Source organism: Eschrichtius robustus, chromosome 4, assembly GCF_028021215.1.
Source record: "Eschrichtius robustus isolate mEscRob2 chromosome 4, mEscRob2.pri, whole genome shotgun sequence".
NCBI lineage: Eukaryota > Metazoa > Chordata > Mammalia > Artiodactyla > Eschrichtiidae > Eschrichtius > Eschrichtius robustus.
The window spans coordinates 142,919,371-143,063,549 of NC_090827.1; positions in this window are offsets into that span (position 1 = coordinate 142,919,371).

Sequence of the window (144,179 nt, forward strand, 5' to 3'; positions counted from 1 at the left end):
CTACTTCCTTTGTCTTTCCATACAAATTTTAAAATAAGCTAGTTTAATATGTTAGCTCTATTTTTAGTTTTTAAGGACTCTCCATGCTGTTTTCCATAGTGACTGCACCAATTTACATTCCCGTCAACAGCGGAGGAGGGCTCCCTTTTCTCCATGCCCTCTCCAGCATTTATTGTTTGTAGACTTTTTGATAATAGCCATTCTGACCGGTTTGAGGTGAAACCTCATTGTGGTTTTGATTTGCATTTCTGTAATAATTAGTAATGTTGAGTATCTTTTCACATGCCTGTCGGCCATTTGTGTGTCCTCTTTAGAGAAATGTCTATGTAGACCTTCTGTCACATTTTTGATTGGGTTGTTTGTTTGTTTTGATATTGAGTTGTATGAGCTGTTTACATATTTTCAGTTAGATACTTCCTCTATGTACATTTAGAACCACATCAGTGTTAAAATCCTGCTTCCACAAACAAACATAATTTAGAACATTCAAAAAGAGGAAGACTGCAGTCCCCATATTTTTTGCTTATCATGTTCCTCTTGCCTCATGTTCTAAGGTTCATTCTTTTCTCATTTCTTTTTTTGTTTAGGAAAACTCCCCTTAGCCATTCTTTTAGGTTAGGTCTCTAGTGATAAATTCTTTAATTTTCCTTCGTCATAGAATGTCTTGATTTCTCTTTGTCTTGTATTCCTGAAGGTTATTTTCACTGGGTTTGGATTCTGGATCTACAGTTCTTTTCTTTAAAATGTTGTGCCACTTTATTTAGGTCTCTAGGGTTTCTGATGAGAAATCGACCGTCAATCCAACTGTTTTCCCCTAAAGCTATGGTCATTTTTCTCTTGCTGCTTTCAAGATTTTCCTTTGTCTTTAGTTGTCAGAAGTGTCATTATGATGTGTCTTGAAGGGGATTTCTTTGGGTTTATCCTGTTTGAACTTCACTCAGTTTCTTTAATCTTTAGGTTTGGGTCTTTTGCCAAATTTTCAGTCATTATTTCTTTGAGCTCTTTTTCAGTCTCACCCTTTTCCTCTTGTCCTTCTGGGACCATGATGACACAAATGTTAGGTCTTTTGTTATAGTCCTACAGATTCTCTGAGGCCATGTTCTTTCTTTTTGTTTTTTTGGTCTATTTCCTCTTTATTGTTCACATTGGGTAATTTCTATTATTTTATCTACCAGTTCCTTGATTTTTTTCCCTGTCTTTCCCATTCTGCTGCTGGGCGTGTGGATTGAGATTTGGGATTTTTGTTTGTTTGTTTGGGTTTTTTTCTTATTGTATTTTCCAGTTCTAAAATTTATATTTGGTACTTTTATTTCATTGCTGAAACTTTCTTTTTCTTCACTGTGACTTTCTATTTTTCATTTGTTACAAACGTATTTGTAATTGCTCATTGTAGCATTCTTATAATAGCTACTTCAAAATCTTTGTAAGATAATTCTGCCTATCCTCTTGATGTTTACATCTATTGATTGGCTTTTTTTCATTCAGTTTCAGATTACCCTGTTTCTTGTACGATTAGTGATTTTTTTATTGAGATATAATTGACATATAATATTATATTAGTTTTAGGTGTACTATATTATGATATGTATGTACATATTGCAAAATGTTCACCACAATATGCTAGTTAATATCAGTCACCATACAGTTACAGAATTTTTTTTCTTCTCATGAGAATTTTTAAGATCTACTTTCTTAGCAACTTTCAAATACGGAATAGAGTATTATTAACTACAGTCACCATGCTGTACATTAGATCCTCAGGACTTATTTATTTCATAACTGGAAGTTGTACCTTTTCACCCCCTTCACCCATTCTGCCCAACCGCCTCTGGTAACAACCAATCTGTTCTCTGATGCTAAGTGAATTTTTATTGAAATTTGGATATTAAGGATATGAGAATCTGGATATTATTTAATCCTTCTGTTGTAGCTGGTATCTTACGAACTATTCTTGCACTAGAAGTCCAAATTCCTCACTTTGCCTCCTTGACCCCCAGTGATGGGGAATCTTCATTATTGCTGGGTAGGAGCGGCTGTTCTGGCTCCCAAGGAGAACTTCAGTGTAGTTCCTTGACTGGAAGGGACAGGAGTACCTCCTATTGCTCCCCATGTGGCCTCTAGTGACACTACAGGGGAGGAGTTTGGTCATCTCTTAACCCCTGGGCTGTGGTGTAAATCCTTATTAACTCAACCAGGGCAGATCTGACACTGCTCTAGCAGAGGGCATAGGATGTCACCCAACTGCACATGGGGATAGATGAAGTAGATCTCTGTTTATTTTATTTTTTGAATGGATCTGTTTTCTAGCCTTCACATTATTAACTTACTTTGTGTTCAATTAGCCCCTCCAGCTGTTCATTTGCAGTTCAGGGATGACCTAAATACTTAAAGTCCAATGGTTCTAGACTACATCTTATCAATTTTAACATGTCATTGATTGTAAGGTAATTGTAGCTAAAACTAAATGGAGGTGAGGTATATATCAAGTAAATGCTACACCACAATTCCAGTAAAACTATAATGGGGGGGATTGTCTTACTTAGGATAAAGAAACAGAAATATGTGATTTGCTTTTTCAAGTTTTCAATTTCTGACACTCAGTGTAGGGTACTTTTATAATCAGCAAGCAAACAAAAAAGCAGAAATGTAGAGCATCAGGTACACTTTTGAGGTACAAGTATATCATCATTAAAACTATGATTCCAAAGAATATTTAATAATACATTGCAAAGCTAAAATTTTAATGCTGAATAAGCTTATGAAACAAAACCAATTGAAAAGCTAAATATGTTACTATATGTTCTGCTTTCTTACAAATGCCCTGATATTTTTATTCACAATTTTCTGTGTCTTACTTTCACATGGGCAATATCTTTGTAATCATATATTAGGAAATGCTGAATTTTAAATATAGCTGAATATACACAGACTATCTAGTTTATATTACCCATAGTTACAGTGAACTCAGATAAAATTTGAAAATCATATACAGCTAAATAGCTAGTCTTGTGAAACAGCATAAAGGTATCCAACCCAGGCTTTGGACGTGTTTGGGGTTCTTGAAGCTCTGGCTCACCAGAGGAATCACAGTGAAGCCACATGGACTAGATTTAGGCAAGTAAACTGTCTTTACAAAGATTTTGAATTCTGAACACAACGAAGCAGGGTAGAATGAAACATTCGAATTTTTATATACTAACACTGGTACCTTAATAATTGATTATTTTGTTCATGTTTTATCCGCTTTTCTTTTTCTATCTCTAATTATAACAACTGATTCTGTAACCATCCAGGTATCTTTAAAGAGTTCTGCATTTTCTTTCAGTCTTAATCAGATTTGATTACTGTTATTTACTACCAAAAAACAATAAAACAAACAAATGAAAACCCAAGTGATGTCTGCAGAAACTTAAGTAAAAGTGTAAGTTGCTAGAAAAACATTTAAATATACCATAATTTAGCAAATAGTGACTTTAGTGATATTAGGAGCAATTTTAAGTTTTTTTCTTGTTTATTTTTCTCTGGCATTAACAAAATAAGCTAATTTTTGATATTATTTTTACAATCAATAAAGTCAGTGTAAGAGTAAAGAAGGCAGAATATAGAGCAATAGGAATTAGAGAACTGAGGCCAGTCAGAGAGAGAACTTGCTCCCTAGATATCACAGCTCCCTATACGCCTGTTAGTTTACCCAACTGTGAGTAACACAGTAGATGTAGAAACATTGTATCAAGGTTCTATACCATGTTCCTTATGTCAAACTTTGCTGAGATAAAGATTTTAGTTAATTTCTCAATTTAAAAAGGCATTATTGTTCTAGAAAGGAAATTAAAATAAGGAAAACTACATACACCAATGCTATTCAATTCCTGTGTTTTCTCCCATTTCTCTTTTTTTTTCCCCCTCTAATGATAAAATAACTGAATTGGTTTTGATAGTAATTGTATCAACATCCCCAATCTTGGTTCCACCAGGGTCTTCCTTTGAAAATTGTGACATTTCTGCCTTTGAAATTGTATGACTCTTCCTGATGCTGATGTGATCAAGGACATCACACCATGTCTATAGTCCAGATTTATCTGTGCCATCTTTATGTAAAAAATATCTATGAAAGTAAGAATAAAAGATGTGTGGAATCTCAAGTACCACTTTGGTATTTTAATAAAGGAGAATGCATTTTGGAAGTAATTTCCCATCTGATGTTGAACTATTTGAAGAATGGATTTGAGGATGCTTCAATATGTTTTGTACATAATCAATTACTTTCATAAAAAATGGTCATGAAGAACCTAGGGGCAGGACGGGAATAAAGACACAGACCTACTAGAGAATGGACTTGAGGACACGGGGAGGAGGAAGGGTAAGCTGGGACAAAGTGAGAGAGTGACATGGACATATATACACTACCAAATGTAAAACTGATAGCTAGTGGGAAGCAGCCGCATAACACAGGGAGATCAGCTCGGTGCTTTGTGACCACCTAGAGGGGAGGGATAGGGAGGGTGGGAGGGAGGGAGACGCAAGAGGGAAGAGATATGGTGACATATGTATACGTATAGCTGATTCACTTTGTTATAAAGCAGAAACTAACACACCATTGTAAAGCAATTATACTCCAATAAAGATGTTTAAAAAAAATTTTTTTTTAAAAATGTAGAAACTAAATGAGCTATTCACAAGTAGGCCACATCTTTGGTATTATACATTAGGATAGAATTGGATCTCAAGTATGGATTCAAATATGCAGAATATATAATTTTCTATTATCCATTATCTCAATGAACTCTAACAAAAATTTAAAAGTCAATTACCATCTACAGCTCAACAATTATTCTTTTTAATTCCCATTTCTCCTGATGTAAATAGGTCATCAAACTAAAATATCTGAAGAGCAGACAAATTAAAAATTTGTGAATTTGTGTTCTTTGTTTTTTAGTCATATATGTATTTTGCACCAGAATGGCCACTTTTCCATGCTTTATTTGAAAATAAAGAATTTAAACTATTTTGTAAATTTAAATGAATTTTCAACTCAGGATTTTAATGTAAAAAATAGAATAATAGAGAATTTTTTTTAGAAAATTGACTCTTTATGTAATACATTTTTATATGATACTATTTCAATGCTACCTGTATGTTCATATCATAAAAACTACAAGACGAATGGGCAAAGAATATTATTTTCTTGACGGGAAAGGTACTGTGCATATAAATACTGCACTAGTTTTATAGTAATTGTGTATTCTCCTAAAAGTTCATTGATCATTTAGAGAGCAATGTTTTTTAATAAAACAATAGATTAGTTACAATTGAATTATTTGTTGTTGTTGCTATATGTTGTTACAACGAAATAGCCTCAATTTAAAGGGAACATTAACAATATCGCATATTTCACATGTTTAATCTCAAGGATGGTAAACTCAGGTATCAATAAGCAAGTACATAATAGCCTCATCCACCAGAGGGCAAACAGCAGAAGCAAGAAGAACTACAATCCTGCAGCCTGTGGAACAAAAACCATATTCACAGAAAGATAGACAAGATGAAAAGGCAGAGGGCTATGTACCAGATGAAGGAACAAGATGAACCCCAGAAGAACAACTAAATGAAGTGGAGATAGGCAACCTTCCAGAAAAAGAATTTAGAATAATGATAGTGAAGATGATCCAGGACCTCAGAAAAAGAATGGAGGCAAAGATCGAGAAGATGCAAGAAATGATTAACAAAGACCTAGAAGAATTAAAGAACAAACAAACAGAGATGAACAATACAATAACTGAAATGAAAACTACACTAGAAGGAATCAATAGCAGAATAACTGAGGCAGAAGAACGGATAAGTGACCTGGAAGACAGAATGGTGGAATTCACTGCTGCGGAACAGAATAAAGAAAAAAGAATGAAAAGAAATGAAGACAGCCTAAGAGACTTCTGGGACAACATTGAACACAACAACATTCGCATTATAGGGGTCCCAGAAGGAGAAGAGAGAGAGAAAGGACCAGAGAAAATATTTGAAGAGATTATAGTCGAAAACTTCCCTAACATGGGAAAGGAAATAGCCACCCAAGTCCAGGAAGCACAGAGAGTCCCATACAGGATAAACCCAAGGAGAAACACGCCGAGACACATAGTAATCAAAGTGGCAAAAATTAAAGACAAAGAAAAATTATTGAAAGCAGCAAGGGAAAAACGACAAATAACATACAAGGGAACTCCCATAAGGTTAACAGCTGATTTCTCAGCAGAAACTCTACAAGCCAGAAGGGAGTGGCATGATATACTTAAAGTGATGAAAGGGAAGAACCTACAACCAAGATTACTCTACCTGGCAAGGATCTCATTCAGATTTGATGGAGAAATCAAAAGCTTTACAGACAAGCAAAAGCTAAGAGAATTCAGCACCACCAAACCAGCTCTACAACAAATGCTAGAGAAACTTCTATAAGTGGGAAACACAGGAGAAGAAAAGGACCTATAAAAACAAACCCAAAACAATTAAGAAAATGGTCATAGGAACATACATATCGATAATTACCTTAAACGTGAATGGATTAAATGCTCCAACCAAAAGACACAGGCTTGCTGAAGGGATACAAACACAAGACCCATATATATGCTGTCTACAAGAGACCCACTTCAGACCTAGGGACACATACAGACTGAGAGTGAGGGGATGGAAAAAGATATTCCATGCAAATGGAAATCAAAAGAAAGCTGGAGAAGCAATACTCATATCAGATAAAATAGACTTTAAAATAAAGAATGTTACAAGAGACAAGGAAGGACACTACATAATGATCACAGGATCAATCCATGAAGAAGATATAACAATTGTAAATATATATGCACCCAACATAGGAGCACCTCAATACATAAAGCAACTGCTAACAGCTATAAAAGAGGAAATCGACAGTAACACAATAATAGTGGGGGACTTTAACACCTCACTTACACCAATGGACAGATCATCCAAAATGAAAATAAATAAGGAAACAGAAGCTTTAAATGACACAATAGACCAGATAGATTTAATTGATATTTATAGGACATTCCATCCAAAAACAGCAGATTACACTTTCTTCTCAAGTGCACACGGAACATTCTCCAGGACAGATCACATCTTGGGTCACAAATCAAGCCTCAGTGAATTTAAGAAAATTGAAATCATATCAAGCATCTTTTCTGACCACAACGCTATGATATTAGAAATGAATTACAGGGGAAAAAATGTAAAAAACACGAACACATGGAGGCTAAACAATACGTTACTAAATAACCAAGAGATCACTGAAGAAATCAAAGAGGAAATAAAAAAATACCTAGAGACAAATGACAATGAAAACACGACGATCCAAAATCTATGGGATGCAGCAAAAGCAGTTCTAAGAGGGAAGTTTATAGCTCTACAAGCCTACCTCAAGAAACAAGAAAAATCTCAAATAAACAATCTAACCATACACCTAAAGGAACTAGAGAAAGAAGAACAAACAAAACGCAAAGTTAGCAGAAGGAAAGAAATCATAAAGATCAGAGCAGAAATAAATGAAATAGAAACAAAGGAAACAATAGCAAAGATCAATAAAACTAAAAGCTGGTTCTTTGAGAAGATAAACAAAATTGATAAGCCATTAGCCAGACTCATCAAGAAAAAGAGGGAGAGGACTCAAATCAATAAAATCAGAAATGAAAAAGGAGAAGTTACAACAGACACCGCAGAAATACAAAGCATCCTAAGAGACTACTACAAGCAACTGTATGCCAATAAAATGGACAAACTGGGAGAAATGGACAAATTCTTAGAAAGGTATAACCTTCCAAGACTGAACCACGAAGAAATAGAAAATATGAACAGACCAATCACAAGTAATGAAATTGAAACTGTGATAAAAAATCTTCCAACAAACAAAAGTCCAGGACCAGATGGCTTCACAGGTGAATTCTATCGAACATTTAGAAAAGAGCTAACACCCATCCTTCTCAAACTCTTCCAAAAAACTGTGGAGGAAGGAACACTCCCAAACTCATTCTATGAGGCCACCATCACCCTGATACCAAAACCAGACAAAGATATTACAAAAAAAAAAAAAAAATTACAGAGCAATATCACTGATGAATATAGATGAAAAATCCTCAACAAAATACTAGCAAACAGAATCCAACAACACGTTAAAAGCATCATACACCATGATCAAGTGGGGTTTATTCCAGGAATGCAAGGATTCTTCAATATACGCAAATCAATCAATGTGATACACCATGTTAACAAACTGCAGAATAAAAACCATATGATCATCTCACTAGATGCAGAAAAAGCTTTTGACAAAATTCAACATCCATTTATGATAAAAACTCTCCAGAAAGTGGGCACAGAGGGAACCTATCTCAACATAATAAAAGCCGTATATGACAAACCCACAGCAAACATCATTCTCAATGGTGAAAAACTGAAAGCATTTCCTCTAAGATCAGGAACAAGACAAGGATTTCCACTCTCACCACTATTATTCAACATGGTTTTGGAAGTCCTAGCCATGGCAATCAGATAAGAAAAAGAAATAAAAGGAATACAAATTGGAAAAGAAGAAGTAAAACTGTCACTGTTTGCAGATGACATGATACTATACATAGAGAATCCTAAACATGCAACCAGAAAACTACTAGAGCTCATCAATGAATATGGTAAAGTTGCAGGATACAAAATTAATGCACAGAAATCTCTTGCATTCCTATACACTAATGATGAAAAATCTGAAAGAGAAATTAAGGAAACACTCCCATTTACCATTGCAACAAAAAGAATAAAATACCTAGGAATAAACCTACCTAGGGAGACAAAAGACCTGTATGCAGAAAACTATAAAACACTGATGAAAGAAATTCAAGATGATACCAACAGATGGAGAGATATACCATGTTCTTGGATTGGAAGAATCAATATTGTGAAAATGACTCTACTACCCAAAGCAATCTACAGATTCAATGCAATCCCTATCAAATTACCAATGACATTTTTTACAGAACTAGAACAAAAAATCTTAAAATTTGTATGGAGACACAAAAGACCCCGAATAGCCAAAGCAGTCTTGAGGGAAAAAAACGGAGCTGGAGGAATCAGACTCCCTGACTTCAGACTATACTACAAAGCCACAGTAATCAAGACAATATGGTACTGGCAGAAAAACAGAAACATAGATCAATAGAACAAGATAGAAAGCCCAGAGGTAAACCCACGCAACTATGGTCAACTAATCTACGACAAAGGAGGCAAGGATATACAAAAGAGAAAAGACAGCCTCTTCAATAAGTGGTGCTGGGAAAACTGGACAGCTACATGTAAAAGAATGAAATTAGAACACTCCCTAACACCATACACAAAAATAAACCAAAATTGGATTCAAGACCTAAATGTAAGACCGGACACTATAAAACTCTTAGAGGAAAACATAGGAAGAACACTCTTTGACATAAATCACAACAAGATCTTTTTTGATCCACCTCCTAGAGTAATGGAAATAAAAACAAAAATAAACAAATGGGACCTCATGAAACTTCAAAGCTTTTGGACAGCAAAGGAAACCATAAACAAGACGAAAAGACAACCCTCAGAATGGGAGAAAATATTTGCAAACGAATAAACAGACAAAGGATTAATCTCCAAATTATATAAACATCTCATGCGGCTCAATATTAAAGAAACAAATAACCCAATCTAAAAATGGGCCGAAGAGCTAAATAGACATTTCTCCAAAGAAGACATACAGATGGCCAAGAAGCACATGAAAAGCTGCTCAACGTGACTAATTATTAGAGAAATGCAAATCAAAACCACAATGAGGTATCACCTCACACCAGTTAGAATGGGCATCATCGGAAAATCTACAAACAACAAATGCTGGAGAGGATGTGGAGAAAAGGGAACCCTCTTGCACTGTTGGTGGGAATGTAAATTGATACAGCCACTATGGAGAACAGTATGGAGGTTCCTTAAAAAACTAAAAATTGAATTACCATATGACCCAGGAATCCCACTACTGGGCATATACCCAGAGAAAACCATAATTCAAAAAGACACATGCACCCCAATGTTCATTGCAGCACTGTTTACAATAGCCAGGTCATGGAAGCAACCTAAATGCCTAACGACAGACGAATGGATAAAGAGGATGTGGTACATATATACAATGGAATATTACGCATCCATAAAAAGGAATGAAACTGAGTCATTTGTTGAGACGTGGATGGATCTAGAGACTGTCATACTGAGTGAAGTAAGTCAGAAAGAGAAAAACAAATATCGTATATTAACGCATGTATGTGGAACCTAGAAAAATGGTGAACCGGTTTGCAGGGCAGAAGTTGAGACACAGATGTAGAGAACAAACATATGGACACCAAGTGGGGGAAAGCCGTGGGTGGGGCGGTGGGGATGGTGGTGTGATGAATTGGGAGATTGGGATTGACATGTGTACACTGATGGGTATAAAATTGATGACTAATAAGAACCTGCTGTATAAAAAATAAATAAAATTAAATTAAAAAAAAAAAAAGCAAGTACAGTTAATTATATTAAGAAGAATATTTAATAAAAACATTCTTAAAGATGGCTAATCACCTAAAAAGCTGTATTTATTTGAACTCTAATTAATGAACTGACAAAAGTACTAAAATATGCAACATCACACTTCTCTTAAAATAGTTCTAAATCAGTTGGGAAATTACTTCAGAATGCATTCTCTTCTATTAAAATAATTTCAGCATCTAATTAGAGCAGGTAGCTTTTGTTCAACAAACTCTCTTTCACTATTATATAAATAATTGTTTTAACTCTTAACTTGCCTAGAGAATTAAAAGTAGCCTACAGTGTGTTAAGTTTTGCACATTATCCTTCTGTGGCTATGGAAGAAATTGTTGCAGATAAATAATGTCTTTAAGAAAGATCATGATATTTTAAAGAGGTGTACCGGAAGAAGAATGGGCTTAGGGTTAGGACACTTCTTGAAAGTTACTTAAGTTAGTTATAGCTCTGATTGCTCATGTAGAACGTGAGTATTAGGATATGGCATACCTACTTCAAAGATTATTCAGAGGATAAGATACTAAATGTATAGAAGTACTTTATAAAATATAAATGGTTTATAAGAGAGAAACAGTGACTAAATACACACCTAAAGAGAGTATATGTATGCAGGATCATGTGTGTGTATATTCACAGACGTTACACAAATATTAGAGGTATAGAGACATAAGCCTCTGTTTTGCACACAGAGTACCTATGGCTATGTGACAAAACTATGTCTATGTGACAAAACTATATCATATTTATATTAAACTTGTACTGTTTTCTGTATTCCACATGTAAATTAATTAGACACAACACCTTAATAATCAGCTATTTCAATCATAGTCTATGTCAGTTTTTTATTTTTTCCCAACCATAGTTCTGATGTTCGCATATCAACTTTGATCCAACAGAAACATAAAGGAAAGACAAGAAACTGCTTTTGGTACATTATAGTCTGCAAAAAGGAAGTCAAAAGTGAATGTGGTCATCACATTGTTAAACTGACCAGGAGAAAAACACAAACATACTTTTTAGCCCAAGTTTAACATTAGATTGGCTTAAAATCCATGAAGCATAATTGGTTGAAAGTACTCTGAATTTTGTTTGTTGGTTTTCTAATTAGGACAAAATTCTAAAGCTGCTCTTTGAGAGGGGATCTTAGCTCTGTCAGGAGAAAGCACTGGAAAATCCTGAGAACACCCAGCACTCACGCTACAAGTGGAAAGTGAATTGGATGTCATTTGTGTTAAATAAAGAATTGCCAGTCTTGATCTAAGCTGTTCTGAACGTTTGTACCCAATTGCACACTTCTGTCACAGATTTCCCAAAAAGAATAAAGGAGTATTGTCACATCTGTTTGTCAGGTAAAGAAGAAAGATAATCATGATAAACCCTAGGATGAACATAAAGCAGGTGAGCTTCCCAAAGGTGTGAGTTAGAAGGAAAATGCAGCCACAAGAGAGCCCACTGCACAGAGAATCCTCGGCCGACAAAACACCAAACCAATAAAAGAAATGATATCACAGTGTTTCTGAGATCAAATCACTCTTGAAATCTGTGCTTACATCCTCACTGTTAGCATCATTGACAGAATGTAAACCTTGGACACTGAGAAGTCACGTCGCAATTAAAAACTCCTTATCAAAGTAACGTGTCTGATTTGATTCTATTTTACTTTTTTCGGTATTCAAGTTCCAGAGCTAGCAATATTTTCCTTCTCTTTATAGCAGGTCTTGTCACTATGAACAAAGTTAAAAATTTCTCCTAGGTAACTTAATCACCTGCTTCAAAATAAATGTTTCTTAGTTCCTGAAACATGACTTTCATCTCAAAGATTTGTGACTAGTTGACCAAAATATTGGAGTCTGAGCATGTGATAAATCTCCAAAGGCTCTGTACATTTTGTTTCCAGTAAACTTTAAAAAATTATGTTAGAAGTAATAACTATTTTTTCTGCACAGCAAAACCCTTGTCTCGGGCACATGTAAATCATATTTTCATGCTTTGTACTTTGACTTAAAAGAGTATTGTATGGATAGAGGACACACATTTGGAGATTTTATTTGTGCTGGTGCCTATATCTCTCCAGTACTGAGGATGACTTTATGTAATTAACATCTATTCTTCACTGATCTGAATAGACATAAAGTGTTTTACCTTTGTAAGATTAGGACAAAATCTAATTATGTAGAGTAAATTAGATGGAGAGATAGTAATATCATGGTTTGGGCTATATTATCTCTGTATTTAAGAAACAGTTTCACTGCTAACCCATTTCTGAATTTTTACATAGTGGTCATATGCACACTAAAGCATACATGTTTTCTATAAAAATATTGGATAGAGGGGCATATGTTTAGCTAAAGCAGCCAAGAAGAAGACAATTGCCTCAATTTTCACTGAGATCCTGGCTCCGGAGATACTTCCTATGAATTTAAAATGGGTAGTGCTTTAAAACTCTTATTAGGCAGCTTATTCCCTGCCTTCCAAAGGTCCCTTTGAACTTTTACATTTGAGGAAAATGGGTGGAGTTGCTTTCTTTCATTCTTACTCGATTCATGTTACGAGTCTTCTTTTCTACAACTGCTTTACTTTTATCCTACCATCTCTTTTTACAGTAGCCTTGAAGCTACATTTGCTGCATTGTGTGAAAGTCTAGGAAGATCACTCATCCTTTACGATGCTTCTACTGGAGTGCTGAACTTGGGGGTGGGGTGATTTGAGCAAATATGTGATTCCCCTGAATGTACCATTACTTAATTTTGAGTCCCACCATGAATACATAAAATGGTTTTATACATATATAAAGATGTTCAAACTCATTCGTAATCTCAAGAATGTATCTTAAAGTGACAATGAGATCTAATTTTACCACTATTGGAAGGAAAAACATGTCAGACTAACAGTATTGACGGCAATGGGGAGTTCTGGGAACTCGCATTTACTACTGTAGGAAGTGTAAATGAACACAACCATGTTGCAGAGAGAGTGGGAGTTGTCTTGTGGTTAAACATGTGAATAGCCTATGTTAAGCATAAATGCTAGAGAAACTTAAATATGTGCATTCACGGTAATGCATAAAAATGTTCATAACAATCTTTAAAAAAAATCGTGAGGAATCCAGTTGTCTTAACAGAGAGAATTAAATATAAAAAAATGTTAACTACATATAATGTTTAAAGTAGGTATCAGAAAAGGCAGAAAGAAAACAGTAAGCTTTTACAAAGGTACAAACTGCAGTGAGCAGCTAACAACCCTAGGATTAAGGTGAACAAGTAAAAAAATTGGAAGTATTAAAACTCAAAAGCTTAGGGAGAAAACCCTACAGAGCTGAAAGATAGCTGAGGTCTCTGAGGGAGGAAAGAGTGGTGGGCTTGGCTCTAGACCTCTGAGTAAGAGGCACCTGTTACCTGGTGCTCATGTCTCTCTGAGGGAAGACAAGGCAGTTCTGTGAGTTTTGGTAAAACTGCAAAGTGGATCTAGCTATTGCTGTAGGAAGGAACTGCTATAGCTGAGATTTTTTGCTAGGATGATTCTCAAGGAAGCAGAGCGAAGCAACAGGAAGCAAATAGGAAAATGTAAGACCATGCTTCGTCCTCTAGCTTGGTAGTCTCCCCAGAACACCCCACATTAATGGTACCTAACCAGAGTCAGCCGGTAATGTGGAAAAGTGACTTTCAGAAGTTCCAGCCCCTGAATCACAGAGTGGGTGTAGAGTTACAAGTTTGGAGTTGAAGATCAACAAGCTAATAACGGCTAAAACTGGAAAGAACCTAAATGTCCACCATTGCATTAAGGATATGCAATTATGGTGTGTTAATAAGTAATATACTATACTTCTGAATCAGTTAACTGTTGTACAAAACCACTTTCTACAAAACAACATTGGAACACAAGAAAAAGCGTTTGTTTCTCACAGGTCAGCAGCCTTTATCTGTGGGTGGGCTAGGAGTTGGCTGACCTAGGCTGGGCTTGACTGGAGTGGGTGGCCCTCTTTCGAGGTCCAAGTCTAGCAATTTCTGGTCTGTGTTGGAGCTCAGGCTGCAGGAGCAGTAACAATATTAGTGATGGCAGAAGTACATGAGGACAAGCTGGAAAAGGGCAAGATTTTTTAAGACTTGGATTCGAAACTGGTACTTTCACTTCTGCCACATCTAATCTGCCCTAGCAAATCACATAATCAAGTCCAAAGTCAAGGGGACAGGAAACACACCCCACCAACTCCCCCATCCTGCGGCAGCGCCAAGTTTATAGGTGTGAGAGGTAAAGAATTGTAGCCAGTAGTTCAAAGTACCATAGTCTTCCCTCTTGGGCACAATTACTCATAACCGTCCCACATGCAAAATGCAATCACCCTCATTTCAGGACCTTGTAGACCTCATCTAATCCCGACCAAGATCTCATCAAATACATTAGGCCCTCAGGTCTGAGTGAAGTTGCTCTTGATCCAAAGACCTGTGAACTAAAAAGTTGTATCTGCTCTGCACAAAAGCAACCTTCAATCAACAGTGATGACCCTTTGTCAGGAAAACCACAACAAACACTTCAATTAAAAAAAGATAGAATGGGAAGCATGTGACAGTCTTTAGTCCACAGAAATTCTGAATTTCCACTGGGAAAAGGCTGCTAAATACCCTTACTTAGAGTAGGAAAAGTACCTTGTTCAGTCTTCCGTTCTACAACCTGGGAGTGCCCTCTTCAACCATTTTTCTCCCATGCTCTCGACTCTGCTCTTTGGAAGTTTCTTCCTTTTTTTCTATTATCCCCCTTTGACATTTCTAAAGAGGACTTTGCAATATATGCTTTTTGCATACCCTGCTCCCTGCCTGTAGAAAGTTGGGGGCTAAAATGTCTTCTCATATCACTTAGTGTCTCATTCTCTTTTAGTTCAGGCTGCCAATACTTTTTGCCAATATGGCTTTCTCTAAAAAAAACGTTTTTGGATATTTGGTTCTAATCAAGTTAGTGTGCCTAAAGTCACCCGCAGAATTCTTGTTCAGGTGTGCTTCTCTCTCTAGAGTGAAGTAGAAATACTTGGAACATATCAGGCTTCTGTAAGTCTAGTCTCCCAATCTTTCTTGGAGTCTATTTTCAGTTGAAATGATAAGTTGTCACCATAATTCTTTTCAAGTTCTTTACAAAAAGTTGTGATGATTTGGCCTTGACTCGTTCTGCAAGTCCAATGCCACATATTTTAAGATTTTGTTCGGTTCAAGGCCAAAACATGTCAACATTTCATGGTCAAGCCCACATTCAATGTATAGGGAAGTTTACTTGCTCATGATGAGGCCTTAGCAAGGGTGTGGATGCAGGAAGCGGTAAAGAATTGGGGCCAATCATTAAACAAAACATCAATGAAAAGACATCTACCAGGGTTACATACATTGACATAGTTGCATTACAACATTTTAGTGGTAAGTAAAAGAAGAGAATCACAGAAAAATATGCACCATATATTTACTTTTAAATAAAATTTAAAACATGGAAAAGTAAACAATGTATACTCTAAGAAAACACACATAGATGATTAGAACTATTTGAAAAGAATACCAAGGAATTGTTCACCAAGTTTATGACAGCTTTTAACTCAAGGTGGGGGACAGATGGAATGAGACAAGGGAAGAAAGCATAGGGGATTCTATGATAGTAGGCTTTTGTAGTGTTTTGTTTTTTGGGGGGGGTGGGAGAATTGACTAGTATACAAGATTTTATTTATTATTATTGTTATTTTATCTGTTTCTCTAAATTGTATGAATAGATTTTTGTGGGTAGTGATTATACTACATATATATTTTACGGCACATATCTATATATTATAAAAAGTACATTTTAATCTACTTAGCTTTGAGAACAGGAAAATCAAGGAAGTACATAGTGAGAGAGGTGGTTAATTTTGTTGCCCCCCAGAGGAGAGAGTGATGGGGAACGTGAACAGGGGAGGACAGAATGGAGGAAAAAGCCAAAAATGGGGCCAAATGGTGTCAAACTCAAATTTTCCCTGCCCATTCTTTTTTCTATGTCCAACAATGCAAACTGGGGTAATTATTGTTCTCGTGACAAGCATAATAATTAAAAAGATTAGTACCAGGGTAATTAAGTGATATCAACATGGAAACAAAAGAAAAATTGATTGGCGGGGTCTGTGAAGGAAATAGAAAGATAATCGGGCTTATGGAACATTATGAAAAATTAAATCTACGAGTTCACAAATTTCTTTCAGTCTACTCATGATATATTACCCAAAGCTAAGTAGTAATTTAATACTACTTTGGAACAATTGAAAGAACGATTTAAGAGATGGGCTTTCAAAAGACATTTTTATTTTAAGTTGTCTCATAGCGAAAAGAAAGAATCACATTAACTGAAGGTAATATGCCAACCTGATGCTCATCATAATTCATAATAATTCAAAAATGCACTGTTGTTAAATTTTCAAGTATTAATCAAATAGGTAATTCATCAATTTGGATGGTAGGTATTTGAGATTAAATACCTCAGACTCTAAAACTTTATTGCAATTACTAACAGAGATCTGTTATATATTTTAGATATGTTATGAATATATTCATACATTTTACATGTATTTATTTTTATACAGATATAATACACAGTTTTATAAGAATTTAAATTATGAAATTAAATCCTAATTTCATGCAAAATGACAGGGAAAAAAAAACCTTTTGTAAAAGGCAACTGAATTCAACAATGTCAAGAAGGTGACTTTTGCCTTGCAAAAGCACCAGCAACAGATCATCAAAAGAATTGCTGCCAGTTTCTGGAGGCATCTCTGATTAACAGTGCCTTAGCATTGGTGTTATGCCTGTATTTTTAGGACGCAAAGGTTCAATTATTAACACACTATTCAGAATGACTGTGTTAAGATAAATGTGACCATTTACACTCCCTTTTTATTTTCAAGAGTCTTGCAAAGAAGAAAAAAAAAAGTTGTCTCTATGTTTCCTTTTCACTCCTAGTTATTGAATCTATCTTGCAATCAACTAAAGAAGTGTCAATAACTAGCTCCTAGTCAGCCCTTTAGTGGCTTATCCATTAAATTAATTTGCATCTTTACCCACTCATCTTTGAAGTTCTGTTGAATCAAATGGCCTTATTTAAAAAAATCATGCGGGATTTTACTGTTCAAATCACAAGGGTTTTTCTCATTAACAGAAAATTTGAAAAACAGTTAAATTAATATTGTCAAGAAACTCTTTCTTTGATTCTATTATTAGAAATAAAGACAGATTTACAAATACTTTTTGGAATCAAATTTTCATAACTGAAGGAAACTATTTTAAGAATGGAATCATAATAAGTATCATTCATGTAATCAATTTATTTTCTCTTACAAGGGTTATGTTTTGGAGGGACAAGTATTGAAGTAATCATAGGGAAGGAAACACAGGGGCCACTGTGACTAGAAAGAAAAGGGAGAGAGCAGCCCCGGAGATCAAAGTTCATCTGTGTTTCTCCTCCTCATTTGATGCTGCTATTATTATCTTCTCTCCCATCTCTCTGCCTCCCTTCTCCTGCATCCTAGGAAAAACCAAGTTGTTAATTGGAATAATTTCAATATTGTTGCTTCTTAGGGAATAGGGAGGCCCAAAGAGACCGAGAGAGATAGGGGAATGGCCAGTGGGTGGAGCAGTCAGAACGAATTCTTATATAGCCCCAAACAGTTACAACAGTGACATCGAAGATCACTGATCACAGATCACCATAACACATAGAATAATAATAAAAATGTTTGAAATTTTGCAAGAATTACCAAAATGTGACAGAGACATGCAGTGAGAAAATGCTATTGGAAAAATGGCTCTGATAGACTTTCTCGACCCAGGGTTGCCACAAACATTCATTTTGTAAAAAATGCAAAAAAAAAAAAAAAAAAAAAATGCAATATCTGCAAAGCACAGTAAAGTGCAAAAAAATAAGGCATGCCTGTACTGTGCGTTATGAAATATCCAACTAGTGACAATTAAGAGGTGTGTATGCACTAAAAGTCATCTAACTAGTCAAGGAACTTAAATTGCCAAGCCATTTGACTACCAGATATAATCATTTGAAGAGCTGTCAGAATAATTCTTTTTCACACTCATGTACACACATAAACACTTTAAATATTTTCATGAAAATCATTACTGAATACATTTGTTAATTCATTTAACAAATATTTTTTGAGAGTCTATGCCAAACACTGTGCTGTACCAGGGTATATAGTAATCAGCAGGGCAAACTCAATCCCCAGTTTTTAGAGTTTATAAGCTAACAGGTGAAGAAATAAACTAATACAAGATAAATATCATTAGATACTGTGGTAATAACAATGAAACAAAAGGTTCTCTTGCAGAATACTATGGAGTGTCTTTTTTAGATGGCTACCATGGGAATGCCTCTCTGAGGAGCTGGCATTTAGATGAGTCCTGAGGATAAGAAGAAGGCAGAAATGCAAATATTTGAGGGAAGTATCTCCAGGGAGAGTGAACTATGTGTATTAAAGACCTGACCCAGGAAAGAGCTTACTTATTTTGGCAATTAAAAGAAGAACGGTGAGCTTTGCAATGAATATGGCCATTCAAATTATAGGATTTGGGACATATAGGGTAAGGTCCTGGCCCCCAGCATGCAAAAAAAAAAAAAAAAAAAGAAGAAGAATGATGTGTTTAGAGTGTACTGTATAGTGAGATTGTTTCCAAATGAAATGGGATGGATATGAGGATATGATAGATTATGTAGTACCTTCTAAACCATGTTTAAAATTTTAGATATTAATATAAGTGCAATGAGAAGCTATTGAAACAGTTTCACAAACATGGTAGGAATGCAGACCAGCTATCTTAATGTTCTGGTGAGAGAAAGATATCTTCACCTCTAAGGTAGTGGCAGTGACACTGAAAATAAGTGAATAAATATGAGAAATTAGGTGAGACAATTATGGAATTTGAAGATGGATGTAATTAAGATACAAAAAGGCAGGGTTAAGAATGACTCCCAAACTTCCTCTTAAGGTGAATACTGATAAGATTGGAGTAGATGAGAAAAACAGAGAAAGAAATTAATTTGAATGGAAAGGAAATCAAGAGTTCAGTTTTGGATGTAAGCTTAATACTCTTGAAAGATAGTCTAGATGGGAAAGGTGAACATATGCATATGGAACTCAAAGAACGGGTCGGCTGGTCGACTGGAACACACATTTAGTTCGCTATTATAAAGACTTCATTTAAATAATCAAGAAAGAGAATGCAGAGAGAAGGGAAGAAATCTCAGAACAGAGAATTAAGGAACTCTACTATTTAGAGGTTGATGGAAGAGGACCTAGACAAGGGGACAGAGCAAGAGGTGCTAGAAAGTCAGGAAATGTTGAGTCACATATCTCAGGAGAAGAGAGTGCAGAGAAGCAGCAATATCCCAAGAAAAAGTTAACAGTTAACTGACAAGTATCCTTACAATTGGACAGCAGATGGTATCAGAGGATGTAGGCAGAAGTACAAGGAGCTAGGCTCTGTGAAAGCATCACAGAGTCCCTGGATATGACATCAAGACTCAGGAAAGATGTAGGAATATGGTGCTAAACAACTTGATGCAGGAATATAGGCTTCAGAGTCAAGGGATGTGACCTAGAGAATATAATGAGAACCTGTTTAGAATTTGAGAGGTCACAATATAGCACCCTTTTCTCTGTTTCTATTCAGTATAAAGTGAGACAATAGACAGAAAAGAGTCAAGAAGGCTATTACTGATAGAACTTAGATTGGCTGTTAGGCCTTCAGTAAGCCTCTTAGTTGTGAAACCCAGAATTAGAGTCTTATCCATTCAATCACAGGAGTAATCACAGGCTTTCTGCATAGGGGAACCAAACCATATATGACTTAGAGCATGGTAGGGTACAGCAGAAAAAGTGCTTTCACTCGGCTTTGGGCTTCCAATCTCACTATCTCAAAAGTTACTCCAACTTCCCTCGTGAAGTAGAGCCCGTGGCAATGGAGCTAGAGACTAGGAGTGTTCAGCAAAATCGCACATCATGGAAACCCGAAGAGACAGCCTGGGAAAAACCATCCCTCCCACACCTCAGCACACATACTTATTGGTACTGTGATAGATATCAAGTCTCTGGTCAAGAAATAAAGAAGGAAAAGAGCCAATAGAATTGGAGGTCAGAGAGAATCCATTCTCGAGGCTGAGTAATGTAGCTACTGAGCAAAAGTTCACCATCAGTAGTGAGGGACAGGATGGAACCTGGAGACTGAGGGAGATTTGATTTACAGGGAGCTTGAAGTGACTCCAGCTGTGAACAGAAGGAATTTTGGTCATGAACACCAGTAGACTGTGGCCACGGATAAGAAGGCACTATGCCAACCAGATAACTAACAGGAAGTTTTCCTTCTAACAGAAGAATAAAAGAGGAAACCTATACTCTCTATGGCATAAAAGAAAAGTTATGATACCAGGGAATTGAGGAATCCTATCTCTATGTGTAAGATAAAGACATAGGTGATTTTGACTTTGATTCTATGTGGTTTTATCACAAACTATTTATTTAGGAAATGATTTTTATAGAAAGATCAAGGAGAATATGGCAATATTTTTAAAAAATTTATAAAATAAGCAGTATATTAATCAGAATGCTTTAGTTGAAAATGGCAAAATCCTAACTCAAACTAGCTGGTGTCTCTAATATGAGAAACATTTTAAAGGAAACTAGTTGTTGTATCTGGGAAATCCAGGTGTGGTGTGGGTTTTATAGCTGAGAGGGACGTACAATATTAGTTCAGATCTCTCTCTAATCTTTTCTTGTGCTGTGTTCTCACTCATATTTCCTTTTCCCTCTATGTAGACCTGATGCAAAACTTTATGTAGGCGCGTCTCTATGAACTAAGTCCCCAGGAAATGGCCAGAGAGAGCTGGAGCTGAGGCCACCACTGACCGGCCTATATGGAACTTCTGTGTGAAATTGAAAAGGTATCTGTGTAGGTAAATAAATTAACAAAACATACTTCTTCAAAATAAGCTCAGCCATATGAGCTCGATAATGACAGGTCATAGAAAAGCCTGCCTCTTTCTCAGGGGAAAGCAGCCCTGTGCCAGGGCACATGGCTTGGCCAGCGGCATTCAGGCTGAATTTGATCTTCCAATCACCCATCTGCTTGTGCCTAAATGCAGTTAGCAGGAGTCTCTGGGGCCAGGCTTACATTATCCCACCAAACAACCCGAAGAAATGGAAAACTCCCTCTCATTACACACGCATATAAAATTTTTAAAAAGACTAATTGCCAGAATCTATGTGGGCATGAATTAGGATGGTTTGATTAGTCAGGCACCGTTGGGAAGACAAGACAAAGAGGGTGGACATTCTGCCAGAAGCCCAGGGTGTTCTTATCACAGAAAGGAAAGAAGGGCTGCTGAGTAAACCAAGACAGTCCATGTGCCTGGCCTCCCAAATCTAGCCTATCACACAGACTCACAGACACACACGCACACACAAAGGCCATTTCTAGAATGCATATGCCCTCCCTTAGACTCTAAACACGTTCACAATTCTCTAACTCACACACACACACACACACACACACACACACACACACACACACTCCTATCTTGACTGAATATCATCCTCCAGCTCTGCAGCCACTGCTTTTTCTCTTCCCTCCTTCGCATGCAAATTTCTGAAGAAAGTCTCCTAAAGTTGCTGCCTCTACTACTTTTGCTTTCATGACTTCCTTAGCTCAGATCATTCTACTGAAACCGTTCTTGTTAAGGCTACACCTAACTTTCTTGTTGCTAAATCAAAGAAACTGTTTTTCTGTTTTCACCTGACTTGACATCCTAGCAGAATTTGACTTCTTGAAGAAGTTTCTTCCCTTGCAAAAAATGACTCCATACTACCTTGATTTTCCTAGCATCCCTGACTAATTCCTTTTCAGTGCTTCTCGCAGGTTCATCTTCCTTATTCCAGATATTAAATACAGGAGCACCATGAATTTTGGTGCTTGGCCCTCTTCTCTTTCCTCACTTTATATTCCCTCCATAAGTAATCTCCTCCATGGTTATGTCTTAAAATATACGTATACAGAGATGACTAAAACTCTGTATAGGTATACAGAGGTATACCTGAAATATAGGTATACAGAGATGACTAAAACTCTACTCAACTGAGGAATTCCCTCTGAGTTACAGATCCTATACCAAACTGCTGTGTTAATATTTTTATTTCTTTTGGGGTTCTTAGGAGCACCTTTAATTAAACACTCCCTAGTTAAAAACAAGTTATTTTCCCCTTCTTCCTCCATCAAGCTTCCACACATGCACTGATACAGTCTTCTAGTGGCACTGGCTCAGTGTGTGACGTCTACCGCCACACATGCCTGCTGTCTCCTCTCTCTTACCACTCGTATTAGGTGTATTTCTACCTTCTGTAAACTTAACCCCTTAAGTGGTTCATTGCATCTTAATTATCACTATAAAAGCCAACTCTACTGTCACCTCACCCCTGGAACTCCACATTTGCCAGTAGGTTCCCTACCATCTTCTCCTCTGTCTTCTAATCTCTTCTTTCCCAGTACAGCCAGAGAAATTTCCTGAAATTCAAATAATAGTACTCAGCAACCAAAATCTAACACACTGCCTGAAACATCCCACACTGTCTACTCCTATCTACTTCTCTGATTTAATTTTGTGCCACTTCCTGTCACTGTCTTTCCATTCAAGAGCCATAGGCCTTCTTTCAGTTTTTAGCATGTACTCTTCCTTCATACCACAGGACCTTTGCACATACTCCACACCTTTCATTATGAAGGGAATGGTTTTCCTTGCCATTCTCACCAAGTAACCACAGGTGCTACAGATTTCAACTCAGTTGTCACTTCTTCAGAGGTATGTATGTTGTCTGACTTTCTAAATGGGGTGAAATCTTCCTAGTACGCCCTCTCAAAGATTCATGTACATCTCATTCACAATACTCTTTACATTTGTAATTTTGAATTTAATGTTTGTTGAAAAAATGAATGAACAACATTCAAACAATACTTTACTACCCTAACCCCACATTCAAAATAAACGATGCTCAACTCTCTGCAAAGTAGACATCTCCAGATCTCTACCAATCACTGTATCTAATTGCTGCCTGAGGACTGTGGATTATGTTTAACCTTGTTGCTTAGATGCAGGTGTGGCTCCTTACAATCCAGCAACAAAGGCCTGAATGTTGGAATACTGTATATGTTACTGAGTCTAATGGACTCAGTATCATTGATGGCATAATTCCAATAGGTTAGGAGAGTTTAAGACGAATAAACAAACAAACTCTAGTCGCTGGTTCAGAACATAAACTGTATACTGCTTATTAGTATTAATGAATACTTTCCCTTCAGACAATGGAATTAATTCCTTAGTCAGATGTAACAGATGTGTGACACAGATCTCCCTGTTCCAAACCCCAAGACTAAAGCACTCGTTTTTCTAAATGCAGGCAGTATTGTCACTCAAGAGCTCTCAGATGAATCCACGTCTGGGATTTGTTTTGGATGAATAAAGCCACTTTACTCAAGGTCTCACATTCCCCCTCCCTTAATTAGAGCATCTCATATCAAGAGACTGGTTGATGCAAAGATACAAATTGCTAGCCACAGTATCTCAATTTGGGACAATCCTTTAAAAGAAAAATCCGTATTCATTTTCCAAAGCTGCTGTAACAAAGTACCACAAATTGGGTGCTTAAACAGTAGAAGTTCATTGTCTCAGAGTTCTGGAGGCTAAAAATCTGAGATCAAGACGCCAGCAGGAAAGTGGGGGTTATTTCTGAGGGGCATGAAGGAAAACTTTGTTCCAGGCCTCTCTCCTACCTTCTGGTAATTGACTGGAAATCTTTTCTCCTTAGCTTTTGTGGCATCATGCTGTTCTCTGCCTTCATCTTCCCATTGCATTCTATCTTCTCCTGTGTGTGTCTGTGTCCAAATTTCCACTTTTTATAAGGACATGAGTCATATTGGATTAGGGGCTCACCCTATCCCACTCTGGCCTCATCTTAACTAATTACATCTGAAACAACCCTATTTCCAAATAGGGTCACATTCTGAGGTACTGTACTTTAGGACTGCAATATGAATTTGGGGAGGGACACAGTTCCACCCATGCCACCTTCCCAGGTCCGGAGCTGCCATAGGAACCGCTGAAATATCTGTTGCCACTGATTTACAGGTCAAATTATATTTTTTTCTACAGTCCTTTTCCTTCAGTCTCCCACAGATGTTGGTCCCCCAAACTCTATTCAATATCTTCCATGAACGCAAATACCTAGCTAAATTTCTGCTTTTGGAGAATTTGACTTGCAATATTTTGCAATAGAAGTGGCCTGAGACAGTAGACTGTAAAGTAGGATTTTGGAACTGGAACAGTTGTTGATCTGCTGGCTTGGAGTACCATGTATAACAGGTGATGGGTAGTAGGTGAAGAGGGATAGCTTTGAGATATACTAGTATTACAACTGTGAAAATTTTCAGCCATGGTGGACTGGGTTGGCACACAGATGGGTGGACTTGTGAGTCACAGAAATTTATAAAATATGGGGCAAAATAATTATAAGGACTACGAAGTGTAATGGTTGTTTTAGAGAAACTGATGATTTGGCAAATGGCAAAAAGTGCTAAGGGAGATTAATCACTAATAAAAAATTAAGTGTGAAAGCTAGAGAGTCTCTTTGGAATCATATAGATAGACTTGGATCACCTGAATCTGGAAGGCAGACAGATATGATAACCAGGCCCAGGACTTAACTCTAAGAGTAGCAGAATTCCAGAAAAGGGTGAACTCTAGATCTCATCAGTAATGTGCCAAGGTTGGCACCCTCATTGGAAAGAAGTAACTTTGTGAAATTTGGGAGAGAAACATTTGAATTATATATCCGAAAATCTTGAATCCCCAGATTCACCTAAAACTTCTAGACATTCAGAGTTATCCCATCCTTCCCTATGAAAGCCACCTTTTACCTGAATATGATGCAGAGGCCTTTGCCTTGCAAGACAGCACACATTCTCCTGATGAAGATACCCCCATCTCCCTCTTGGTTACCATACTAATAACTAGCTATGTGAAAAGATAATCCCTCTGGAGAAAGGCTGGGTCTCATAATGGAAAAAAAAGAACTATATCTCAGAGTAACAAATACTGACAGTTGCCAGAGGATACATATATGGCAATATCCTACAGAGAGTAGATCAAGACAGGTAAAATACAAAGGTGAACAAGAGAAAAGTTAGCAATCTGGGAACACGATCCCATGTTCTTTTTAATATAATTAAAAACATCAAATTTCCCTAAATAAATGAAGAGATTTACCATGTTCATGGTTAGGAAAAATTAATAACATAAAGATGCATCCATTGAACCAAGAGCTATTTAATAAATGCCGATTAAGTGTCAAGTACTCTTCTGAAGAACTGGGATATCTCAGTGAACAAAACAGAACGAGACTTTGTAATTCCAATTTTCCACATACCACTTGCTAAAGTTAATACAATTCTAAAACAAATGATAGCAGGATTGGTTTCCTGAGAATCTTAACAAGCTAATGTAAAGTTCAGATGGAAGAGTCAAAGACCAAATACAGTCAGTAAATTGAAAGAAAAAAGAAAAAGTAGAAGGAAACACTGAGGAAAATGAGTGGAAAAAAGAACAAGGACACATCACATAAACAGAATCACTGTAATGTTCTCAGTTAAAACACTCCAGTCCTGCAGCAGGGACATTTCAGCAGATACAAAAACCAGAGCTGCTTTGCTCTAAGATTGTAAACCACGGCCTGGGCTTCCCATATTAGTTCCATGCAGTTGTAGTTCTAGCGCCCTGATGTTTTATGGAAATGAGTAATTGAGTTCACAAGGGAATCCTCTCAAATTTACCAGATAAAAGTAATGCTATTGAAAATACTGCTTTTGCAATGAGATCTGATGTTGTTTCTAGAAAATATGAGGTTAAAGATGATATCTAAAATGTATAGCTTATTTTGATAAAAATGAAGTTTTAAAATAATTTCAGTTTATTAAATATTGACGATAGTGTGAATTTGTACAGTTCACTTAAACTTGCAAAGCCATAGTCTTTTTCTTTTCTGAAAAATAAGATGTTTAGACTCACTATTCGCTAAGCTCTCTTTCTGTTATAGATTACCATGATCCCCATTTTTCTTCCAGTGTTATTTGTATCTAAATTTTCTAGCTTTAATTTGGCTCAGAAACAGAATCTTTTTTTCTCTACGTTAATAATGATCTGTTTTATAGGACCTCTCATGTCTCCTAGGTACATATATTACTGTTGTTATTTTCCTCACCCCATCCCCCTAAGTACTGGGAGATACATGCAAATATCTATCTTTTATAATTTGTCTTTTCATTCTTAGACCCCACCCATCAGAGTATCTTATACTTAGTAGGAAAACAGTGTTTAATTTAATAACTGATCAATTATTCTATAGGATTTGGAATCTAGGATTTTAAAACATCAAACCTATATCCTAACCCTTAAGACAGATTGACAAATTCTCATTTATAATTAGTTTTAAAAATAGAAGGCTTTATATAGAGAGCTAATTGGCTTCTACCTGTATAACAAAATTACCCTTAAAAAGGGGGTTTTTTTTTTGTACCAAATTACTGGTTGAAATTAAAAACTATTGCTGGAAAAATAATGGAGTGGGTTTATTAATTTTTATTTATTTATTAATTTTTAGTATAGACTACAGTCCTTTAAGTTATCTTCTTTGACCTGAAATGGCAATGTATAACCAAATTTTCAATGACCTCCAAAACATAAGGCAGGATGATTACTTGATTTACGAGCTATGGTTTACCATCTATTTGTTACTTTCATTAACCAGAATGTTCCTTCTTTCTCTAGTGAGAATGAAAATAAACACATACTAGATATCTGTTAAACCCGGAAAATACAATAAGATGCCAGTACACCAAGAGTTGAATCAGGCATAGGAGATATATCTGCAGAAAGCCTCTAGCCAGTTAATTGTAGCTTCTGGCTTGCCTAGTAGCTATATTGACAATACTTTGGTCACCCCAGTTTTTCTGACATGTTGAAATGCTCTGAGAGAATCATGGAAATAGGATATTCCTTCCTTTTTTATTAATCAAATCCCAAGTACTTCATAGAAAAGTTGGGGGACTTGTCATGAAATTGTCTACTCTTATGAAGTGTCCTATTAATTTAAAAAGACATAGAAATGTAGCTAACCTCCAAATATCCTTTGATATACTTACTTAATCTGTACATAGCCCTTCTGCTGCTCTGACCTCATTAAAAATCACCAAGAATAGTAACCAATGTTATCAGGGTCCACCATGTTGTGCTGTAAAGGTAACGTGTTGGAGGGTTTATTAATGAAATACTTTTAAGCAGACCTCAATTAAGCTTTATATGACTTAGTTCTGAGCTTTGTAAAATGTACCTTTGGATAAATAAGGAAGAAAACATGTTCAAAAACAAAGTACAAATACACCTGATTTTGATTGACAATATGTCTGGTTTTAGTCTTCTCTAAGCCACATAATAATAATACATTGAAAATAACTCTTGAGAAAATGGATGCACTAAATGCAAATTACATTGCTAATGCAATTCAGCATCAGATTTTAATTCTAAGTAGTTATTTAGCAGAATCAGCAATTTAGCCTAACAGGAAAAAAAACAGTCTTTTAATTATGATAACTTGCTCTGTTGAACATATGACTCATTGTTTCTTTTAGATTACAATGGCTTTCAATTATTTTTAGCATAATTTGAGGCTGGAAAATAATTATAGAGGCAAAAGAAATAATATGCATTTCTTGATATTTAAAACTCATAAAAGAACACTAATCCAATGCGATTGAGAAGATTAAATTCAAGTACATATCTTTCAAATTGATGCTTTTCATCAATGTCCTGACTACTTATTACTTTCATTTTACTGAAATACTAATAACATTAGCTCTTTGGGTATTACAAAGAAAGTAAATAAGAAACATGTTATTTTTATTATGCAATTATTATGTTTAACATGGAAAAAAATTAAATAATTATAATTCAGATCAATATACGTTATATTATGTGCACATTTAGATATATTAAATATACAACTGAATAGACACATAAAATTCATAAACATGATTTAATGCCCTATTCAACATCAAAGGTACTAATATGATTGAGGAAATTAATTTTGCCATGCTAGCAAAAATTTCATGATAAAATAGAGACTCTTTCATTTCTGAACTATTTCCAACAAAAATATAATAGAAAGGCAAAAACAAATTTTCTATTTCAATATAAGACATTTTTAAACTAAATTGAGGAGATAAACAGAAGTAAAGTCGTTAATTGTCTTAATTTCTTTGCACAAATATAAGTTTGACCATCTTACTTATGTCATATGTGCTATAGTTTAAGGCAAAAATATCTACTCCTGATGACCTCAGCCTTTAGTTAGCAGGTGACCAATACTGTCAGAATTCAAATTTAAATTTTCCAATAATTCCGCCATAGTCCAGGACAAATTTTATGCACCAAGGGAAATGAGAAATAATCATTTACTTGAAATCTAATTAAACCCCTAATGCATGTAATTGCTGTTCACCAGTGGCTAAATATGCATAATCATCAAACTCGTTGTAGTGTCCTGGAGAAAGTGTTTGTCTCAGTTTGGGCAGCTATAACAAAGTCCCAAAGACAGGGTGGCTTAAACAACAGAAATTTATTTCTCATGGTTCTGAGGGCTGGGAAGTCCAAGATCAAGGTAGTGACAGATCCAGTGTCTGGTGAGGGCCCTCTTTGTGTTGTATCCTAACATGTCAGGAAGAAAGAGAGGAACCTCTCCTGTCTCTTATAAAGTCACTAATCCCATTCATAGACCTCCACCCTCATGACCTAATTATCTCCCAAAGGCCTCTCCTCCTACCACCATCATATTTAGAGTTAGGATTTCAACATATACATTTCGGGGAGATGATAACATTAGTCCATAGCAGTGCTTAATATAGAACAATAAGACATATCAAATATTTATCTTGCTAGTTATGAATATTATGGAGGACAAAACATAACTCCCATCCTCTTCAGATTATTTTCCCCCCCATTAATCCACAGGCTTGAAAAATAATCACTATTATATTTAATACTATTTTGTAATTCTTGCTTCATGCAGTATCATCATTTCTTATATAATTCAAGGTACATACACAAATAATCCCAATAAAGTAATCCTTAGCTTTCAGAACTTCACAGGAGCACTATACTTTGTTCAGACACTTAATTCACATGCAACCAATACTTTTTGCAAAACATAAAACACTCATACATACTGACACAGGTTCATTCCTAGAGTTATGGATGTGGACATATTATTTTTTTTATAAATAATTTGTATTTTTTAACTATAAAAGTATAGTTGCTTTACAATGTTGTATTAGTTTCTTGCTGTACAGCAAAGTGAATCAGTCATATGTATACATATATCCACTCTTTTTTAGATTTCCTTCCCATTTAGGTCACCACAGAGTACTGAGTAGAGTTCCCTGTGCTATGCTGTAGGTTCTCATTAGTTATCTATTTTATACATAGTAGTGTTATCAATATATATGTCAGTCCCAATCTCCCAATTCATCCCACCCCTCCCTTCCCCCCTTGGTAACAGCAAGTTTGTTCTCTACACCTGTGACTCTATTTCTGCTTTGCAAATAAGTTCATCTCTACCATTTTTCTAGAGTCCACATACAAGCGATATTATATTTGTTTTTCTCTTTCTGGCTTACGTCACTCTGTATGACAAGCTCTAGGTCCATCCATGTCTCTGCAAATGGCACTATTTTGTTCCTTTTTATGGCTGAGTAATATTCCATTGTATATATGTACCACATCTTCTTTATCCATTCATCTGTCGATGGACATTTAGGTTGCTTCCATGTCCTGGCTATTGTAAATAGTGCTGCAGTGAACATCGGGGTGCACGCATCCTTTTGAATTATGGTTTTCTCCAGATATATGCCTGGGAGTGGGATTGCTGGGTCATATGGTAGGTCTATTTTTAGTTTTTTAAGGAAACTCCATACTGTTCTCCATAGTGGCTGTATCAATTTACACTCCCACCAACAGCGTAGGAGGATCCCCTTTTCTCCACACCCTCTCCAGCATTTATTGTTTGTAGATATTCTGATGATGGTCATTCTGACCGGTGTGAGGTGACATCTCATTGTAGTTTTGATTTGCATTTCTCTAATAATTAGTGATGTTGATGTTGAGATGTGGACTTTTTAAGCTATAACCCACTCAATCTGATCTCTAACAGCTTTTTTTGTGTGTGATAGTTCTCAAGCCAACAGATTCACCATCTTGTCCCAAGTTCCATATATTCTAGAAGTGCTTTCCTACATCGTCACAAATGTATTTGCCCAGACACTTGAAAACAAAGAAAACTCTCTCTAGTCAGATTAGCTGCATTGCTTGAATAAATGAGAATATTTGGTTTGTAGTATGTCAGATTTCAAACTTAATTTTAAAAAAATCCACTTTGTTTGAAAATTGGGAAAGATCCATTAATTAGAGTCACATGGGTGTATGTTTGAACCATAGCTACATTTCTTGCTTGAGTTACCTTGAGTAAGTGACTTAGTGTCCTTAAGATTCAACTTTTTCATCAATATCCTCAACATAAAGGTAATAACATGTACTTGCAGCATTGTATGCTAAGTGTCCTGCTCCTAGTTTATGCTCAATAGAATTTGGTTTATTGAAACTAATTAGGACTAGATTTTTAAAAATATCATTCCTTCTTTCAGATCGCTAAGTGAATATAAATTTATACGCTTGGGACGTTTTGTGCTATATTTAAAACAGAACCAATCACACCCTATTGAGTCTTAAAAGTTTATTGGAATGTTATCTCCCTCAAAAAGTACAATTCCTGAAATACTGACAAATGATTATATTAATAATGATGTATTTAATGAATTCCCCTAAAAATTAACATATTTATAACTGTTTGGATAACTTAAGGATGATTTTGAATTGTAAATATCCCTGAAATATTAATGAATCATATGAACAGTTTTCATGAAAATATTTTCTATAATCTTCCCAAATAAAAAGTACAAAGACATAGATATAGGTAAACTTAATCTATTTAATTTAATGCTGAAAACTCTGAACTGCTGAAAGTGAAATATTAGGTAGAGATTTCACATCTTGTTGCTTTAAAAATGTGGCTCAACATGCCACATTATTAATTATACCAATACGCCCTTATAATCTCCTTATATATATCAAATAATTTTTATATTTGTAAGCAACCTAGGAAAGATAATTACTGATTTAAAAAATAGTGCATAAAGATTTGCTTAATGAAACAAATTCAGGGTAAGTATTTAAGAGGCAGTAAAAGCATTATCTTTTATAGTAGTGTAAGACAGACAGTACAGGAATTGGGATGAAATGGTTATTTTTTTTAAACGCAGCCTTAAATTTAATTGTCTACTCTTCGTGAAATAAAATCTTGTTAGAGGTGATGATTTAGAGAGGTGATGCAAATTACAAAATAAAAAAAAATTTTGCACTTTAAATACAAATAAATGCTTATTAACAATTAGACATTATTTATGATCTAATAATTTGTATTATTACTTATATAGGTAGAATAGATTACAACTAAAGCACAGGTAGATTTATATTCTCTCTGCCGTCTATGAAAGTCAGGATATTAATGATTCATTGAAATATTGTTTTCAGGGCAGCTTCTCAGATTACATGGGCCTAGCAGGCATGACTTGAGATTTCCTTTCATTTCATTGAGAAGAGTAGGATCATGTAAATGATCTATTCTTGTGCATGGCTTTAGAATTTTAACATTTGGCATAGACCTTCTTTTTAATACCCCTGTGGATATTAAAAAGTTTGTTAAGAAAAAAAAAAAAAAAAAAAACAGAAAGGTTAGAGACACACACTTGAGTTCCTCCTTGCAAGCATTCATAATTGAAAAATGGAGTTCCAGGGGTCAAATTGTTTAAAGGGATTAGTGGAACTAACCGAGGAACAGAGGACTTAACGGGACAGAATATGCTGCTCTGACTAGTAAAGAAGGACTAAGGAGAAATAACAAAATAATGGTCACTTCTAGTCGAATGGATTAAGTTATCTACCACTACCTTCCTAAAAGGACATGTTTATTGCTGTAGTTATGGATTTAAAAACGCAAACAAATAAACAAACCAACAAAACTTTAAATACACTGACTCGTGTCCTTATGGACCATGGCCTCTCAGAAGATGCAGTTTTGCATTCCTATCTGAGAGGAGCCTGGAAATGGCTGAGAGAAATACTCTGCAGAGACCACCAATGGTTATCACTCCCCAAGGCCCCAAAGGGGTGGGGAAGCATCACGTCTGAAACAGAGCACTCAAATCACAGGGTAAGAGATCAGGAGGCTTCATTGGGAAGTGCCTACTTCGTTAGCAAGCTTGCTTCATACTCAGTCAGAGATTTAGTTTGGGGATAATATGGAGATTGGACTACAAACAGGGAAAAATATGATTTCAGTAAAAAGAAATTCCTCCAGTTACAACTCCAAACATCTGTGCTTAGAAAATTTTGATGATTAAGATATAGATATTTCTCATATTTATGAGAATTGTTTTTTAAAGAAAGAACAAGTTATTCAAGGCTAAAGGAAAAACAAGAGGAAGATGCAGCAGGAATTCCAGTTTTTACAGTTTTAGAAAGAGTTTTCTTGATAATAGAACAGGTATAGTTGCTATAATGATTTTAATAGAAGATCCGAAGATTGAAATGTCAAGTTAGTAAAACAGCTTAAGGCAGAGGTCTTTAGAGTTGTTTTGTTTTGTTTTGTTTGGTCACATTTACCTCTCTCTGTTCTAATAAATTACTTTTAAATCACAAAACATTGAACGTATAATATTCATATTTCAACATAATGCATCTAAATAATTTCTCATCATGAGTGAACCATATTATATTACTTGTGCTTCTAATTCCCTAACTCCTAATGAAGTTTTCCAAAGCAATAGCAATGCAAGTGGCCTGATTCTAGATGAACAACGTCAAGCTTAGTAAGAATTATTAAACTCTGGTATCTGTAGAATAATCTGGCACCTGTTTTACATTGTACACATCAAGAGAACACTCAAAGGAAAATAAAGTCTAATACAGTCATTATTAAATGTTTATTAGTCACAGCTCAAAATCTCATTTATTGTATTGCAGCAAAGAAACACATTTCCCAAGCACAAACATCTATAAGTTTTGATAATTAAAACTTTGGATTTCAATATTTTTCCAGCTCAAGGTAGCAGGTATTACGGTGCTTATCTAGTGATGAAAGCTTATTTCTAGCCGTTCAATTTTCCTACTTACAACCTAAGCCACATTATTTTATATCTTTCCTTTCAAATTAACTAACTGAATGCTTTTAAACTGTTGCTTTTTCATTGACACAGCAAAATATAGAGAAAGAATATTTTAAAATATACATAAAGTAGAATAAAACCCATTGATGGCTTAACATTACAATTTATGAAAGAAAGTTATTTTGACATTTAAAATATAGAAATTATATGTTTGGGGTTTTTTTCTCCCTATGCATGATAAATGCTCAGTGAGAATGAGAGAAAAAATAACTGAGGGAAACCAAAAAAGTAATAAAATTCTCAAGACTGTTTATTTGATATTCCCTCGTTATTTTTTTCAGCTTTACTGAAATATAATTGAAAAATAAAATTGTAAGATATTTAAGTGTACATCATGATGATTTGATACACATATACATTATGAAAGAATTCCTCTATCTAGTTTATTAACACATCCATCACTTCACATATTTACCTTTTTTTTTTTTGATTTGAACATTTAAATTCTATTCTCTGCAACTTTCACTTATATAATACAGTGTTATGAACTATAGTCACCATATTATACATTACCTCCTCAGACCTTATTCATCTTATATCTAAAAGTCTGTATGCTTTTACCAACCACTCCCTATCCCCTACAACCCCCAGGCCCTGACAGCCACTTTTCTATCCTGTTTCTATGAGCTTGTTTATTTAGATTTCACATAGAAGTCATACCATGCAGTATTTTTCTCTGACTGCCTTATTTCACTTAGCATAATATCCTCACGGTCCATCCACGTTGTCACAAACAGCAGGATTTCCTTCTTTCTTATGGCTGGATAGTACTCTATTGCATATACATGCCACTCCTTTACCCATTCATCCATTGACAGACACTTAGGTTGTTTGCATGTCTTGGCTATTGTGAATAATGCTGCCATTAAGATGGAAGTGCAGATATCTCGTTGTTATCCTGTTTTCATTTCCTTTGGATATATACCCAGAAGTGGGATTCCTGGATCATATGATAGTTCTATTTTTAAGTTTTTACTCTTTTCCATAGTGTTTTTCATAGTGGCTGCACCAATTTACATCCCTACCAGTAGTGCACAAGGGTTCCCTTTTTTCTACATCTTTGCCAGCTCTTGTTAACTCTTTTTTTTTTTTTTTTTGAGGATAACTATTCTAACACGTGTGTGGTGATATCTCATTGTGGTTTTGGTTTGCATTTCTCTGATGGTTCGTGATGTTGAGTATCTTTTCAGGTACCTTTGGCCATCTGTAAGTCTTCTTTGGAAAAATGTCATTTTAGATCCTCTGCCCATTTTTAACTGGATTGTTTTCTTTCTTTCTTTTTTTTGCTATTAAGTTCTATAAATTCATTATATATTTTGTATATTAATCCCTTATCAGTATGTGATTTGCAAATCTGTTCTCTCATTCCATACATTGCCTTTTTATTTTGTTGGTGGTTTCCTTTACCATGCAGAAGCTTTTTAGTTCGATGTAGTCTCATTGTTTTTTGGTTTTGTTCCTTTGCTTTTAGTGTCAAATTTAAAAAACCTTGCTAAGACTGAGGGCAAGGAGCTTGAACATGCACCGTACAGGCATACATACTTTTATTGTGCTTTGCTTTGCTGAGCTTTGCTCAGTAAACAAACTAAAGGTCTGTGGCAAGCCTGCATTGAGCAAGTCTATTGACACCATTTTTCCAACAGCATTTGCTCACTTTGTGTCTCTGTCACATTTTGGTAATTTTTGAAATATTTCCAAAAGTTTCCTCTTTATTTTATTTGTTATGGTGATCTGTGATCTTTGATGTTAATATCATATTTGTTTGGGGGCTCCACAAACCATGCATATAAGATGGCAAATGTAATCAATAAATATTGTTTGTATTCTGACTGCTTCACTAACTGGCTGTTCTCCTATCTCTCTTCCTCTCCTCAGGTCTCTCTGTTCACTGAGACACAAGAATATTGAAATTAGGCTGTTTAATATCCCTGCAATAGCCTCTAAGTGTTCAAGTAAAAGGAAGAGTCCCAAGTCAAAAGCTAGAAATGATTAAGCTTAGTAAGGAAGGCACTTCAAAAGCCTATAGGCCAAAAGCTAGGCCTCTTGCACCAATTAGACATGTTGAAAATGCAAAGGAAAAGTTCTTGAAGGAAATTAAAAATGCTGCTCCAGTAAACACGTGAATGATAAGAAAGTAAAATACCCTTATTGCTGATATGGAGAAAGTTTTAATGGTCTGGACAGAAGATCAAACCAGCCACAGCATTCCCTTAAGGCAAATCCTAATCCAGAGCAAGGTCCTAACTCTGTTCAATTCTATGAAGACTAAAAGGATGAGGAAGCTGCAGAAGAAAAGTCTGAAGCTAGCAGAGGTTGTTTCATGAAGTTTAAGGAAAGAAACCATCTTCGCAACATAAAAGTGCAAGGTAAGCAGCAAGTGCTGATATAGAAGCAACAGCAAGCTATCCAGAAGACCTAGCTAAGATAATTAATGAAGGTGGCTACACTAAATAACAGATTTCAATGTAGATGAAACAGCCTTCTATTGGAAGAAGATGCCATCTAGGACTTTCATAGCTAGAGAGGAGAAGTCAATGCCTGGCTTCAAAGCTTCAAAGGTCAGTCTGACTCTCTTGATAGGGGCTAATGCAGCTGGTGACTTTAAGTTGAAGCCAATGCTTATTTACCATGCCATTTGCAGCAACATGGAGGGACCTAGAGATTGTCATACTGAGTGAAGTAAGTCAGACCAGAAAGACAAATATCATGCGATATCACTTCTATGTGGAATCTAAAAAAAAAAGAAAAGAAAAGGGTACAAATGAACTTATTTACAATATAGAATTAGAGTCATGGATGTAGAAAACAAACTTATGGTTACCAGGGGATAAGAGGGGGGAATAAATTGGGAGATTGGGACTGACATAGACATACTACTAGATATAAAATAGATAACTAATAAGAACCTGCTGTATAGCACAGGGAGCTCTACTCAATACTCTGTAATGGCCTATATGAGAAGAGAATCTAAAAAAAGAGTGGAAAGAGTAGATATATGTATATGTATAATTGATTCACTTTGCTGTACACCTGAAACTAACACAACATTGTACATCAACTATACTCCAATAAAAATGTAAAAAATGAAAGAAAAAAAGAAAATTCTAGGACCCTTTAGAATTATACTAAGTCTACTCTAACTATGCTCTATCAATGACACAACAAAGCCTGGGTGACAGAATATCTCTCTACAACCTGAATTACTGAATATTTTAAGTCTACTGTTGTGACATATTTCTCATAAAAAATATTTCTTTCAAAATAGTATTGCTCATTGACAATTGTCATTGGAAAATTTTAACCACACAGGTACTATAATTTTGAACACCAGACCCAAATCATCCTTGGCCTATGGTTCCAATATTCAGGGAAGACAATTATGGCTATATTTTTTTCTATGTAATGTTGGTATATAGTTGTACATTTTAGTTTTTGGATCACTGTTTCCATAAGTAGATTTTCTTTTTCAGCTCACTCTATAACTGGATGTGAAATTCATGTGAACATCCTAGCTTTCGTTAGGTGCTTCAAGTTCTGTTCTCCCCAAAGCTGTTTGAGTAAACATTCCCCTCTGATGTCAACGATTTCTTTCTATTCTGATAGTTACTATGTCTCTGTTGAGGTTGTCTAAGTATTCATTAATTACAAACAAAGTCTGTTTTTATATTGAGCATAATTATAACAGTCTGGTGTTCTTAATTCCAATCACTAGGTTATCTCAGGATTAGTATCCATAAATTTATTTTGGGGGGTTTGAATGTGGTTCACATTTTCCTGTTTCTTCACATGTGTAATCATTTGGATTACAATCAGGACAGTTGGATGTTATATGTAGACAATCTGGATTGTGTTGTATTCCTCCAAAGAGTATATTACATTATTTGTTTTATTCTATGAGACAGTTAACTTGGTTGCCTCAGACTGTAATCTCTATATTTTGAGTGACAAGTCAACCCTGGGTTTAATTATTTAATTCTTAGCTGTAGTACTTGGAATCTGCCCTGTGCAGATTAAATTCCAATGTGTAATTTAATGGCCAGTGAGAGATCTGCTTAGAGCTTATTCTCAGTATATGGAGTTCCCCTTCTATGACTCTTTTACTTCTGGGCCCTCCACACTATCAAATAGCTCTGGTTTATTAAATACACAATTGGAGGGTGGTTCTTCAGGTCACAAAGACAGTGTGTTATCTCAGAGATCTACCCAGTCTTACATTGATGATCATAGCTAGCAGCCATGAAAATTTACTCCAAGCCATTTCCTTTTTATAAGTACCTGCTTTGGGTTGCTTTCCAGTATCTTCAGGTATTTGGGTTTTGTTGTTTTTGTTTGTTTGCCCAGAATTTATAGTTGTTACCAGTAGGAAGATCTGTCCAATAGGAACTTACATAGCCATATCAGAAGCAAACTCTACTGACATCAAGCTTAATGCTAGCATTCGTATTTGAATCCAATACAGCCCTGACTTTAGTTTCAAGCATTTTCGTTGTTGCCATTGTTTTTTTTGTTTGCATTTTGGCCTTGTTGGTTTTCTAGATTTTGCAAACTCATCAATAACATAATGTAGGTACTTTATAATATTTCCTGTATTGAGATAAATTCATTAATAGATTTCACAAATGTCTCATCTATTATTATACTAACCAAGAAAAGGCATTATTTATTATCTATGTTAACATGGATATGCTTTTTTTCCAATATATCTAATCTACTTATACCCCCTATTTCCCATCAGCATATTTTTGATGCAAGCATTCCATAACAGAAAAAAAACATCAATAGGAGTAGGGGAAATAAAGGGTTAGTTCTTACTGTGTTTCACCAAAATTATAAGTATACTTGGTTGTTTGAGAAAAGAGAATTTAATTTTCAATTCCTTTGTTGAGAAAAATTACATTTTCCAGTTACAAATCTGCTCAGGGATGAAGCAAATATATAGATATAAAAGCAAAAAGTTTGGATGAATTTCAAAAAATATTGATCTTAATATTTCCCTTAATACAAGGTTATATCTATATATCTATATATTTATACACACACACACACCTTCAAGTTTGAGTGCAATGAAAAAAAATTTTCCCTAGGTTGGTTTAAAAGTTATCTGAAAGAAGCAAAGATCAATGACGCAGCTAATACTTTTGCTTATCTCCGTGAAGACTGATGTGTCTTTACATGGAAATATTTGCAGGCAATATAAAAGTCTTAAAATAGGAACCTCAAGGAGAGCCAAAGTTATCTGATGAAAGCACAGATCAATGATGAAGCTGAAAATTGTTCTGACTTCCCTGAGGAATTAATGAAATTTACATGAAAATATTTGAGGACACCTTAAAAATAATAAAATAAGTCATAAGAAGAGCCACTGTCAAACTCACAACTTTGAACTCTGAGTTGAGCACCCCAGTTCTTTGTTTTTTTCAACTTTATTTAGAGGAGTCAACATTTAAGGCAGTGCACATTGTGAAAAATATGAAATCATTTAGGCTGAAATTATAAAAAGGGATATCTAAGTTGTTTGAATTCAGTTCATAATAGAGCACAAATGGAAGAGTGGGTGGATCGGTAGAAAACCCTTTGATGAAGAAACAAAATGCACAGGCTCTGGACTTACAATTATATTCCCCATGTTTTCACTTGAACATGCCATTTAACCTCTCTAAACCATCATTTTATTTTAAAAATAAAAAAAACAATATCTGTTTAAAAAACAATATCTGTTCTGTCAAACACATAGAGTGTTTATGAGACTCTAATGAGGAAATGCATGTAAATTACCAAAAGTTACAAAGAATTAAATGAGTAAAGATACAAATTTGAAGTATGTTTTGAGAACAGATAGAAGTTAAAATTGTTTCTTTGTAGGTTCAGATACTTAATGCAGTGTTCTGTATACATTACAGCTAATTGTTCATTAATTGAGCAAATAAAACAAAGTTTATATTGAACTTAATTAAATTCTTCACTTAACATGAACATGAATTCTTTAAACAATTATATATATATTTATTTACTTTACATTTATTTATCTAAACATATTGTAATTGTTACTGTAAGTAAACTCTGTACTAAATTCAGTGAAAATGGAAATGAATAACTTAATTCCCTCAATGAGCTCACAGATTAGTGGAAATAAAGAAACACATAAGACTTACTCTGACCCATCATATTAGGTGTCATAAGTGCACACCATAAGTGCCGTGGAAAAATAGATGAGAAAAGGAATAATTTTTTTGGAAAATGTTGTGAAGTAATTAACACAAAAGACACTCTTTGAACTGGTACTTAAATGAAAAGCTAAGGGGCGGAAAGGTGACAACAGCCAAAATTTCAAACTTCAAGTGAACTGTTACATGGCACTTTATACCATACAACAGCATGTCAACAATTTTCACAAGCTGAAAAATGCGAGTACGTATTCCATCCAATGGGAACTTCATGAGCAAAGGCACCTGCCAATTAGAGCCCCAGGAGGGACACCTATTCTAGTGACTCTAGTGAACTGAGCACAGGGTGAAAGGGCAGTCATGTAATTAATACACTCCTACCATGTTCACACAAATGATGAGCTAATTAAACCAATATAACCACTTTATTTTGCTGTAGTCAGTCAGATAGTATTCACCTCAACCTCAGTTGCTTTGAGAAACATTTTCTTATTATCAGTATTGAGCAGGACTTCAATAAATAGGTACTTTCTACATGAACTGAAATAACCTTATCTGGAAAAGTATTTACTTAGCCTTCCTCACTGGTGAAAATGGAGGGAGTTAGGATTGATACTACTGTGATAAGTTCAGGATGGTCAGTGTGAGCCTTCTATTAATAGAGGAAAAGAAAATCCCCAGGCACAAAGTGCAAAAAACAGCATATTTCATAAGTAAAGGAAAATTATAATAACATATAATATATACATGTATATTTTATACAAGATGATCCTACTTTAAACTAATATTGTACCACTTGACTTTTACATTTCAATAAGACAGCAGAAAATTATAAATCACATCAATAGTAACCAATGTGCTTTCACATTCTATGCTTAACAGAGTTTTATATAAACAGATCAAAAAGAAGGGATTATAGAAATTCAGTAGTTTCCATGGTTTTAGAGTCAAGCTAATGATTTCAGGATCAAGTGAATAGGTATGAAATTTCACAGATTCTTGAAAAATACAATGGCGATGAGATATTGATTAAACATATGCATCTGGCTGGAAACTGAATTTCAGATTCAAGATAATAAAATATTGGTGGTCTAGTAAATCTTCAAAGATGATCTTCATTCTCTAAAGTGCAGCTTCTAGGGATTACAATACAATGTTTTTAAATATATATATTGCCTAATCAGTGTAAAGCTCCAAGGAGTAACTTGAATCTCGTCAATATTGAAACATACCCAAAGATGACAAACTCATGTATTCCTTCATTGTTTTCTGGGGAAAAGTTCAAGGTATTTGTAACTTAGGTTAATACAAAAGATTAATTAATGTATTCTATTCTTTTTAGAATATGAATGTGAAACTTTGTGTGGAGGAATAGAAACATGAGAGTGTTTTTATCTTCAAGTATGTCTCAGTTTAATGAAACTGATAGGCACATATTTGCAATGTAAAATAAGTGCTAATACAAGATCAAAAGGTTTGGTTACATATACATAGAATTCAAGTTATTAATCCTAACTTAACACAAATAAGCTACGATAAATCTTCAGAGAGAAAATTTGAGATGTATAGGCATGGCTTAATAACTAGAAACTTTCTATTACTTATTTTCCGTAAATATAGTTCAGTTATGTACCCTTAAAGGGTTTAATAAGAATGATGTGTCACTTTACATTTATTTACTACTTTAAAATTGGTTAATGAGTTTAAAACACATTACCTTTGTGGATACTCACAGTAAGCAGGTACGAATCCTCAGTGCAATTAAACAACAGGAGAAATCGTGGCTCAGACAGGTTGAGACATGGAAAAAGCTGAGCCACTGAAATGTGAGAATGGATTCTCTAATTCTTAATCTAAGTCTTTTTTCTCCACACATTGTATTTTCTTCCAGGTACAGCTTGGCTAATCAAATCACCTGTGGAAAATGAGAGAATTCTATTGTTTTTCATGCATCTCTAGCAAATATGTAGTATCATGCAAAAACTAGAAAAGAATATTATGGAAGTTTAGCAAAGTTATCCTAAATAACTATTATTCGTGCTTCGGATATATATTACATGAAGGTTTCAGACACCCTTCAGGTGTGTCTCACTGCTCATGGTAAAGTCCTCAAGGTTAAAGTAAAAGGGAAAATATAAAGCCTCATTAACAGCGGAAAGATTACACCATGTAGTTTCTAATGAGGCTCAGCAAAGCCCCCAGTGTCCTCAGTGAAGAAAAGGAAGAACTGTTTCATTCAAGGACAAGAGCATATGTCTATAACACCTCCCAGTTAGGTATGTTCTTATTCCTATTAGAAATATCTGCACTTTTTTTGACTCATGGAGAATGCAGCTCAACACCTGCTGCCTTCTCTTCCTTTTTTCTCTTTAGCACTTATCTTCCAACATACTGTATACTTCATCGCTTATCATCCCTACCTGAATATAAGCTCTCCAAGAGCCAGGCTTTTTGTCTATTATTTTTTTCTTGTTGCATTCCCTGTACCTAGAACAGTGCCTGATACATAGTATTTCTAAATATTTACTTATGATAGTATTATATTACTTCTAATTATTATTGTATGGTTAATATATAAATATTTATTCACAAGCATTTATTCTTAAATAGTTATTCAATAAATGATTGATCATTCAATACATTAACATTTTCTCATGCAATAGCATGGATATTATTTTTGTTTAATAATTTATTAACTTATGAAAAGTATGTATTGATCACCTATCATGTGCCTGGTACAGTGTTGCGATGTTGAGTGTAATGAGCCATGACTTGTCTTCAAGGAGCTTATAATCCCGTGGGGAAAATATGTTCAATTATTATTGTATTTGTAACTATCAATGTCCATATAACAGAATTGTACATTTTATTTTCTCTGGGGGCATCAAGGAGGCCTCACAGAGGACGTAAAACTTATGCTGAGACTTCAAGGATTATTAATGTTAAAAGGATTGTTAATATTAAAGGCTGGAGTTGTGGTTCAGGCCCAGGAAACAACCTGTGTGAAGGTCTCAAAGCAGAAATAAGCTAGGTGTGATCAGGAATAAAATAAGTTGTTGTTTTTAAAAAAATTAATTAATTTATTTATTTATGGCTGTGTTGGGTCTTCGTTTCTGTGCGAGGGCTTTCTCTAGTTGCGGCAAGCGGGGGCCACTCTTCATCGCGGTGCGCGGGCCTCTCACTATTGTGGCCTCTCCTGTTGCGGAGCACAGGCTCCAGACGCGCAGGCTCAGTAGTTGTGGCTCACGGGCCCAGTTGCTCTGCGGCATGTGGGATCTTCCCAGACCAGGGCTCGAACCCGTGTCCCCTGCGTTGGCAGGCAGATTCTCAACCACTGCGCCACCAGGGAAGCCCTAAAATAAGTTTTGTATGACTCAAGCCTAGTGACATGGGAACAAGTACAGAGAGATATGTCTTGAGCTGGGAACATGTCCTATAAAACTTTGTATGTCCTGATAGGTATCTTTATATTTGTTACAATGGAATTGTAATGAAATACGTATTAGCTTTATATTAAGCATAATGGAAAACAATGGGGGAATTTTAAGGAAGAGATGTAATTATGATCACATTTACACAAGACTGTTCTTTGTGGTGAAATGGAAATGAAAAATGTATTAGTACAAGAAAAAAGTAGATGCAAAGAAAAGTTTTAGGTTATTTTAGCAGTCCCAGTAAACAGAGAGGGCTTGACTACATTGTTGGCTGTGAGGATAGGACTGAGTAGATTCATTCATTCATTCATTCAGAGTTGGCTTTCAAGTACTTGCTCTTTTCCACGCACTCTGGACACTGAGAAATCAGAGGTAAACAATATGCTCACGGGTCTTACAGTTTATTAGGGAAATTAAACATTTCAAAACACCAGTTGTTAAGAGGCTGTGGGAAGAAGGATCTGCTTTCCATTGGGCTGTGAGAGTTGGCTTCTCAGGGAAGGTGACATTTTACTGGCAACCTGAAAATCAAGGTGACTCTATCCAAGCAAACAACAGGGAACAGAAAGTACTAGGTAGCGATGTGTGTATAAAGAAAAATAAAATAACTCTGAATGTGAAACATGAAAATGAAAGATTATTTTAATCAATCTATACAAATACACACACTCATTTTTTAACTAGACAAATTCAGAGGCAAATAAAATTTAAAAACTCAGGCAAATATTTTCTTATGAGCTATTGACATTCTCCATTGGTCATAGTGCATGTTTGAACATCTTTTATAACACGTACACATTGTCCATATAATTTACTTGTCCGTGAACTATACATACCAGAAAATAAATATGTTTAGCACAGTGACAGAACCACCTCTGATGTCTATCTGCTCAAACTATATTCTCAGCAATTGTTACCTTGAAAAATATAATTGCATGTATTGACTACTAATTCTGAATAAATTTCAGTAGATATTTGGTCAGTACTTATTCACTGCTCTGTAAGTTCTAGTCTTTCACCCTGATAGCTCGTGAAAGAAACCGCCACTAGGTTTAATTACTTTTTTCCCATCATGCAGAACATTTTCTTCAGGCATATCAACCATAAAACACTTATAATCTTTCTGAGGAAATGCACTGAACTGGTAGAGTTTGAGATGCCATAATAGCATTTTTTCCCCCTTATCTGGAGGTTATGTTGAATTCTGTAAAGAATCCTGAAGCTTTGCAATTCTTTTGCCCAGTAGAGGGAATTGGGGGGGAGGGGGTCGGTGAACATATATGTATATTAATTGTTCTATGCTACTGTCAAAGAGGACAGGTCCACACTGAAAGGAATATTTGAGCTGAGTTTGATCTTAATTCTTTTTATAGATTCTCATTGATCTGGTTCTGAAGCAATTACTTGACAAGGACATAGAAAATCATAAAAGAGAAGCTCAGCTAATGACAGTATAAAGACACTTCTGATAAGTGGTCAGAAATATGATCAAGGGCGATTTGGGTTGCTTTAATCACTCTGTATGGGTCTCTGAATTGCATTAATGATGGTCCCATTCGTGTGTTATTAAGCCTCATTTTATACAGGCAAGTGCATGCCAAGAATGTAATGGCATTTGAGCGAAAATATTAAATGTATAATGGTTAAATTTTCTACTTCTATTTTATATTATTTGTAATTGGCAACCAGCTTTAAAACTCTCTAAAATTTATATTCTTACTGCTTTTAGAAACTGCCTTAAACATTTGAAATCTAAGAAATAAAACTCATATAAATAAATACCTCTTTTCTTATAAGTTGATCAATCAAAATAGAATAGATTAAACCCAATATCATTATTAAATATCTAGCACTGTTATTTTGAACATCCTTAACCAGAAAATCTTTCTATATGGTTGCATATTATATTAGCCAGGATAATAATTCCTAGCTGGTCTTAAAAACAGCCACAAAATCTTAGTTCCTTAATACAATAAAAGTATTTCTCATTTACATCTTAGTCCAACACATTTAAGATGTGTCTACAGTGCTGCTCTTCTTCAGGAAGGATCCAGAGATCCAGGCTACCTGTGTCTGAGGCTCTATCGTCTCCTATGTCTGTCTCAGAATTCTCCACTGGATCCTCTGTGTACAGTTGTCCAGTGAGCAATGACAGCCTATGACGGAAACTAAATCATGTATGATGGCCAAGTCTATGTGGTAAAAACCTTCTACCCACAGTTCTTCGGCCAAGTCACATTGCAAGAAAGAAGTCACAAGAGGACCGCAATTATGGGGAGTACTGTCTCCCACGTACCCCAAATGAAGAAACGGATTCGTGAGAAATCACTCAATCTCTGTTACACGTATCTATTTAGGCTGCCTCTCCCCTTTTTATAACCAGAAAAACTGGATTCAAGCTTATTTATTCACTCAGAGAATATCTTAAATATGGCAAGAAAACACAGTTCTAAGCCATATGTGCTAGGTGCTAGGGATACAATTGAATAATGTCAAAAAGCTCTCTTGCCCTCATGGCGCTTATATTTTACTGGAGGGAGACAGCAAATATGGGACGAATAAAAAGTTATATAACTACAGTTAGATTAGTGCTCTGAGGGTAGTAAGTAAGGTAGGGTAATATTTTCTAGAATCTACAGGGGATATTTAGATGGAGGAATCTCCAACAGAATATTTTTCAACAGAAACGTATAGTACAAACTGATGCTTTTGAAAGGAGACCACGGAAAAGCACACCAAGCAAAGGGAACAGCAAGCACAGAAACCTCTAAACAAAAAGAGCTTGACGTGGGTAAGGTGCCCAAAACAGGCCAGTGTGGCAGAAACATAATGAGCAAGGATAAGAGAAGCAAGAGAGCTCGATGAGGAGTCAGGGAAGAAATTCAGAGTCTTGCAGACAATAGAGAGGTTTTTGTTTCATTCTAAATATGGTAGCATCTTGGAGTCCTGGATTCCAGGCTCTTTAACCAAACCTTAGTTGTATAATGTTAGCCAGTTTTTGCTTCAGATATCAAGGGAAAATAATTAACCTTTCCACCTGGCAAAGTTTTTAAAAAATTCTTTTGCCCTGACAATATTTTTAAAGTATATTTGTTTATCATAATAGGGATAATATTAAAAATTAGTATTAATTTTTTTAGAAATGGAATGGCCTCATTAAATGTTTTCTTTTTATAATACTATACAGTTATCAGGGAGAGGGCTATATTGAACTTTCAGACTATCTGAAATCACATGGTGTTTTTCACATGTGAGAAGCCATTTCCTCGTCCTTTAGTAGAGGAGAAATATCTTATCAGCCTCTTCCCAAAATTTGGGCTACGTAATTACATATAAAATAAATGTGTATATACTTTTATAGTATTACATCCCTTTCTAACTCTGGGATTTTAAAATTTTACACCACATGTGGATTTTCCCCATTATGTTAATATAATTGACATTTAAAAAGGTGCAAGTTTAAGGTGTACAATGCATTGCTTTAATACACTTATATATTACAAAATGGTTACTAACAGCATTAGCTAACACCAGCATCACCTCACCTAATTACTAGTTGATTTTGTGGTGAAACATTTTAAGATGCACTTTCATAGCAACTTTGAAGTATATAATACAGTATTATGAACTATAATAACCATGCTGTACATTGGATCCCCAGAATTTGTTCATCTTATAACTGGATGTTTATACCCTTTGATCAACATCTGCCTTTCCCCCAATCCCCAGCCCCTGGTACCACCATTCTATTCTCTGTTTCTGTGACTTTGGCTTTTTTAGGTTCCACATATAAGTGATATCACACAGTATCTATATTTTCCTGTCTGACTTACTTCACTTAGCATAATGTCTCAGGTCCATTCATGTTGTTGTAAATGGCAGGATAGCCTTCATCCTTCTTTATCATGGCTGTGTGTGTGTGTGTGTGTGTGTGTGTGTTTTCTTTATCCATTCATACACTGACAGACACTTAGGTTGTTTCCATATCTTGGCTATTGTGAATAATGCTGCCACGAACATAAAAGTGTACATTTCTCTTTGATTTGTTCTCATTTCCTTTGGATTTATATCCAGAAATGGAATTGTTGAATCATATGTAGTTCTATTTTTAATTTTTTGAGGAAACTCCATATTGTTTTTCATAGTGGCTGCACCAATTTACATTCCTACCAACAGGGTACAAGGGTTCCCTTTTCTCTACATCTTCACCAACAATTGTTCTCTCTTGTATTTTTGATGATAGCCAACCTAACAAGTGTAAGGTGATATCTCACTATGGCTTTGATTTGTATTTCCCTGATGATTAGTGATGATGATCACCTTTTCCTGTACTCATTGGCCATCTGTGCACCTTCTTTGGAGAAATGTCTGTGCAGTTCCTCTGCCCATTTTTTATTTGGATTGTTTTTGGCTATTGAGTTGTATGAGTTCTTTATATATTTCAGATATTAACTCCTTATCAGATATGTGATTTGCAGCCTTATAATAGCATTCATGAGGAAATTAAAATGTATATACATCATGTGATTCTAAACTTGAGGAACTGTATGCTTGTTATTGTATAAACCAATTAAATTTAAACTTCTATTTTTCTATTCATTGGCACTTAAAAAATTGTAACAAAAATCTATTCCTTCAGATACAAAATAATGTATTCCTTTGAATAGGTCTTAAACTTTAAATTTTAATGAGCTTTCTACATTTTGTTCTAATGTGTTATTTACCCTTGATTTAAATTTCAACTCACTTTATGACTCTAATGAGATGCATACAAAAGTCACCATCAATTCATATTAGAAATTCCCCAAATCTCTTTACATTGATTCCCAAAATAAGTAGCATCAGCCTCCCAGAGATATAATGTTAATTTTTATTGATGAATACTATCAGGAAATTAGAAAACAATGCATTCTCATTTTCATTTTGAAAATCGTATAAAGTAAAATAATGAGCATGCTAGTATTATACTGTTATATTATGCTAAAAATTTCCAAGAATATATTATTGGAATATTTTGTATATACCAATAATTTTCAAACTAAATGCAGAAAAAGAATAACAAATTGTTTGTAGAGAAAAATCATCTTAATATTCTCTTTTCCTAAACTTCATATTTATTTAATATATAGGTAAAGATTAATTAGAAAGTGTGGTAGGTAGTTTCTAAATATAGAGATACTATTTAACATATTTTCCATAAGTATTACTACAAATATTTTACTATCACCCATCTTTTATTTGTATACATTGTTAAATATTTGTGCATATATTCACTTTTGAAGATTTTATTTTTCACTTTTGCTATGTTATTCTATTACATTTATTCAAACAAAATTTATGGTGTTGGAATTTTATTTTAAGGTAATTTTTCATTGGTGATCATATAAAATAATTTTCAATTTCCAGAAAATATTTCCCCATAGAGATTAAAATATATTTACTTACCAATTGATTTTTATGAATAAAAAGTGGAAAGCTGTGAATGAAACAACAGATGGCTTTGAATTTATTCTTAAAGTAACTCTGGTTTGATTTCTTAGTGAATTTTGAGGAAATGACTAAATGAAGGGCATAATCTTTCTTTTGATATTTTATAAAATATTTGAATCAATCCTGACATCTTTTTCTGCTATTTCTCTTCCAAGTGTGATTTGTTGCTGGTCTTTGTAAAGAAATGTAATCATTTGGGTTGAAAATGATTTGATTTGATTAGTATGCATAAATAATTTAAATGCAAGTATCCTTTCATGGAAACAACATTTAAGTAAAAATTAGAGAAATATGGCTTGGGGAGTAATTATTGCCATATGAATGAAACCAAATAAAGAATGAGAGAAGGAATCTCTTTGTCAGCCTAACTCATAATTTTAATACTGGGCATTAGTATTCATTGGACTTGAGTTGCTAAATAATTGGAGATAAATTGAAAGGATTTATATTTTAGAAAATAATATCAGTAAAGTGACAACACACAATAAAAACATGAAATGAATAACCAAATTCCAGAAAATATTTTGGTGCCTCTTTTGGGGTTCAGATATTAGAAAATGTAAAAATGCCTCTCCACAACTACCTGCTTGTTTATTTGAATAGAGCAGTGAACTGATTTCTCCCAAATAAGAAATGAGGTATTTAAAACCTCATTAATTGGAGAATTGAATTAGCAACAATATAGTAGAGCACTATAGGAAAAAAAAAAACAACAATACTAAAAGTCATTTAAATGACATATGGTATTTATAAGTTAAAACAGAATATAAATCTGATTTTTATAGTTTTAATTATGAAAACCTACTAATAGTTACTAACAATATGAAAGAATACTAACAGAGTTTATCACTAAGGAACAACTGCATAGGTGTTATCAGTCTTGGTTGTACTATGGTAGTAGCACCAGAATCTTCATAATTTTAAACAACAATTAATTTCTCAACTAGTCTACATGTCTATCACAGGTTTTCAGATGGTAAGGGGGTTTCTGCTTATCGTAATCACTCAGGACTCAAGGCTGACGAAAGAGCCACCGTGGTTGCCAATTACTATACCAGAGGAGAGTAGAGCTGAAAGTTCTCACACTTGCAAATAAATGTTTGACTTATACGTAACAAACAACCAGAACTAATTTTGTGCCCTCCTCCCATCCTACCCATCTAAAAAGTGACCAGAATGTATAAATCTACTTTGTCCTCGAGATTAAGAGCTGAAATATTTTTTGAATCAGTACTAGCTACCACCACAACATGCTCCAAACAGGTAGCCTTCAACACCAACCCGCTCCTATATTACAATGCAATGTTAATACAAAGGTAGAGATGCAATTCAGCATCCTGAACTTATCCATGAGATCAAATAGACCATACGAGATACTGGGTGGGAATCTGGTAGTAGAATTTAAAGACAGACCAAAGAAAAGGGTTCAGGTAAATGTACACATTAGTAAATATAGGTATATATAATTGAGAACCATGTAGCATATGGCTGTTTTACCAGTCCTTTCTAAATAGTTGATTTCAATACGCAAGAATCCATTAAAAATGTCATAAGCGTTTTCTTCTGGGTGACTTGAACTGGGAATGCAGCAGTTGTGGCAGTCCATGGCTTATATGTCCCTTTTAAGAATGTGTTACAGAATTAAGTTCTGAGGAATGAATGAGTCAAGTGGAAATTAGCCCAACAATCCTCCCACCCTCCATTGGTCAACAGTTGCTAGGGATGTGTTAATACCATGCACTTTCAGGTTTGCCCTCCCATGGGTGCTGAGGCAGGGTCCCAAAGTCTGTCTATCAGAGAGGCCCTGGGCAGAAAGTCAAACATAAAGCAATATTTTTGAAGGGCTCTTCAGTCAAATTACAAATGTTCCAAGCTGGTATTCTCAAAAGTGATTCATGTAGAAGGTGATCTGAAGTGATCTGGGGCAGGATACCTGATGTATCCAGTTAAGGACCACTATTAGTGTTAGCTATTGTAAGCCAGATGTTCAGCTCCTTCACTGAGTCTTCAGTTTTTCTAATGTGAATTTCTTCTAGTACATGTTTTAAAATGAGGCACCATATCACATTTATTTTGAATTGTCCATTTAGATATTGCTTCTCTTTTTTATATTCCCCTTTTCTCGACTCTTTTTCTGCCTGTGCCTTAATTAATGCTTTTCTTGGAACTCCTGGACACCATCTCCCTATATATGCTACTCCTTCAGTGTGAGTGAAGAGGTTGATGTAGAACAAGCTGGACTTTCCTTGCCTGCTCTCTTTATTCTTCACAATACTAACAGGCAATTGCATCAAACTTAACTGAATGATTAGAGATAATTAAAACAAAACAAAACAGCAAAGAAAAACAATTACAATATAGGAGTCAAAATGTTCTAGTTGTGTGCTAAGTATAACATTTTCCAAATCTAGGGGAAAAAACCTCCAGAAACTTTAACAGGTTGTTATTGCCAGGTTACCAATGGTGTTAACCAGGCTTCCTTAACCTAGGTCTCTCTTTCCCAAATTCTACTCATTCTAATCACTGTTTTTCAGATTTCCACCTACCAGTGGTGATACTGATATTGCCCCAAGATCCAATTTCCTAATATATATAATTTGCATATACTTAATACACAAATATACTTAACATAGTTCCCTAAATTTTGCACATTCAGCTTTGAATAACATCTCAAAGAACTTCAGTGATGGGCAATGACACAACAAATATATTTAGGAGGAATGAATCTCAACGCTTGTGGTCCTTGAAGATCCTTGTAAGAAGCACACACACACACACACACACACACACACAGAAGCATTGCGGCTTTTGTTGGGACTCTATAATCAAAATTCATGGAAGATAAATATTTTCCTTCTAGCTCATAATTGACAAGGTTCTTCTTTTATTGATAAGTCCTTTTTTCAATTATTAATTTTGTTTTTTCTTTCATTACCTGTTTTCAAATTATGCACCTGTTGGTCTGCTCTAAAGGATATAAAGGACTATCATTATAGGTAAAATATAATAACCTCTACTCAGCTATACAAAGATCTGGCCAAAGACTAAATCTTACTTCCAGGAAGCATTTCAACAAATTCTTTGTTGAGGTTCCTTACCCTGTTAAGATTAGGAAGGGAAATAATTTTTTCTAGTTATACCATATTTTTCAGTTAAATACTTTAATGATTATTAAATAATATATTTTTGTTAATTGTTAATAATATATTATTGCATTTAGAATGCATACAGGCTCCATATGGTAAGCTAAAATGTCCTCCATTGTAACGCCTGTTCACATTCCCAACATTATCTGGTTGCAGGCTTCCCTAACTCAGCACTCATCCAGTTCAGTGAACGTTCTGAGTCTTCAACTGTGGCTTGTGCCACCCCCTGGGTGTTTGAAATTGCTTGCTCTCCTGCCTTCAAAGTTTTTGCTCCAGATACTTGCATGTCTTCTCCCTAGAAGAGCATCAGCTCAAATGTTAGCCCTCAGGGTGCCCTGCACTAGACACCAAGCTAAAGCTGTGATTCTCCATTCCCCTTCCCCAATATCATTACACTCTCTTATTTTCTTCATGTCACTTATTACTATCTAATATATTGTTATTATTATTATTCAGTGGTTTGACTTAAATCAATTCTTTCCTGCCACTACAGTGTAATTTCCCTTAGCACAAGGTTTTTCTCCTTCTTTCTGTGTGGCATTTGTAAGCACTGAATGTTTATTGAATAATAAATATTGTCATTACTATAATTATTGGTACTTTACATGAAACAGTTATGGAATTTCAGTACTCAAATACAACTTCTACTTAATTGAAATAGTAATACATAGAGTTAGATGAATTTGAGCACCTAATGATTCTAAGCATAGAGTATATTTAAAGAACTAGAATTTAGTTGATCAGGATATTATAGGAATTATTGACCAAATCTTTCCCTTGAAACAAGTTACATGAAAAGGTTGTGTACTACATCTTTCATTCTACTGACATTAATGTTTTTGGTCCTTACCAGGGCTCAAGGAGGGGTCTCTTGAAGGATGTGTTTTATTTGTGACACACTGTGATTCTTTTTAAATATGGTATTTTTAGGATTGCAGAAATTACCCTTTACTTTTGTAGAAAAAAACATGGATTAGGAACCTTATGAGACCTCTCTTGCAATAGATACAGGAAATTCTAAATCCCTCAGGATTTGAACTACATGATTACAAGTTTCCTTTCCTCTCAAATTTATTTGAGCATAAAGAGTCATTATTTGTTATGCAGCATGTGACATAACTAACTGTAACATTGCCAAATAACAAGTGTCACTCTCCCCTAGGGAAATGCACCCTTGAATCATAAAGTAGAAAAAGCAAGGTAATTTGTGGGTCTCAAAAGTTTTATAAAAATTGCAATGTTGATGCATCTGCTTTGCCTTTCCTGTTTCCTGTTTCCCTTTTCTATTTCTCATGGTGGTTTACTCTGAAATGTTCACTTTTCCCTATTCACCTTGATGACACGTATCACTTCTTCAGCATATCACAGATTAAGTATACAACTGATGATTTTTATTGCTGACTTGAAACGATTCTCTTCTGTGATTTCTAAGTGGCTTAATCTCAGGCACCTTTATTCTTGACCTTTATTAATTCTAAGTATTAAAGGCAAAATATTTTATCTTAGTTCTGGCAGAATCTTTAGCTCAAAATCTTTAGCTGTGTGTATCGCGGGGGGTGGGGGATGGAGTTCAAATAACTCTTAAGGATGAGGGCCATTCATATAACCGTTTTAAAGAAACTATACTGAAGTACAATTTACATACCATAAAATTTACCCATTTCAGTGAAATTCTATGTTTTTAGTAAATGTACAGAGCTGTGCAACCTTCAGCACAATCTAGTTTTAGAACTTTGTGGTCAGTCCTGTCTTAGCCCATTCGAGCTGCTATAGCAATACCATAAACTATGTGGCTTAATAACGACAAACATTTATTTTTCAAAACTCTGGAGGCTAGGAAATCTAAGATCAAGGTAAAGACAGATTTGGTGTCTGATGAGGGTATGTTTCTTAAATGGCCATCTTTTCACTATAATCTCACAGGGTGGAAGGGGCTAGGGAACTCTGTGTGGTCTCTTTTATAAGAATAATAATCCCATTCATGACGGTTCCACCCTCACGACATAAGCACCTTCCAAAGGCACACCTCCTAATACCATCTCCTGGGCGTTAGAATTTCAATATATGAATTTGGGGGGAACACAAACAACAGGAAATCCAATGTCTGTCACCAGCCCCAGGCTAGTTATTATTTTTTTTTCTGCCTCTATAGTACTGCCTTTTTTCCACGAATGCTTTTTTTTTCTATTTTAATCCTAGCTTCCTAGGTGTCACCTCTGTGTCATCAGAGCACAGTTGTCAGTCAGTGATTGGTCTGAGGTTGTTCTTAAACATCTTGAGTCAATAATGTTTCCATCCATTACTAACGGATCTATGTGAAAACTGGGTGATCCATTCAATGCTTAGACAGCTTACAAGTCTATCTCAGATTTGTCTTTCTGCTGGGCCTTTTTGTTTCTCCTCTGTAGGTGTTCAAGGCTTTGTGTTCAGCCTAGGGTAGGTAGATAGCTAGAGTCATCTTTAGTTTCTGCTGTAGTAAACATAGCCTTGCGTATGTATGCAGCTTTCCAGACATCCATGTATGTATGGAAACTTATCAATGCCCACAATAGCTATATCATTCTTCAGATCTTTCTGTTAAATATCTGGCTAGTCTGTTGGTTTGTTGTCTGTTCCAACAGTATCACAACCATAGATTAGCTGTGATTTGGCCTTCCTCAAATATTTGTCACTGAGTTGAGGGTTCTTTTCAACATCACCCTTGGACATGGAAATTTTGTATACACTGCTCCAAATCAAGTAGCCCCAGAAAAGCTTCTGGTTTTTATGGCTTGCCCGGCCTTCATAAAACTACGATGTCAAAATCAGAAAACTTGGGAGACCTTCAAGATGGCAGAGGAGTAAGATGTGGAGATCACCTTCCTCCCCACAAATACAACAGAAATACATCTACATGTGGAACAACTCCTACAGAACACCTACTGAATGCTGGCAGAAGACCTCAGGCCTCCCAAAAGGCAAGAAACTCCCCACGTACCTGGGTAGGGCAAAAGAAAAAAGAAAAAACAGAGACAAAAGAATAGGGATGGGACCTGCACCAGTGGGAGGGAGCTGTGAAGGAGGAAAGGTTTCCACATACTAGGAAGCCCCTTCGCGGGCGGAGACTGTGGGTTGCGGAGGGGGGAAGCTTCAGAGCCGCGGAGGAGAGCGCAGCCACAGGGGTGCGGAGGGCAAAGCGGAGAGGTTCCCACACGGAGGATCAGTGCCGACCAGCACTCACCAGCCTGAGAGGCTTGTCTGCTCACCCGCCGGGGCAGGTGGGGGCAGGGAGCTGAGGCTTGGGCTTCGGAGGTCGGATCTCAGGGAGAGGACTGGGGTTGGCTGCGTGAACACAGCCTGAAGGGGGCTCGTGTGCCACAGCTAGCCAGGAGGGAGTCCGGGAAAAAGTCTGGAGCTGCCGAAGAGGCAAGAGACCATTGTTTTGGGGTGCGCGAGGAGAGGGGATTCCTGCTCCATGAGCCCACAGAAGGCAGAGCACCGCCTAAGCGAGATCCAGAGATGGGCATGACCCGCGGCTATCAGCCCGGACTCCAGAGATGGGCATGAAATGCTAATGCTGCCACCACTGGCACCAAGAATCCTTTGTGCAAGCACAGGTCACTACCCACACCCCCGCTCCCAGGAGCCTGTGCAGCCCACCACTGCCAGGGTCCCAAGATCCAGGGACAACTTCCCCGGGAGAACACACGGCTCGCCTCAGGCTGTTGCAATGTTACATCCGCCTCTGCCACCACAGGCTCGCCCTGCATTCCAATTATGACTACCGTACCCCTCCCTCCCCATGGCCTGAGTGAGCCAGAGCCCCCTAATCAGCCGCTGCTTTAACCCCGTCCTGTCTGGGTGGGAACAGATGCCTGAGGGTGACCTACACGCAGAGGCAGGGCCAAAACCAAAGCTGAACCCCAGGAGCTGTGCGAACAAAGAAGAGAAAGGGAAATTTCTTCGTGCAGCCTCAGGAGCAGCAGATTAAATCCCCACAATCAACTTGAGGAACTCTGAATCTGTGGAATACCTGAACAGACAACGAATCAACCCAAAATTGAGGCAGTGTACTGTGGGAGCAACTGTAGACTTGGGGTTCTTACTGCATCTGATTTGTTTCTGGTTTTTATGTTTATGTTACTTTAGTTTTTAGTGCTTGTTGTCATTGGTGGATTTGTTTATTGGTTTGGTGGCTCTCTTCTTTTTTCTTTTTTTCTTTTATTATATTTTTATATATATTTTTAAATTTTCTTCCTCTTTTCTCTTTTTGTGAGTGTGTATGTGTATGTTTCCTTGTGTGATTTTGTCTCTTTATTTTGCTTTTACCATTTGATGTGGGGTTCTATCTGCTCATTTTTTTTTCTTTCTTTTCTTCCAATCCGTGTGGCTGGCAGGGTCATGGTGCTCCAGGTGTCAGGCCTGAGCCCTGAGGTGAGAGATCCGAGTCCAGGATATTGGACCACCAGAGACCTTATGGCCCCATGTAATATCAATCAGCTAGAGCTCTCCCAGAGATCTCCGTCTCATCACTAAGACCCAGCTCCACCCAACGACCAGCAAACTCCAGTGCTGGACACCCCATGCCAAACAACTAGCAAGACAGGAACACATGCCCACCCAATAGCAGAGAGGCTACCTAAAGTCATACTAAGTTCACAGACACCTCAAAACACACCACTGGATGCAGCCCTGCCCACGAGAAGGACAAGATCCAGCCTCATCCACCAGAACAGAGGCACCAGACCCCTCCACCAAGAAGCCTACATAAACAACTGAACAACCTCACCCACTGGGGGCAGACACCAAAACAATGGGAACTACAAACCTGCAGCCTGCAAAAAGGAGACCCCAAACACAGTAAGTTAAACAAAATGAGAAGACAGAGAAATATGGAACAGATGAAGGAGCAAGGTAAAAACCCACCAGACAAAACAAATGAAGAGGAAATAGGCAGTCTACCTAAAAAAGAATTCAGAGTAATGATAGTAAAGATGATCCAAAATCTTGGATATAGAATGGAGAAAATACAAAAAACGTTTAACAAGGACCTAGAAGAACTAAAGACCAAACAAACAATGATGACCAATAAATGAAATTAAAAATTCTCTAGAAGGAATCAATAGCAGAATAACTGAGGCAGAAGAACGAATAAGTAACCTGGATGATAAAATAGTGGAAATAACTGCTGAAGAGCAGAATAAAGAAAAACCAATGAAAAGAATTGAGGACAGTCTCAGAGACCTCTGGGGAAATACTAAACGCACCAATATTCGAATTATAGGGGTCCCAGAAGAAGAAGAGAAAAAGAAAGGATCTGAGAAAATATTTGAAGAGATTATAGTTGAAAACTTCCCTAACATAGGAAAGGAAATAGTCAATCAAGTCCAGGAAGCACAGAGAGTCCCATAGAGGATAAACCCTAGGAAAAACACACCAAGACACATATTAATCAAACTAACAAAAATTAAATACAAAGAAAAAATATTAAAAGAAGCAAGGGAAAAGCAACAAATGACATACAAGGGAATCTCCATAAGGTTAACAGCTGATCTTCCCGCAGAAACTCTGCAAGCCAGAAAGGAGTGGCAGGACATATTTAAAGTGATGAAAGGGAAAAACCTACAGTCAAGATTACTTTACCCAGCAAGGATCTTATTCAGATTCGATGGAGAAATCAACAGCTTTACAGACAAGCAAAAGTTAAGAAAATTCAGAACCACCAAACCAGCTTTACAACAAATGCTAAAGGAACTTCTCTAGGCAGGAAACACAAGAGACGGAAAAGACCTACAATAACAAACCCAAAACAATTAAGAAAATGGTAATAGGAACATACGTATAGATAATTACCATAAATATAAAGGGATTAAATGCTCCAACCAAAAGGCATAGACTGGCTGAATGGATACAAAAAAAAGACCTGTATATATGCTATATACAAGAGACCCACTTCAGGCCTAGGGACACAGACAGACTGAAAGTGAGGGGATGGAAAAAGATATTCCATGCAAATGGAAATCAAAAGAAAGCTGGAGTAGCAATTCTCATACCAGACAAAATAGACTTTAAAATAAAGACTATTAAAAGAGACAAAGAAGGACACTACATAAAGATCAAGGGATCAACCCAAGAAGAAGATACAACAGTTGTAAATATTTATGCGCCAAACATAGGAGCACCTCAATACATAAGGCAAATGCTAACAGCTATAAAAGGGGAAATCGACAGAAATAATACAATAATACAATACTATACAATAATAGTAGGGGACTTTAAGACCCTAATTTCACCAATGGTTAGATCATTCAAAATGAAAATAAATAAGGAAACACAAGCTTTAAATGACACATTAGACCAGTTGGACTTAACTGATATTTATAGGACATTCCATCCAAAAACAACAGAATACATTATCTTCTCAAGTGCTCATGGAACATTCTCCAGGATAGATCATATCTTGGGTCACAAATCAAGCCTTGGTAAATTTAAGAAAATTGAAATTGTATCAAGTATCTCTTCCGACCACAATGCTATGAGACTAGATATCAATTACAGGAAACAAATCTGTAAAAAATACAATCACATGGAGGCTAAACAATACACTATTTAATAACCAAGAGATCACTGAAGAAATCAAAGAGGAAATCAAAAAATACCTAGAAACAAATGACAGTGAAAACATGACGACCCAAAACCTATGGGATGCACCAAAAGCAGTTCTAAGAGGGGAGTTTATAGCAATAAAATCCTACCTCAAGAAACATGAAAAATCTCAAATAAAAAACCTAAGCTTACACCTAAAGCAATTAGAGAAAGGAGAACAAAAAATCCCCAATGTTAGCAGAAGGAAAGAAATCATAAAGATCGGATCAGAAAGAAATGAAGGAAACAATAGCAAAGATCAATAAAACTAAAAGCTTGTTCTTTGAGAAGATAAACAAAATTGAAAAACCATTAGCCAGACTCATCAAGAAAAAAAAGGGAGAAGACTCAAATCAACAGAATTAGAAATGAAAAAGGAGAAGTAACAACTGACACTGCAAAAATAGAAAAGATCATGAGAGATTACTGCAAGCAAGTATATGCCAATAAAATGGACAACCTGGAAGAAATGGACAAATTCCTAGATATGCACAACCTGCTGAGACTGAACCAGGAAGAAATAGAAAATATGAAGAGACCAATCACAAGCACTGAAATTGAAACTGTGATTAAAAATCTTCCAACAAACAAAAGCCCAGGACCAGATGGCTTCACAGGCGAATAATACCAAACATTTAGAGAAGGGCTAACACCTATCTTTCTCAAACTCATCCAAAATATAGCAGAAGGAGGAACACTCTCAAACTCATTCTACGAGGCCACCATCACCCTGATACCAAAACCAGACAAAGATGTCACAAAAAAGAAAACTGCAGGCCAATAAAACACTGATGAACATAGAGGCAAAAATCCTCAACAAAATACTAGCAAACAGAATCCAACAGCACATTAAAAGGATCACAGACCATGATCAAGTGGGGTTTATCCCAGGAATGCCAGGATTCTTCAATATATGCAAATCAATCAATGTGATACACTATATTAACAAATTCAAGGATAAAAACCATATCATCATCTCAATAGATGCAGAGAAAGCTTTTGACAAAATTCAACACCCATTTATGATAAAAACCTCCCAGAAAGTAGGCATAGAGGGAACTTACCTCAACATAATAAAGGCCATCTATGACAAACGCACAGCCAACATCATTCTCAATGGCGAAAAACTGAAACCGTTTCCTCTAAGATCAGGAAAAAGACAAGGCTGCCCACTCTCACCACTATTATTCAACATAGTTTTGGAAGTTTTAGTCATGGCAATCAGAGAAGAAAAAGAAATAAAAGGAATACATCAGAAAAGAAGAAGTAAAGCTATCACTGTTTGCAGATGACATGATACTATACATAGAGAAACCTAAAGATGCTACCAGAAAACTACTAGAGCTAATCCATGAATTTGGTAAAGTAGCAGGATACAAAATTAATGCACAGAAATCTCTTGCATTCCTATACATTAATGATGAAAAATCAAAAAAGAAATTAAGGAAACACTCTCATTTACCATTGCAACAAAAAGAATAAAATACCTAGGAATAAAGCTACCTAAGGAGACCAAAGACCTGTCTTTTCTGCTATGCAGAAAAGTATAAGACACTGATGAAAGAAATTAAAGATGATACAAACAGATGGAAAGATACACCATGTTCTTGATTGGAAGAATCAACATTGTGAAAATGACTATACTACCCAAAGCAATCTACAGATTCAATGCAATCCCTATCAAACTACCAATGCATTTTTCACAGAATTAGAATAAAAAATTTTACAATTTGTATGGAAACACAGAAGACCCCAAATAGGCAAAGCAATCTTGATTAAGAAAAACAGAGCTGGAGAAATCAGGCTCCCTGACTTCAGACTATACTACAAAGCTACACTAATCAAGATAGTATGGTACTGGCACAAAAACACAATTTAGATCAATGGAACAGTATAGAAATCCCAGAGATAAACCCATGCACATATGGTCACCTTATCTTTGATAAAGGAGGCAAGAATATACAATGGAAAAAAGACAGCCTCTTCAGTAAGTGGTGCTGGGAAAATTGGACAGCTACATGTAAAAGAATGAAATTAGAACACTCCCTAACACCATACACAAAAATAAACTCAAAATGGATCAACAACCTAAATGTAAGGACAGACGCTATAAAACTCTTAGAGGAAAACATAGGCAGAACACTCTTAGACATAAATCGCAGCAAGACCTTTTTTGATCCACCTCCTAGAGAAATGGAAATCAAACCAAAAATAAAGAAGTGGGACCTAATGAAACTTAAAAGCTTTTGCACAGCAAAGGAAACCATAAAAAAGAAGAAAAGACAACCCTCAGAATGAGAGAAAATATTTGCAAATGAAGCAACTAACAAAGGATTAATCTCCAAAATCTATAAGCAGCTCATGTAGCTCAATATCAAAAAAACAAACAACCCAATCCAAAAATGGGCGGAAGACCTAAATAGATATTTCTCCAAAGAGGACATACAGATTGCCAACAAACACATGAAAGGATGTTCAGCATCACTAATCATTAGAGAAATGCAAATCAAAAACACAATGAGGTATCTCCTCACACGGGTCAGAATGGCCATCATCAAAAAATCTACAAACAATAAATGCTGGAGAGGGTGTAGAGAAAAGGGAACCCTCTTGCCCTGTTGGTGGGAATGTAAATTGATACAGCCACTATGGAGAACAGTATGAAGATTCCTTTAAAAACTAAAAATAGAACTACCATAGGACCCAGCAACCCCACTACTGGGCATATACCCTGAGAAAACCATAAATCAAAGTGAGACATGTACCACAATGTTCATTGCAGCACTACTTACAATAGCCAGGACATGGAAGCAACCTAAGTGTCCATGGACAGATGAATGGAGAAAGAAGATGTGGCACATATATACAATGGAATATTACTCAGCCATAAAAAGAAATGAAATTGAGTTATTTGTAGTGAGATGGATGGACCTAGGGTCTGTCATACAGAGTGAAGTAAGTCAGAAAGAGAAGAACAAATACCGTATGCTAACACATATATATGGAATCTAAAAAAAAATGGTTCTGATGAACCTAGGAGCAGGAGAAGCATAAAGACGCAGATGTAGAGAATGGACTTGAGGATACGGGGAGGGGGAAGGGTAAGCTGGGGTGAAGTGAGAGAGTGGCATGGACATATATACACTACCAAATGTAAAACAGATAGCTAGTGGGAAGCAGCCACATAACACAGAGAGATCAGCTAGGTACTGTATGACCACCTAGAGGAGTGGGATAGGGAGGGTGAAAGGGAGGGAGATGCAAGAGGGACGAGATATGGGGATATATGTATACGTATAGCTGATTCACTTTGTTATACAGCAGAAACTAACACAACATTGTAAAGCAATTATAATTCAATAGAGATGTTAAAAAAAATTAGAAAAAAAACCCTACAATGTCGATGTAGCTGGGAGGGAGGGGAACTTGACTGGGATAAAACACCACAGATTGCCACTGTTTCTACGCCTGTTTAGTAGTTTTCCTTGAATAATCACTTCTCAATTTGCTCTGTGCCTTTGGGTGATTTCCAGAATCCTGACAAGGATTTTTTTTGACAATGCTGTCCAGTTTCATCATTAATTTTTAGGAAAAGAGAATTTTCTAAGCTCCTTATGCTATCATTTCAGAAGTCCTAACTTCTTTAACATATTTGAAAATATCCTTTAGGTAATTTTGGCATAACAACTACTGTTATACAATAATATGCAATGAACAAAATGTTTAACAAATCGGATAAAGAACTGAGGTACAATCTTCAATATATTATTAGGTATTCATACATAACTATCTTTTTGAAAATAAAGCAAATAATCACTAATGCAAATCATCAATTCTAACTCCTTTTTTACTAAAATTTTTTTTGAAAAGGCAGCATGTAAATTAAGAAATAATATATTTCTAACCCAATAGGTTTCAAAATGATAGAGAATTATCACTATTTCTTCTTTGTTAATAATTATTTTTGTTCTATCAAATCTCATTTAAAGTTACTATACTGTTTTTCTACTGGATTCATTCCATATGTTTAACAAATAACTTATTTTAACATAGAGCAAGATTTCCACAAACAAACCAGTGCATTTATTTTGATAACTTTCTTTGTCAGAAACATCATAATGAAAAAATGTGAATACAATGAATGAAATGGAAGTGCATTTTATGAAGTCAAAGTCAAAATGGAAGGAGACTGTGATGGTTAATTTTGTGTGTCAACTTGTCTGGATTGGTAATTATTTATTTGGTCAAACAATAGTCTAGATGTTCCTGTAAAGATGCGTTTTAGATATGATTAGCATTTTCAATCAGTTGACTTGAGTAAAGCAGATTATCCTCCATAATGTGGATGAGCCTTATTCAATCAGTGAAGAACTTAAGAACAAAGAATGAGTTTTCTCAAGGAAGGAATTTTGCTTCCAGACTGCAGCATAGAAATCCTGAGTTTTCAGTTTTCAGACTTAGGACTGCAAGCTCTTACCTGAATCTGTACCCTGTCAACTTGCCATATAAACTTTAGACTTGCCAGCCTCCATGTTTGCATGGCGCCAATTCCTTAAAACAAACCCCTCCTATATAAATATATGTACTATATATAATGTAGACATAATGTAATATATGCATATATTAAATGATATCAAATATAATAATATATGCATATAATATATACTATTAATATACATATATATTAGATCTCCTATATAATAAATGGTCTCTCCTATATTATATAAAGAATGTAGACATATTAATATATATTACATAATATCAAATATATTAATATATATTATATGTATATAATATATAACATTAATATACATATATATTAGATCTCCTATTGGTTCTCCTTCTCTGAAGAACTCCAACATAAGAATTATGAAAAAGATATTTATCATCTCTTAAACACTGTTAAATACATACAGCTAAATTTCAGGGATGCCTCAGTGTAAAATTACAAAGAAATCATAGTAACATCTTTTATCTTTTGCCTAGCTGTTTTCATATATTTAATCCCAAATTAATAGAAGTTCACACTGATTTTGGCAACCAATACGTTCCCTCCCCTCGGCCTTCTTGTGAAACAAAGATCCCTCTCAGGAACTCCAAAAGGAACAGCTGATACTTAAGCATTTGTATTTTATTACTTTGGTAATAAACATGAATAAGTTATGCAAAAAGAATGGTATTTTCTACAATGCTTAGATAATGCCAAAGCAAGATCTTTTGAGTAAATTTCTCAGAGGTAGGTCATTGCATGAAGGGAGAAGCACAAGGCCTACCTGTATGTTGCTTTGCTAACTGTGAGGTAAAAGAGTCTGAATGGAGAATTCAGGACAGAAACACCACCCTCTCAGGGTGGGTAACCACCAAATGGCAGCATCACAAGTCTGTTTCACCTGACAATGAAAAGAGAATGAAAGAAAGAATGGAAGAAATATCCAGTGGTAGAAAGAGACAGCATCCAAGTTGTTTATTCCTTCTTCATTTCATCGTACAAGGAAAATCCAAAGACAGGAAATAAGAGGAAAAGAAAGAAAGAAAGAAAGAGAGAGAGAGAGAGAGGGAGGGAGGAAGGGAGGGGGGAAGGAAGGGAGAAAGAAGGAAGAAAGAAAAAGAAAGAAAGAAACAAAGAAAGAAAGAAAGAAAGAAAGAAAGAAAGAAAGAAAGAAAGAAAGAAAAGAAAGAAAGAAAGAAAGAAAAGGGGGTAGGGAGGGAGGGAGGAAGGAAGGGAGAAAGAAAGTGTGTGGGCCAAGGTCTCCTCTACAGAAGCAACAAATAAGCTCATTTATGTATCCAGGCTCATTTGAAGAAATAAGTCTTAAGAAACAAATTCCATACAGAAAAATAGACCACATTGCAAAAGCTATGGTACAGTGAAGGACTTTGTTCTTGATTAAATGTACAATAAGCATTTGAAGAAAAGTAGGGAAAGCCTTGCGATTCCTCAAGAGGCTCTCAGAGAAAAAAAAAAAATCAAGTTCCTTGACTTTCCCAATTAACCATCTTCTGAATCCACAGCCTCATGCTTATAAAATATTTATCAATTTGTAAACACACAAGAACACAAATCAGAACATTTGCTTAGTTTCTTGCTACTAACCTGAGTTTTTAATGCTGTGTTACATACCATTATTTGAAAGCCAATATATTTCAGAAGAAGGATATTTGGCAACATTTCCCACAATGTATTCTAAGATGCTCTATCATGATAATAGTCTGTGGTAAAAGAAGAAAAAGAAGGAGAAGACGAAGAGGAAGGGAAGGGAGAGGACAAAGAGGAGAAGGAGGAAGAGGAGAGAGAGGACCATTTCTGTTCCAAAATATATTCTTAAACTATATGCAATGATGAAAGTGATATTCATTCATCCATCCAACAGATATGTGCCAGTTACAATCTCACAGCACTGTTCTAGACCCTGGAGAATATATAACAGTGAAAGACAATTATTTCTATCTCTGTACAAATATGCTTCTTCCGAACACAAAGTGGCCTCTATGTCCACTACCCATGATTGGGTTGGCCTTATGACTTGTTGAGCCAATAGAATAAAATCAAAGTGGTACTATGTGGTTCCAGACTGAGGCAGCTTATGATTTTTTCTCTTGGAAGCCAGCTGCCATTTAAAAAAAGCCCACTTCTCTGTTGGAGAAAGATGCCAGGTGGATACAGAGAGGCTTTGGAAAATAAGAGACAAGAGGGGAGATGAGAAGTCTGACCAGCTCCCTGTCATTCTACTACTTTCCCCAGATGAGGCACTGGATATGTGAGTGAAGCCATCTTGGTTTCTCACATCCCATTCAAATTGCCTAAGCCAACACAAAGTAATCCCAGAGAAGGTGGGAAAAATTCAGAATAAATTTTCCCATGTTACCCAAAAGTAAGCATAATATCTAGACAAATTTATCCACATTAGTTTAAATTAAAATGAAATAAATGGCCTGAAAATTGTTCTATTGTGCAAACACAATAGGAAAACCACCAAAAGATAATAAATAGCATGCAAAAGGCAAATGAAAAATTCAGGTTGGAAGAGAACATTTTCTAAAGGATTGAAATTGATTACCTATTCGTGCTTTGAAGAATTTAGTACTAATAGTAATCCTATCATATATAAGCTCAACAAGGAGATGATAAAACAATAGAATGAGATAATAAAGTAGTTGAACTAGAGAAATAGACTGAGAACAATATACTGAATCATTGTTTACCTTCTAAACAAATTTGATAAATAACAATAATACCTAATATTTATTAACTACTATATGCCAGAAACTCATAATCCCATTACTTGTGTTATCTCTTTTAATACTCACAAAAACATTTTTAGGTAGAAAACTCAAGTTTCTACATTTAAAAAGTAATAAACTTTAGACAGATTGGCTAAGCAACTTGTCTAAGGTCACAAGGCTAGTACCCTGTAAAGCTAGGATGCAGACACTTGCTGTCTGCCTCCAGAGAGCCTGCTTAACAAAATATCACCATACCACCCGGCCTCAGAAGAATAAAATCAAATTAATGTCATGGTGAAAACAGAGGAGAAATCCCCAAAATTATTAAAGTTGAGAAAAAATTATATATAAGAGAACAGATATCACTGGTTCAACATAAAGATAATTAGTAATTAGTGGTAAAAAAAAATCAATAAATGGAATAGAAATTCAAACACATAAGAGCAAGGTTTCTATAAAATGAAAGAATAAAGGATATTTTGATTGAAATGAAAATTATAAGGGAAGAATTTGATACAAAATTACTAGCATCAAGGCACATTTATATTACATTATTCAACTGTAAAGATAATTCTTTTAAGGGGCCCAAATAAGAAAAGAAAAAAAAAAAGCATATAGAAACTAACATTAGAATCAGAGGACAAATGCAAACTGGCTATGAAATACTATGAGGAAATATAGTATAAGAATAAGGAAAAGATCCAGAGTATTAACGTCAGGTAATTTGTCCTTCTAAAATAAAGATAAAAGGCAGAAATTCTCAAATATCAATGAATCAAGGAAATGCATCCTCCACAAGAATTTCTCTTAAAAGCTAAATGATTAAGGTTGAAAAAGATGTTTTGAAATACCAACTCTAAGTTACAGAAGGCATGGTAAAAGGACTGGTTTGGGACAATGAGTTTATTTATTTTAAAACTTGAGACGAAAGAGTGAGAAGACTTATGGTTAAAGAACAATATATAAAACAATGAAAACTGAGATAGAGGAGAGAAGAAAAGTGCAAATCAGCTCCTCTTTTTAACTGTCTAACCTGTGGCTTACAAAATAACAACTACAACTTCTTGATGATTTTTAATGACCTTCTTATCATACTTAAAGTGATCTTTTAGTCACTAATATATCATGTTGAAGGTATAATTATTGGAAATATAGGAATTTCTTCCATTTCACATGATTGTTTCTCCTTCTCCTAAATTAAAATAAAATTAAATAAAAGTATTTGTCTTTAAATAATACAACTTTATTCTTATAAAGCTATGTGGACTGTTTATGTAAAATATGCGTGTATGTATTTACTTATCAAGACATGGATGTCTGCAAGCCTATTAGCTAAATCTTAACACTCTTACCGAGTAGTGGACTATGTTCTTTTTCTTTGTTTTTATTGCTCGAAAATAGGCGTAAAATAGCACAGCAAACATACCTATAATATTAGCACATAAAATCACAACATTAACTGAATACATATATATGTGTAGTGTGTATTAAATAACTCCACATATTGTGTATCTCTTAATTCTGAAGTATGCTCAAGGTATTTTTTACTATTTATTTTACATTAGGTATTTAAAAATGCAGAAAATCATTCATAATGCACCTGTGGCTGGAAGAGGTAAAATTTTAAAAGGGAAAAACAAAGCAGAGCTGTGTTGTTCTCCCAGAGTCTCAGAAACATACAAGAAACATGTAAGAATAACTCATATTTTAATTTTTAAAAACAGTATTTAATTTCTTAGGAGTTGATATTGTTCCAAATAGTCATGAATTTTCCTACCCAAATACCTATAACTATTTGACATTCAACCCAAACTAGAAATTCTCTCTCTAGGAATTGGAATTTGAAACTGTTAATCAGGGAAGCTGGGAGTGTGTGGGCTAATTTTCAGAATCAGCAGTGTTTCCATAGAGAAAATCCAAAACTTCCTATTATTGAGGTAATTGTCTGGAGCTCTGCTCCTTAAATTCTGTTCCTTAAGTTCTGTCATTTCTACAATATCCTGCCAATCCTTTCCCTTGTTTGGCTTAAGCTAAAAACGATGGTTTCTATCACTTACTTCAAACAGAATCTAAATTATCGTACTGGGACTTTCATAAAACATTGCAAATAATACAAGCTTTAGTAGACCAGATGCTGCACTTGGTAGGAGGATTCCCTTCTACAAGATCAGTCCTAATATTAAGGAGATAAATAGTCATTTTATTGAATATATTATGCTTATTTAAAATTGTTGACTGCAGAACATAGAGAAAAATGGAAAATATTTTTAAAGCAGATGTAATGACAGAAAAATAAAGTAGTGTTACTGAAACAATTACACTGAAAGAAGTCATTCAGTGGCTATATTCCCCACAACAAGGAATTCTTCCTGGTATATCATCTACAATCTTTACAGTATAGTCTAATCTAATTTTGTTTCTCAGTAGGAATTATAAGCAGGTGGTATCACTTACTGTTACAGAAGGACATAAGGTGTCCTCTTATTCATCTCTAGATTACATAATTCCAAATGTAGAGTTGCTCTAGTTATTCTATATTTCCTCTTAAATGAAAATACTTATGATTTTTATATTTCTTAATTCATTCCCCATTGCAATTGCCTGTCTGCTTATTTGTTTAGACTTTCTGAAAAGTCAGTATTACTAATTGTATTTTTAAAAATACAAAAAAACCCTGAAAATTAAGAAACATAAGAGGAAGTTTGGTTTAGAGGATTGGATTTGTTTTGCTTTTTAACATGCTGAATGATGCATTGCTTTGTTTCATCCTTACCCGAGATAAAAAGTGTTGTGAAGAATAGTTTTTTAGAAAAATAGTGAGAATTCATAAATACTCCTGTAAACTTTGTGCCTATATGAATAAATGAATTATTATTCAAATTTATATTTCACTTGCATTAAGTAGCAGAAGGAACTTTTGATGCAGATTTCAGAGGTTCTAGAAAGGACTCATAAAAAAATAAAAAGGACTCGTCAATCTAAAAAATCTCATAAATTAAAAAAATCTATTAATTTCAACACAATTCTGATCAATAATAAAGACATACTATATTGAAGATTATGTCATATCTGAATGTTTACATATGCTATCAATTCTCTCTGGAAAGCTCTCCCTAAACACCACAACATAACCCATCTTTCCTCATTTATATCCTTTCTGTTTTAATTTTCAGATTAAATTATCATTTTTTGAAACTTAGATACATTTTAATAAATTCTCGTATTTGTAATAGGCTAGCTTTTTTTTTTTTTAACATACAATATAACAGCAGATCATCATTTATTAACAGCAGATCATCCTCGTGGGCCAAGTGGTCGACCCAGACATCCAGGACACAGTTACATGTTCCGCGCAGCCTCTGAGCCTCTGGCTCTGACACCAACAGGGTGAGCACGTTGCCCTCGCGCATGGGGCCTTTCACGTTTCCGATCAGGGAGCGGCTCCTGTCCTCCATGAATTCCACGCACACCTGCGTGCACTGTCCCTGCGAACCGGTCCTGCGCAGCACCTTGGTGACCCTGGCAATGATGGGCTGCACACAGCTCGTGTCTGTGATGGCGGCCTGTCAGCGGTTGGGTGGAGAGCTAGGATAGCTTTTTGATATGTGCCTTCCCAATAGAAAATCCACTCCAAGAAGGGAGGAATAGGCCAACAAAATTGGCCTATTTTGTTCAGTGTTAGAGCACCAGTTTCTAGCTCAAGAATTGTATATTGTAAGTCATCAGTGTATAGTTCTCTAATACATAGAATTAAATCATGTTAACAAAAATAAAAGCAAAAAATAAAATTATTTTCAGTAATATGAGTTGGAGGATTATGTTTCTTCTATTTCTTTCCTTAAAGAAAATGATTATATTCTCACTTAATCATATGCACCACAACTAAATTAAATATATATTTTAAAACATCTTTTGTACAAGTAAAAGTTTTGAGTTTTTAGTTGGAATGTCTCTTTTTTAAAAAATTTCAAGTGATTGAGAGTAAAAATGTATTGTAGTAACATATTCCTGAATTTTACTACATCATGAAAACTGTGACATTGAAGTCTTGTAAAGGATAAGAGGATATTTTTCCTAATTTATTTATCATTCTAACAATAATTTTGCATCTGCCTCTGAAGTAAAACTAAAGGAGGACATGATATTTGAGAACCAATTGGGAAAGAAGATATTTTAACCATAATTGTATACAATTAAAAGCAATAAATTCTGTCCTCTATTTATTTCAATTTTAATAGTTGATAATGCCAGTGGTGAATTTTTTAAAGATTAAAGTTCATATTTTTCCTTTCAATTTAGAAACAAAACAGTCTTTTGTTGTGTTAGTCACCTGGCATTTGACTATTCTTGGCAGTAAATATTACTTGACTATGAAAAGAAGAATGAATGAATGAGTGAGGTTAATACAGGAATAGTGGAAGCATTTACTATCTGTATTTTAAAAAAACTGGCAGTTTCTTCCATACTTCCCTGTTACCTGGTATTTTCTCAAAATAAGGAAATATGGAAATAATATGAAAATCCAGCCCAATAAATGAACCAAAACTGCCAGTATCCACATCCTCCTAGAGTCCCTGCCTTTGAATCAGGGCTACTCTTATGTTATGGGTTGAATTATGTTTTCCACCCCCCCAGTTCAAATGTTAATGTTCTAACCCCCAGTATCTCAGAATGTGTCTTTATTTGGAGATAAGATCTTTACAGAGATAATTAAGTTAAAATGTGATCATTAGGGTGGGTTCTAATCCCATATGACTAGTGTCCTTTTAAAATGGGGAAATTTGAAGGAAAGATACACACTGGAAGAATGAAAGCAGAGATCTACAAGCCAAGGGACTCCAAAGATTGCCGAAAACTACCAGAAGCAGAGAACAGATTCTTCCCGCAGCCCTCAAGAGGAAGCAACCCAGCCAAGCTTATCAACCCACAGAGCTATGAGATCTTATTTAAAAATTGTTTTAGGTCACTAAGTTTTGAAGGGTTTTTTTATGTAGCAATAGATAAGTGGGATACTACAGTTCTTCAGTTATTTTTGAGTTTTGGTGATTCTCAAAGTGTTCTCACCAGACCAGCAGCATGGACATCACCAGGAACTTTTTAAAAATGCAAATTCTCAGGCCTGAATCATAAAGTCCAGGGCTAATTCTCCACAGTTTATGTTTAAAGAGACCAAAGGTGATTCTGATGCACACGCCAGTTTGAGAAGCACTTTAAATGCTTTCTCAATAAATCCTCTACACTTTTAGTTTTATGGAGACTAACCGCAGGCAAGAAATAGACTATAATGTGGCCTACAGGTGCTTGTCTCAGCTGCCCAGTACCTACCTTTCAGCGCCCCCCACTGCTAAATCTTGCCATGAGTCAAATGCTCCAGCCGTGGGCTTCCTTCAGTCCGTTTCCTACATGTTCTGCTCCCTACAAGTCCATGCAAAAGCCACTGCCTCCTCTGAATTTCTTTTCATTTTTCTTTTCCACTCTTCTTATTAACCTTTATATCTCGGCTAAACTTCACTTCCTCATGGGAGACTTTGCTGAGTTTCTTGACTAGGCCAACTTTCCTGCTAATAGGACTTCAGTGTGCTATGTACCTGTTTTGTAAATCACGTCACAGTTGAAACTGTACACGTGTTTGTGTAATCATTTAGCATTATGCCTCTCCCCACAATAGACTGTAAACTCTATTAGAGTAGGAACATTATTAGTGAAAGAGTGTGCAAGATGAAGTTTAGGAAACTGATTTTTCAATAGAGTAGTAATATTTGTGTAAACTCTTGTTAGGACTCTTTGTACAGGCATGTATAATTAGCCAGTAATCTCATTTAATACAGCTTTGGAAATGACAGTGATAAGGTTAGTCTGCAAATTTTAGTTTAAAGCAAAATTTATTTTTGTCTCTATTTTATGCTTAGCACACCTTTTCTAAAAGCAATGAAACCTGTTCAAACATGGAATGTATTTTGAACCTTCAAGCTGACATTTTTCTAATTACAAAGTAACAATATTTTACAAGAAGGGTGCTTTAAAAATTTTTGAGGAGGATTCTTCCTATGTTTTCCTCTAAGAGTTTTATAGGATCCAGTCTTATATTTAGGTCTTTAATCCATTTTGAGTTTAATTTGGTGTATGATGTAAGAGAATGATCTAGACTCATTCTTTTACATGCGGCTGTCCAGTTTTCCCAGCACCACTTATTGAAGAGACTGTTTTTTCTCCATTGTATATTCTTGCCTTCTTTGGCATTGATTAATTGACCATAGGTGTGTGTGGTTTTTTTTTCCCCTCTGGGCTTTCTATCCTGTTCCATTGATGTATAAGTCTGTCTTTGTGCAAGTACCATACTGTTTTGATTACTGGAGCTTTATAGTATAGTCTGAAGTCAGTGAGCTTGATTCTTCCAGCTCTGTTTTTCTTTCTCCAGATTGCTTTGGCTATTCGAGGTTTTTGTGTTTCCAAACAAATTTTATGATTTTTGTTTTAGATCCACAAAAAATGCCATTGGCAATTTGATAGAGATCACATTGAATCTGTAGATTGCCATAAATTGCAGCAGTGTCTTTTTGAATCCCCCCCTCCTATAGTAATGAAAATAAAAACAAAAATAAACAAATGGGACCAAATTAAACTTAAAGCTTTTGAACAGCAAAGGAAACCATAAACAAAAAAAAAAAGATAACCCTCAGAATGGGAGAAAATATTTGCAAATGATGAAATCGACTAGGAATTAATCTCCAAAACATACAAACAGCTCATGCAGCTCAATATCAAAAAAACAAACAACCCAATCAAAAAAATGGGCAGAAGATCTAAATAGACATTTCTCCAAAGAAGATGTACAGATGGCCAAAAAGCCCATGAAAAGATGCTCAACATCACTAATTATTAGAGAAATGCAAATCAAAACTACAATGAGTTATCACCTCACAGCAGTCAGAATGGCTGTCATCAAAAAGTCTACAAACAATAAACGCTGGAGAGGGTGTGGAGAAAAGAGAACCCTCTTGCACTGTTGGTGGGAGTGTAAATTGATACAGCCACTATGGAGAACAGTATGGAGGCTTCTTAAAAAACTAAAAATAGTTTTAGTGTTCATTGCAGCACTATTTACAATAGCCAAGACATGGAAGCAACCTAAATGTCTATCGACAGATGAATGGATAAAGAAGGTGTGGTACATATATACAATGGACTATTACTCAGCCATAAAAATGAACGAAAGCGGGTCATTTGTAGAGATGTGGATGGACCTAGAGAGTGTCATACAGAGTGAAGTAAGTCAGAAAGAGAAAAACATATATTGTATATTAACACATATATGTGGAATCTAGCAAAATGGTATAGATGATCTTATTTGCAAAGCAGACATAGACACAGACATAGAGAACAAAGGTATGGATACCAAGGGGGAAAGGGGGGTGGGGAGGAATTGGGATATTGGGGTTGACATATATACACTATTGATACTATGTATAAAAGTGATAACTAATGAGAACATACTGTATAGTACAGGGAATTTTACTTAATGCACTGCCATGACCTAAATGGGAAGGAAATCCAACGAAGAGGGGATATATGTATATGTATAGCTGATTCATTTTGTTGTACAGTAGAAACTAACACAACATTGTAAAGCAACTATACGCTGATAAAAATTAATTTAAAAAAATTGCGTACAGACTTTTAGCTATAAGATGAATAAGATCAGAGGAGCTAATGTATAACATGGTGACTATAGTTGATATCGTTGTATTGTGTAAGTGAAACTTGCAAAGAGAGGAGAATTTGAATGTTCTCATCAAAAAAAAAAGATAAATACGTGAGGTGATGGATGTGAGGAATGGAGAAAGAAGATGTGGTACATATATACAGTGGAATATTACTCAGCCATAAAAAAGAATGAAATAATACCATTTGCAGCAACATGGATGGACCTAGAGATTATCATACTAAGTGAAGTAAATCAGACAAGGATAAATATCATATGGTATCACTTACATGTGGAATCTAAAAAATGATACAAATGAACTTATTTACAAAACAGAAACAGACTCATAGAGTTAGAAAACAAACTTATGGTTACCAAAGGGGAAAGGTGGGGTGGGAGGATAAATTAGGATGTTGGGAATAACCAACACTACTATGTATAAATTATATAATCAACAAGGACCTACTGTATAGCACAGAGAACTCTACTCAATACTCTGTAATAACCTATATGGGAAAAGACTCTGAAAAAGTATAGATATATGTATATGTATAACTGAATCACTTTGCTGTACACCTGAAACTAACACAATATTGTAAATCAACTATACTCCAATATAAAATAAAAATTTTAAAATATATATGGAAGGCAAAATAGGAAATAAAAAAAGCTTAGAGATTTACCCATATTGTTCCATATAGATATATTTCTTCTCATTCTTTTTAATGGCTGCATAGTTCTACACTGTATGGCATAACTTATTAAATTGATTCCTTATGGATGGATTAAAAAATATTTGAGGAGGATTTTTATTTAATAATAACTACATTTGCATGCTTTATACACAAATTTTATAATTATGTTAAGATAATTATATAGCACATATTTGAGCAACAATTATTTTCAGGGGTTATTTTCAACATTTTTAATAATTGGTATGCTATAGACAACAAGAAATCAGACTGGACACCTGACGCCATGTCCCAGCAAGTCCAAGAGGACACGCTGTACCAAGCATGGATTTTTCTTCCCAGATTGCAGCTTCAGGGTGGTCTGGGCCGATTCAGGGGAGGGGCCAAAGTGACCTGCTGGAACAGAGTCTTGAGAAGGATGCGCTCAGAACAGTGACAATATTTGTTCACACTGGCTATTGGTAGCCCTTCAGCCTAGTTCTGTGAACTTCAGGAGTGAGTTAAGACAAGAACACATTTCCTGCCATGAAAAAGGTTAGTTCCTCAGCCACACATAACTCCTTAGGAGGCTGGAGGATGTAGACTCTAGTTGGTCAGCCTCTGCCAGAAGAAAGTAGACACAGTATGTGGGCATAGAATAGTAGTCCCTAACTCTCTAAAATTGGTCTGCAATAGAGCAGATCCTCAACAAACTGTTTAATGAATACACAATATTTCTAAGAAATATACTCAAATTTCAGACATTGTGGGGAGAAATTTTTTTTGTAAGAAATATATATATACTGAAAAACTAATTTTTGTTTATATTAATAGAGGCATTTTTTGAAGAAAGTTTTAAAAATACAAATCTATTTCTCTCTAATCACATGTTTTTTCTTATTATTCATCACTTTGGTTTACTTAACTCCATTTGATATCTATTGTTGGTGTGGACAAATATAAGATGACAACGTCTTCCTCAAAACCAAACATTCAGAGATAGACGATGAAGGGGAGGAAAAGGTATATGTTGATAAATGCTTTGACACAAAGCATCCCTGTTTGATACTACAGTAAAAGCACAATTCCTTCAGATGGGCCATTCTTGTTACTTGTTTTGATAGTTTAAAAAGACTCAACCATATAATGTGTGTCCTACTTAAGATTAAGCAGGTTTAGTTTTAGCAGAAGATACATTTCTTTAGCTATACTTATCAAGCCAACTAAGGTTTATGAATTCCACCAAGAAAGCAAGGTTTTGGGAGGTAGGAAGTAAACTGTGATCTCAAGTCTTATTCCTTGAGATTCTGAGGGTGTGAGGAAACACAGGAAGAAGAACCTGATTTAGAAAGGCACTTTACCAATTATTTTTTTCTTGTTCTCTACAATCATATATTTAATATCATTTGTTGGCAAAACATTGCTTAGAAACTTGTTCTAAAATAACAAAAGGTAACTTACAATTATGCACACACTGTAACAATGTGAAATGTAATTAGAAGAAGAAAGCAAAAGAAAAAAGTTTGGGAAAAGAAGATGAAGTCTGGAATGTTTGATACATAAGTTACATAATATAGGGTGATCTGTACTTAATAACAATGGGTCACAAAGTGAATAAAGAACTACCTAACATCCAACATGACAAAGAAAATCAAACTATAAGAATAAAAATTTCCATAATTTTGCTAGAAAATAGTAACTAGTCCTGATATTTAGATCAAGGTGATGTTATTTTCACTATAAGATTCTATGCTGTGAAATGTTATGCTTTGCCCATTACTAGCTGTGACATTTTTCCTGAACGACTAAATAAATGAACCAGCAATAAGTACTGAGAATGAAATTAATTTCATTAATTTCTAATTAAATGTTATATTTTAAATGGACATGTAACTCATCTTCGATATTTAGTAAACTTATTTTGTAGTGAAACTTTGATTATTCAAATGAAATAAGTTAAAGCATGACTATTTTATAACATGAACTTAAACCAATACAAGACCTTTACAATTATTATAATTTGATAAAAGTAAATAACTTTATGTTTGAAGTTCTATGATAATCTATGGTATATGACGTTCCAGGGAGGAGAATAGGGTATGATGTTTAATCAGATTTGCCCTTAGTCATTGGCCTCAATAAACTAGAAAGAGTCCTAATTTCCCAGTTATTATCAGAGTCATAAAAAATACAAATATATTGAGGAACAGTCATCAGGCCCTAGTCATTTTCTGGATATGATACCTCAGGGATGAAAGCCCAGTTACTAACATGAGTTCATTTTTATACTATGGTTGAAATAGTCAAAGACATCTGCATAACACACATCATGTTTTTAATATACTTTCATTCATCTGCTTGATTTTATTTTTCCTCCCCTGATAGATTTCCCAGTTGTTTGTTGATTTGTTTTTTTTGTACTCATTTCCTAAAGTGGTCTTGTTTAAATTATACTGTCCCCTTAATTCCATAATATTATAATTATCTTCATTAACTCAACCTCTCCGTCAACTTGCTTGTGTTTATGGAGTTTGGCTACTAAAAACCCATTTACTAACAGTGAGTTACAACTGTGCCTAGGAACAACTGCTTATTTCTCAGAATGTAAGCTCTTTGGTTTTATTCAGGATGAAGAAAATTATATGGAACAAGAAAAACTTTGTCCATGTAGCATTTTGCCTTTTGCCACTATTTCTTTTATTTTTTACATTGTTTAGTCTGCAAACTAATAAACCTATAGTTATATACTATTTACTTTGGCTAATATCTTAAAGTTAGATTTAAGTTCCTCAAGAAATGACCTCCTCTACATTTATTTATTCACTCAAGATTTATTGACTGCAAATCACCTGTCAAAACTATGTTAAGTGCTTTGAGAACTACAAATAAGCTGTGAATTTCAAATAAAAGTGGCTTCAGGGTACTTTTAAACAGTGAATAAATAAGAGAATTTAAGAAAAGATATGATTTTATATTGTTGCATTCTTGAAGAATCTAATACTGGAAATACTTTTACATTTCTTACACACTGTTCTTTACTTAAAAAAATTCAATTTTCTTAATTGCATAAATTCAGATGAAGGGTATTTATATTCTATCAATAATCCCAGCAAAGTAAGGATGACATCTTCTATAGCTGTAGTGACATTGAATTTAGTGTCTAAATGAGTACAGTTTGAGACTGAAAAGAACATTATTAATAATTTTGCCAAAAGTGGGCTTGAATTGGGCTGCTCACAGCAAATCTGTACTTGTAGTCTCTATAAGTAGAGTATTTTCAGAGCTGGAATAGGGATTTTTAATTAGCTTTGTCTGATTCTAACCAACACAAGACGTACAGCCAAAGAGATACATAAAAACAAACAACAGTGAAGACAAAATTATGTAGCTATTCACTTTGAAGTAAGTCAGGTGAAGGAGAGAAACGGAATAAAAGCCATTTTTTAGTACTTAGAAGGAAGGCAGTCATATCTTTTCCTGGAGGATTCTAGGTACCACAGCCCACTTCTTATTTTTGCTGTCATTAAAATGGAAAGCTTGGACTTCTGTGACTCATGGGCCTCTTTCAATCATCAATTATTCACCAGAAAATGATGGTTATTCCTCTTTTTCTTATAGATTGTTTGTAAATCTCTTGATCCTAGAATTTCTTTAAAATGTTCAGATTTCTTGGTGTTAATTCCATGAAAACTTTTTTGTCTTCCTCCTCACCAAGGGATGAAATGGCTTCCTTCCAGCTCTCATGGCCAAGGGAAAATGCTTCCTAAACCACTCCGCCACACCCTATCCCACATCACGGCACAAGCTCTATTTTCTGAAGTCATATTGTATTTTCTCCTTGGTAATAACCAGTAGATAAATTGATATTATTGATTTAATTTGATGTTTGTTTATTGATTCTTTTGTTTCTCTAAAATGTAAGCTATACGAGGGCTGGGGTTTTATCTGTCATTACTTTGTCCCTAGTGACTAGGAGAATGCCTGGAATAATAGGTGCTCAACAAATATTTGTAGGTTTAATAAAATATTTGTTTCTAAAATGAAACAATATTGAAAAGTTCACCAACTCAGTTGGTTTTGGAAAATTTTGTAAAACAAAGACTTTGATCAGAGTACAGATGGGAAACAGGAGACAAAGTTACTTTTACCAATCAAATATGTCATATCTAGAAAATATTGGAGCATTAAAACTGGCCAGTAATGTACTTTTTTTAAAAGAAAAAAATGAAATATAACAGATACATCTGTAAGTTAGGCAATTTTAATAACTATTAAAACTATTTAATAAAGCACACTTGCTGTTTGTGAAAATCTGAAAATAGGGTATATATATATACATATATAAAACGCTGATTTCTGAATGAGAACAAACAAAATTAAATGTAAATCTTAATTTACATAAATGACAAACATTATTAGGATTAAGGTGTTTTGATAGATAGTCCCACCCAAATATACTATGTATGTATGTATCTCATTTAATATATTTTATAAATATTGAGATGAGTTTCACCACCACTAATTTTAGACACACTGCATGTCTTTCTTCAGTCATGCATGTCATATGTTACACATGCAATACAACTAAATTCTAGAAAGTCAGAGTAAAGAACACGGAGGTGTATAATGCTTATTAATGTGAACACTGAATGCTAGCAGGCATTCTCAACATACATTGATATCGTGCATTTATGCCTCAGCATTAGAATTAGAAAAGTTATGTTTAATAGCATATCATCTTCTATCTTTCTTCCATGCCTTATTGTTTGTACAGCATTATGATTCTCACATAATATCATATCATTTCTTATTTTGTTTTGACAGAAAGAACTAAAGCGATGAGATGATTCCGCATACAAGCCATCATGAGTAAAGCAATGTATCCTTCAAATCAAATATTGTCTAACATTTAGTCTCTTCATAGTGAGTCTAAAGTTGGTATTTATAACTTTGTCTCTCTTCCAAAAATGGTTTTATTTTATGCATTGATCACAAGAGGAAAATAAAAACAAAAAAGTATAAAGGAATACCTAACACCATATACAAAAATAAACTCAAAATGGATTAAAGACCTAAATGTAAGACCAGACACTATAAAACTCCTAGAGGAAAACATAGACGGAACACACTTTGACATAAATCATAGCACTCTTTTTTGGATCTATCTCCTAAAACAAAGGAAATAAAAGCAAAAATAAACAAAGAGGACCTAATTAAACTTAAAAGCTTTTGCACAGCAAAGGAAACCATCAACAAAATGAAAAGACAACCTACTGAATGGGAGAAAATATTTGCAAGTGGTATGACCGATAAGGGGTTAACATCCAACATATATAAACAGCTCATAGAACGCAACATCAAAAAAACAAACAACCTGATTAAAAGAGGGGCAGAAGAACTGAATAAACATTTTTCCAAAGAGGAAATGCAGATGGCCAGCAGGAACACGAAAAGATGCTCAACATCGCTAATCATCAGGGAAATGCAAATCAGAACCACAATGAGATATCACCTCACACTTGTCAGAATGGCTGTCATCAAAAAGAACACAAATAACAAAAGTCAGCGATGATGTGGAGAAAGGTAAACCCTCGTACACTGTTGGTGGGAATGTAAATTGGTGCAGCCACTGTGGAAAACAGTATGGAGGTTTCTCAGAAAACTAAAAATAGAACTACCACATGACGTAGCAATTCCACTCCTGGGTATATATCTGAAGAAGAAACAAAAACTCAAATTCTAAAAGATATATGCACCTTAGAGTTCATAGCAGCATTATTTACAATTGCCAAGATATGGAAGCAACCTAAGCATCCATCAATAGACGGATGGATAAAGACATGGTATATACACTACTCAGCCATAAAAAAGGATGAAATTTTGCATTTGCGGCCATATGGATGGACTTAGAGGACACTATGCTAAGTGAAATAAGTCAGACAGAGAAAGACAAATACTGTATGATATCACTTGTATGTGAAATCTAAAAAATACAACAAACTAGTGAATATAATAAAACAAAGCTGACTCACAGATATAGAGAACAAACTAGTGGTTACCAGTGGGGAGAAGCAAGGTGGGAGGGGCAATATAGGGGTAGGGGAGTAAGAGGTACCAACTACTAAATAAGCTACAAAGATATTTTGTACAACATGGGAATCATAGTAAATATTTTATAATAAGTATAAATGGAGTATAATCTTTAAAAATTTTGAATCACTATATAGTATACCTGTAAATTATATAATATTGTATATCAACTATACTTCAGTAAAAAATAAAAATAAATAATATTTTTTTAAAAAGTCAAACCAACAGTAAAAAAAAAAAAAGAAAGACGTAAAGGAATAGCATATATGAACTTTACATTTTGTTAACAACATTATGCATTTTTATTATTGTTATCCTCTGAAATATTAAGCTAAAATTAAAAATTTATGTAAAAGTGAATAATTTTAAGATTTTCAGAAAAGGATCAATATTTCTGAATACTAATCCTGAAGGAAGCTTTCCCTTCCTCATGCAAAACAGCCTTCATAGTTGTTTACAACCATAAACACTTTACTCATTACTTTTTCATAACTAGTTTTCTCATCTGTAAAGTGGGACTTGGCCCTAGAGATTGGTTTGGGTTTGTATAGGGTATAACTCAAGGATCTTTAGATCTTTTGCTGGGAAAATGAGAATACCAATGCCTTCTTTTCTTCTAGACTTAGTGGAATATAAATATGAGAATTGGAAATGTCCAAATAATACATGAATTTGAAACCATGGGGGAAGTAAGTGCATAGAGCTTCAGAACAGACAGGGACTAGATAGGCTCTGCTTGTCTTCTAGCCAGCAGAGTGGGATTTACTCCCATTCTTGAAAGTTAGGTTTCCAGAAACTACGTCCTCTGCTAAAGTGTCCATGGTCCTGTGATCTTACCACTGCTGTCCTAATTACTGCTCTGCTCTATCCTTTTAAACTTAACCCCACCCCCTTCCCTGATACTTTTCCCCTTCAACACAAGCATGCTGTGTAGCTGGCATTGCTATTATGTAGATTACTGTCAATCTTTTCTGAGAGATCAGGCTGGCATACAATTTTCATGCTATGTTCTCCATAAAATCTAAAATTGTGTGTATCAGAGAACTTAATGAGCACTGAAACTCCCCCATGACGATTTTCACTAAATTCATAAATCTTTGTTATTTTTAACTCTTAAATATAAAAACAAAATCGACTAGCTTCTAATTATGTGACAATCTCGGACAGAATTAAAAGCAGAGTCTCTGCCGACAAGCATGTCTTCCTTCGTTCCACCATCATTTGCTGTTTGGAATCAAAGTTGGCCAAAAGCATGACCACGCATCCTCTTGAGAGAGACAGAGGAGACTGGTAAATGAATGAAAGGTGAGATTAGGCTTTAAATTTGAGTTTCTTTCATATTGTAACCATAGCTCAGGAAAAGAAGAAAAGGTCACTGCTCGAGTTCCCAATTCAAGGTAAGCATCTTCCCCACAGAGTTGGAAGTGCTTTGGGTAATATCAGATCCCTTCCCAATCCCCAAGCCTACTGTCTCCAGCCGTGAACTAAAAACACAGAGTGCAAATAACACAGAAAGAGAAGACAGAAAAGTGAGAGTTCCAGGTTACCACGGGGCCCTGCTCTGTTTACATCTGGAATGAAATTCCCATCGCTAGAGGCACTTCTCTGAATCGAGGTGAAATAATTATCTCCAGAAAATTACAATTAAAATATACAAATGGTTCAGCCCTCATTAACACACTGTCACAGTTTACATTATCAAATTTTAAAAAATGGCGCTCTCAGCGTTCTGCAAATAAAAGAAAAAAATGTCTGTTTTGCTTGAGGAAATTGAAAATATCCCAAACATGGTGCTGCATGGAAATGGAAGGTCTACAAAGGACTCCACGGTGAAGGCTGACCTTCTGAGGGTTGTGACTCAAGTTTGAGGAACGAAGGTGCCTGAGGTAGGCAGACTGCAGTGAGTCTGCAAGCAATTCTGATTTGTTTCCCTACAGTTTCACCTGGGGTTGTTTCTGATACAGTGATGCTTAGGATGTGCCAGGATGTATAAAGTGTCTCCTTCTGTATTTAAGGGGCTTGAGGAAGGAGATTAGATCTGCAGACTTTACTATGCTGTGAAATTGCTACATTAATTTTGAAATTTTCTGACAGCATAGTTGGCTAAACCTTGAAATAAGCTTTCAGAAAACATTATAAAATATGCTTTTTTCCAAAAGTTTTGTTTTATTAAAAAATCAGGAACAACGACTCTATTTATAGGTCTTCCTGAAGGCAAGAGATAAGATTAACAACCTTTCAAGATTCTTTCTCTCTTTAAAATGATTTCATTAGATTTTGTAAACTTGAAGATATACACATATATTCTGTGTGTGTGTGTGTGTGTGTGTGTATCAATGTAAAGTAAACTAAGAATATCTGCTTAAAAGAATTCTTTGCAATCACCTAAATCTGAGGTTAAAGTTTAAGAATAGCCCAGGCATTTCTTTGGACCAGTAGAATCATAACCATTATAAAAATACATCCCAGTTGAAGTTTTGTTTCAACGTGTAATGCAGTAATATACCCAGACTATTTGAAGGTGTCTAAGAGAGATGGGATGAACTTATATTTTTCATTTTAACCTACCTGAGTTGGAAAATCTCTGGTAATTAGAGCAATTACTGAGCTTGTGCCTTTGAGGTCATTCTTCACAGGTGACAGTGGAAGAAACAGTACATTATATCTCATTTACCTAATTACTCTGGGTGTCAATTATACAACACTATTAAAATACAATTTTTATACTTGGGGTTCTTTATCTATTTATATCCTGCCTTTTCATTCTCTTTCTTATTTAGAGATATAATAATAATGCTGGGGCTATGGCTAAAGTCATATTTTACTGTTTTCATTTCCTTTTGATCTTGAATTGTTTACCATATGATCAAATAAAAATCAACAATTTGTATCAATGTTATCATCACAACCCTTTAATTATGTGAGATTACACCTGAATTATTTAATGCTGAGATAAGAATGTTAAATATTGTACCAGGGCGGGAGAGTGCACATTTTGAGGAAATAAATATTTCTATACCTCTCAAATTTCTAAATTTTAAAGCTTTTCCTGATTCTCTTTTTCCCCTGTGTGAACAATTATGTAAAAATATGGTTAAATTCTAGATTCAAGTATAACATACAGCATTTAGGATTTCTAGGTCATAATCCCATTATCAAATGTTTCCACTGCAATAGAAAGGATTTACTTCACAATCCAAGTCTACATGAAGAAATTATAACTAAGTAGCCACTAGTATCTGGTCCTAAACTCTCCAGTTACCCATTTGATAAGATATTAATTAATGCTTTAAGAGTTGAACAACTAATGTTTTTGGATGAAAACAAAAAATTAGCATCAACACTACACTGAACCAAAGAGATTATTTTGAGGAAATGACAATGAGAGATTCTACAAATTATCTGAAAAAGTCACACTGTTCACAGTAACTTAGTGAATGACAAAAACAAACAAGTTTCGGAGATACATGTGCCTTTTCTCTTTTTTTTTTTTTTTTAGGTCATTTAAATAGATATTACCATGTTAGCAAAAAAAAAAACAAATTTTTTTTTTTTATAAAGTATACAATCAAGAAAAAGTCTGTCTATGGGCAAACATCATACCTGGGTATCTCCCATTTTATTATTTGTGCTGAATTATCTTCTTACTGTGCCAAAACATACTAATACAATAAGGTTAAATTTAAGCAGTGATTATACGTACAACTTTGTCCATTTTAATACTTAAAGACTAATCTCCAGAGTAACTGGCAATTCAACATGTGCCTGTTGAAAATAGCTACAGTGGAGCTGTCATAGTCCATTCCGGATGCTATAACAAAAATGCCATAGACTCAAACAATAAATTCTGGAGTCTGGGAAGTCCAAGATGAAGGTGTAGGCAGATTCAGTGTCTGGTGGAGGCCCACTTCCTGGTTCATAGACGGCCATTTTCCCCCTGAGTTCTCATTTGGCAGAAAGGGCAAGGGAGCACTCTGGGGCCTCTTTCATAAGGATACTAACCCATTCATAGGGCTTTATCCTTATGACTTAATTACCCCCCAAAGTCTTCACCTCCTAACACTATCACATTGGGGTTTAGGTTTCAACATATGAATTTGGGGGGAAGAGAAAGATTCAGCCTATAGCAGGAGCTGCCTACCTGGTGGTGCTACTTGTTACTACCTGTGCTGTTTGTTACATCTTACCTTACCTCCTATTGTCAGATCAGAATCGTGTATCTCCTTAAGAATATTTGACATTGATTTTTTTAAAGATTTTGTTAATTTGAAAACTAATCAGTATATTATACCATTACCAGGATTATCTGATATTCAGTTATCTAAACTGAAAATGGTAAGTGAGTCTAACTCAGTTCTTCTCACCTATGACAATTTAAACTGTAAAGTACAATGCATCTCATTTCATAATGGCAGAGAAGTCACCCTAATATTCTAAATATTAGTGTAGTTGTAAGATGTCAGCATTTTGATCTGTGTTCACCAGTGGGATCAGGCTCATCTGATCTGTGTCTTGCAGATAAATTTAATTAAAGAGTTTGATATGTTGTGATTAAGTGATGGGCACTCTTAAGGCTAGATGAAGTATAGCGCTGAAATTATTTTATAAGCGGAGAAGGTTAACAAAAATGTAGGAAATTAAATAACATTATGTTCTAAAACTTTTTTCAAAATCATAGGTTTGATATTTAAATAGGGAAAGTTAGGGATGGGTTGGAAGGTCATTTAACTAAGAGACCTCAGGAATGCTCATATATTTCTTACTTTAAGTATTGAATAACTTGACACAGTCATAGGCTTTATTTGAAATCATCCCACATATTTTTTATGGACGAAAATGAAATAATATCATGACACATCAATTAATTCCTGCCATATTCAGAGCATTGAGGAATGCTACACAACCTACAAAAGAGGAAGACAACGTGTATGGATATACATGTGAAACAATCTCATAACCATATTGTAAGAAAGCTCAGATATCAAGTTTTATTGAATTATAAGCTATGTGTAGAAAAATTACGGATGTGGGCTGCCAATTTACCTTAGAACAGCTCTATTGGCCCAATTTTTCCTCTATGTGCTCATATTTGGAAAACAGTTTACAGGATAGCAATAACTGCTTCTCAGCCAGTGCTAGATGTTGTGTTGTTTAATATATTTTGATTAATTGTTTTATTTTATATTCAAAACCATTTTGCTTTTGTGGATAACATATAATAAAAGCTATAAGTTTAAAAGATTATCAATACAATATCATGAAATGTAATTATGAGAATGACAAATCCATACTTCCATGTTTTTGCTAAATCCTACTCTCAATTAAAATAAAGTTCATAAAATAATAAATTATACATGAAGTATCAATATCTTATAAAATCCAAATTTGAAAATGCTATATCCTTTTCTCTATATGGAGTATCTCTTTTATGAGTGGAATAGGAAGGAGAGTCAGTGACAAGGTGAAAAGTAGGACAAATATTACATCAAAATGTCAATAAAATGAAAATAATTGAAAGCCCTAATAGTTTATTTGCCCATCAACACTACTCCTGTCCATTTAAACTTAGGCTCTAATTGTTCTGATCGCACTGCATAGGAAGGGACTCTGGCAAAGTGATATTACTAACAGTTTTCAGAATCCTTTAGCTAACACTGTAACCACAATATGAGTGATGCCACAGTAGGTTTTAAATCCAAGACAGGGTCAGCTTGCAATGCAGAGAATTCCCACTGCCAGTCAGGAATTCTGGGTAAAAGTGCTTTAAATAATGGGTGTAGTCAAAACAAATTTAGATACACTGATTATTTTAGCTTTAAGAGTAAGGAATTTTATTAGAAAATGTTCTTTTCAAGCACTGAAAAAAATCTTTAAAGTGTACATAAGCCTTGGGGAGTTATTTCAACTAATGACACAGCCTGAAAAGAACTGAAGCAGCAAAATTCCATGTCTGAAGTTTAGATTTATTGTCACTGCAGTATAGAATTTTATGGCCTCTCTGGAACAAAGGGAATATCACTTTTAAATGTGAAGTCATAATTTAATTTTCTTAGCTGATGTAAACTATTTTGCTGACTTTTCATGAACCCAGGGAAATGCTTAATGTTTATATATATTTTCAGATGTTATATGTGTCCATAACCTGAGACAATAAAAATGGGTTTAAGAATTGGATATAAATTAATTGGCGCTAGTTTACCCTTTCATTTTACGTAAAGTATTTCAGACAAGTAATAAGTAAGGTTTGTTATAGAAAAAAGAGAAGCAAGAGTCATTGCAATTTTCTGCCAGACTACACAGAAGACGCTTGGCTGTGGCACTGTGGATACAAGGTACTAGCTGATTACAAGATGTGTCTGGAAGTGGCCACTGGAGACAAGGTACCTAAAGATCTTGAGGACCATGGAATATACCATCTCCTAGGGTTGATTTCAAAATAGCCTGTTCCTTGCCACAAATATTTATATTAAAATATGTGAATGTCATAATAACAGTAGCCTTCAGAATATTCTAAATTAAAGTTTTAATTTACCACTAAAACCTTTAATTATTTTTAGCACATTTGTATAAGGTTTGAATGTATATGCAGCAACGATATATTTTTAATATTTTCTTCCTCATATTTAAAAAGTAATTTGGTAGTATCAGTTAACCTGGTTTCATCAAATACTTCCTGTTAATATCATCTATTTTAATAAATTAATCTTTAGTTTTTACATATAAATACACATATAGTTAACTTTTATACTGTCTTCTCATATGTTATACTCACAAATAATTCAATTTTTTGTGTTCTGGTGTAAAAACTATGCAGACACATAGTAATTAAATTATTTTAATTGCAATCATGGCAGTAATAATTTTCCTTTATTTTTAAAAATCCTGTTGCCTCAACAATCTACAACCATACTCTGCAATGGCTAAATAATATATATTATCAACCCACCAATTAGGGCCATGCTTCCTTAAAATCCTAGTTGCAAATTAGAGCTTGGCCACACTAAACAGGAGCAATTGTGTTGCTCACTTAGTTCAACTTCAACAAATTCTTTCTTAAAGCCTCTAGGAAAAAAAACATACAATTTAATCAGCCTTGAATCTGTAATAGTTTTCAGAAATGAACTTGGTACATTTTTAAATTAGTTTTATATGCACAGCCTCAAGCTATTGCTTTGATTACCCAAGTTGCCAAGAGCCACTGAGTGTGGATGGGTACCTTGTTTACTGGTAGAGAGTAGGGTCTTCTCACTGGGTAACATAAGTGAATCATTACCTGTGGGCCATTAATGCTTCAGTAGTCACAATACCTCCTTTACAGGCATGCAAAGTAAGGTAGGTAAAATCAACAAATACAGGGCTAAGTCCATAGTAACTACCCAGTAGAGAATAGAGATAATTATCTGGAAAAAGCAGTGTAACACATAAAATATTTAGGAAAAATTTGGGATTAAAAAAAAACACACACACACAATAAATTCACCCAGTTCCCAACATTTGTCCCAAACCGTAACTAAATTACATCTACTCCTCATCCCACCATCCTTGCCTTAAGGACAGGGATACTATTTCAAATTATGATTTGTGTGTATATACCCAGAATTTATTAAGAGAGAATTGGTAAAGAGCTTAGGCGAAATAGAGACTAGCCGTTTTAAAAAATATTATTCACTTTCAATCACTAGAATAAAGGGCTTGAAGTTCAGAATACTGTGTTATTCTTGTTCTGTGATATATCAATATGAAAAATATGTGACAATATATTCATTCAGTGTCTGTACATCTATAAAACAGGCTCTGATGCGTCTATCTCACTCTTACATTTCTAGTAGAATGATTATACCCATGCAAAGAACCCAAAACACAAAATCCCAGTAGTGAACCCCAGAATTTCATAAAGAAAAAACAAAACAAAACTGTAAATTAATTCCGTTTAGCTATCTATGACATATCTCTACAGTGACAAGCAAGCAGTGGATATAAATTAATTACGCATATAAATTAAGTGCTAGATTTACCTCTAAACAAGTAATATAGTGTAAGAAAAATAAGAGAGACGTTGCTCCGAAGAAATTTACAAGTTTAAACTGGTCATCTTGAAGCCTTGTTTCAACTATATTGTCTTCATCCATAATATTGTCTTGGATTTGTTTTTAAACAAAAGAGCCCCTTAAATGTCTACATTAAATCTAAGACAATTATATCTATTCCTATCTCACTAAAAGTTAAAAGCCCTGTTGGCTAATAATGTGGAAGTTCTCATATAAGAAGGGGAAGGGACACAAGAGAGCTCTCTCTCTGCAAGGGCACAGAGGAAGGGCCACGCGAGGACACGAGGGTAAGGAGGCCACCTACAAGCCAGCAAGAGAGTCCTCACCAGAAACCAATCCTGACAGCACCTTGATATTAGACTTCTAGCCTCCAGAAACGTGAGAAAATATATATATATATATATATATATATATATATATATATATATATATATATTTTTTTTTTTGTTACGGCAGCCCTAGGGGATTAATACATAACCTGTTCAAATATATTCTTTAGTGAAATGTTTCTTCACATGTTCTTTCCATTTTCTAATCGGATTGATGATATTTTTAATGCTGAGTTTTGAGAGTTTTTATATACTCTAGATACTAGTGCTTTATTACATATGTGGTTTGCAATATTTTCTCCAAGTCTGTATCTTGTCTTTTCATTCTCTTAACAGAGTGTTTGGCAGAGAAAAGTTTAATATTGAGGTAGTCTAATCTGTCAATTTTTCCTTGTATGGACCATGCTTTTAGTGTCAAGTCTAAGTACTCTTTGCCTAAGCCCTAGTTCTGAAGATTTTCCCCACATTTTTCCTAAAAGTTTTATATCTTTGCATTTCATATGTAAGCCTGTGATCCATTTTTAGTTACTTTTTGCATAACATATAAGACTTAGGTTGAGTTTCCTCTTTTTACCCATAGATATCCAATTCGTTCTAGCACTGTTTGTGGAAAAGGCTATATTACCCTCACTGGATGGCTTTTTCTGGGTTCTCTATTGTTTCACTGATCTGTGTGCTTATCTGACCAATACTACACAGTATCTGTATCAATAGTACAATCTTTGGTACACAATTATACCATTTTTATTCTTTTTTTTTTCAAAATTGTTTTAGTGATTGAAGATCCTCTGCATTTCTATATAAATATTAGAATAATCTTGTCCGGATCTACAAAAATATTTCTGTGATTTTGATAGGAAAAGTGTCAAACCTATTTTTTTTATACTCACCCTACTTCTGACACCAGATATATAGTTTTTCTATACCAAACAATGGTCTTCTTGATGGAAATTGACTGGTGTCCTACAATTTAACTCAACTCTGACACTATTTGCCCACAGTTAGTGCAGATCCCACAGGTTAAGGGCTCAGTCCTACAAGACTGCCCACAACTTTAGATGCCAATCACAAGTTCACACCTCTGGTACTTCTAACTGGCTATAAATTGGATATTTCCATGACTCTCTTCCTGGGTTTGATAATTTGCTAGGACTCACAAAACTCAGGAAAACACTTTGCTTACTATTACTGGTTTATTATAAAGATATAATTCAGGAACAGCCAAATGGAAGAGATGAATAGAGCAAGGTATGTAGGAAGGAGTGCAGAGCTCACATGCCCTCTTCAGATGCACTATGTTCCCAGTACTTCCATATAGTCACCAACCCAGAAGCCCTCCTAACCTTTTTTTTTTAGGATTTTAATTAAGGTTCCATTCCATAGGCAAGGCTGAGTAAATCATTGGCCATTGGTGATTAAACTTAATTTCTAGTCCCAACTCTCTCCCAAGGTCATGAGGATAGGGCTGAAATTTCCAACCCTCTAATTACATGGTTGGCTCCCATGACAACCAGTCCCCAACCTCCAAAAGTCACCTCATTAATGTAAAGTCAGGTGTGGCTGAAAGGAGCTTATTATGAATAACGAAAGATGCTCCTCAAACCCCTACCACTTAGGAGGTTTCAAGGGTTTATGAGCTCTGTGCCAGGAACCAGGGATGGAGACCAAATATTTATTTGTTATTATGTCACACCTCCATATCAGTTTGAGGAGAACTGACATTCTGTACTATGTTGTGTCTTGCAATCCATGAGCATGGTATTTGTCTCCATGAATTTATGTCTTCTTTGATTTCTTTCATCAATGGTTTGTCGTTTTCAGCATACAAGTCTTATACATTTTTGTTAGATTTATACCTAAGTATTTTTTTTTTGAATGATAGTATTACATTTTTAATTTTGGAATTCATTGCTAGTATATAGAAATACAGTTGATTTTTGAACTTTTATCTTGCATCCTACAAAGTTGTTGAACTTGCTTGTCAGTTCTAGGAGTTTTTAAATAGGTTTCTTGGTATTTCCTACATGCACAATCATGTCATCTGCAATAGGGATAGTTTTGTTCTTTCCTTTCTTATCTTTATGACTTTTATTTTCTCTTTCTTGCATTACTGGATTGGCAAAAACTTCCAGTCTAATGTTGAGTAAGAGTGATGAGAGCTGTTATTCTGGCCTTTTGCTCAGTCTTAGAGAAAAGGCATCAAATCTTTCATCATTTGTATATGTAATATTAACTTTAGTTTTTTTAATAGATTTTCTTTATCAAAATGAGTTAGTTGTCCTCTTTTCTTATTTTTCTGGGAGCTTTTATTATGAGTAGGTATTGAATGCATGTCAAGTGCTTTTTTTCTGCATTGAGTGATATGGTCATGTAAATTTTCTTTCTGCTCTCTTTCTCTTCTTCCTCTGTGACTATAATGATACTAATGTGAGAATTTTTGTTATAGTAACAGAGGCCCCTGAGGCATTTTTTTTTCAGTTTATTTTGGTCTCTGAAATTTAAATGGTAATTTCTATCGTTCTATCTTCTGACTCATTAATTCTTCCTCAGTCCTTTCTATTCTACTGACCTCATCCATTGGGTTTCTTATATCAGTTATTGTATTTTTTAGTTCTTAAGCTTCCATTTGGTTCTTTTTCATATCTTTTATTTTATTGCTAATAGTTTCTATTTCTTACTGAGATTTTATATTTTTGTGTTTTAAATGTGTTGGTAATTACTCATTTTTTTGTTTTGTTTTGCTTTTTGTTTTTTTAACATCTTTATTGGAGTATAATTGCTTTACAATGTTGTGTTAGTTTCTGCTGTATAATAAAGTGAATCAGATATATGCATACATATATCCCCATATCCCCTCCCTCTTGTGTCTCCCTCCCACCCTCCCTATCCCACCCCTCTAGGTGGTCACAAAGCACTGAGCTGATCTCCCTGTGCTATGCAGCTGCTTCCCACTAGCTATCTATTTTACATTTGGTAGTATATATATTTATGTCAGAGCTACTCTCTCACTTTGTCCCAGCTTATCCTTCCCTGCCCCCCATGTCCTCAAGTCCATTCTCTATGTCTGCGTCTTTATTGCTGTCCTGCCCCTTTATTGTGTCTGTCATCTCAATTTGGCATCTACTGATTATATTTTTTCATTGGGTTTGAAATCTTCCTGGCTCTTGGTATAACAAGTGATTTTCTATTGAAATCTGCATATTTTGTGTATTATATTATCATACTCTGGATCTTGTTTAAATGTTTTTTTATTATTTTGGTTGAACTGCTTCAGCAGGGTGAGGAGTGGTGCCACCTCCTCAATGGCATATGGTGTAAAAGTCCACCTTCCCCATCTGCCACTTTTGACAGCTTAAGGAGTGGGCTCCTTGTCAGTGCTAGGTAGAGGTGAGAGTGCTGACTCCCCATTAAGTCTTCCTTGGCAGTTGATGGGAAGGAGTAGGAGGGTCTTATTACTGTTCTCCATATGGTTTCCACTGACACCAGGGGGAAGAGATGCTGATGGCATCTTTATTATTGGGCTACGATGGACGTCATATCTACCTGCTAGACCTCCTCTAACCAGTGGTAAGGGAGAGGAACGCCTTGTCTCTGCCAGTTGAGGATGGAAGTCCAGCCTCCTTACTCAGCCTTCTCTGATACCACCTTAGGGCATTAGAGGTGACATGGTACAATTTGGCAACATTGGATGTCTGTCCTTCCAACTTGGCCTATGCTGGCATGGGTGGTTGTGTCACAGTCTTTTCTGCTGTGTTTTTCTGGAGTATAGTGGTTATTATCTAAAAGTTTATGTTTTGCTAGGATGCCCCTTTCATGGTCTTTTGGCTAAAAAAGAGGGTTAAGTTTAATTTCTTTTTGTCTACATCTGCTGACTTTTTTGGGTTGCTGGCTTCTTTAGCTACAAGCCTGAGATATATGAAGCAAAAGTAAAACTTGTGGAACTCCTTGTTCCCTATGTCATTTCTTATATCACAAGATCTCTAGCCCAACTGTCCTCTCTCCACCTTTTAGAGTCTTCTAATGTTTGTTTTATATATTAGGATTACACTTGTTAGTTATACTTTGCTTACACTTTTTGAGAGGAATTGGGTAAAGTATGCCTACTCTATATTCCTGGAAGCAGAAAAACTGAGTTTCCTTTTTGGGGAGTAAATTCAAGCTCCTTTATGAGACACAGAAAGGTAGTATCTCATTATTTATAATCACATCCAGCTTGTGAAAAAACAGCATTTTCTGGTATAAGTTGAGGTGATGAAAAATATTAGGATCCAAGTATGAAGCAAGGAATAGATATGTAATTATGCTGCTCAGACAAAGGAACTGGACTGGACATTTTAATCTGAAAGCTATTTGCATACTGTTAATTGGTCAACTGTAGAAATGACAGAGATTGGCTAAGAAAAAAAAATAGAGAGCAAGAAAGGGAAGACAAAATACAGAACTATGAAGATAGCAGTGAAATGAATTGAGAAAAACAGTAAGCAACAGAGATTTGCTATTTTTCCAAAATCTATGCAAAAATAGAAAATCTTATTCTTTTACTTTTATATTCTTCTCTAAACACAGTTTTTCAAATACATACTGAAAAATTAATAAGCACTCCTTATGATAAACTAGGATATTTGCTTCAAAAGATATCTGTCATATTTCAGTACATTAAAAAAAACAGGTGTACCTTGAGCTTTAAAGATGTTAGAGATAGGAAACATACATGCACACACGTGCACACACACACAATTTGAGTTACTGAAACAACTCAATGAATGTATAGCCTATTTCTCAGTCTCTTTATATTATGGTGCATCATTTAAGGAGTTTGGTAATATGACATCCTGTGAAGCCAGGATAGATTTATTCATTTAGGCTTAAAATTTACTTCTTTATATTCTGAAAAATGAAATGTTTACTCCTCACATCAATAGCAGATAAACACCTTTGTTCTTGAAATCAAATGTAATTCTCCTGATAGACAAATATATTGAATTGAAAGACATGTTTACTTGTTTTCTTTGTGAAACTCCTGCATATTGGCACTAAAGACACACTGTTTTTTAAACCAAACAAGACAAAAAGAATAGGAGAGAGGATGACAGTAGAAGGGAGATGTCAGTGAAATTATAGTAGAGTAAAGAAGTTTAGAATGGTAAGTAACTTAGAAGAACAGGGAGTGTTGAAACCTAAGTGCTAAAGGTGAAGCCAGAAAGAATCAAGCTGAACTGCCCTGTGAAAAGCCAGAAAGGTTCAGTTCTTGGAGAGAACAAACACTTCAAGAGAAAGGGGTAAATGGTAGGGTTGGAAGCAGGACAGTTAGCCAGGACATGGAAGCAACCTAAATGTCCATTGACAGATGAATGGATAAAGAAGATGTGGTACATATATACAATGGAATATTACTCAGCCATAAAAAAGGGTGAAATTGGGTCATTTGTAGAGATGTGGAGGGACTAGAGACTGTCATACAGAGTGAAGTAAGTCAGAAAGAGAAAAACAAATATTGTATATTAATGCATATATGTGGAATCTAGAAAAATGGTACAGATGAACCTATTTGCAAAGCAGAAATAGAGACACAGACATAGAGAACAAATGTATGGACACCAAGGGGGGTGCAGTATGATGGACTGGGAGATTGGAATTGACGTACGTACACTACTATGTATGAAGTTGATGGCTGGTGAGGGCCTACTGTATAGCACAGGAAAAAAAAAGTCTATACTAGTCCATTCTAGAATTCCTATTCTCTCCCAGAATATCCAAGCAATTGCCAGTCTCCAATCTAAGAGAATATTTTATGATTTACACCAAACATTGTCATATTCCCACCAGATTGCCTAAAAGGAAGCCTCATTTACATCTAGCCTTGTTCATGTATATAAAGCTCCAAATCATACTTAAAAACTCACAAGAAAATTGAGTAAAGCCTTTTATCATAAAAGTCAAGGAGGAAAGAAATAAACAAAAAGAAAAATAATAATCAGTAAAAGCAAAAACAATTCAGGGAGCAGAAACTATATACATATATATGCAAATACATATACATTGTATTATAATTATTATCAGAAAGAGAATGTCTATGTACATTTATGTGTACATATTTAAATATTATTATGTTCAGAAAGATAATAGAACTTATTGTAGCCATGATATATGAACAAGATACCATAAAATTAAGAACAATCAACTAGAAAGAGTTCATGAAAATTAAAAAAAAAAAAAATATGTGATAGGAAAATTTTAACAAAATCCAATAGAACAGTTCAAAGAGAAAATACAGGAAGTCAGCAGAAACATAGTGCAAATGAAAAAGAGATAAAAAAAGAGAGAAAACATAAGAAAATAAAATAATTTAAAAATAAGAGTTCTAATTTCTAATAGAAGTCTAAAAAAAGCACAAAAATGGAGGAAGAAATGATCAAAGAAATAATTCAAGAAAATTTCTCAGGACTCAAGATGCATTTTTATACAAAAGGACTTACAGAATCAGCAGGTCAATGAATTTCAAAGTTCACTCCAAAGTCACATCATAAACCATTATGAAATCAAAACCCTGGAATAAAGAGAAACCCTGGAATCCTAAAAGTTTACAGAAGAAAAAAATTTTAAAAAAATAAAGAGAAAAAGAAAGAAATGAAGAGAGAAGGGTAGAAGGAGGAAAGGAAAAACATGTCCTGTAAGAAGAATAGCATCAATCAAAATTATCTATTTATAAGTATATTAGGATATATACATCTATATGTCTTTGAAGAAGTATAAAATTTTAATATACACTTATATAGATAGATAGAAGGCTAGATAGGGAAGGCTTTAAAAATGTATCCTCCATATACTCTTCCTCAGGAAGTTCCTATAGAAAGTACTCACCAAGATACTTCCCTGATGGTGCAGTGGTTAAGAATCTGCCTGCCAATGCAACGGACACGGGTTCAAGCCCTGGTCCGGGAAGATCCCACATGCCGTGGAGCAACTAAGCCTGTGAGCCACAACTACTGAAGCCCACGTGCCTAGAGCCTGTGCTCCGCAACAAGAGAAGCCACCGCAGTGAGAAGCCCGCGCACTGTAAAGAAGAGTAGTCCCTGCTTGCCGCAACTAGAGAAAGCCTGTGCACAGCAATGAAGACCCAGTGCAGCCAAAAACAGATAAGCAAATTAATTAATTTAAAAAAAAAGTGTTCACCAAAAATATTGTGTGTTTCAGGCAGGGGGGTGGGGGGAGACAAGAGAGAAAAAGAGAGAAATATGAGATTGAGTTGACAGAGATCCAAAACAAGAGTGAAGCAAAAAGTGGCCACATCTTATTGGTTTTTAAATAGAGAATCAATAAAACACCTAAAAAGAGAAATAAATAGGAAGGAAGAAAGGCAAGGAGGCAGTCAGAGAGAGAAGGAGAGAGAAGGAAGGAAAGAGGGAAGGAAGAAAAGAAGGAAGGGAGGGAGGGAGAAAGAGGGAAAGAATGGATGAAGGGAGGGAGCATGGGAGAAACATGAGAGGAAAAGAAACAATGTTTTAAAATTTGTGAAATATATTGAAAATCGGCCCTCACAGGATGATAGCTGTGCATCAGGGGTTAAGTACAATAAACATGTAAGTTGTGAATGCAAGTCACAAAAAGTCATAACAGTAATCTTACATCTAATGGGATAGCATGTGAATATCTTTATGAGTTGTGTGGCTTAAAATAGGAAGTGCATGAAAAAGAAAAATCTTAGAAATTCTGCCTGTTTCAAAGGCATTTAGGCCTAACATACCTATTTATATCTTTAGGTATAAAGTGCCTAGCCTGGATTGGAGCTGCTCACATCCAGGATATTGAGATATGCCAGCTTTTTTAAAAACCAGATAACCATTACTCAGGGGAGTGCATAACAATTTTCCATGGGATATCAGACATGAACACTTTTCAGGAATTCAGTTCCAGATCCTCAGTTTTCATACTTATTCTTTCCTAAATTGACCTTCCTAAAAGCTTGCAGTATTAGTTGTACTTTCCCATTTGCCCTGCTGCAATCCTTCTACCTCCCTTTCGAAAAGAAAAGCAAACCCCTTATCCATCCTAAATCGAGCATTGTACTAAGGTATGAAAAACTTCAAGATACTAAAAATAAGAGACAATTACAACATTGATAATAGTGGAATTGTGAAAATTTATGGCAGAGTAACAAATCCTATTACAATGCAAGAGGGTATTTCAACAAAATTGATTAAAATTTCATTAAGTTGACAGATGGTAAATCAGGAAAACTATTTTTAGGACATTGTACTATGTCATGTTGACCATAAACCTGTATGTTATAAAAAAAAATAATTGAATGACATTCCTATAAGAAAATTCTAACCAGTACTACCCAATTTTATATGTGAAAAAATAGTTCTTAAAACTTTCACCAAAAAAACACTACAGGTAAGAAGAAAATTAATGGTAAAACCAAATCACTCTACTAAAAGTAATATATAATCCACAGATGATGTGTAACCTATTTAGAATAAAAAGGCATTCAACACAATGTTATTGGCTCATGCTTAAAATTTATCCGTTATGTTTCTACTTCTGGTAATGGTTCAGTAGGTGGTTCAAACCAATCTTCCCTCATTTAACAACTAGACAAGCTGGACAAAATATTTGAAGTATCTTCTTGAAGACTTTGTTTGAAGGCTTTGGAGAGCAACTAAGTCTGTGAGGATTTATGAATCTGAAGTCCAAGGAGGGAGAAAAATCCAGAGAGGTGAGCTTAGCTTTAGGGGTAACTTTCAACTAGAGACACTTACCTGGTTGCCACAGTGAAAGGAAAGCTGCGCAAGAATCTCTGAGAAGCAAAGCAAAACTTTTAACATCCTCCCTGCATTGAGGGGACAAAACTTAGATTCCAGGGTCTGACAAGGAAAAGGTTCATTATTAACAGCACTGTCTTGAATCTCATCTCCTCCTGAACTCTTAGTTCTCTTTTTAATTTTTTTATACAGTGCTGTCAACATACAAGAGAGCAGCAAGATAAGGCAGACCAGGACACCATGTGCTGAAGACAAATGGGAAAGGTAAATGCATGGGTACAGAAGACAAATGGGAAAGGTAAATGCATGGGTACATCTAAATTAATATGTGCTCCATAAAGAAATAACAACACAATGAGTGTGAAGAGAAAAATTTAAAATCCAAGCCAACAATAACATAAAACACTGGCCAATACTGATCATATGTTGGGTCACAAAGCAGATCTCAACAAATGCCAAAGTTACAGATTATAGTAAAAATGTACTTCACACATTTTTTAATAAGGAAATTGTGTGCTGACTTTCAAATACCTTACCTTAAATCTTAATATTGTTTCAGATACAAAATGAGTATAAAATCCTTTCATTCTAGTCAGTAAACATAAATATTATAACTTGGAAAATGAAAAGAAGGATGGAAATTTATCTTTATTCCTAATAAAGAAATATTACTGTTTTTACTATTAGATATGGAATAAAAGTTTCTCTGACAATATTCTCCTTATGCTTCAACCTGTTTATAAACAAAGTGTAATATTTATTCATGCTGGAGAAATTAATCAGGATATTATAAATCTATATCAAAGGAAAAAATCTCAAAATTATCCCTAAAAATATTTATGGTGGCAATTAGTAATTTGAAGCACCAATTCCCCTACTTTTTATCTTATTAGAAGACAAACCACACTCAGGAAAAAAATAACAATAAGCAAGCAAACCTATTCTCTATGATAATTAGATATTTTATGTATATTTAGAATTTGTAATACAAATTTTGGGAGAGATATTATCTAAGTCTAATGAGTATTAGCTTGTCCAAATTAGAAGTTGGCCTTGTTTCCCATCAAAGACTTGGGGAAAACAGGTGGAGCTGAATTCCAAAAAGAAATTAGGTCAGTCAAATTCCAAAATAGGATTTATGAAATTTGAAATTAGTGTTTACAAAGAGTCTCAGGGCGCTTTATTATTAAAGTCTTAATTTCTAAAATGTCATTAAACATATTCACATATTATATTAAGGAGGGAAAACAAGATATTAAGGTGAGGACCACTTGGTTGTTATTAAATGATAAATAGAGATGTAACTAACATAATGGGTTAGAGCTGCTTGGGGAAGAATAATACATCATTTAAATATGATCCCTTCATGAAGCCTACCTCTCTCACCTTTCTCATAGGATGTGACATCATTCATGCTTATGGAGTAATATTTGTTTTGACAAGTTATGCTAATTGGCCATGGGGCAGTTTGACAATTTTTATCACCCCCTCTCCAAATACACCCATCACAGTTATTATTAAAATCCTTTGGTCTTTGTATTATTCTACTATCTAGATTCCTATGATTGCTCCTTGTGCCTCTCACACCTCCCTGTGCCTTCTGGGAGAGACTGTTTTGCCTAGAACTGAGCTGGAGGGGGTCTAAATGCACATGGATAAGGTGAACTTCCACAAAATACCTGCTGAACAAGGGTGGTCTTTACTGTAATGACTATCAAAAATAACCAAGTCCTTTCTTTTATGTGTTTTGATTTTTTAAAAATCCAATTCAGAGACTACATACAGCAGGAAGATTGTATATATATATATACATATATATGTGTGTGCGTGTGCGTGTGTGTGTGTGTGTGTGTATTTGGTAGGAGGTTAAGATAGTTTAAAATGGAGGCTTTTCATTTTCTTTGTAAATTAGGAAGCACAATAATTTGAAAAGAATAAAGACAAAGTGATTGGGTCAGATATTTGAAAAGAGTAAATATTGTAAAATAGCCAGTACACAGAACCAGAGGATAAGCCAATTTAGAGAAATCTTATGGAATTTCTGAGCAGTTTAGTGGGCCCTGTTAAAAATAATGAGGCTAACTTTATAGTTCCCTGATTAAGTGATAATCTTTAGTAATCCTTGTCAACCTAGATACAAGTGTAGACAAAGTGGAACTAGGGAATCCTCTAGAATTTAGGTTTTAACCATATTGGAAGGACAAATGGACTAATGAATACAAGGATTTGACACATTGACAAAATAATGAACCCATGGACAACTTAATATAAGCCTAATTCTATAGGACATTGTTGTAGGACTTGAAAAATTAGATATTGTTTCCCTCTGGAAAAAACTGTGTTTGACTTCTTTTTGCCTGAAATGAGTAAGGAATTAGAGAGCAATGAATGACACAAATCATACAAATGTCTTCAGGCTTCCTTTGCTCCCATGGTTGCATAATTCCAAGGTATTATTCCTACCACTGGTTCCAGCGCTTTCTATAAAAATGAGACTCTCCAAGTTTCTCAATATTTCTAGGCCCCAGAGTTGTCATGAATGCATCAACCACATGGCCACATGGCAGCTCTCTTCCTAAGTCTTTCAGCTAATTCTGTGTCAGCTATTAGACTCTCAGCCAAGAACAAGCAGAGCGTTCACATTCGTTTTATAGTTTCCCTCAGGGTATAAAATGTGGCTCCATGGTGATATCCTTTCAAATGCTGCAGTTTTGATTTCCTTAGAACACTAAGGTGTACTTTCCCTGTATTTTATAGCAACTTGAAAAGTGGGGAAGCACAATTTGTAAAAGCAAAACTTTAGGCACTGAGAGTTAAAGAACTTAGATGTTTCCCAGAGATTTTCTCAGCAAAGAAATTCATATGTTTTGGTTAACTTTGCTTAAAATACATTGACAATAACTGCAGCCAGTTAACCTCATTTGAATGAGAGAGAAAAACCATTACATATTTAGGTCAGGTGAGTGATATTAAACTCCATGTGAGAATTTGTTTAAGGGTGTCTTATGACAGAATTGAAGACAAAAAGTGTCTAACAGGTAGGAAAAGCACACCGAGGTTAATAGACTAGATGTTTCCAAAGAGCCAAAGACAGGTGATGTTGGGGTTTTGGAGCAAATAGTCTACTGGGACCTGGGAACGTCTGCTGTCAGAGCTGGTACACTTTAAAGTGGTTACAACTTAGAGGATAGGTATGTGGGAGTTGATGGCAGATATTGAAAAAGAAAAATTCATTGATGATAAGGAAGTCAAAGAGCTGAGAGGCCAGGCTTTGAATGGGTCATCCATGTCTTGAACCTACCTAGACATATGGCAGTTCTTAAGATGAAAAGTATCTAAGCCAAAATTTTCATTGAATAAATGAATAAATGAATAGCATAGTCATATTCTGAAACTTCAGCTGGAGTTTTCTACATTTTTACTTATTGAGTAACAAGAATAATTAATTATATAAACAATTCTAATAGCCTCCTAAATGGACTGAGTGCAGACTTTTACCTCTTTCCAACATAGTCCCCAAGCTGGCTTCAGTTATTTTCATGATGTGCTTGCTTACAAGATGAATTCCTACTTTCAAAACATAAAACACAACGGCTTTCACAATCTAGTTCCACTTTAATTTTCCATTATCATAGTCTCCCTGTCCTATCTCTCTATTAAACATCCATTACTTGTTCTCTATTCTCAGTGGACCACATAACATTTTATGTATTTTACTGCATCTGCTTTTTTTGTCCTCCCTATATTCCTGGAATATCCCTCTACATGCATCCATCCACTCATTCAAAAAGTAACATTGATTGTCTATGACATTCAAGTTCTCAGGAATAAAGATACGTTGGTTAACAAGATAGATATTTCCCAAGAAGTAAGTAAATAAACAAATGAACATAAAATCATTAATTATGATGGGCCTGATTAAAACAAAAAAGAACCATGACACATGCTATTTTTACTCTTTTGGGGGAGTAGTGACCTAATCTAATTTTGGTAGAATTTTAGGAACAACTTCTCATAGAAGATGATTTGGCTGAAATATGAAGTTAAGGATATTTAAAGAATGAAAATCAGAGTTGTGAAAGGCCAAAGAAGCCTTGGAGAAGGAGAATCTAAAAAGTCTCCGATGACCTGACTGCAAAAGATGAGTTCAGGACATAGGCTGGGTTAAGGTAAGGGAGCTGGGTTTTATTAAAACTGAAATAGAAAGTATGTGAAGTGTTTTAACAAGTGACATGATCTGATTTTTAGTCTTTTGCTCACATTCATACATACAGTCACATGGATTGATAGATGCAGGAGACTTAAGGCCAGCAGTGGTAGTGTAATGGGACCTCTTCACTGTGGAGAGAAGAGCCACACATTTTGAAGAGCTCATCAATAGTGCTTGCTGTTGTCTTAAGTGTAGTGGGTTAGGAACAAGGAAGAATCAAAGATATGTAGTTTCTGACTTGAGCAGCTGAATAACTAGTAGTGCCATTTAGTGAGAAAATAAGACTGACGGAGGGGAATCTGTTGGAGCCATAATAAATCAAAGGTTCAGCTTTGGACCTGCTAAATCTGAGATGTCTATGAGATAGCCAAGAAAATGTCTCATGTGAGCAACTGGGCATTGAGTGGGTCTTGAGTTTAGAGGGAACTCTTGATATGGAGATAGATATGGGATATGAATATGTATATAGAACTAAATATAGTTAAGTAAATAGATCTAGATATGTGTGTACATATTTATGTGTATATATACTTTCATATAAATGCATATACATACATACATTTTTTTTCTCTCCAATAGTAAGATTTTTGGTGAAAGCCTAAAAAAGCATTTGTAATCTTTACAGCTATAATACAAACAAACAAAAACAACAACAAGAATCACTGTTTCATTCAGTGTTTTAGCATTTCAGAAGAGGAATAGGAAGTTTAACTAAACTGTGCAAATCAAAGAACCCTAGATAGAATTATTGGCCTGGGATATGGGAAGGTAAGACATGGGACACAGTGAGATAAACGAGATATATTTTTGGAGTGAGGGGATTAGCAATAAAACAGAAGCTGTAAGTGGTTTCTTTCTGAGTAGTGTGTACATGTTTTCACCTCCTACTTAAAAGGTCTATCCCAAGGTCAAAAAAAGTCATATAACCTTCTGGGTTTTTTAGTTGACATCCAACTGCCTTGATTTCCACCCTCCTCCTTCATCATTCAATTATTTTCTCTTATTTTCTCATACCTGTTTATTCCCTTGGAAGGCTGTTTTTAATATAAAATAGTCTATTTTCAAGGATTCTTCAATTTGTTTTTAGCAGGTTTGTAATTATGTGACGTAGAATTTGATCATGTTTTTGCAATCAATTAAATCTTCATCTTTAACTAAATTACACAGAATATCACTATCTAGATAAATGCTCATGAGGGAAAAGAGAAGAAAAGAAAAGAAAAACAAAAAAGAAAAATAGGTTCACACCTTCAAGACCAAAAAGGTATAACAAACTTTGACCAAGAAGCTACTTATCTAAAACCCAGTAAACATGCAGTGATTTAAGATAGATGATAACCAATTTAAAACAACCCCTCCCACTTTAAATAAGTAACACTAAACTAAAAGCTTACACAAATATCTCTACGCTCACGCCAAGCACAGGAATTATTTGAATTAGTTCAGCCATGTTCATGTATCCTACTTTCCAAATCAAGGCATAAAATATTCTCTGAACTTTTCCACAAATGGAATAATAAACACCAAATCATGTGAGTAAAAATAACAGATGCAGGTTGCTTTCTTCTTTGGTTAATATCACCTGTAGATGTGTCACACACTATGTATTTAAAAGGATTTAAAAAGAAAGTGGTTATTTGAAAAGGAAATGAAACCACTGTTCTTAAGACATAAGCTTCTCTAGTACCATATACAAAAATAAACTCAAAATTGATTAAAAGCCTAAATATAATACCAGATACTGTAAAACTCCTACAGAAAAACAAAGGCAGAACACTCTTTGACATAAATTGCAGCAATATTTTTTTGGATCAGTCTTTTAAAGTAAAGGAAATAAAAGCAAAAATAAGCAAATGGTACCTAATTAAACTTAAAAGCTTTTACACAGCAAAGGGAACCACCAACAAAATCAAAAGACAACCTAATGAATGGGAGAAAATAGTTGCAAATAATATGACTGATAAGGGATTAATATCCAACATATATAAATAGCTCATACAACTTAACATCCAAAAAGCAAACAACCCGATTAAGAAATGAGCAGAAGAACTAAACAGACATTTTTGCAAAGAGGAAGTGCAGATGGCCAACAGGCACATGAGAAGATGTTCAACAGCGCTAATCATCAGGGAAATGCAAGTCAAAACCACAATGGGGTATCACCGCACATCTGTCAGAATGGTTATTATCAAAACAAACACAAAAAACAAATGTTGGAGAGGATGTGGAGAAAAGGGAGCCCCTTTACACTGCTGTGGGAATGTAAATTGGTGCAGCCACTGTGGAAAACAGTATGGAGATTTCTCAAAGAACTAAAAATAGAGCTTCCATATGACCCAGCAATTCTATTCCTGGGTATATATCCAAAAAAGAACCACAAACAAAAACACTAATTAGAAAAGATACATGTACCCCAATGTTTATAATAGCATTATTTACAATTGCCAAGATATGGAAGCAACCTAAGTGTCCATCAACAGGTGAATGGATAAAGAAGAAGTGGTAAATATATGCAATGGAATACTATTCAGCCATAAAAAAGAATGACATTTTGCCATTTGCAGCAACGTGGATGGACTTGGAGGGCATTATGCTAAGTGAAATAAGTCAGACAGAGAAAGAGAAATACTGTATGATATCACTTATATGTGGAATCTAAAAAATACAACAAACTAGTGAATATAACAAAAAAGAAGCAGACTCACAGATACAGAGAACAAACTAATGGTTACCAGTAGGGAGAGGGAAGGTGGGAGGAGAAATATAGGGATGGGGAGAGTAGGAGGTACAGACCACTGTGTGTAAAATAGGCTTAAAGATATATTGTAAAACACAGGGAATATAGCCAAAATTTTGTGAGCTTGCTCTATCACTCAGCATTAAAATAAAAGAAGAAAGGAAAAGAGAAAATATTAGAAAGAATGCCATGGTGGGCTAATGTTCGTCAGTTTCCTGGAAAATAGAATTATTCATAGTTGTTTAATTCTAATAAAGACTCCAGTGACAGAAAAATACTCATTGTAGTCCCAGAATTAGTAGGTTGAATTTGTTATATATAGACTTTGCAGCATTTACTTTGTTAAACAAATGTTTATTTACTTGTTTATTTATTTGGCTGCACTGGGTCTTAGTCGTGGCATGCGGGATCTTCACTGCAGCACATGGGATCTAGTTCCCTGATCCGGGATTGAACCCATGCCCCCTGCATTGGGAGCAGGGAGTCTTAGCCACTGGACAACCAGGGAAGTCCTGCATTTACTTTTAAAAATTTGCATCTTCTAAAGGTGACAGTAACAATGCTTGAATATGTGTGTGTGATATTTTTTCCCTTAATTCATAGAGACAGAGATGAAATATCACCCTATTGGGTTGCTAGATGTGAAAACAGCTAAGATTCATGGAAAATCATAGTAATTCTAACATTTAATGTTAGACAGTTTTTATAAAATGATATATATGTGTGATAGCTATTCCAGTGACAGGTTTTCAATAAAGTTAAACTATAAGAAAATTTTATATTAGTGAAATAATTAGAAAGATATAATTAATCAAATGAATATAAAACCTGGTGTTAGTTTTATTTTTTCACTTTCTTTTTCATTAAAAGATTTTAACCTGCAGACTTGTTATGCTTCAAATATTATAATAAGATTATTTCATAGTGAACATTACTGGAAATAATATCTTCAACTATGAAGAAATATACATGTGGTTCACTATGGTGTTTCAGAATACATGAGAAAATATTCTTTGTCTTTAAATTTGCATCTATTTTGAATTATGCAGTGTGAGTGTGTTAAAAATCAAGATTTGGGGCTTCCCTGGTGGCGCAGTGGTTGAGAATCTGCCTGCCAATGCAGGGGACACAGGTTCGAGCCCTGGTCTGGGAAGATCCCACATGCCGCGGAGCAAATAGGCCCGTGAGCCACAATTACTGAGCCTGCGCGTCTGGAGCCTGTGCTACGCAGCAAGAGAGGCCGCGATAGTGAGAGGCCCGCGCACCGCGATGAAGAGTGGCCCCCACTTGCCGCAACTGGAGAAAGCCCTGGCACAGAAACGAAGATCCAACACAGCCATAAATAAATAAATAAATAAATAATTTAAAAAAAAAAAATCAAGATTTGATCTCTTATTTCTACCTTAACTCCTTTTATCAGATGGCATACTTCAGAGGAGAATCTAAGAGGTGCCCTTCAAGAGTCTGGCACCTCTCAGATGTCACCTTATACAATTTTGCTATTATACCCAGAGCAATGTTTCTCTTTCATTTAATTTGCATTTGGCCCTCTATCAGGCATTGATTTTCACTTCTGTTCCCAATACAGCAGTAAGACTTGGAATGTCTAAGTTGTGTTTGATATTTCATTTGGGAGTTCTATTCTTTCATTGCTACTAAGATCCATTTTTCAGAGGACTAGAGTAAATTCTTCAGAGTAAGTCTCAGATCTCTAATGCTTTAATTTAGAGATGGAAAGTACTGTGATAGTTAACTTGGCTTATGAAACGGGAAGGGGGTCACCCAATATTTTTGATTAATAAAACGTCATCATCCTACTTCACAGAAACCTTCAAAAATTATATTTACATAAAACTGTAGAAAGTTATATCATAAAGGGACAATGATTAACTTCTGAAAAGTTATTTTTCCTTTTAAGAATAGTTTTCTTAATTTGTAAGAGTTAATAGAAAGTCTAATACATTGAGTATAAGTATTAGTCTATGAGACAATGAGTATTAGTCCATGTTTAATCTGTACAGAGCTACACATATTATGAAAGCACACCTAATAAGCTTCCATAAGGATGTCAGTGGTCTCCACACACAATGTATCACATAGGAGACTGAGAAATGCTACAGCATATATCTCCATAACTTCTGTGAAAAGACGTATATGCTAATTTCTAAGGCAAAAACAAGGGACTACTCATTTTATGAGTCAGACTTTAAAGCAAGTCTTTTTCATTTCTATTATAGATCACTTAATTTATTCTGATTTAAGTGTACAGATGTCCACTTAAAAATGTATATTTCATAAAGGCTCAGACTAGATTTATAAGAAAAAAAACTTGCTTCTGGATTTAGAAGCAGAAATAGGTATTAGGAAGGACTATTACTCTACTCTTGAAGGCTGCTGAAAATAAGACAATAAAATAGACAGGATTAGAAACAGAGTATTTCTAAATAGATGTTTTAGAATGGTGTTTCTATATGTACTTCTAAAATCACAATGCTACTCTGCTCCCGCCTGCTTGGTAGAAACGTTTTAAAAGATTTATAAAACACAAGTAAACTTAAAAAAACCCTGAATAAAATGAGATACAGTTCTGATTCCCATTAGAGTCCCTAATGATGCTCATTACAACCCAAACTACATTTTAATGCTGAAATATAATGCCTCTATTCATCATCAGAATGGAATACGGATGCTGACAATTGACGAAACTTAATAATAGAAGAGTTCACAAAATTCAAAACTCTCTGTACATATTTTCAGCTTGAAATGAAATGTGTGATGGATGTTGATCAGCTCCAAGAAAAGAGAAATGACACTTCTGAAAGAGGAAATAAAGTGCTCTAAAAAAGTTAAGCGACATCACTCACTTCATCAAATAGGCATAAGACAGAGCGAAAACCTTTCCGACAAAATTAAAAAGGAATATGAGGAATTTCTTATTAGATTACTTTTCATTTTAAGGAGGTCATTATAAACCAAGTTTTAATAGTCCTAAATTCTCATTTTCTAATCTCTTTTAGAAGCCGGCTTTGTTTATAATTTTGCATCTCTGTGTGTCCATGTGTGTGGTTCTTTTCTTTTTTGAGAAAAAAGAGCTAATTTGTTTTTTTATAGGATGTTGAGTTTTGAGACAGGATGAAGACATGTGGGTCAGTATTAGCCTCAAGCCCAGAGAAATTAAAAGGTTAGTAAAGATCAGCTATTCCATAGGGATAATTTATTTGTATTCTCTGTTCTAACAATTGAAGAATTGCTTTGAGATCCTATAACTAGGCAGAAAGATATCACATTTTGATTCTTTCACAGTTAAGAAGTGAAAATCTTAAAGTTTTGCTGCTAAGTTATAATTGATAAATGTTCTTTAGAGATAATTTTGTAAATATAGAAGCTATTAAAAACAAAATAAATATCAGTAGTGATCTCATGTGCAGTGATAATCCTTGCTGAGATCTAGAAGGTCTTCCTACCTCCTTTTGGTTTGTATTGGGCTGATCTTCCTAGTCTGTCCTGTAGTGTGTTTTCCTCAACATTACAGTGTGAGCATATTTTTTCTGTTAATATGCAAATTTCACAAAAGCCTCGTAAGTTATTTGATAAGATCCTACTGAAACTAATATTAACATTCAAAACATAAAAATCAAACCCTAAATTTGTTTTTGTCAGAGCAATGTGACTGATATGTCACAGAGCCTACAGGAACACTGGTCTTTGGAGTTTTACCAAATTCCCTCGTGAAAATATCTTGGCTTTATCCTTTATTGTAGGGCAATTTCTTCATTATTCTCTCTATTTTTTTTCCTGTGCAAATTTGACTGCATAAGCTTTTTATGGGATAATTTTGATAAACTCTATTTCTCTAGGGAATTATTCATTTTATCTAAGTTTTCAAAACTATTTGTATAGGCCTGCAAAGTAGCCTCTTGTGATTTTTTAAAAATGTTCTCTGTTTAAATGGTCATTTTCCCTTTACCATCTATTTATTCTGTCTTTCTGTCTCTAGGTCTCTGTCTCTGCCCCTCTCTCTCTCTTTTCATGATCAAATTAAATAGTGATTTGGTAATAAAAAGAAAAAAAAAGGATTTTAAAATATAGATTTGTTCCTTTTCCTTTCTCTAACTTATTAATTTCTGCTTTTTTATTATTTCCTTTCTTGTACTTTCTTTCCATGTACTTTGCTGTTCTATTTCTGGTTTTTGAAGCTGAGAATTTAACTCACTTATTTTCATTCTTTCATTTTTAATAACAAAAATACACAGAACTATAAATACTCCTCTGTTCATTGTTTAAAATACCATAAATTCTATTGCTTTCATAGAATTCATTACTCTAATATTTCACTTGTATTTTTTCTTTCATCCAAGACTTTTTAATAGAATCCATTTCCATTTTTGACTTGTTTTTTTCCAATTATTATTTTTTCACAGTTTATCTGTATTTTGTAATTCTTCCAGTGACATATTAAGGTTATCAAAGACCAAGACCCTTCGTATCTAATAATTTGTGAGACCAACACCAGTATCATGGGAAATTCAAATAGCTTGGCTCTTGAAGTAATTTTGAATAATTCCAATGATAAAATGCTTGACTTGCTTCGGAAGGGGGTTGCTATTTTGCTTTCCATTAAAAATGTTTTCTATATAAGCTGACTATTTGGGTCTAATATCTATTTTCTGTTTCTATTGTTCTTCTGTATAAAGGATTTATTAATTCCTAATATTCTGAGACCCCAGAAGTAGTTCTCTATTTATATATTTTATTTGTATTTTATACTATATATTTATATATTTATACTATACATTTATATTTTAAAAACTTTCTTGCTGTCTGACCTAGGGATTTCAACTGCTGCCTTTCTCCTTTTAATCTGTCACCATGCATGTTACCTCTTGGAATTCCATCCCTGAAGAGTATCTTCTGTTTTACTCCAGACACTAGGGCACACATTATTTTAATTTCAATGATTTTACTGGTAATGAATTTGGGGAAACTTAAGTTATAAAATAACAAATCTTGATGTATAATCAAGCTTGAAGAAATGTTATAAATATCTTTCTTCCCTTTTTCCATATCTGTATTACTTCAGTTTTTCCATGTTTTTATTAAAAGCCATTCTGAACCTAGGTGTTGGCTCACACTTATACCTGCCTCATTTCATGCAGTGAAAGGGGATTTTTTTTTTAAATTGGAGTATAATTGCTTTACAATGGTGTGTTAGTTTCTGCTTTATAACAAAGTGAATCAGCTATACATATACATATATCCCCATATCTCTTCCCTCTTGCGTCTCCCTCCCTCCTACCCTCCCTATCCCACCCCTCTAGGTGGTCACAACGCACCGAGCTGATCTCCCTGTGCTATGCGGCTGCTTCCCACTAGCTATCTATTTTAAATTTGGTAGCGTATATATGTCCATGCCACTCTCTCACTTTGTCCCAGCTTACCCTTCCTCCTCCCCGTGTCCTCAAGTCCATTCTCTAGTAGGTCTGTGTCTTTATTCCCATCCTGCCCTAGGTTCTTCATGACCTTTTTTTTTTTAGATTCCATATATATGTGTTTTGAAGTAATTCAGAAAGAGAAAAACAAATACCATATGCTAACAAACACATATATATGGAAAGGGGATTTGATACTATTAAATAGGTAGACTCAAACCTACAGAGTGTAAAATAAGAGCTGATTTAAAAATTCTATATTTGTTGACTACTTGCTTTGTTTTTTACTTTGGTCTATGAAGATACTATAGCTCTAAATATCCATTCTATACCATTTTCTTAAGCAATAAATTCACTTACAATGCAATGTAGTATAATATAGCAGTTGGAGGGTACAAAACACTTCAGTTAAAGTGATGATTTTAAATTAGTTTAAAAATATTGATTAGGGCTTCCCTGGTGGCGCAGTGGTTGAGAATCTGCCTGCCAATGCAGGGGACACGGGTTTGAGCCCTGGTCTGGGAAGATCCCACATGCCGCGGAGCAACTGGGCCCATGAGCCACAACTACTGAGCCTGCGCGTCTGGAGCCTGTGCCCTGCAACGGGAGGGGCCGCAATAGTGAGAGGCCCGCGCACCACGATGAAGAGCGGCCCCCGCTCGCCGCAACTAGAGAAAGCCCTCGCACAGAAACGAAGACCCAACACAGCCAAAAATAAATAAATAAATAAATAAATAAATAAATATATTAAAAAAAAAAATTGATTAAATTTTACTCAGCTACAGAAACATATCATTATAGTTTTCTTAGACTAAGTATGATATATGATATTGTAATCACAGATTTTTCCACCATTTGCCAAGTTACAAAAAATAATTTGGATCACTGAAAAATACATAGGAGACATTTCAACATATAAATTACTATTAATAAATGATATTAGAGGCAGCGTTTTTTTAAAAAAATAATGTTACCTGTAAATTAACGTAGCAGATCTTGAAGTAACAGCCAAGAAGGTAAATGATTCTGTTAATCTCATTAGGAAAACATGAAATATAAATTGCTTATGAGAAAATAGAACATTGTAATTTTTCTTCTCTATGTCCTTTTGTTTCTTAGACACGAAAATGCTACCCTCTTAAAAAAACTGCTAGGTAAAAGAACTGGGGGATTTATATATAACTATATACAACAAAACTATATATAAAAACTAAGTTAGCATTTTGCATTAGAATCACCATTATTTAAGAAAAGTCCATTAAAATTCACAACCCATTAAAGTTTATTTCACGATAACATGTTTTTTCCAGAACAGATTGTTTTTCCAATTTTATCCATATTCTTGGTAAATTTATTTCAATAAACATGCTTCTACTTCTTTATCTTCTTTGCCTAATTACTTTCAGATTTTAAGAGAGATCTGTAATATAGAGCTTGATAATATACTCCAGATGTCTTCCATCTGACGATATTATTCTGAATGTATAACAGACTTAACAGTTCTCTGTTACCTCTCAAAGAGAAGTTTCATAAAGTGACGTACTACTCCCTCTGGTATTACACAATAGCCATAGATTGGAAGGAACTTAAAAATATTCATAATAATATGTTATCTGCATACAAACAAATATGTTTTATATTTATTTATTTCTATGGTCATGTAAAACTCTTCTCTGAACAAAATAACGTGAAAATAAAATAATCATGTTCAGATAGTAAATAGAACATTATGCAGATCATAAACATGTTAAATTAGTTACACAAGGAGGCTGTTAGACTCAGGTGGCTCTAATGCTGTGGCAGCCCACATGAACAAACCAAAATCTATGATTGCTTCAAAGTTATGAAATTGAAACCTAAGGACAACCAATCACAAGCAGCCAGCTGGGCTTTAAGCTATAGCCAATCAATAATTTCCTTACTTTGCTTCAGCCTTTTCTCTATAAAATTCTCTCCTTGAGCTCCTGTTGGTGGAGCATTCCTAGCCACTTCAGTATGGTGATTAGAATAGATTTTTCTCAAACTCTTAAAATTTTCAATGTGCCTCAGTTTATGTTTAACAACTTCAATCCGTATATTCCCTACACCTACTGCTAGTGGTCACATACTGCATCCTTGGTCGACTATAACTTTTGACGTCCAAATCACCAACTTCTAAGCACGTCAGTAGTTTGTCATCATTTTGATAGATTTTCAATTTTGGGGACTCATCCCTTCAATATTAATTTTATCTTAATTACCTGATTTCATTATGTGACATTTTCAGTAAATCATCATCATCATCTTCATCTTGCCAATCTCTGTGTTATGTACAGAGAATACAAAATGAAAAAGGCTCTTCTTAATCTAGTTGAGGTTGAAAAGTTCTACAGCAATGAATAAACCAGATGTGTTTGGGGAGCAGCAAAAAAATGAATTTAAAAGTTGGGATCATATCTTTCCACTTCTAAAATCCCTGAAAAGCTAATGAAAGCATTCAAATCCTTACCATATCCTGGGCCACAAAGCACTATATGATTATCTCATTGTCTACCACCTCCATTGCTATCTCTCCTTCGGCCACACTGGTTTCCTTGTTCTTTCCTAAACACGCAAGCATAAGCCCATATCAAGGTGTTTGCATTTGCTGTTTCCTCTAGGAGAAATTTTCTTCTTCCACATAACCCTTGGCCAGCTCCCAAACTTCAGTCAGGATTCTGCTTAAAATTTGCCCCTCCTCACAGAGACCTCCTTCCAGATCATCCTGTCTAAAACAGCACTCCTCTTCACTCCTTATCCTTTCTTTCTACTTATTTTTATTCAGAGCATTTATTATTAATTGACATTATTTTACAGGGTTTTTTAATAGTGAGCCCTGTGAGAATGTAAGCTCCAAGAAGCCAAGGATTTTGTCAGTTTTCTTATTGTGTCCCCAGGGCCTAAAACTTTTCATCGCAAAATGTCAGTATTCAATACACTTTCTGAATAAACAAATGAGTTATTCATTACTTATTTATTTTATTGACCTTCTTGGTATGAAATACAATAAAATAATTTGAAAAAATAGTTGGGTATCTTCAGAGTAAGTCAGAAGATCAAATTGGATTGAAGGGTAAACATATAGAAGTGAGCTTCTTACATTGATGATTGGGGGGACGATATAGGTTTTCTATGGAAGTGGAAAATTACAAAATTTATTTTGTAAAACTTTTACTTTGACGTATAGTAATTAAGCACTTATGCCGTAAGAACAGCTCAGGCTTAAATTTTTCGACTTTCAGTGAAGTAAAGATAAGCAAATTTAAGGGTCAAACTATAGAGGCTACATCATTCACAAAAATGCATGGAAGTCTCCACATTATTTCTACACAAAGTATACCCATATCATTTTCAGGTAATAAACCTCATTCTTGGTATTATACATCTTCAATGGTTTATTATTAAATCAGAGAATGAGGGGAAAATGTCCACCATCTTCTAAAGTAGTATCTTTATCAACTAAAGATAGTTTGTTTATCAACTAAATAGTTAGTTTACCAACTAAACAAAGATATTTGCAATTTTACCAGAGATCATTAGGACTCTTTTTGGTAAACACCTCATATACTTCATTATATTTCTAAGTAGGGGCCCTGCTTGGCCTCAAAGTTTTTAGAAACTAAAGAAATAAAAGCCAAGTCAATAGAAAATATATGAAGTATATTTTTGTCAAATTGAGCTTACATTTTTAATAACACATTTTAAATCACATTTGGTATCTAGCAATTTTAGTGAAGCTCTATATTCTTATGCAGATTATGTAAAAATGCTACTTGCATAACATTTTGGGAAGGAGATTTAGAAAGTGTTATCTTCTAAAGATCATTTAAATATAAGACTATGGAGCAATTATCCCTGGATGTTTAAAACATCAGATGGTGGAAAAATCACCTCATCCTGTTCAATGAGAGCAATCTGGAGGCATGCAGTGTGTATTATAATTGTTTTATTATATTTAGTTGAGGAGAAAATGCTTGTCAGAATTTGATTACCTGCCCAAGCCTATATAAGTGGTTATCAAGAAAAAAAATACACCTTGCCAAATGCTGCCTATTAGTCAAGGAAGTGCTTACATTCAGTTTGTGTATGATGTTTGAAGACAATTTAAATTTAGAATCTTGGTGACTCTTGACATACTTTTTAAGATTCAAAGATTACATGAAAGAAGACTCAAAAGAAATTCATGTTGCCTCTACTAAACCGCTGAGCATCAGAAAGAAAGGGAAAAAAAATAATTTTTATTCTCAAGCTGCTATATCTTTGAAATAACTTACGAACACCAAATGGAAATCATTTTTGCAATACTTTACTTTTTGCAGACCAATCAATTATATCAAAATAGCAAAAAAGGAAGAAAAAGAAAGGAGAAAAGGAAGGATGGAAGGAAGGAAGGAAAGAAGAAACCCTACTTTCTGATAATGTGTCCTTTTTTTTTTTTAAATAGATCTTTATTGGAGTATAATTACTTCACAATACTGTGTTAATATATTCATAATTCAGCATTGGATTCTGCTCCTTGTCTTAGCCTCTCCAAAAGAATCTAGAATGATGGTGGAAATGTATTCCCAGGTGTTAGAAAAGGTCACTGCAACATTTATTCATTCAGCGAATACTTGGATGCCTACCTAGTGCCTGGCATCCTTCTTAGGCCTGTAGATACAGCAGAAAACGCTTACAAAGCTGACATTCTAAAGGGATCGGGTACTTCATCTTACTCTCTCCTCTTATTTTTCCAACTTCATAACTTCTCTTATTTCCATTTGATCCTGTTGTTTCTTTTTATACCATTGTTCCTAACTGAGAAACCAATTCGGACTTAATATCTTTGTTTTGTCAACAGCAATCTTGATGAAAATAATGACTAGATTGACTTCTTTTTAAGCTTCTGCCTGATAGGAAAAAGTTCAGAGTGCATTTCATTATCCTAGATGGTGTTATATTTTCTGATCCTTTTTTGAGATCTGGAAAAAATACATGTGTTCATTAAATTCTGAGGCTCTTAACACTTTCAGCAGCCTTACATTCTCCATACTATTTAAAAAGGAGGTTTAAGAACAGCAATCTACTTGGAAGGGGAGGCTAGGGGATTTGCCTTTAACTTTAACTGCATTTGCCTCCTATCAAGTGAATATGCATGGGCATATAGTACTAGAGCAATTTTATATAAATGTAATGTTTATTACAGAATTTACAGGCAAGCGTAAAACTAGTATAATTTGCTGATGGGTTACTTAGAGAAAGTAAGGAGAGGATGATTCCAAATTAAGGGGGTGGATGTCTAAAAGGCTGGAGTTGCCATTAACTGTGTTGGGCAAGACAGCATCAACATTGGAGAGAAGGAGCGAGAGATTAAGATTTTTGGCTTGGGTTTTAACCATGTTAAGTTTGACTTACATATTTAGAACTCAAAATAGAATTGTCTAGCAGGTAATTAGATATACAAATCTGAAATTAATGGGAGATACCCAGGTTTTCGATAAAAAGTAAGGCCTCATCAACACATAGGTGACATTTAAAGTTATGAAAGAGGACCACTGCATAGAGAACGTGATAGCGATGGTAGTCAGACCACTCAACTGTTTACAGGGTGGGGAATGGAAGAGAAACTAGCATACGGAGAATGAGACCAAGTGCTTACTGTGATAAGAGGAAAACCAGGAGGTTGTGACATTCTAAAACACCAAGTGAAGAACTGTTTAAAGAAGGAAAGTGTGATTCACTGTGTCAAATACTGCTAAGTCAAGTAAGATGAGAACTGAGAACTGATCACTGGAGTTTGAAATGTGGAGCTTTTGGATAACCTTGCCAAGAATATTTATATATGTCTATGGATAAAAGCTTGATTTAAGTGAGTTTAAAAAGAAGAAAAAGAAAATTAAAACCAGCAAGTATTAGACAACTCACTGTAGAATGTTGCACTAAATGGGGGTTGGGGAAAAACAGGGCAGCCATTTACACACAATCTGATTTTTCTCTGAAAATGAAGATCAATAAGAGTTGTTTCCCAGGCATAATGTTCTATAATAATTTAAAATATGTGTAGGATTAATATGTTGCATTTTTTACTACTGAACTCTCTATACCTTTTAATACAAATTTTTTTTTTTTTTCTAAAACAAATATCACTATTTCATTTGGGGCTTAAGTGCAACATTCAGAGGTAGGTAGACTCTTGTCTCAAAAAAAATCACTACGTGTTATAACCTCAGGCTAACCAAGTATGTGAATCTTGGAAAAAATATACTTAACCTTTCTATGCTTCATTTTTCTCATTTACAAAAAACTGCTGACAAAATTACTTGCTCAAAACTAATATGTAAATACTGGTTATTTGGCATCCGTACAATCTTTTAAGAATTCTTAATGATACAAAAACACCTATTTTTTTCTCACCTGCTACTTTTTATTTCCTGTGAGTCTTTTTAATGCTTATTTTGAAGGAAGAGTTTCCTATTCAAAACTTTTAAAAATCAATTACGTAACTGGGATTTCAATTTCTAAGTCAACCCTGCAATTGTAAAGGAGTTGAATTTGGAAATAAGCTTGACATTCAAACCTCATAGTATTAGTTCCATTGCTGCTTACCACAGGGATATACTCCTCACAAAAATACTATTTGATCCCAGAAGGGGAAAAAAAAAGATAATGGATTGCTCCTCCACACGAAACGGTAAAACAGAGTTCTGGGTTGCTGCCATTCAAACGAATGGGAACCGGCAGCAATTCTAACACCTATCCAGTTTCAATTTTGTAACATCTGCAGGCATCATTCTGGAAATGGTAAACATTTTAATGGTCAGACCCTGTCCACTTATGCGTTACTATTTCCAGCATTATTCCCTATTTCTAACTGGAAAGAGAAACTAAAAGGTGACAGATTGCTGTGAATGAAATGAACAGCGAGGGCGATGCCATTTGCATTCATTTCTGCAGCAGCGTACCCGCTACTTTCCCAATCTTTTGTTGTCCTTCGGAGATCTCTCTTATGGCTTTGGAAAATTCAAGAGCCAGACACTACATTTTGACCATGTAGCTGGAACTCCAAGCATCAGCACATGAATTGATTTAAGAGCATCAAACAACTTTATAATTACAGTCCATCTCTTCCTTTTAAATACAAATCCATTCTGACTGAATGAAGATGAAAGCAGTACAGTCTCTGAAAATTGAATTTTTATAAATAGAAAAACTTTTGAGTGTCCAGTGCACACCCACTAAAATTCAGAAACTAAATAGCACATTATTTACTTTACATAAATTTGAAATTTGATTAACCAAAACCCTTGCATTTTGTTTGGATCCCGTGTATTAAAAAGATAAGTTGATTTTAGTCGGTAACCACCACTAGAAGTATCTTATTTGGAAGATAATTCAATGTGTGTGCTGAATGCATGAATATGATAATGCAGCCTAGAAGTATATGCAATTATTGTATCTGTTTTTGTAAAAGGGCCAGAAAAGGAGCTTTTTTTTTTTTACTATTTCCAAATATACATTCAAATATATATCAAATTTTATGCTGGATTGTACAGGTCTAGGCACTTTGCTGATAGATCTCCCCTCATTTGGTTACCAATTAAAGGCTAACCAAAGCCAAATATGAGACTTCTTATTGTAATGTCAGATAAGTAAGTTATGTAGTTCAAAGTGTTCATTGAAGGAAATTCCTTTACAATTTTAGAAAAAGATTACTCTGAGGGCTACCTATATTCTAACAATTAATCATTTAAGGAAGGAATAAACATATGTATAGAGCCTTACTTGGGAGTTTATTTATAACTATAATGAAGACATAAAATATGACTTTTAGTGACACATTTCCTTTTTTCTGCCTTTTGTCTTCTCAAGGAAATATGTGTTTCCTGTCAAAAATAAATTTGTCCGAAGGAAATATTAGAAAACTAATAGCAGCTAACATATGAATCAGCTCTGGAATCTCTATAATTTGCAAGTCTAAAGACCTAAATAAATAATTTTGTATTATACATTTTATCATGATTAGTAAATTTGTTAACTGTAATTTAGTATTCCTGTTTATTTGTTAATGGAATCCAAAATTGGGGTATCCAGGTATAAGCAGAGGCTGTTCGACATAAAAGTAAAATACTGTGCCTCAAATATGTTGAATCTTTACTTGCATTTTGAAGTGCTGCAATATAGTAAATTGTAGCATTAAAGAAAACTCAGAGCTGCTCCTACTGAAATTTTTAATTTTGGTAATTAACACAGTTCAGACCAGAATTTTTTCTCTTGCATAAGATAAACTTGCCCAACGTTCTGCTTCCAAACATCACACATTCTGACTGATGAAAAACTTTTTTTTTAATGAGCTTTTTCTTTGGGTTTATTTGAGGTTGTCACAGGTATTTAACTTGAACAGGAAAAGTTGAAAATTGTAGAGAGGAAAGGAATTTTCTCTACCTTTCTGCAAAAACCAACAACAACAAAAAAGACAAAAAAACAAAACAAAAAACCTCTCATGAAGCACTGAACTGTCAATTTCAGATTATAGGAAACATTTTTATTTTTATAAAACACAGGGAATTAACAACCAAATAAGTCAGAAAAAGGAAAAGCAGCAGTAGCCTCTTTCTGGCAGTTTTCAGTTATTTGAGGGTTTGATTGGTGGAATGCAATAGTGTAATTTATTCAGTATATGTGTGTATAAAGTATGAAGCAAGATCAATAGATCCTGTCCCAAACAAATATATGGTAAGGCTTCTATCTTAGCTAAAAATAAGTTATCCCTTCAATTCACATCTGACTTTAGGGTATATACAAAAATATGTATGTTTCACTCAATCCATGCTTTAACTTAGAATATGTCAACATTTGGTGTCCAAACTAGATGTTTTTTTATTTTATAAAATTAAAAATATTCCACTTCTCCAAAGCTGAGTTTAAATTGTTTTTAAATGATCCAGCCCATACAAACTTAATTTCACTTGAACGATTTTATTGTTCCTGCAAATACTAAGTAATGCCATCCCTCTCCACCTAAGATACCCCTGGGTATTCAGACTTTTGCTCATAACTTGACAGACTATCTTAAACTAGGTAGTTAAATAAAATAATTCCTAGGCAAATCAATAGTTCCCAAGCCTACTATATGATTTTCTGCAAAACATATTTTGCAGGCATACCTCTTTTCATTGTGCTGTGCTTTATTGTACTTTGCAGACATTACGTTTTTTTACAAATTGAAGGTTTGTGGTAACCCTGAGTTGTCAGATGATGGTTAGCAATATTTAACAATAATGTCTTTTTAAATTAAGGTATGTACATTGCTTTTCTGGACATAATGCTATTGCACACTTAATAGATTACAGTATAGTGTAAACATACTTTTATATGCGCTGAGAAACCAAAAATAAATCATGTGATTCACATTATTGTGATATTGACTTAATTACAGTGGTCTGGAGCTGAACCTGCTGTATCTCTGAGGTGTGCCTGTATTTTACTTACATATAATTAAGTAAAATGATTTTCAAGATCAACAAAATGATGTTAATGATGTTATAAGTTGCTCCCTTAACTGAGAGGCTCATAAATGAAGTATGGAGCAAAAGAAAATCCCAATTGTTTCTCAAGTTTTATAGAGCAATAATTATTTTCCTTGGCTGACTGTGAGAATCACCTGGTACTGATGACCATCATCTACCCCAGAACAACTAAATAAAAATCTCTGGATATGTAGCCTGAGAATTAAAATATTTTAAATGCTCCCAGGTAATTCTAGTGTCCAGCCAGATTGGAAAACCAGTACCTCCAAGGAAAAGGAATGGCATAGATTTGTTTTGCTACTCTGAACATCACTTGTATGAAGGTGTGGTTTAATAGCCAATCATAGAAAAACTTGAATAATCAGTCAAGAAAATGAAGTTGTACTTGTAAGTACTATATGTCCCATATTATAGAATTTCCAAATAATTTAATTATATAAAAATGGAAACAAAAAATATATAAACCAAATTATCATGTCCCCAGAAAAGCCAAAGGCAGAATTCAACATTAATATATCTATGTATGTAGGTCTATATAAGTTTGTGAGTACATGTATCTATATCTACATAGATATTGATATATGAATATAGACTATATATGGAATATATAAAGATACAGATATGTAGATAAATAATGAGACATATAGAACATATATGAAATATTTTTGGAAATATATTGAAACATTAGGTTTTTATTTCTACATTTTTTCTTTCTACAATTACATGTGGAAGGTTTATAATAAACCTTGGAAACTGGCCTGCACATTTGATATTCCTCTAATCTGTGACATTCAGTCAGGTGTGGACCAATATTTAGGTCTTTAAAGTTCCACTGCAATGTTAAAAATATAGATCATGCTTTATAATACGGTATAATATGTTCCATATCACACTTATATCCCTCAAAATCAAATTTTCCTATAATATTTTTTGTAGTGATGGGTAATGTATTTGGATAGGGCTGCCAAAATAACGGAAGACTGGGTGGTTTAAAACACAGAAATTAATTTTCTCACAGTTCTAGAGGCTAGAAGTTCAAGGTCAAGGAGTCTGCAGATTTGGTTTCTTATGAGGCCTCTCTGGCCACCTTCTTGCTGTGTCCTCACATGGTTGCCCCTCTGTCTTTGCGTTATGTGTGTCCTAGTCTCCTCTTATAAAGACACCAGCCCATTTGGAATACTACATTCTTCCCCAGTGACCTCATTTGAACGTACTGTTTAAAGATTCCCAGTCTAAATACAGTCACATTCTGAGAAACTAAGGGTTAGGATACAGTATATGAATTCTGAGAAGACACAATTCAGTCCATGAGAGATAGATAAAGGAAAATAGATAATCAGATAGATAACCAGATAGACCAGTGGCCAAAAATATTCAGGAAAAGAAAGTAATTGATATGTAAGACAGTAGTTGCCCAATATTTTTAAAAATAATTTCATAAGTAAAGTGAAGATGTGGAAAAGCCCAAATCAGTTCAGAGAGCAATGAAAAAATAGTTTAGCTGTAGAGGAAAGTAAGTGTAAAGAAATAATGGAGCATGTACCTTTAAAGGATGATTGAGATAAGATAATGGCACTTAGGGATAGTATCAGTAGGGTGGATTTTACTTTGTACAAATAATTATAGAATATGACCATGTGATGGGGTTCTGGATGTGCTACCCCAAAATACAGCACCTTGGTATATTGAATTTCTTAAGTTGAAGGAGTTTGAGAAAATGCCAGAAGCAGGTAGATCACTCTGACTCCTCCCCACCTCACCCTTCTTCCCTGAAAACAGGAGATAAACCTCCCACATGAAAGGAAATATACCTTCCCTGTACCAGGAAGGTAGGAGGCATCCTATCACCAGAGAAAGGGAATTTAGAGCCAAGACAGCTATAAACAAACTTAGTTAAACTAACCCCTATCTTCATAATTGGTTCTTTCCCATTTATTTTCCCTAGCCCAAATTCCTCTGTCTTGTCAATTCTTCACAGATTTACTTATTTTTTTTTGTTTAAAAGGTACAAAATTTCCATCTCTGGTCACTTCGTAGAGTCTCATATTTTGTGGGACTCCTGTACATAAATTTGTTTTTTAATTGTGTAAATTACTGTGGGGGAGCTCAGCCAAGAACCTAGAAGGGTAGAGAAAAAATTATTCTTCCTCCCCTATACATATCTTGTCAGCATCAGGAAGAGAACTACTGGAGATTTCAGAATAAGAGGGTGGCATGCTCAATTTGGAGGAGATTTTGTATTAACCTTTGTTGGCTCTGCGCATGACTAGAGATCAATTGGATGATGTAAAAATGATAAGAACCCTAACCACATAATTATCACTTAAAATCTCAGTACATAAAATTGTAATTTAGGAAAGAATTTTGAAATTTATCTATTTTATCTAAAACAAGAATACCTGTTTAAAATCTATAAAAGGTAGAGCGGCTCCACTGTTTTAAAAAGTTGTATTACATCATGTAAGACCAGCCACTATGATTTTTTTGTTGGTTTTGTTTTTAGGTATACTCATTATGTTTTAAGAAAATAATTCCTTACAGTGAGCTGAATTGACTTTCTTATATTTTTTATCTATTAGTCCTAATTCTACTACTTCCGTGACTTTAATGATGTGTTCCAATATCAAGGCAATTATTAGTAAAATTCAACAACTAAAATGGGGCATTTAGGGGGGTGGAGAGGGTAGAATCAATTAATTTTGTTAGATGCTCCAAATTTTAGATCCTGCCATTTGTTTGTCATTAGGTGCATTTTGTCTCTGAGCTGCTTTCTGATCACTTTTTTCCTATGCAATATTGATGCCACTTGACTTGTCCAAGATCACCTGTATGTTCCATTTGGTTTAGTCAGATGCTTTGGGCACTGCTGTTTTCTATGTTTGCCTGGATATCTAGCTTCTTTGAACCAGTTTCATTCAAGGCTAAACTGCAGTTTCTGCTTATTCCCAAATAACCTTCATAAACTTGGATTCTAGTTACTCCTTCAACTTCACCAACTAGAATCAAAAAAGTTGTAACATCTAAGAGCTTATTAGAAATTCAGAATCTCAGGTCCCACCTAAGACCTACAGAGTCAGTTTTCATTTTAACAAGACATCCAGGTGATTTGTGTGCATATTAAAGTTTGAGAAGCTCTCATCTTTGGAGGTCAGCACCCCTTTGAGGCATCTCTCCAAACCCTGTTGGTTAACCCCTCGGTACCTACTTGGTTACAGTACATCTGTAACCACACACCAAAGACATGACACCCATTGTAAATTCCCGGTTCTCAAATATCTGAAAAAATGATCATGTCTCCTTTAATTATTTTCTTCTCTGGTCAAGCTTCTTTGGTTCCTTCAGCCATTTCTCTCACATAAGTGTTTCCAGACATCTTCAAACCTCAGTCATCTAGAACATCTATCAGATGATTTCTGACCTGTCAGTATCTACAGCAAACGCAGGTTTCTTTTCTGCCTATTGCACAGAGGGAAACAGTGAGAGGTAAATGCAAATGGGATTCAGGCATGACCAATTACGCATTACCAGTGCCCTCATGTCTCAATAAAGTTGAGAAATCAATTCAATTTTTAGCTTTCTCCAAGAAGTGTTGCCCAACATGATACAGAATGATGAATGCTGACCTCTTAAAATCACTAAGGTATAAAGTGTAACAAAAATTATTAATACAGCCATGTGATTAAGTAGGTCTCTATCAATGAATCACAGTGACGGGATTATCCTAGACTTTACCTGCAGGAGTGAAAAATGAGGTCGTTAGTGAAAACCAAATGCAAATATCGTCAGATTCTGGAACATTTCTCTTTATACCTTAAAAAAGACACTTCCAATTTGCAGAGATGTACATACCTCAATTTTAAAATATATCTCAATGGCAAAAAAATTTTTTTCCTTAAATAATAGTCCAGCATTTGAAATCCTGAAATTAAGTTTTTAAGCATTTGAAACATATATGGCTCTTTTGTAAAACAAGCGAAAATATCCTAAAATAAAACTTTAAAGTAAGAGGTATATTACTATGAAATTTTACAATTAAGTTTTTTTGTATATGTATTATAATTGATTAATTGTAACAGGCCAACAAAACTAAAATATTCTAGATTCCAAGTATGCCTTTTTTTCAAATGTTGATACTTTTAAATGTAAAAGCTTTGGATATTAAAAATTGAATTTACATTTTAAAGATATTTAGATACCTATGTGTCACACACACACACACACACACACACATCTTGAAAACCAAATAGGATAACTGAATTGGTTTGCTTCTAAAGTATGATTCGACTTCATCACTAGCAAAGTATAGATAAATGACAATACTAAACACTTGTCTAGTGGGTAAAATGATGTAATGTGTTAGAACCAGAAAGGTAGGCTATGGAAAGTCTTTAGTGGACTTTATTTTATAATCAATGTTGAGTCATAAGAAGTTACTGAGAAGAGAAATTATGTGACCTAGGTTTTGAAAAGTTAACTGTGAAGGAAAAAGTGGAGGTTTTTTTTGTAGATTTGGGTTTCAGACTCAGGAAGACTTGTCAAGAGAGAGCTGTAATTATCCAGAAGAAAACGTTATTGTTCTTTATAGTTCCCTGGTTATAAATTTTTCTAGATAATGATTAGATTCTTCTCCAAAGTCATGTTATTCCTATCCTGTTGCTTTTTTAGGTACATTCATTAACTAAGTCAGGTTAGAGATGATGATTGTATACGAAATTATGAGATGTTGCTCTGCATTCTTAAAATTCTGTTTATGAACACGTTATTGTTGCTGTTTTGTTGGTTACTTGAACCAGTTGCATCAGAACTGATTTTTTCTTTCACTTGAGCATAAATCTGAGTAATTTTTTAAAAGTTTTTGATTCATAGGAACAAGAGAAAAATGTGATCTATGACTCTTTATGTGGGTTTAATTAGTCTCATATATTAAAAAATAAAATGAAATATTTACATTTTAAAATATTTTGTTAATCCAAATAAATTACAAGGTCTTTGTTTTTAAGTTTGGTCTTGTAGTGAATTCAAGGGATTTGGGGGCTGATCAAGGTAAAAGGTAAGGCAAGAGTTGGCAACAGCACATAATGGGCTTTATTTTGGTGCCACTTTGAAAGGTTGCTCATGAAAGGCAATCCTTGACAGCCTGTGACCTTCCAGAGGCAACAGTGTGGGCCACCAACAGGAAGGGGAAGAAGACAGGGAAACTCTGGGTTGGGGGGTGTGCAGAATCACAGAGGGAACTTACACGTCCTGATGATGTTGCTTAACAGCACAAGGGAAACAAGGGAAATTTTCTGAGTCATAGAACTCTGAAGGGCAGCAGTGGCAATGGGGTCTTTCATGGTCCCAGGGTTTATCTTATCTATGGCTAGCAGATCTTGGGTGTAGTTAGTGGAGTATGCAAAGCAGGAAGGCTTTAAATGTCTAAACATCTGCTTACTTTAGCTATATTTAAAGCAATTGGATGTGTAAAAATTTGAGTTTGGGTGTTGAGCTAATGGTCCCAGCCTGCCTTGAAGAAATGAACAATATAAGGCCAATATACAGTCTTTAACTTAAAGATTTAGTATTGCTTTTTTCAAGTGTAAGAAAGTAGCTTAGTTTACTAAACTAGGTAAAGAAATTACCTACTAAGGAAACATCATTTCTTGACAATAATATATTCATTTTATGACTTAAATTTTTAAAAGCACATTCAAGTACTGTACCCTTTGTTGAGCTTCACTGCAGTCTTACAAGTTAACTTTTTTCTTTTTATTTCCTTTTTATCTCACAGAGTTGAAAAGATCTGCCTACAGTAAATATAAAATTCATAAACACATATGAATGATTTAGTAAAATGATTTTGGGAAGATTATTTTCCCATTATTTCTTCATATGTAAAATAAAGTAGGTAGATACTTAGTCTATAAGGATCCTTCCAAAATTAGGTACTATGATTAATATTTTAATATTTTCTTCAATAATATAAGAATCCTGTTACATTTACCTTATTAATTTGTTTAATAAACATTTATATTCATAGGTAATAAAATATTAAGTTTCAATTTAGTTCAAGCTGGTTTAATCAAAGGAAATAATAGAAACATTTCTATAAAATGCCAGGTAAAAACTGGATGCACATTGTACACTAAAGTGTGGGCATTGCTACTGTTTGGAAAATGATACAGAGATAAGATCGCGAATTGTATTGAGTATCTTCTGCTTGCCAGGCATTTTTCTACATTATTATCTTACAATAACCTTCTTCAGCATATAGCACCTACGTAATTGCTGGGATGAGGAAACAAAATCTCTAATTAATCAACAATTTACTCAAGGTGATTTAGTTCATAAATGGCATGGTCTGGATTCAAGTATCTCTTCTTTAAAACCCCTTAATTTGATACATTATTATGGATTCTCAGTTCCAGATATTCAATTAATAAGATTTGTTACTTCATCATAAGTTTAAATATTCTTAACCTTAAATGTTAATTGGTTTCTATTTAAATATAACCTCTAATGCTTTCTAAATTCTGCATAGACCCAAAACACATATATAATTTTATTCTACCCACTTCTGAAGCCACACATTATAATAGAAGAAATGTGATTCAGGGATTTATTACATTAAAGATTAAGTGAAGAGACTAATTTGGATATTTCAAATAATAAAATAAAGACTATTTTCAAATATATTTCAGAATATTCAAGTCCAATTAAAAAAGTAAATGATAATTATTTTAATTTTAATTAGAAAAATATGCAAATGATATTACCCTTGTCCATATTTTTTATATATTTTAATTATGAAACACAAGAAAAAGTAACATGTACACATGCAGACCAACGTATATGCATACAGACCTAGTCTCATATCTGTGATATTACTTTTTGGCTATTATAAAAATGTCCCATACTTTGGGTGACCAAAATTATGTGGCTGAAGTCAAAATAAAATTAGCATTACTTCTAATTTTGCGTTGTGTTATGTTTAAGAAAGTTGACAAACTTTCCCTACCTTGACAAGGAATTAGAAATTTATTCTACTGTAATTATTTCCTTTTTAAACAACCTAAATAAAAGTCTAACAAATATTAAGAAGAGACATTAAAATGAGATATTAGCAATAAACTATCAGCATTAAAACCGCCCACTATCCCTATTCAAAATGTTGCTGTAATAATTATGATGATCATATAATTTATTACCCAAACCAGGACAGGTGTGAGAGGTAAAGGAGTGAGGTTATAGTTATTTTGGTTTAATGAAGAAGGATCCTGCCAGGAAAACAGGGAAATATATTCACCCTAATTATTTTAGGATCCAATTTTTGTATAGGAAATGTTTCTTGCCCACATGCACACAAAAAGTACACTTTATTCCCTTGCAATATCATTTTCTACAAAGTCCACATGGAGAAGATAGACGTGAAGACTGGAGCCGTCCTACTTTTATAAAGTCAGCTATTTGTAAAAGTCTGTTTGTTCAAATATAATGAACTATTTATATGGACTCTTAAAATGTCTTATTTCAATAAAAACTGTATGAATCCCTGGGTGATATTTTTTTTCTTACAGTATGAGTCAGAAATGTGCTTCTCGTTTTTTGTTGTTTATACAGGAGCTATTCATGAGAGACGTATGTAGTAAACCTTGCAAAACGTAGAGAAGCATGTTCTGTTTCCCAGTTCTGATGTTTTCTTAAGTACTCTTTTTATTTTGACTTTTGTATTATTCATTAATCACACTTATCTAATCTCTTATACTAGATATAAGAGATAAAGGAACTATGTTTATTCTCCACAGGTTCTTCTAGTGTCCTTCATAAGACAGCCATTGTATAAACGTTTTCTCATTTGAAATAAATGGATTGATTCAAGCATTATTGCTCAGGTTCTATTAAGGTCACAAGTTATAATCAATATACAGGTTTAAAATAAAATTCCTGTTTATAGCTTATTCTATTACTTAGTTTGCTTTGAAAATCTGTACTTTCTATACATATAATTTTTCCCTCACCTAGTCATTTTGAACTTAATATTGAAAAAAAACAGGAATTGTAAAACAGCGTTAATTGTTAGCAAAAGATATTCAAATGGAAGCTTATACCTTAAATATAATTCCAGTTTTAACAAGTATATGTTGTATCTTGTATCACAAGGGTCAATAAAGTTTTTCTGAAAAGAGTCAGATAGTAAGTGTTTGCGGGTCTGTAAGCTATATACTCTTTGTTATAACTACTCAACTCTGTAGCTGTACCATGAAAGCAGCCATAGAAAATATACAAATGAGTATGGCTGTGTTCCAGCAAATCTATATTTATGACCCTGAAATTTATATTTCATATAATTTTAATTTTTTATGAAATAATATTCTTCTTTTCATTTTTTGTCAACAACTTACACATGTGAAAATAAGCTTAGCTTGCAGGATATATGAAAATAGGCAGCCAGCGGGATTTGACCTGTGGGCCATAGATATAACCCCTGTTTTATCAGGGAATGTCATTCATTTTTAGTCATACCCACATTCACAACCAAAAATACCTATGATTCTCATTGGCTGATTTTCAATTATGAAGGACAAATATCAATATTGTATTTTTATTTTATTCTTAGTCACTGCATGAAAGCTGAGATTGAACACAACTGAATTATGTTAAATAGGGACATGGAATTATAAACATCTGACATCAGCATGCAAACATATGTGCACATACCTCAATGCAGGCTTGGTGGGCAAAAATTGGAATACATATTATCATTAACTGAATTCAATCCAAAATGTAAATTTATCTTCCAACCCACAAAATTAATTTTATGAAAGAGTTTTTGTTCTAGCCCATTTGGGAATGACGTTAAAAAAACAACCTGCAAAGATTAGTTATCATATTATAACAGGATGTACTGATATTATTTTTTCCTTCTCAAAGATATTATTCATTTCATCCCACGAAAGGAAAAAGATACAGTAATTATTTTTATGCACAGGAGAAACTGAAAATTTTAATGTAGATTCTTCTCTTAATATTGCCTAAAATTTTATTTTTCTCTTATTCATGTTTGACACTGGCAAAAGCCTCTAGTCAAATTTAATAAAAATTCACAACATAATGATTACAACTGAACAGAAAATTGAATACTTAGGTCTATCATTAACTACACTAGTCTAGCAAAGCTGGCACCTGACCACTTTAAGAATGGAAAAAGGAAGAATCCACAACTGACACCTATAAATATATCTAGTAATTCCCTTCAAGAACATATAAGCTGAGGCATTAGATAGATTTGCCCTTTTGTTTAGTGGGATCTTGATTATGAATGGCTTGAGATTTTAATCATGACTCCCATGTATGAATTTTGATATTCATTGACTCCTGTTGCTTTCTAAGGAAAAAATCAAAACATGAGATTCAGAGAAAAAATAAGAGAAATGACAGATGAATCTAGGAAATGTAATATATGAATAACAGGACGAGAAAAAGAAGTGAATGGAAGTGAGACAATAATTATTCCATCAAAAGAACAATAACATTCCTAAGATGAATAATGGTCTGAATATGTAAATGGATGACACTTTGCTGGGTGACATTGATGACAAAACAGCGTAAACTTTGAGAAATTCAAAAATTAAAAAACAATCATAAAGACTCCCACTCAGAAAAACAAGCTACTTAAGTAAATTGGATTTCTCTTCAACAACACTGGAACCTAAAAATAGCAAATGATATTTATAGCTACTGAAAGAAAAGAGCTGCCCCACTGAATCCTACACACATCAATGATGTCATTCATTAGACAAAGTGAAAGAAGTTAATTTTTTTATACAAAGGAAATATCACTCACTCTACTATCTGAAGAAAATACTGAAAAGGAATCTAGCAAACCAATAAAAGAACCAGAACAGAACCTCAAGAAAGGAGAACATACAGAGGAAATAAATCAATGGTGAGCAATAAACTTCAGCATATAAAAAATTAAGTCCAAATTAATAGAGTATGAACTATATTCCAGAATAAGTATTCTTGGAAAAGAAAATTCTTGCTACAAAAGAAACAGTAAAAGCTGTTAACTAAAAATGCTATTGTAACTAAAGAAAATGTAGGATACTTTGATAGGGTAGAGTTTGTTTTAAGGAAGTAAAATTGTTCTAAAAACTCCTCATAATTTTAGTAGAGAAAGGCAGTGGGGAACAGAGAACCCTAGTATGAATGAATGAATAAATGAATGAATAAATAAATATTTATTTTTTTATACTACATATATACACTATTCATACTATATATACATACATGTAGTATAAATATATATACACTATGTATAAATATATCTGTATGTATATAAATACATATACATATAGTATAAACATATCAAGGCGAGAAGAAAAAGTATCTGGAATAAGAAATAAGCCCAGTCAGTAATAAAGAAAAGTAGAAAACAAAGTAATGAGTAAAATATGCCATAATACAAATGTCAGAAAGGTAAAATTTAAGAATACAAGCACTAAACAGAATAAGCAAGCACTTATTATAAGAAAAATGTACAAAGTCATAAACAATAGAAACTATTCAAATAAAACTGTTTTTAAAATATTTTATCTGAGAGATGACATTTAATCTGAGAGAGAGAGAGAGAAATTTATTTTAAGGAATTGGCCCATGCAACTGGGTGTGGGGTGTGGGAGGGTGTCACTAGGGCAGGCTGGCAGGCTGGAGACCCAGGAAAGATTTGATATTACAGTCTCCAGTCCAAAGGCAGTCTGGAGGCAGAATTCTTTCTTCCTTGTGGGGCTTAGTCTTTTTTCTTAAAGCCTTCAACTGACTGGATAAGGCCTGCTTACATTAGAGAGGTTAATCTGTTTTACTCAAAGTCGTCATATTTAAGTGTTAATCACATCAATATTTATAGCACTATCTAGCTAGACTATATTTGACCAAAAACTGGGTACCACGTTCTAGTCAAGCTGACACATAAATTCAACCATCACAAGGAGATCGGATCAAGATGGCAGAGGAGTAGGACATGGAGTTCTCCTTCTCCCACAGATACATCAAAAATACATCTACATGTGGAACATCTCTCACAGAACATCTACTGAATGCTGGCAGAAGACCTCAGACTTCCAAAAGGACAAGACAATCTCCACATAACTGGGTAGGGCAAAAGAAAAAAGAAAAAAAGAGAGAAAGGAATAGGGATGGGACCTGCACCTCTGGGAGAGAGCTGTGAAAGAGGAAAGGTTTCTGCACATTAAGAAATCCTCTCACTGGCAGGGAGATCAGTGAGGACAGAGGGGGAGCTTTGGAGCCCTGGAGGAGAACACAGCAACAGGTGTGCAGAGGGCAAAGTGGAGAGAGACCTATACAGAGGGTCGGTGCTGACAAGCACTCCCCAGCTTGAGATGCTTGTCTGCTTGTCCACTGGGGGCTCGGGTGGGTGGGGCTGGGTACTGAGGCTGGGGTTTCGGAGGTCAGACCCTAGGGAGAGGACTGGGTTTGGCTGTGTGAAGACAGCCTGAGGGGGCTAGGATGTAATGCACCACCACTGAGGGAGTCCAAGAAGAATGCTGGGCCTGCCAGAGAGGCAAGGCACCATTGTTGGGGGATGTACAAGGAGACGGGTGGGCCTGCCATAGGAGCTTCTATCTCCGCATGCTCACTGGCAGCAGTGCACTGCCTACATGAGCTCCAGGTGCAGGCACGAGCTGAGGCTGCCATCCAGGACTCCAGAGGCACATGCAGATTGCTGCTGCTGCCACCACTGCTGAGGGTCCTTGAGCAGGTGCAGGTCACTGCCCCTACCTTCCCAGGAGCCTGTGTGACACATAGCTGCTGCTGAGGGCCCTGCGATCTCAGGCCAACCACTGCCCCCACCTCCCCAGGGGCACATGACCTGACCCACCCCCACCGCTGTGGAGGGACCTGCCACCAGGAGCCCACCACTGCCCCCACCTTCCTGGGAGCTTGTGCAAGCTGTGCACCTGCATAGCTGCACACCCCCTATCAAGAGGATAACAGCCAGCACATGCTGAGGAAAGAGATGTCAAGCATCCAAACCAAAAACAGCCCTCAAACCAAAAAAATTATTAAACCCACACAAGCTACACAGGGACACTCCCGCTTATAAATAGCCCTCCAAGACTACAGTAGATAACTGTTTGTCCTAAACTCATAGACTAAGAGAAATATAAGCAAAATGAAGAAGTAGAGGAACCACTCTCAGTTAAAACACCAAGAAAATTCCCCTGAAGGAACAAACAATGAAACAGACCTCTTCACACCGAATTCCAAAAGGAGGTAAGGAAAATACTGAAGGAATTAAGAAAGGCTATCGACAGAAATTCAGATTACTGTAAAAAGGAACTGGAAACTATAAGGAGGAGCCAAGAAAAATTAGAAAATTCATTTACTTAGACGAAGGCTGAGCTCAAGGCAATGAATAGCAAGATGAATAATGTAGAAGAAAGAATAAGTGACCTGAAAGATAGACTAATGGAAATGACCCAATCAAGACAGCAGATGAAAAAAAAAAGAAATGAAAGCAATATAAGAGAACTATGGGATAATATAAATCAGGCCAATCTATGCATAATAGGGATTCCAAAGGGAGAAGAAAGAGAAAAGGGGATTGAAAATGTATTTGAAGAAATTATGGCTGAAAATTTCCCAAACCTAAACAAGGAAACAGATATCCAGATACAGGAAGTACAGAGGGTCCCAAACAAGATGAACCCAAACAGACCTACACCAAGACATAATATAATAAATATGGCAAAAGTTAAAAGAGGATTCTAAAGGCAGAAAGAGAAAATCAAAGAGTTTATTACAAGGGAACCCCCATAAGGCTATCAGCTGATTTCTCTACAGAAACAGTGCAGGCCAGAAGGGAGTGGCAAAATATATTCAAAGTCTTGAAAGAGAAAAATCTGCAACCTAGAATACTCTACCCAGCAAGATTTAGAATAGGAGGAGAAATAAAGAATTTCTCAGACAAGCAAAAACTAAAAGAATACAGCAATACTATACCTATCCTAAAAGAAATATTGAAAAGCCATCTCTAAATAGAAAAGAAGCAAGAAGAAATAGGAAGGAGGAAATAACAATTGGAAAGTAAATCACTTAAATTAGCCAATATACACATCAAAAAGGGAAAAAAAAACCTATTTGTGAAAGCAATGATAAAAACAAGGAACAGCAAAAGGATAAACGTGAAGATGTAAAAAGGGACATCAAAATCATAAAATGTGGGGAAGGAGAGTAAGAAAATGCAGATTCTTTTTCTTTTTTTTAAGAATGTATTTGAGCTTATATGACTATCAGTCTAAGGCAAGCAGATGTAGGAAGGGGTTAACATACTTGAAAAACAGGGCAACCACAAATCAAAAACATACAGTAGATTCACAAAAAACTAAAAGAAGAGAAAACAAGCATAAAATAAAAGGAAATAATCAAACCACAAAAAGAAAAAGAAAGGAACAAAGAAGAAACAAAGAATCAACTGGAAAACAAGGTTTGAAATGGCAATAAATACATATGTATCAATAATTACCTTAAATATCAATGGACTGAATGCTCCAATCAAAAGACATAGAGTGGCAGACTTGATAAAGAAAACAAGAGCCTACAATGTGCTGCCTACAAGAGACCCACCTTAGGACAAAGGACACACATAGATTGAAAGTGAGGGGATGGAAAAAGATATTTCATGCAAAGGGAAATGACAAGAAAGCAGAAGTTGCAATACTCATCTCAGACAAAATAGACTTTAAAGCAAAGGCTATAAAGAAAGATAAAGAAGGACACTATATAATGATAAAAGGATCAGTATAAGAAGAGGATTTTATACTCATCAACATATATGCACCTAATATAGGAGAACCCAAATACATAAAATACTAGTAGACGTAAAGGGAGAAGTCAGTAGGAATACAATAATAGTAGGAGACTTTAACACCCCACTCACATCCATGGACAGATCTTCCAGACAGAGAATCAGTAAGGGAACAGAGGTCCTAAATGATACAATAGAACAGTTAGACTTAATTGACATTTTCAGGATACTACATCCCCAAAAAACCAGAATATACATTCTTTTCAAATGCACACGAAACATTCTCTAGGACTAACCATATCCTAGGGCACAAAACTAACCTCAACAAATTTAAGAGTATAGAATTATTTCAAGCATCTTCTCTAACCACAATGGTATGAAACTAGAAATCAACCACAGGAAAAGAAACAAGAAAAAAAATGATTACATGGAGACTAAATAACATGCTACTAAAAAACCAATGGGTCAACGAGGAAATCAAAAAGGAATTAAAAAACAGCTTGAGACAAATGACAATGAAAACACAAGCATACAAAATCTATGGGGCACAGCAAAAGCAGTTCTTAGAGGGAAGTTCATAGCAATACAGGCCTTTATCAAAAAAGAAAAATCTCAAGAAAACAACCTAACCTACCAACTAAAAGAATTTAAAAAAGAAGAACAAACAAAATCTAAAGTCAGCAGAAGGATGGAAATAAATAAAATAGAGATTTAAAAAAATAGAAAAAATCAACAAAACCAAGAGCTGGTTCTTTGAAAAGGTAAACAAAATTGACAAACCTCTGGCCAGGTTCACCAAAAAGAAAAGAGAGAGAACCCAAATAAACAAAATAAGAAATGAAAAAGGAGAAATCTCAACTGATATCACAGAAATACAACAAAAATAAGAGAATACTATAAACAATTATATGCCAACAAATTTGACAACCTAGAAGAAATGGACAACTTTCTAGAAACTTACAGCCCACTAAAACTGAATCAAGAAGAAATAGATAATTTGAACAGACTGATCACTAGAAGTGAAATAGAATCTATAATAATAATAATAAAATAACTTCCTACAAACAAAAGTCCAGGGCCAGATGGCTTCACAGGTGAGTTCTACCAAACACAGAAAGAAGAACTTAAACTGATTCTTCTCAAAATCTTCCAAAAGACTGAAGAGGAAGGAATGCTCCCAAAGATATCCTATGAAGCCACCTTCACCGTGATACCAAAAACAAAGACATCACCAAAAAAGAAAATTACAGGCCAATATTTTTGCTGAATATAGATGCAAAAATTCTCAATAAAATATTAGCAAACCGAATCCAACAACACATAAAGAAGGTCATACACCACAACCAAGTGGGATTCATCCCAGGTTCACAAGGATGGTTCAACATATGCAAATCAATCAATGTAATACCCCACGTTATCAAAAGAAAAGTAAAAAACCACATGATCATCTCAATAGATTCAGAAAAAGCATTTGACAAAATTCAACATCCATTCATGATAAAAACTCTTACCAAAGTGGGAATAGAGGGAACATATCTCAACATAATAAAAGCCATTTATGACAAACCCACAGCCAATATAATACTCAATGGTGAAAAGCTAAAAGCCTTCCCTCTAAAATCTGGAACAAGACAAGGATGCCCACTCTCACCACTTCTCTTCAACATAGTACTGGCAGTCCTAGCCACAGCAATCAGACTAGAAGAAGAAATAAAATGTATCCAGATTGGAAGGGAAGAGGTAAAATTGTCACTATACGCAGATGACATGACACAGTGTAGAGAAAACCCTAAGGACTCCACACAAAAACTATTAGATCTAATAAATGAATTTAGCAAAGTAGCAGGATGCAAGATTAATATTCAAAAAATTGGTTGCATTTCTTTACACTCACAATGAAATACCAGAAAGGGAATGTAAAAAAAAAAAAAACCTTTTAAAATCACACCAAAAAAAAAAAAAAAAAAAAAATAACCTAGGAATAAACTTGACCAAGGAGGTGAAAGACTTATATGCTGAGAACTATAAAACATTAATAAAGGAAATAAAAGAGGATTCAAAGAAATGGAAAGATATCCCATGCTCTTGGATTTGAAGAATTAATATTGTTAAAATGGCAATACTACCCAAAGCAATCTACAGATTTAATGAGATCCCTATGAAAATACCCATGACATTTTTCACAGAACTAGAACAAATAATCCAAAAATTTATATGGAACCATAAAACACCCAGAATAGCCAGAGCAATCCTGATGAAAAAACAACAGAGCAGGAGGCATAACTCTCCCTGATTTCAGACAATACTACAAAGCTACAGTAATCAAAACAGTGTGGTATTGGTACAAAAACAGGCATACAGATCAATGGAACAGAACAGAAAGCCCAGAAATAAACCAACACACTTAGAGCCAAGAATATAAAATGGGAAAAAGACAGTCTCTTTAGCAAGTGGTGCTGAGAAAGTTGGACAGCTGCATGTAAATCAATGAAGTTAGAACACACCATCACACCATACATAAAACTAAAATCAAAATGACTTAAAGACTTAAACATAAGACATGACACCATAAAACTCCTAGAAGAGAGCATAGGCAAAACATTCTCTGATACCAACGTTTTCTTAGGGCAGTCTCCCAAGGCAATAGAAATAAAAACAAAAATAAACAAATGGGACCTAGTCAAACTTACAAGCTTTTGCACAGCAAAGGAAACCATAAAAAAACCCCCAAAAAACAAAAAAAACAAACAAACAACCGAAAAGACAGCCTACAGAATGGAAGAAAATATTTGCAAATGATGCAATAGACAAGGGCTTAATCGCCAAAATATACAAAGAGCTCATATAACTCAACAACAAAAAAACAGACAACCCAATCAAAAAATGGGCAGAAGAACTTAATAGACATTTCTCCAAAGAAGACATACAGATGGCCAGTAGGCACATGAAAAGATGCTCAACATCACAAATTATTAGGGAAATGCAAATCCAAACTACAATGAGGTACCACCTCACACTGGTCAGAATGGCCATCATTAAAAAGTCTACAAGTAACAAATGCTGGAGAGAGTGTGGAGAAAAGGGAACCCTCCTACACTGTTGGTGGGAATGTAAGTTGGTACAACCACTATGGAAAACAGTATGGAGGTTCCTCAGAAAAGTAAAAATAGAATTACCATATGATCCAGCAATCCCACTCCTAGGCATATATCTGGACAAAACTATAATTCAAAAAGATACATGCACCCCTATGTTCATAGAAGCACTATTCACAATAGCCAAAACATGGAAACAACATAAATGTCCATCAATAGATGAATGGATAAAGAAGTTGTGGTACATATATACAATGGAATACTACTCAGCCATAACAAAGAACAAAATAGTGCCATTTGCAGCAACATGAATGCAACTAGAGATTATTATGCTAAGTGAAGTTAAGTCAGAAAGAGTAAGACAAATACCATACGATATCACTTATATGTGGAATCTAAAATACGGCACAAATGAACCTATCTACGAAAAAGAAACAGACACACAGACATAGAGAACAGAATTGTGGTTGCCAAGGGGGAGGGGAGGGAGGCGAGGGATGGACTTGGAGTTTGGGTTGGTAGATGCAAACTATTATATTTAGAATGGATAAACAACAAGGTCCTACTGTATAGCACAGGGAACTATATTTAATATCCTATGATAAACCATAACAAAAAAGAATATTGAAAAAAAGAATGTGTATATGTGTATAACTGAGTCGCTTTGCTGTACAGCAGACATTGGCACAGCATGGTAAATCAACTATACTTCGATAAAAAAGTCTAAAAAATAAATAAATAAAATAAATACAATTAACCATCACAGTCAAATGTTCAACTGATGTTTATAAATGTATATAATGCAAATATATGAGACATAAGGTTTTCTTTATTTACATATATTTTATTTTGAATGTTAATTATATTACTTAGTGCCTCAATGGATTTATTAATTATTCATTTACTAGATGGTTCTAAATCTGAAGGGATTGCATAAAAATTCTGTACATTTATTTTTCTAATTCTTCTTACATTTAAAAAACATTTTGTTTCTATGTTTAAACATATAGGTGTATATGAATATATAAAATAAGAGAAAGTAGCATATAGTAATATATAAATTTATGTATATGTATATTCTGTATACACACACATGTTATTAGTCTGTTTTTCTGGAGAACCCTAATACATTGACCACAAAGAAAATCGTGAAAAAAATTTTAAATCAAATATTTTACAACATAAATAAATAGTCACTTCATATGAAATGGCAACATAGCAAATATTTACTTAGAAGAAAACATAAAGATTAACATATATGATTAGTAAAGAAGAAAAAATAGTTTCACAAGTTCTAAAATTTAGAAAAAAATTCAAATGTAACTAAGCTAAAAAATATACAAATATAAAAGCTAAAATAAATAAAATGAATAGAAATAAATGCGCAAAGTATTCATAGAATCAACATCTTGTTTTTGAAAAATACTAGTCAAAACCTGGTTTGCGTTTTGTCTCATAATAGTTTTACCTTCTCTTGAAGAGTAACATAGCTTGATGATCATTTGACTCTTTTCTCCTTTTTCACTTCTGAATTCCACATGTTGTTATTCTACTAAATTTTCTCTGATTTTAGCTACTATAGAGAAATCTAGTGACCCATGTGAAATTATCTACAGCTTATTCTTTTTCGCTAAGAGATCTGTTGTTACAAGCAGGGATGATTCCATCTAATTACTACTTGGATTAACCTGAACACCAGTGATTAAACAAAGGGTGGTCATGTGACACATGGTTAAAGCTCTAGGAAATTTTCATAGTTATTCTTTCTATGGGAATTTGGAATTGGAATTCAGAAAAGCAAATAAATCACTGGCAGTACCAATGAAGGAAGGGGTATAAATTAGGAGCTTTGCAGTGGCCATATGGCTTCAGAAGCACTAAAAACCCCAGAAGTAAAGGAGAAAAAGGCATAAGGGAGAAAGGGACAGAAAAAAAAAAAAGACGAAATGGCATTCCAGTTCCTAATCTGTTCAACTTTTACTTGGATTCTACTGGCTATTTTAATTCATTTCTTAAAAGTTATGTTTTGCTTAAGCAAAATTACAATGGATTTCTATAATTTGCCACTTAGAGACCCTGGGTTAAAACCACAGTATCCAGACCATGTTCTGTAATGTATATGATTTAAGTACTTAAATTTTAGGTCCAGGTCCAGATTTAAGTACTTAAAATATGTAGATAATCAGAGAAATGTCTGTGCTTTCAGTAAATGAAGGTAGTATGGGAGTGGAGTAATATAATAAGAACCAAAAATATTATAATGCAGGATATAAAGGACATATTTCGGAAAATTAAAGAAGAGAGGTAACTCATTCAGTTAAAGGGATTACAAAACACTCCTGAGCTGAGATGACACTTGCACAGTGTGTTTGAGTGTAAGTGGCATTTAACCTAGTGCAAAATGTAGGAGAAAGTCATGCTAGACAGCAGACACCTGTATAAAGGCCCAGAGGAGTAAAGAGAAGGTCATTCTCAAGCATCTATAAATAACCAAAAGTGTAGGGAGAAGAGGGAGGCATAATGGAAAAGGAATATAAATAAGACAGGCAACAAATTATACTCAACCTTTTCCTGAGTGTGATAGGAAGCCACGGAAAGATTTAAAGCTGGGTGAAATGATAAATTGAAACTTTGAGAAGAACACTCTGGAAGAACTTTGGAGGGTATGGAGTGGCCAGGAAAGCAAGTGAAGAGATATGTGGAAGGTGTTCGACACTTACATTTGAAATAAGGTAAGTAGCTGAGCTAAGCAGAGGAAAATGGTAATAGGATGGAGAGGATGAACCCAGGAAATAACCAGGAGTGTCCTCCACGAGCACAGGTTGGGGACATTGTCAGAGGCTCTTTTCCCACTTATCACACAGGTAAGAATGTGAAACTCATTCACACTGTGTGAGGACAAATTAGATAGGATATAGCAAAGCACCTTGCAAAATTAAAAAAAACTATAAATATCTTTGGCATTAGTCTTATTATGCTCAGATGTATTATTAGAGACTAAACTGTCCTTTCAGTCACTCCAGTTATAGCTTATTGCTTTATATCTGGGACAGACCACTGTATACTTGTCCTAACTCTCGCCCTCTGATCATTTCTCATTCCTACTCTCCCTTCTACTTCTCTTATCTCCTTTCTTTTATCATTGTGTCTTTGTATTTCCTCAACTTCTCTCTTTCTCTTGTTTCACAGAGAGCACTTTTTCAAAACGTTAATATAGGCTAGGAATAGGGATTAACACTGAGTTCAAACGTATCATGTATTGTTTATTGAGCAGTTATGATGGGCCAGGCACTGTGGTGATGAGGGAAAATTGGTCCTTGTCCTCACTAAGCTTATAGTCTACCAGGTAAGATAGTCAACTGAAGAAGTGTTAGGGGGTGTATGTATGTGTGCGTATGTGTATGTGCGTGTGTGTGTGTCTGGGTGTGTGCAGAGAGAGAGTGAGAGGCTTTGAATTTATATGGGATCATGGTACAGGAACCTAATATACAGCTAGAAATGTCAGTCTTCACAGGAGAAATAATGTTTAGGAGGAGAAGTAGCATATGAGGAAGGGTTATTTGGGTACCACTGGGAGTCAGGAGAATAAGAATTTTTCCAGAATAAGGTAAAGACCTCATTGAATGTTCTGATGTTGAAGATAACACTGTAACTTTCAGGAATAAGGATGTTCAGTTGGTCAGGAAAACAGGTGGTAGAGAGAGCAATGCTGAGAAGTCACCACCATCAAGGATGTCAAAATGAGTATTATGTTACTACTTGAAGAACACTGCCGTAAGAATCACATAGTTATACCAAGGTGTACTTTAAAGTGAAACTCCATCTACGAAAGAACATCTAAATCAGAATATTTCTAATTATTATCACATCGGGGAATATAGGAAATATGAAACTTGTTTGAATACAAAGGAGAGTCCTGGTATTTTATAGAATTAAGTAAACATAATTTCTGTAAAAGAATATCATCCTCTGATTCGATTTTTAAAATATAATGTGCCAACTGAAAAACTGATTAAATGGCTTGGAATTGCTTGCATAGGGAAAGGAATATACTTGAAAAATAGACATAATTGTAGCATAATTTAATGCCATGAAACACTCCAAGATAGTGTTATTATCTTCTCATATAAAGAGGGTCCCCCACATGGCAATAAAGGCAGAAAGAACAATTGACTGGCAGAAGCTGCACCAAGGACTGAAAAGCAGAAACACATCATCTCTACATGGCATGACCTCCATTATCAGCAGACCTGTCACTCACACCCACTGCGGAAGCTCCTGGTAGCATTCAAAGAAGTTGATGATTATAGGGCCAAGTGGAAGAGTCACGTTACATGTTAAGTAAATTGCCTATTAGCCTACAACAGTAGAAACTTCTCAAGAAATGATGCAAAGGTCAAAAGAAAAGTAATAGAAAGCCCCTGACCAACAATGCTATAAGACATAGACAGTATCTATTTTAAGTTATAATTCTTTGATATTTTTCAAGGACTCAAAAATATACCAGAAAATTCACAAACCTCTTTGTTCAGAAATAGGCACTGGGAATCACTAAAATCCATCCTAGTGAAGGAGAAAAAGAAATCTGTTCACCAACTGAAATTCAAGATTGTGTGGACCCATCTAAAGTATTTAGTTATGCACTTATTCATTCATTCATTCTTTCTTTCTTTCATTTATATCTATGCTCATTATAAAACAGCTATTTTGCCTTATTCAAACTACTAGTTGGTGTCCATCAGTGTTCAGTCAGAACAGAATAATACTACGATACTAATGGTTAAAAGAAAACGTAAAACAATGTTAAGATGTATGAACTTATTTTAGAATTAGGAGATTCACATTTTATTTTTACATTTAAATCATCCAATCAGATTTCAATCAGATTTCAATATTATTTTGAATCTTTTACTCATCCAGTAGTTCCTTCATCTGATATAGACTTGATTGATAATTGTACTTTTAACACATGAATAAAATAAATGTATGCATCCACAATATCTGTATTTTTATAGTTTTTTGCATCTTTCCTATAATTATATTTCTATAACATTTAGGTTGTTACTATTGTCCTTCCTTTCTTCCCTCTCTCTGTTGTCTCTCCTTTCCGTCTAAAGATTCTGTACCCAATTATTCCAATGTGTGTAGGGGTGTTTTCCCCACACCACCAAGCAATACTCAGACACTCAGACACCCACATTGGGTGTCCTACAATTCAACTCAGTTCTGACACTATCGACCCAGGGGGTAGCATCAGATTCTGTAGATTAAGGACTCAACCTTACAAGACTGTCCTCTACTTCATGTAGCAGTTGCAAGTCCAGGTTGTCACCTGTGCTTCCGATCAGAGGGTTTTAAATCCTAGGTTTTCACAACCCCCTCCTTGGGTTCTATTAATTTGCTAGTGTGGCTCACAGGACTCAGGAAACCAGTTTACTCACTAGATTACTTGTTTATTACATAGGCTATTAAAAGATGCAAATCAACAGTCAGATGAAGAGATCCATAGGATGGTGTCCCAAACAAAGCAACTTCTGCCCCTGTGTTTTGGCCCAGCACAGTGGCACATGGGAGTATTCTGGTTCACAAAACTGGAAACTCTTTGAACTCCATCCTTTTGGGTTTAAAATGAGGCTTCATTACATAGGCACCACTGATTAAATCATTAGCTATTGGTGGTCAATTCAAACTCCAGGGGGTGGTAATGAAAAGTTCTGACCAGGGCTTCCCTAGTGGTGCAGTGGTTAAGAATCTGCCTGCCAATGCAGGGGATACGGGTTCGAGCCCTGGTCCAGGGAGATCCCACATGCCGCGGAGCAACTAAGCCTGAGTGCAACTAAGCCCGTGCACCAAAATTACTGAGCCTGCACTCTAGAGCCCGAGAGCCACAACTACTGAGCCTGCATGCCACAACTACTGAAATCCGCATGCCGAGAGCCTATGCTCTGCAACAAGAGAAGCCACTGCAATGAGAAGCCCACGCACCACAACGAAGAGTAGCCCCGGCTCGCTGCAACTAGAGAAAGCCCGCGTGCAGCAACAAAGACACTATGCAGCCAAAAATAAATAAATAAAATAAATAAATTTATTAAAAAATACAGAGAGAAAAGTTCTGACCTTCTAATCGCAAGTTTGGTTCCCCTGCCAACCAGCCCCCATCTTTAGGTGTTTTCCAAGTCACCTGATTAACATAAACTCAGGTGTGGTTGAGAGGGATTTTTATGAATATTAAGACACTTTTATCACTCTTTTCACTTAAGAAATTCCAAGGGTTTTAGGAACTTTGTGCCAAAAATAGGGACAAAAAACAAATATAAATCACAGTATCACACCTTTCCTATCTTCTATTTTTCTTTCCTTCAACAATGTGTAAAACAATATGAATATGGCAATTTGTATATGCCAAGCATGGCCACAATGTTATCTCTCATCAAATTTTCTCTTCTGAAAATGTAATCTTGACACTTCTGCCATAATGTTGGGATCCTATATACTCCTCCACGTGCCTGAGTAGGCTACTGACCTTGGAGGAAGTGACTGCTAAGTAACAGGGGGAAAGGATGTCTCTGTCTTACTTTCAGGGACACTCCTCTTTGGGAGCACTGAGTCTGAGTACCTTGAGGCAACCATACTGTGAAAAACCCCAAAAGCACTCAGGAGAGATTATAGGAAAAACCCCTCATGCTACATTAAATGAAAAAAACAAAACAAAACCCAGAGAGCCTCCATCTTCTCCCAGCCCACAGAGTCCCAGCTGTAGCAGCCATCTGACTGCAACTTTGTGAAAGGTCCCAAGTCAGAAATGCCCAAACAAGCAGAAACCATGAGAGCTGATGAAATTATTGTTGTCTTAAGCTATCTGGGGTGATTCATTATGCAGCAATAGAGAAGCAGAGGAAACACTAATTTATGTTGATGTCCACAGATGCTGAGGTCACAAAAATGAGTGGACTCTTCTCTCATTTTCACAGTCTAGTTGGAAGAAAATAATTAAAATGTTTAAAATGACAATACATTGATTGCAAGCAATGCAGCAACACAGTTGAATACATTATGTTTGGGGAAACCCAGAAGACTGCTGGGAAAGGCAATGGGCTCTGAGAATCCCTGAACATTCCTGTGGGGTATGCCAGGAACACATTGTACAGGGTTGTGTTTACAGCACCAACATGTTGTGCTAGCTGCTTATTCTGCCTTGCGTGACAAAGTTCTTTGTCTCTAAATCAGTAGTGTCATAGTGTCCTGTCTTCTGCCTGCACCCATGAAACAGTGACAGTCTGGCTCATTAGTTTGTAAGCAGGTTAGAGAACATTTCAGAAGTAATTACAGTTGAACTTTTTATATCTTCTCAGGCCTATGTAGGATAGCACACTCCATTTGCATAGTCATAGAGGCTGCCTATTTGACTAAAGGGAAATTAAAACTTAACTGCTTTAAAATATAATTGTCTAAATGATATTTTTAATGATAGTGGAAGATCATGATTGGAATTAGTGACAGCCTCGGACAAAACTTAGATTGCTAGATAAAATATTGATTTTATCTTGACCAAAACTTTCAAATAAGGAGGTGAAAATCAATTTTCCCTTACTGCTGATATTTTAAAATTTGGTTTATTCGCAGTTGGATTCTGTCTGTTGGTGTTAAGAATTCACAGAGGGCCTTCTCTTTGTT